Source organism: Pyrus communis, chromosome 17 (genome assembly GCF_041283825.1).
Source record: "Pyrus communis isolate YQ-2024b chromosome 17, ASM4128382v1, whole genome shotgun sequence".
NCBI lineage: Eukaryota > Viridiplantae > Streptophyta > Magnoliopsida > Rosales > Rosaceae > Pyrus > Pyrus communis.
Window position 1 is genome coordinate 24,388,562 of NC_142581.1, and position 142,734 is coordinate 24,531,295.

General features: G+C 36.7%; 11 protein-coding genes, 3 long non-coding RNA genes and 2 pseudogenes across 23 annotated transcripts; 13 read left to right on the forward strand and 3 right to left on the reverse strand.

The window, feature by feature from the left end:
* The first annotated feature begins 14,640 nt into the window (after positions 1-14,640).
* On the forward strand, positions 14,641-18,117 carry LOC137708258 (uncharacterized protein At1g03900). The gene is made up of 8 exons (XM_068447298.2): positions 14,641-14,986; positions 15,461-15,492; positions 15,924-16,024; positions 16,132-16,204; positions 16,395-16,426; positions 17,075-17,165; positions 17,310-17,421; positions 17,519-18,117. The coding sequence occupies exons 1-8, from the start codon at positions 14,888-14,890 to the stop codon at positions 17,822-17,824; spliced, it is 846 nt and encodes a 281-aa protein (XP_068303399.2). The 5' UTR covers positions 14,641-14,887; the 3' UTR covers positions 17,825-18,117.
* A 567-nt stretch (positions 18,118-18,684) lies between these two features.
* On the reverse strand, positions 18,685-33,885 carry LOC148689667 (uncharacterized). Its single transcript, XM_088688918.1, has 4 exons — positions 33,656-33,885; positions 33,352-33,510; positions 18,989-19,117; positions 18,685-18,858 (listed from the first exon to the last, which is right to left on the reverse strand). Exons 2-4 carry the CDS (start codon positions 33,505-33,507, stop codon positions 18,685-18,687), a joined length of 459 nt encoding a protein of 152 aa, XP_088545044.1. The 5' UTR covers positions 33,508-33,510; positions 33,656-33,885.
* LOC137708064 (uncharacterized) lies at positions 22,050-25,573 on the forward strand. 3 transcript variants are annotated; one of them, XM_068447047.2, is made up of 6 exons: positions 22,050-22,257; positions 23,051-23,229; positions 23,547-24,288; positions 24,413-24,481; positions 24,781-24,950; positions 25,080-25,573. In XM_068447047.2, exons 2-6 carry the CDS (start codon positions 23,134-23,136, stop codon positions 25,275-25,277), a joined length of 1,275 nt encoding a protein of 424 aa, XP_068303148.2. In that variant the 5' UTR covers positions 22,050-22,257; positions 23,051-23,133; the 3' UTR covers positions 25,278-25,573. The 3 variants fall into 3 exon arrangements, with proteins under 3 accessions (XP_068303148.2, XP_088545041.1, XP_088545042.1); XM_088688915.1 differs by having other exon boundaries at positions 22,057-22,257; positions 25,092-25,573; XM_088688916.1 differs by lacking the exon at positions 22,050-22,257 and having other exon boundaries at positions 23,155-23,278.
* On the forward strand, positions 25,835-27,128 carry LOC148689668 (uncharacterized). Of its 2 annotated transcripts, none has more exons than XR_015958390.1 (4): positions 25,835-25,969; positions 26,061-26,297; positions 26,377-26,503; positions 26,644-27,128. It is a non-coding gene; the product is annotated as an uncharacterized LOC148689668 (long non-coding RNA). The 2 variants fall into 2 exon arrangements; XR_015958391.1 differs by having other exon boundaries at positions 25,841-25,969; positions 26,099-26,297.
* LOC137708436 (uncharacterized protein At1g03900) lies at positions 28,663-32,173 on the forward strand. Its single transcript, XM_068447515.2, has 8 exons — positions 28,663-29,022; positions 29,526-29,557; positions 29,987-30,087; positions 30,195-30,267; positions 30,458-30,489; positions 31,141-31,231; positions 31,383-31,494; positions 31,592-32,173. The coding sequence occupies exons 1-8, from the start codon at positions 28,924-28,926 to the stop codon at positions 31,895-31,897; spliced, it is 846 nt and encodes a 281-aa protein (XP_068303616.2). The 5' UTR covers positions 28,663-28,923; the 3' UTR covers positions 31,898-32,173.
* Positions 33,886-38,618: 4,733 nt separating the features above from the next.
* LOC137709553 (uncharacterized) lies at positions 38,619-42,142 on the forward strand. Of its 3 annotated transcripts, none has more exons than XM_088688912.1 (6): positions 38,619-38,826; positions 39,620-39,798; positions 40,116-40,857; positions 40,982-41,050; positions 41,350-41,519; positions 41,664-42,142. In XM_088688912.1, the coding sequence occupies exons 2-6, from the start codon at positions 39,703-39,705 to the stop codon at positions 41,847-41,849; spliced, it is 1,263 nt and encodes a 420-aa protein (XP_088545038.1). In that variant the 5' UTR covers positions 38,619-38,826; positions 39,620-39,702; the 3' UTR covers positions 41,850-42,142. The 3 variants fall into 3 exon arrangements, with proteins under 3 accessions (XP_088545038.1, XP_088545037.1, XP_088545039.1); XM_088688911.1 differs by having other exon boundaries at positions 38,620-38,826; positions 41,652-42,142; XM_088688913.1 differs by lacking the exon at positions 38,619-38,826 and having other exon boundaries at positions 39,721-39,847; positions 41,652-42,142.
* Positions 42,143-42,591: 449 nt separating this feature from the next.
* LOC137708912 (protein trichome birefringence-like 42) lies at positions 42,592-44,169 on the reverse strand. Its single transcript, XM_088688917.1, has 4 exons — positions 43,766-44,169; positions 43,496-43,670; positions 43,169-43,353; positions 42,592-43,090 (listed from the first exon to the last, which is right to left on the reverse strand). The coding sequence occupies exons 1-4, from the start codon at positions 44,167-44,169 to the stop codon at positions 42,592-42,594; spliced, it is 1,263 nt and encodes a 420-aa protein (XP_088545043.1).
* LOC148689669 (uncharacterized) lies at positions 42,872-44,408 on the forward strand. Its single transcript, XR_015958392.1, has 2 exons — positions 42,872-43,012; positions 43,153-44,408. It is a non-coding gene; the product is annotated as an uncharacterized LOC148689669 (long non-coding RNA).
* Positions 44,409-48,367: 3,959 nt separating this feature from the next.
* On the forward strand, positions 48,368-50,202 carry LOC148689670 (uncharacterized; annotated as a pseudogene).
* An 8,537-nt stretch (positions 50,203-58,739) lies between these two features.
* LOC137708661 (protein trichome birefringence-like 39) lies at positions 58,740-62,014 on the forward strand. Its single transcript, XM_068447783.2, has 5 exons — positions 58,740-59,140; positions 59,325-59,496; positions 60,558-60,733; positions 60,823-60,981; positions 61,491-62,014. Exons 1-5 carry the CDS (start codon positions 58,809-58,811, stop codon positions 61,780-61,782), a joined length of 1,131 nt encoding a protein of 376 aa, XP_068303884.2. The 5' UTR covers positions 58,740-58,808; the 3' UTR covers positions 61,783-62,014.
* Positions 62,015-64,479: 2,465 nt separating this feature from the next.
* LOC137749188 (late embryogenesis abundant domain-containing protein / LEA domain-containing protein) lies at positions 64,480-67,608 on the forward strand. The gene is made up of 3 exons (XM_068489305.2): positions 64,480-66,563; positions 66,734-66,862; positions 67,029-67,608. Exons 1-3 carry the CDS (start codon positions 64,770-64,772, stop codon positions 67,386-67,388), a joined length of 2,283 nt encoding a protein of 760 aa, XP_068345406.2. The 5' UTR covers positions 64,480-64,769; the 3' UTR covers positions 67,389-67,608.
* A 2,734-nt stretch (positions 67,609-70,342) lies between these two features.
* On the reverse strand, positions 70,343-71,141 carry LOC137709548 (signaling peptide TAXIMIN 1-like). The gene is made up of 2 exons (XM_068448631.2): positions 70,905-71,141; positions 70,343-70,694 (listed from the first exon to the last, which is right to left on the reverse strand). Exons 1-2 carry the CDS (start codon positions 71,012-71,014, stop codon positions 70,571-70,573), a joined length of 234 nt encoding a protein of 77 aa, XP_068304732.2. The 5' UTR covers positions 71,015-71,141; the 3' UTR covers positions 70,343-70,570.
* Positions 71,142-73,731: 2,590 nt separating this feature from the next.
* Positions 73,732-80,097, forward strand: LOC137707711 (transcription factor GTE4). 3 transcript variants are annotated; one of them, XM_088688845.1, is made up of 5 exons: positions 73,732-76,593; positions 76,682-76,727; positions 76,822-76,935; positions 77,061-77,134; positions 79,418-80,097. In XM_088688845.1, exons 1-4 carry the CDS (start codon positions 74,641-74,643, stop codon positions 77,117-77,119), a joined length of 2,172 nt encoding a protein of 723 aa, XP_088544971.1. In that variant the 5' UTR covers positions 73,732-74,640; the 3' UTR covers positions 77,120-77,134; positions 79,418-80,097. The 3 variants fall into 3 exon arrangements, with proteins under 3 accessions (XP_088544971.1, XP_068302717.2, XP_088544972.1); XM_068446616.2 differs by having other exon boundaries at positions 79,634-80,097; XM_088688846.1 differs by lacking the exon at positions 79,418-80,097 and adding an exon at positions 77,976-78,457.
* A 3,535-nt stretch (positions 80,098-83,632) lies between these two features.
* LOC148689671 (uncharacterized) lies at positions 83,633-87,218 on the forward strand. 2 transcript variants are annotated; one of them, XR_015958738.1, is made up of 3 exons: positions 83,633-83,888; positions 84,122-84,551; positions 87,087-87,218. It is a non-coding gene; the product is annotated as an uncharacterized LOC148689671 (long non-coding RNA). The 2 variants fall into 2 exon arrangements; XR_015958737.1 differs by lacking the exon at positions 87,087-87,218 and having other exon boundaries at positions 84,122-86,148.
* A 28,061-nt stretch (positions 87,219-115,279) lies between these two features.
* LOC137708827 (transcription factor TCP4-like) lies at positions 115,280-117,528 on the forward strand. The gene is made up of 2 exons (XM_068447984.2): positions 115,280-117,031; positions 117,254-117,528. Exon 1 carries the CDS (start codon positions 115,950-115,952, stop codon positions 117,003-117,005), a length of 1,056 nt encoding a protein of 351 aa, XP_068304085.2. The 5' UTR covers positions 115,280-115,949; the 3' UTR covers positions 117,006-117,031; positions 117,254-117,528.
* Positions 117,529-129,013: 11,485 nt separating this feature from the next.
* On the forward strand, positions 129,014-130,181 carry LOC137749177 (E3 ubiquitin-protein ligase ATL41 pseudogene; annotated as a pseudogene). The gene has a single exon (XR_015958363.1). The product of XR_015958363.1 is annotated as an E3 ubiquitin-protein ligase ATL41 pseudogene (transcript).
* The last annotated feature ends 12,553 nt before the right edge of the window (positions 130,182-142,734 follow it).

Below are 142,734 nucleotides of genomic sequence, written 5' to 3' on the forward strand. Positions count from 1 at the left end.
CAATGACCAAAGTGAAGAGTTATGCTAATGTGAGGGATCATTTTGGTTAAAAAGCTAAAAGCTAAGTTTTAATATAGTGACGGCGTTAGTAGGTTCGATAATTAGTTTAAGTTTTACTTCTATATGAACATAAAAAATATTAGGAGGCGTTTGGTTGACAAGAAAATGAATTTGAGAATGATAAACATCATTTTTATGTTGTAAAAGTAGTATGAATGCCCTATGTAAAACTAGTGGGATGGCCTACATGAAAGCGTTGGAAGATGATGATTGGAATTCACATGATTCATGTGAAGGCTTTGTGAATAATGTTAGTTTGCTTTCGTTAAGTGGTGTGCTATAATTTATGTGTATTGCAGTGTTAGATGAAAACCCTATATGAAAAAGGTGAATTTGAGTCATTGTATACACCGAATACCAACTTCATTTTCCTTGTGAACGACAAGCACAAAACAGAAAGCATAAAGAAATTATACAAGTTTCTTTCACTTCTTTTCTTCTGTATTTATCTTCCTTATCCAACAAAAGTAAAGAAAACAAGATTGTTGCATGATATACTTCCAATCAGATTTCTAGATCTTGTTCTAAAGAATATGTGAGTGATTCATATACAGCATCTCTTTCTTTTATCAAGGGTTCTACCAATTGATATGTTTTCACAAATAATGAAACCCGTCCGTCCATCTTTGATTTCATTTTCCCTTATTGTGGACGAAGACAAGTTTGTTTTCTCTTCTTGTGTCAATTAAAAATGAAAAATAAAAGAAAACGATTTGTCATTTTCCCAACAATATCAAACTTAAGAAAGAAAAAAAATATATATTTAAAGATACGAATTTTTTATTCATCAATTCCTTTATGTGAACCAAATGGGCCTTAAGTTCAAAGTATGATTCTATCTCCTTCTAATTTTCTTTCCATTTTTTCCTTTCTTATTTGAACTGTTATGATTAAGTTAAGTCAACTTTTTATGTTAATTTCTTAATCGTTAGAAAAAGACAAAAAGTAATATGTGAGAAAAGGGGAGAAAATGAGGTGAGAATGGGAGAATCCTGCTCTCTTAAGGTCAGTCAACCACAACAATGGTCCATGTATTAGTTTCATGTTTCATTTTGACACTACTCTATACAAATTTTTTTACTCTAAGCAATTTTTTCTTTATGTTTTTGTAATTCTAAAGTGCAGTATGATTTTTTTTAGAATACCAATATCAACTCCCAAAAAAATTGTATTCTACTGTCCAATATGGTCCTTTGTTTAGCTCTCTATGCGTGTTTTTTGTTAAATTTAGAGGCAAATACCACATTTTGCATTTTGCATCCAACAAAATTAGTAAAACAAAAAAGAATAATGTGGGGTACAAATTTCACATGTGTAAAATTACTTTGATATTCTTACAGTCAAGAACCAGTGTGGTGTGAGCTAAAGGCCCTCCAAAGATGAATCGCAAGCTATAAGTTTCTTAGGTAAGGAACAATTGTCATTTTTCATTAGAATGGGCATGCCTTTACATAATAGCAGGGTTGGAATTCCACGTTATCATGTCTATTTTTGCCAATAACATTAACTTTAAGAGACGTGATGAGGAACATCAATTAAGAGTCTCATTTACGAAAGTTGGTAGTTAAAAATAAAAAGGTGTGTTTACTACAAGTTTAAAATGACGTGTGAAAATCTCTTCTTTTTTTTTACGAGAGATGTTGGTTGTGATATTCCGTCTCTAAAATTATTATTTTATTTTATTCTTGACGTAATTCGAAGATTTGATTGGAACTAGTTCTTTATTTCTCCAAATTTAAGAAAAACGAAGTGAGAGGTACTTTAGTCATTTCAAATTTTCTCGACCTTTTCGGTCAACTCTTGAATTGGTTAGGTAGAGTTCGATTCGATGAGCGTGTAGGTGTAAACAGATCTTATTTTCGAGTCCGAACGAAGAAGTTTGAGTCGTTTACAGTTGGTGGTATTTTGGTAATTTTACCAAAATGCTATAATTGGAGTGAAACCTCCAGAAAAGGGGGGGGGAGGTTTCAGAAAATGGGAGGGGGAGCTGCACTAACCGTTTTAGGGAGAATTTGACCCATAAACCCACCAAACTTGACCCGCTTGTATCTTCTTCATCCGAGCTCCGTATTGGGTGATCTTGGTGTCCATGGAAAGCTCTTGACAAGCCTTACATCTCTGTGATATTAGATTTCCCCATTTCTTTTCCATCTTTGCAGTACGAGGTCGCAAAGCCCACGACTTTTCCGGCGGTTTTATCATTTTTTCGACGATTCCGGCAACGATTTCCTTCGGGTGAGATATGAAACTTCATCTACTCTTCATAATCTTCAAGTGGGTGTGCTTAGTTTGTGCTTTCGTAGTCATTTTAGAGTTAGGTGTTTAGAACCCTAGAAATCCGGTTTTCTCCGGTGAAATTGGACGATTTCTGGTTATAATTTATCGTCGGCCTAGTTGTGAAAAGTGTTTCCCTTGTTGAGCTCTAGCTACCACGTAAATTTGAGCTCATCTAGTTAATGTTGAAAATTCGGGGTTTCTAAACCCTCAATCTTGACTTCCACCGCGTGTGGCTGTGCGTGGGATCGTTCACGAGTGTTGTCTAGGTTTCAAATACCTTCTAGTGACCATGTGAACCTATGTCTAGCTCGGTTTCCAAAGATTCAATTGTTTGGTGTGGTGATCAATTTGGACCGCCACTTGTTTGTGTGATTGACGACAATCCGACCATTGGATCATAATGAAACTTTAGTATGTTATTCTCGAAGCATAATGTGGACTTTGGGAAGTTATGGATCATAAATCTAATTTGCGGATCGTTGTGGACCCCATCGTTGAACAAGAGTTGAATTATGGTCAACATGTCTCGGAACGTTCTAAATAATAAAATTAGTACTATGAGAGACTTAAGTGAAGTCTAGTGGGCCTACATTGGTTAGTGAGTGACTTGAACACATGTGATATGTTTATTACCTTGATTTCTTATATTGGTATCATCTGTGAAATTGACTTGGTCTTATAATGTGATTCTATTGAAATGTGATTAAATATATATATATATATATATATATATATATAGCCATAGACCTATGTTTATTAAACATGATTTGGATTGTGTACTGAAGATGATCGTGATATGTGATTTGACGTGCATACTCGAAAGGTGGTTGATTTACATAGATGGTATGATATGACGAAATGTGAGTGACTTAATATATGTGAATATGAAATGGTTTTATAATCATTTTTCCTATAAATTGTTAATTTTCATATTTAGCCAATGATATAGTTATATGAAGTGGAATTTGACGTGCATATTGGAAATATGATTTGTTTTGTGTGATTGGCTTGATTTGATGAAGGTGAGGGCTAGTGGTGGACCATTAACCCATTGTCATGGGGTTTGTTGCTTTGAAACATGTGTCAATGCTCGTTTCATTATTTCATTTCTTGTTTCGTTGAGCCTTCATAACTTGAGTAACTTGATTCATGTGTTGTTTCATTGATTGGTGGTTATGCAATGTACTCCGCGATTCCGTTGAGTGATGGTCCGGAATCGTATCTTGGTTTGGATTCCGTTGAATGATGGTCCGGAATCCTTCCTACTCCACTCCGCGATTCCGTTGAGTAATGGTCCGGAATCCCCCTTAGTGCCTTGGTCCGTTGGGTGGTCCAAAATCCCTTTTTTCAAAGATGTAGTCTTCAACCGAATTGTGTTGCTCTAGCCTTGCGTTTCGACATGTTGTATGTGAAGGAAAATTTGTGAAAAACAAGTTCATTTGAGCAACATCAACAACATGCAATTAACAATTAAAAGGCGGAATCATGTTTATATGCACTCAAAAACAAAACTTAACCCATGAACTTCAAAGCCTAGTAGATAGGTGAACCAAGACTCAACTCAAAACAAAGTGAGTTGAGAAATCAATACCTTTGTAGATTCCTCTTTGCATAAGCAAAGGCTAATCACCCAAAGAGAGGGCCTTCATTCCTTGCATCTTAGATCCATGGATTTGGATGGATGAAAAGGTTTCTCCAAGTTCCCAAAATTGAGAACCTCTAAGTCTCCACACCAAGGCATATTGTAGAAGAAATGAGTGACCTTGGAGGAGTTTGATTGCTAGATGATCCCTCCAAGGTGGCTGAAATTTTAGAGAGAAAGGAGAGCTTGTGTTCTCATCCTTTCCCCAAAAATTACCCTTAATGAATTTTAGCTATAAAGTCATACTTATTCCTTAATTCATTTGAGTGGCAAACTTGTAAATAAGTCCAAAACCACTTCTTCTTTAACATGGGATTTATTGTGCTATTTGGGCCTTTGTGAATCATTATTCATTAAGTTGTCACCCAACTTAAGTCAATGGACTTGACGTTCGAAGCCCATTGGGCCTTAAGGTCCAAAACTATCCCGAGGTCTTTTAACGAACTTATTCGTTTGATTAATAATCATATAAATTAATCCTTGCCATAAATAATTAAACCATTTAATTATTCTTACTCATCTCCGTTGAATCTTCAATCTCTACCTTACACGGTGTACGATCCATTAGGTTCCTTTTAGCGAGGCAGTGGGCGATTCAAACTCTTTCAAATCGATTGTGAATTGGAACTTACTTTCAATTCTCCCGTTAGTGATAATACACTTTTAGGGCTTCCACAAACCATGGTTGACGCCTAGCAGCATGTCATGGTTACCCAAGCTAATCAGAAGAGGTGGAGAACCTATTCAGTTTTAGGATTACAAATGCAATACGGTCTTTCTCTAATACAATACTCTTGACCACATTGTTTGGTTTGATAGTTTATTCATGTCTACTATCCAATGTGAGTCTTGTGCTTATATGATTACCTTGAATGTGATTTGGAACACATTCCTAAATCTCATTCATACTTTGGCCAAAGATTCTTAATCATATCATAGAGTATTCTCCCTCAAACAGTTTGAAGGTTAGAGATCCCTTGTTGCGCATTCACTTGCCTCCATGGCTAAGTGGCTTAACCCCAACGATGCCGTGGACACCCTCCTGATGGAGTGACTTTGACATAATCAAAGATTAAGGACCTAACCACAAGACAACTGTGATGCCTCAGGTCAAAAGACTAATTTGCATTATCCTAACCATGAGTTCTCATGTGACATGAATATGAGAACTCTTCGTTGATCGTGTTCAGTGAACTCATTCTCTATTGAGCACCTACGTACTTGTCTTGATGTCACACACACCAATGACTCGAGACTAGTCACTCTCCCTGAGAGAAGACATAGCACGTACTGATCTTAACGGACTGTCAATGCCCAATTGACAATCCTATGATCAGGAACGTTTAGGATGTGTCAACGAAAGAATGGTCTCATGAATCTAACTTCTTTAGATCGCATTCTTCCAATCACATATTCCTTGGACTTATCGTTTAAGCATATAACATTTATATGAGACGGCTCAAACAATAATGTTTGCCCTTAATATTAAACTAGATTAGTTTAACATGTGAAATGTCCATAAAGTATCATCATATGATTGGTTTTAGGGCACATTTCCAACAATCTCCCACTTGCACTAGAGCCAATCAGCTTAGTCATCAGTGATGATACCTCTTCTGTAGTCATTTCATAAATGGCTGAGTAGTAGGCCTAGACAATGGATATCTATATGTTATCCATAGAAGCAACCTTGAGAATAACGACGTCACCATTATACATGATTCTCAATCATGTGGTTCAGTCTCTCATTTGAGTTCGGACCTTGATGAGACCTTGATTCCCTGGCTTGAGCTATCGCCCCATTAGTGTCATACACTTTCTGGTTGGAACCGAATGGAAAGTTCATAAATGAACTTTCCCATCCAAACAACAATGTTGTAAGCTTCTATATGGCAATATATTTTGCATACATGATGGAACACATTAAAGTCATTACTTTTAACGTTTCCACCCAAATATCTCTTTAGTCATAATAAAGAGATATCTCATTATCACTTCATTCATAATGAAGAGATATTCTATGATGGATTAGATTCATAATCTAATACATTTACGCTTCCATTACGTTACTCTAATTCTTCCTCATTCTTGAGGAATCCATCCTTAGTATTCCTTAAATACCTAAGGATTCACTTGACAGTTGTCATGGTTCTGATCCTGGGCTTGCACTGATATCATCTTGTACCGTTCTAGGTACAACTTATATCAATGTTTTCATACAATATGAAATACATAAATCATCTTTCTGCGTATGCATAAAGGATTCTATTTACGCATTATTTCTTTGGGAGTCAAAGGGTACATTCCCTTTGAGAAGAACAACTTCCTAGTCTCACTAGAATTGTCATTCTAATTGAAGTTTATCATCATATGAGAAACTTCCTAGCATCTCTTGTCTATTTTAGGGATTGATATAATCCAATTATATCTTGAAATTTATCATTATAGATTTCCATCCCATGTATATAGACTATGTCTTCCATATACATTCTATTATTATAGAATGTTTAAAGTCATAACTTTAACGATTAAGAATTCCTTTCATTTTCAAAATTAATATATATCATGTATATATATTCAAATTTAGGAATATGATTAACTCCCACTAATCTTTTGTAAAACCTAGTAAACAAAAGATTCATTTACATCTTTATGAGAAATCAAACGATTTGATCCTTTTTCTCATAAGATGCTTATAGCTCCCACTAACTTGCTAAGATCCATTTCCTTAAGTATATATCGTATATACACTCAATGTAGTCATAAGGATTTTCATTCTTATTTCTTTCGAATTAAGAGGTGCAACTCTATGACATAGTCATAAAGTTCAAACCATTCAACTGAGACGGTTTATAAATCCTTCTGGGCTACCTTGGAGCTTGTGGTATAGGAACTAGGTTGTCTTAGAAGTATATATCATATATATATGGGTAATTGATAATGTCCAACGAACTAAATCTTATTCATGTTCATTCTTCTCCTAATGGAGAAATTCATTATCTTACGATGCTACTTTCCTTGATATTTTTCAAGGAAATTAATCTAAAGTGTTACTTTTTCCTTGGATCAAATCTAAGGAGGTAAATACTTTAGACGTCTTACTCATCTACTTACATTTCTTGAATTCTTTGAAACCTTTTGCAAAGTATTCGGACTTGTGTTTATTCAAAATAAACTATAGTCCAACCGAGAGTGATCTTCGGTGAATGTCATACAACATGAGTAGTATTATGTTGTGGACAAGTGTCACTAACATCTAAGTGAATTAACCTCAACAACTTTGTGATTCTTTCTTCTTTCCAAAAGAATAAAGATTCGAACATTTCGTCTCTATACAATTTTAACAAGAAGGTATTGGATCCGGATCTAACGATCCAAAGCATCCATCTATGACCAACTCGTAACTTATGTTTTAGAGGTATCACAACTCAGTTGGGATTAGTCACTACCTTGCAACCTTTTGGGTTTTAAGCATCATCGTATTCTAAACAGTTAAACTACCACATCATCTCTACTATAGAGACAACCAATTAAATTACAATAATCTAATTATTGATTAATAAAGAACAATGTTTTGTCAAACAAAACATTCATCCATCTCTACTATAGTGACGGATTTAAGTTCCTTAAAATTGGAATGTAAAGACAATCTTTAGTATTTTCCAATTTCTTTGGTAGTTCATATGAGGAAGTAAGTACAATCCGCTTTCGCAGGGATCTATATTTTATTCACTTTCCAAATGTGAAGTACTTTCTCTTCTCTCATTAATCTTCTACTTTTTATTAGCACACTTCTACAACAATTGTAAAACATAGTTACTAATACAGAATCAAACATTCAAGTAGAAGAACCAACTGTTTTGAACTATTCAAGAACATTTTACAACACCTTCGAAAGGTGCGTTCTTGACACTTGCAAGACATTTCTTGCAAATACCCCTTCCAATGTCCATCCTTTCATAAAGAAAGTTTGTTCCCTTGGAGTTATTTTTGTTTTCTTCATTTGACTTCCCTTTTGACTACAATAGTCATGGTCCCTAAACTCCCACTATCTCTCTTGAAACTTATTTCAAATGTTTATACATATCAAACGATTTGGAGAGCGTGCGGTTATTGTTCACTATATAGTTTACAATAAACTTAGTGAACCATTAGGATAGGGACACAAAGGTGAAGTCCTTGCCTAGTTTCCGTCTCGTTAAGTGGTTTAACACTTCAACACTCAATGATTCAAATTCATCATAAATCCATATAAATGGACTATTTTTGTCAACCAACCATTATGTTCTAAACATAATAACAAACTTTCAAGAGTTGTTCAAGGCAACTCTCATTTCTTCATACAACAATTTGTAAGTGAAGAATCATGGCACATAAAGCGTCCATGCCCTTGTGCTTACTTCAAAAGTTCCTTGTTTATGTAACAAAGAAACAAGCACTAAAGTTTGTGTTGATTAAGGTTTGTTCAAAGCAACTCTTATTTCTTCATACAACAATTTGTATTTGAAGAATTATGACATTAAAAATGTTGTCCTTCTCATGTTAGACTTATCTAACATATTCTTCCAATGATACATTATCAATAGGAAGATTGTGAGGATGAGACTACTTAGTTACATCTACAAGCCATTAAAGACAATCTATGGGATTGTAGAACTAAGTCCGGAAATTAAAGCATTCGGCTTTTCTTTGTCAAGTTTTGGATAGCGTTTGCAAATATATTGGTAAACAAATACATAACGAATATAAATTGATTGATTTTAAGCCATTTGATTTGGGTCTTTAAATCAAATAGCACCACCCACTATTTTTGGCAAATTCCATATCCCTCATCGGAATTCGAGAGTTTTGGAGGAAACTCTTAGTAGGGTATGGGAGGCTCACTATTACCAAGCCCACCTCACGATGATACGATATCGGCTAGCATTAATAATAATGAGAGAGTACGCTTACTCATTTGCATCTCTTGCAAGTACCCATCTTATTTGGCCTCTAGAGAATGTTGCCTCACAATGATATGATATCGGCGTCATTGCACTTAGTTAAGTTATTCCCACCATGCTTAGTTCATGAAGGGGTTCAAGAATAGCCTCACAATGATATGATATTGGCCATCCTCGTTGCCTACACTCACCTCATCATATGCGTATAGACTCCTCCTGAGTGTAAGCATGCACTTTGTACTCCCCCATGATAGGGTGAAGCCGGTGTACAAGTCACAAACGATTGGAGCCCACCACGGTGGAAGGCCACGAAGAGATATTCAAAGCATCTCTCGCTTATCAACTTAATATTGATTTGGTTGAGGGTTTTTAGGTCTCATCACATATAAACATACATTTTAATCCAATTAAAACATTTTGGTCCTATTACAACTATTGGTCCATATGATTGATTTAGTAGTATATAATACTCCCACTATGCTTTTAAAACGGTTTTTAAAGCAAGACTATATGGTACTACTAACATAAGATTTGCATTAATTGATGGACTATATAGTTGCCTTAGGGCCTTAGGATGACTATGAACCTTTGATTCGATTCAACACGAGCCTAGTGTTGAATCTCGGTCTAGGGATGGTGATTGATTTTAGTTACGCGTTTAATCACATTAAGGCGTGTTGTCTTATTGGGCGTTGGATCCAACTACTCCAATTTCATGCATATCGAATAAAACAAGAAAGGAGTACTTCAAAGTAAATAAGAGCTTATGCTCTTTTACAACAATTGATCAAATCAAATTACTTTAAAGTAAAGAAGAGCTTATGCTCTTTTACAACAATTGATCATATCAAATTACAACCAAAATTTAATCTACACATTCCCATGGTTCAAACAAATTTGAAACGGCCATTCACATAGCTCAATTATCGTAGGCTAAGGTTCATAATCACCTTTTCTTTAATTAATTAACGCTTTAACTAATTAAACTTGAATGCAACATTTTCATTTGGTTTTTGTATCCATAGAATTGATTTAAATGGAGTTAAATGAAATGAAAATCCAATTCTCATTTAAAGAGACAAAACAATTTTGTTCTCTACCTAATTTGGGCCAAAATGCTATGACCTCAACTTTTGGGCCATTTTGCAAAACTTAAACTTTTGGGGTCACTTTGTAAAAACACAAAAGTCCACTACTTCATGTAATTACAACTAGAACCCAAAAATTTCCACAAAAGCTAAAACTTCATTAAAGGAGCAAAACAATTTGTCCTTTTAGTGATTTTGGACCTTTACGTAAAAACATAAACTTTTGGGTCAAAGTACAAATACACAAAAGTATCAAAACTTTATGTAATTGCATAAAAGCCCCACAAGGACCCTAATTGAGTAGGGTGGCCGGTTTTGAAGCAAAGTAATAAAAAAAAAATTTCAAAGTTTTTGTAAGTGGGGTGGGTGAAATGGAATAAATCATTACACACCTACCCACTAAAATTTCTTTAATTTTTCAAAATAAATATCTAATATATTTAAACATAAGAAATATTTCAAAACAAAAACTTTATGAAATAAATCAAAACTTTGAATCAAAACACCAAACCTTTTGTTCTTGGCAAGAACATATCAAGAACAATGAAGAACATTCATGAAAAACCCATAAGAGCTCCATGAACATTCTGCACCCAAAAACATCCCAAAACCACTCAAACTTAAGGGAAATAACATACAACCATACTAGGGTACATAGGGGTTCCAAAAGTCACTTTAAAACACTTTTAACAAGTCAAACAAGAACCCAAAAATCCACCCTTTGGATTTGGCCGAATTTCCCCAAAAACATGGCACCAAATTTTAGCTCCAAAATTCATGCTCATATGAACTACATCTACAACATTTGAGATGGCAAATTTTCTAACAAAATTTACATTCAAAAAAGCAAGAATAAAGCTTGTAACAATTACAACATTCAAATCACAAACTATGAACTACAAAACCCAAAAGGATTCACCAACTACTAGACTTAGGCTCTTGATACCACTTGAAGGAAAATTTGTGAAAAACAAGTTCATTTGAGCAACATCAACAACATGCAATTAACAATTAAAAGGCGGAATCATGTTTATATGCACTCAAAAACAAAACTTAACCCATGAACTTCAAAGCCTAGTAGATAGGTGAACCAAGACTCAACTCAAAACAAAGTGAGTTGAGAAATCAATACCTTTGTAGATTCTTCTTTGCATAAGCAAAGGCTAATCACCCAAAGAGAGGGCCTTCATTCCTTGCATCTTAGATCCATGGATTTGGATGGATGAAAAGGTTTCTCCAAGTTCCCAAAATTGAGAACCTCTAAGTCTCCACACCAAGGCATATTGTAGAAGAAATGAGTGACCTTGGAGGAGTTTGATTGCTAGATGATCCCTCCAAGGTGGCTGAAACTTTAGAGAGAAAGGAGAACTTGTGTTCTCATCCTTTCCCCAAAAATTACCCTTAATGAATTTTAGCTATAAAGTCATACTTATTCCTTAATTCATTTGAGTGGCAAACTTGTAAATAAGTCCAAAACCACTCCTTCTTTAACATGGGATTTATTGTGCTATTTAGGCCTTTGTGAATCATTATTCATTAAGTTGTCACCCAACTTAAGTCAATGGACTTGACGTTCGAAGCCCATTGGGCCTTAAGGTCCAAAACTATCCCAAGGTCTTTTAACGAACTTATTCGTTTGATTAATAATCATATAAATTAATCCTTGCCATAAATAATTAAACCATTTAATTATTCTTACTCATCTCCGTTGAATCTTCAATCTCTACCTTACACGGTGTACAATCCATTAGGTTCCTTTTAGCGAGGCAGTGGGCGATTCAAACTCTTTCAAATCGATTGTGAATTGGAACTTACTTTCAATTCTCCCGTTAGTGATAATACACTTTTAGGGCTTCCACAAACCATGGTTGACGCCTAGCAGCATGTCATGGTTACCCAAGCTAATCAGAAGAGGTGGAGAACCTATTCAGTTTTAGGATTACAAATGCAATACGGTCTTTCTCTAATACAATACTCTTGACCACATTGTTTGGTTTGATAGTTTATTCATGTCTACTATCCAATGTGAGTCTTGTGCTTATATGATTACCTTGAATGTGATTTGGAACACATTCCTAAATCTCATTCATACTTTGGCCAAAGATTCTTAATCATATCATAGAGTATTCTCCCTCAAACAGTTTAAAGGTTAGAGATCCCTTGTTGCGCATTCACTTGCCTCCATGGCTAAGTGGCTTAACCCCAACGATGACGTGGACACCCTCCTGATGGAGTGACTTTGACATAATCAAAGATTAAGGACCTAACCACAAGACAACTGTGATGCCTCAGGTCAAAAGACTAATTTGCATTATCCTAACCATGAGTTCTCATGTGACATGAATATGAGAACTCTTCGTTGATCGTGTTCAGTGAACTCATTCTCTATTGAGCACCTACGTACTTGTCTTGATGTCACACACACCAATGACTCGAGACTAGTCACTCTCCCTGAGAGAAGACATAACACGTACTGATCTTAACGGACTGTCAATGCCCAATTGACAATCCTATGATCAGGAACGTTTAGGATGTGTCAACGAAAGAATGGTCTCATGAATCTAACTTCTTTAGATCGCATTCTTCCAATCACATATTCCTTGGACTTATCGTTTAAGCATATAACATTTATATGAGACGGCTCAAACAATAATGTTTGCCCTTAATATTAAACTAGATTAGTTTAACATGTGAAATGTCCATAAAGTATCATCATATGATTGGTTTTAGGACACATTTCCAACAGTATGTGTTATTGATGATGTGATGGTTGACATTATTGATTGATGTGATTATGGAATGACGTTGTATATGAGTGTGGTTATCATGAGTATTTTAGTTGATTAATATTTCTAGATAATAATGTGTACTTTGTTAATTTTTAACTATGTTACACACTATGAAATGCGATTTTATGTGGGAAACGTGATGAATTATGTAATGGATGAAGTGGAATTGTTAATCGTCATGTGGGATTGTTATGTTGGATATCATGGTTATTGTTATGATTAGACTTGTTGATAAATGTGGCTAGAGAATGATATTGTGCTTCGTTGGTTCTTTGAAATGATATATGTTGTGAATTGCGGTATCATGTTGCGGCATAATGATTTATATATAGATGGAGGGGAAATCATGATTTTCAAGTGGGTTTGTTATGTAACCCTGGGTCGAGTAATTTCATGCTTGTCAAGTTCTATTGATTGATTGAGAAATGTTATGCCTTTCGACTTAATCGGACTGTGTTGTATGTCAATTATTGTGCATGACGAACTACGAATGACTTGATCCCTGTCTAGGGTACATAGACAGTCTAACAGGGAGGTTCGATGCAACCATAATGTGTACGAAAAATAACTATGCGATTCGATTATTGAGTTGTGCTTGCCCATATTCCGAAGGTGGGGTATGATAGATACGGATTTTTGGTGACGTCACGTGTCAATTATGAACGTATGTCGGGATTGGGGCGTGATATTGGTAAATGCAAATGAAGCTTGTGAAGGGGGCATTGCAATCCCATATACCGAGGAAACGAGGTGACCCTCCAACTTCAAGCAACCTCTCTCTACCAAATCATACTCTTAGTTAATTTTTATATTTCTATCATTTAGTAATACAGTCAAGTAATATTCTTTTTTACTTATAAGTGAGAGCTCTTAAAATTTTATTATTGTCAATGCGAATTTAAACCAAATTATTGCTAGCCCATTATGAGGCTAAGAGCATTTCCAGTGGAGATCCTAAATAAGGACAACCACCATATAAAATGGTATATATAACGACAAAATGAATCTCCAATGGATCGAAAGTGAGTCTCTGATGTATAGGAACTCATCAGATATATAGTATGTCCTCACATATAGGGACAACCTTTAGTGGAAAACGAAGTCCACAATTTTGATTGTAGCTTTTAATGTTTTTAATTAATTAAAAATAGGTAAAATAAACAAAAAAAATGTGCATTTTGAGTGGAAAATCATATCCACAATCTTGATTGAAGATTTTTCTTTTAATGCTTTTAATTTTAATGTTTTTAGTTAATTAAAAAATAGTTAACATTTAATCAAATTATCATGTAAAACTATAAAAACTTCAAATTTAGGGATAATAATATAAAGGGAGAAATATTCTCTCTCTTCTTTTTTTTCCTCCCTTTCCCTCCATTTTTATTTGAACGGTCACGGTTAAACCACGTCAACATCTTAAATAGAGATTGTAAGAGGAAAAAATGGAAAAATGAGGGGAGAGAATCATAGTCCAATATAAAGACTCTACCATTGGAGGTAATATTCTTTTAGGAACACAAAAATTCCCTTTAAACTCTTAAATGAGTACTCAAAAGTGATAGTTGGAATCTTTAAATAGAAACTTCCATTGAAGATGCTCTAAGTTCACCCCTGCCCTTTAGTCTAGAACTGAAGATAACACCGTTTGTAAAAAATAAAAAGTGAAAAACCAACTCTCATCTTCCCATTGGACCTTCCACTCTCATCACAACCGTCGAAAAATCCTCATTTTCGCTTAATCAGCAAGCAGCAAAGGCCTTCGACAAAAAGAAAGCCTTACATTGACAATCCTAACCGTACGCTTATAAAACGTAATCTCATCCAACGGCCCCTGCTGTATCTTAATATTACCGACGAGGAGACCCGTGAAAATGACTGAATGAGGAAGAAGAGCTCGCTCTGTGATCGTCTCTTTTACAGATAGAGAAAACCGATAGAGAGAGAGAGAGAGAGAGAGAGAGAGAGAGAGAGAGAGAGAGTACCAAATTAATTTACCAAGTTCCCATCAAGTTCCAACCCTCAGCAACCAGTAGCTTCAGATTCAAATTTCATTTCAGTGGTTCTGAATCCTGATCCCAAATCTGGAAGATGGAGAAGGAACCGGTGGTACCGAACGAGCAAGAAGAAACGGAAGCTGAAGCTTTGGAGCTTGTTCTTTTTCAAGTGCCTGAATGTTACGTATACTTGGTAATATACATCATGTGCCCGAATCCTTGTGCTTTCCTGAATATTTTTTGAGTAATTCTGTTAATGGGTATCTTGGGGATGCATAATTCAACTAGATTTCTTGATGAACATTGATGCATGTATTAGTTGAATGAATGAATATTGTAGGCGTGTAATTGCCAATGTTGGTTAAATCCGGAGTAAAATGTTTATTATAATTTGTTTAATTTATGTTAAATTGAGTGCAAAATTAGGGTAATGGAGGAATAGTTTAATTTTGTTTTGCTATTTCAAGTGTTGACAGTAAAACCCATTTCAGTTAGTACCACTTAGTGCTTGTTTTCGATCTGCCATCAAACACAATCATGGCTCTTGGTTTTCAGTTTACAAGTAATCTTAAGGATTCGATAATGCGAGAAATGTTTGGTTACTCTTGTATGGCGGTTCTTGAAGTTATTTGTGGTGTTAAGCTATTTTGTAATGTAACTTTTGCAGATACCGCCGAGGAAAAGTGCAGCTTCATACAGGTTTTGCTCAACTCATGGAATAGAAAATAGGATATTCATCTGACAGTTTGTTTATGATTAATCTGATACGATGCCATCTGTTATCATGATTGATACGAGTTATTTGTAATTTTAATTCGGTCCACACATCGATTAGTTACCTCGAAATGAAGCTTACAATTAGGATAGATTGTATGAGTTTTTCGTAATTTATTTTGGGGATAAGTTTTCTGAGATTGAGTTAGATTGACACAAAACCAAGGAATCAACAAATAAATAGATAAACAAATGGAGATGAGTTTTATTAGTCCGGATATTGGGTGCTTCTTAACCATAGAAGTTAGAACGAACAAACAAACAGAAGAGTAATCTATCTATTGGCGTTGATTACTTGCAGAACTCTTTATTGCATGTGTTGGAGATGAGTTTTACGTCTATGAAGTTTATTTCAGGGCTGATGAATGGGATGTAAACAAATGGGTATGGGAAGGGATATTGAAAGTAATCAGCAAAGGAGAAAAGTGCATTATCAGACTTGAAGATAAGAACACCAGTGAGGATATTTTAGTTGTTATATAAGATGTAAACTGTGTTTTATGCCTTCCTTTTGTAGCATGAGACATTTTGTTATTTAAAATGTAAGGTGATATATCATTGCAGGTGAACTATATGCTCGGGCGTTTTTGAGAAATGGAGAACCTCATCCAGTGGAACCTGTAATTGATAGCAGCAGGTTTATCCTAATTCTCACTAACTGGAGCGCATCTTTATTGGACTTCTCATGTTAAAACATCATGCGCCTACATTACTTACAAGAAGATTCCTTTGCATAAAGTTTATCGAGGAGCATAATCTTATGGAAGTTTTAATTTATGCATTTTGATTAGTATCTAGAGGGTGATTGAATGTTATTTGTTCTGCAGATATTTTGTTCTACGTGTAGAGGAGAACATTGGTGAGCTTATATACTTTCTCATTGTTGCAATCTCTAATGATTTAGTGAATCCTATTAGCCTATTGTTGGAACAATTCAAAGAGTGTTTTAGCTTGTATTTCCATCCGTTATTGGCTCCCAAGGTAGATGTCCCCCCTGCCCATTTTACTGTTGTGCATTTGACCTATAACTCGTACCTAGAACTAGAAGATATTGGGTGAAAAATTGCCTTAGATCAAGAGAAACCATTGAAATTCATCCTCTGATACATATCCATTCTAGGCATGGGAACTTTCCTTTACTGCGTGCATGACTTTTAAACTTCCAAATAGATGGCCTGCAGCGGGAGAGGGCTAGTAATTACGAGCCTTCCATTTGTCCGTAGTGGCTTGGACAGAGTAGACCAGAACGTTGAAGTTAATTAATGCTATCTTCATGTGGTGTTTTGCCTCAAAATCATAGACTAGGAATTTGACCAAGAATTGCAACTCGTATCTAAGTATTATGCCACTTCTTTTGTTTCATTTTATTTTTCTTACCTCTTGTATTCCTGTTTCCCCAAAGTTTTGTGCCAGACAGCAATGCAATTTCGAGCTTCTTAGACAAATTTGTATTTCCATTGATTTGTTCATGTCTTGTATGATCCTCATTACATGGAAATTGATGCAGATGGTCGACTTCGGCATGCATTCATTGGCCTTGGATTTCGAGAAAGAACAGAAGCTTATGATTTCCAAGCCGCCTTGCATGATCACATGAAGTATGTCCTATATGTACAGTGACAATTTTGCTTGTTCTTCATTTTCTACTATAACATTTTTAGAAGCTTTTGATTTGATTTTTAATGCATGTGTAATTTCCGTCTATCAAGCTCATGTACCTACCTTTCTAAATTGTTTTGAAGATATCTGGACAAAAAGAAAACTGCAGAAGAGATGGAACAAAAATTTCAGCAAACTTCCTCAGTTGATTACAGCTTAAAAGAGGGGGAGACTATTGTACTACAATTAAAGAATGTTAGTGATCTGCATTGCATTTTCTTTCAAGATGTGTGATTTTGACTTACGCTACTTACTGGAGCATGCTGATTGAATTTCTTTTCGGTGTCAACAGAAAACTGCCGAAATCGTGAAGTCCAAGGTTTCTGAGAACAACTCCTCACCAGAGAAAAAGGCTAGCAAAAAAGAACCCTTGATTTGTATCAAACCACCACCTCCTCCCCTGGCACCACTTTCGCCTTCTGCTACTGTTGACAAGTCTTCCTCAAACTTGCCTTCAAATCTCAACCTTGAGGGAACTTCTAAGCACGAGGCCTCAGAATCAACGGAACATGAGTCGAAAGAAACAAGCTCTTCCGGGAATCAAAGCACTCAAGATATACCAGATGACGACTTTGGGGATTTTCAGACGGCTGTTTAATACGAATCGATAAACTTTGATATGAGATATCAAGCGCCTGAAGATGTCGTTTGCTTTTTGATGCATTGCGCGTTTGTGACGGTTTAGATTTTGTTTGTACAAAAATTTGATTGATCTGGTGTATATCTAGTTACAAATTAACTAAAGTGAAGTTACTGAGAAAGCAAAATTTGCAAATTCTAAAAATTAGAGGGAGGAATAGAAACTTTTATGGAAAGATCCTTTAACATTGCACTACAGGTAATTTTGTGAAAACAACTTGAATTGTTTATGGTTTTTTATTTTTTGCATAATTTTGCGTACCATTTAAATTTCGCATGCTCCTTCCACACAGCTTTGTTGGGAGTTTTTTCGGTATGTTCAGAATACAATACAAATCCGAATACAAATTACTACATGATAATAATTTATCAATCTTTCTAAATACTTAATCGTTAGTTTGTGTGTGCTTAATTTGTTTTTAAAAAACATTAAAAAAAGGAACATCACTAGTCTTTTATGGATGAGGATCTCTCGGATCCTCTTTGTGAGGATCCATAGGATCAATTCATTTTGGCCGTTCATCGTACACCGTGTGATTAGCTTTCGTTAGTCATTGTTTGTGTTTTAGTTAAAAAAAATATTCAAAATGATTTCTAATTGCAGGATGACTGATAAACGAATATGATAAACTAATCTCTAGGATCCTCACCAAAAAGATCCGGATAAGATCCTACTCTGTCTTTTATTCCGAAGTACATGATGAGTAGAGCACATCGAGACTCGAATGTGCCATATCATCGAAATCAAAGATACCTCATAAACTACTCTACCACTCTTGCTGCATGCATGTTGCAGTGCATGCCAATTGCAAATTATAGCTATAGGCTGAAACCGATAAGTATAGACATCAAAAATACCAAAACGATAAGCAACGCGGAAATATTCGCCAACAAACTCGCCATCTGATCATCATCTTCATCTTCATCTTCTTCTGCATATATGCCGCTCACTCTCATACTACTCTTACTCGTGGTACTGGACGCTGCAGGCATCTGTTACATATACACAGACACACAAACACACATATAAATGTGATGATCGACGTGTTTAATTAGAAGATGATTGATTGATCACGAAAAGAAGAAACTATAACTAGTTTTAATTCATAAAAATATACATTACCTTCAGCATTAGACCAAATAAGGAACACTTGATATCAGCAATAGTACTTGCCATCTCCACGAACTTATCCTCCAAATCGGCATTTAATTTCTTTAATTCTTCATAATCTTCTCCTTGTTTTTTCATCATCTGTATATGATATAAATAAATAAGTAATACATCTTCAAAAAAAAAAAAAAAAAAAAAAAAAAAAAAAAAAAAAAAACACACTGAATGCAATCGACGTTGCTTTATTCCCTATCAAAAGGGCATGAAAAGTTAGTTGATTTGATTTTTGACCCAAATTAATTTATTGATGAAGGTTGATGATGATTCGATATAATACGGAAAGCTTGGCTTCTAGCCTTCAGGGGTTGCTCTTTATGTCACGAATTTCTTTCTCGAGACGTGCATTCTTTTCCCCATTGGCTTCCAGTGCAACTGCAACCTCTTCTTCCATAAACTACGCATGCACCGTACAGAAAATATATATGTTTACTTAATAAAATCATTTGATTAATGTACTTACTCGATCAAGTCTCTACAGTCTCGTAATATATATATATATATATATATATATATATATATATATATTCACATACATATACATATACATACGCACACATTAAATACGGTTTGATACAAACGGTTAAAGCATTTTTCATTCAAATATTGAATTAAATATTATAATATATAAATTCCAACAAATTTCCTCTCTAACTTTGCAATCTGCGCATTAGATAAAGGATCATTTTTGACACCAACCTCAAAAACTCCAACCTGTTTACCTTTTGTATCCGTGTGTTGAGTTTCATTCGCAATTTGCTCGAACCTATAGTAAGGGGTGTAGTCAAATTTAGATTTGAGAGGATTTGAAAAGTCTAGTGTAGTCAACTAAGGGATTTTAAAGGATTTTTGGAATCTATGCAAATCTAGGTGTAGTTAATTGAGATTTTAGCAGTCATTTTTAAAGTCCATTCAAATGTAGGTGTATTAAAAAATAAAAAAAAATTGTAGAATTTCATTAAGTTATGAATTTTATGGGATTTGAGAGTAAGAAATACATATAACCAATGCCAAATAAAATCTTAGTATATATAACCAAAACCAAACAGAATCTTATCTCACACGATAAGATTTCAAATCCATAGACCTCTTTGAATGTCCGACTCTTTCTTTCTCTCACTGCTTGCCAACCATTTTATTTGCTTTATCTCTACTATTTTTTCTTCAATTTTCGTTGTTGGATTGTATCGTTTATGGATAAATATGACACTAGGTTGCATCATTTCTCACATGGGTTGTTGGGTTCCTTCATCTCTATAAATTTTAGATATGGGTTGCTAGGTTCCGTCATTTGTGGATAAATATGATGTTGGATTGCATCATTTCATCTCTGCAATTTTCGTTGCTGGGTTGCATCATTTTTGAAGTTTTGTTTAATTTAACTCAAACCAGAAATATTTATCGCATGCCCAATTTTATTTAAATCTGTGCAAAAAGCACCAATCTTTCATAAACTTGTAATCATTTTATCTCATGCCCAATTTTGTATTTGTCAAAAATCAAATGAAATTGTTTTTGTTTTTGAAATTTGGTCAGTTTAAGGTACATTTATCACTATTTAATTATTTGACGGTCAAGGTTCTGTAAAATCTATCAAAAATTCATAAACATTTGTTATATGAATATTCTCAAATCTTTCAAAATCTATATGAATTTTGTAGAAGTCACTCTTGGGAGTTTTACTCTTCCTCAAATTCAGTGATGCCTCAAACAATTTCAATTCATTTTACAGCTCCCACCGATCTTGAACATCGATTGAAATATAACTTTAATTGATGAAACAACGGTTTATTGGTCATATACTATGTGCAAGATTAAAAAAACTAGGATTGAGAGAGAAAAATGGTGTTTTGTTATGGGTTTAAGGGTGGAGAGCATTTTTGCTCACTACCACAAACAATGGTGTATCTTTATCATACACCTAATTATTTGTTATGTGTCCTTTTATTTAACTTTGGTTAAATTTTTTTTTCAAAATTGAAATGGTAACATTTATTATGAAAGGTAACTAGAGTTAGAAAAAATACACGTGACAAATTATTAGGTGTATGGTAAACATACACCATAGTTATGGTGATGAGCAAAAGTCTCATTGGAGAGATTTTTCAATGTAATCGGTACACGGGGTGGTACGCCACATGTCACTATATAAATGGTGGGATATGTATGTTAAAAAGTTAATAACTTAAAAAATAAAATTTATCACCACTTCTATAAAAGCACGTGGTGTAGCACTTGTGTTCGGGTTACAATGAAAAATTTCTTCTTTCTAAGGGTGTTTGATTTCAAGAATAATGAGTATTTAAAATTACATGTGTCTTCATGTCATTGGGCCATGTCAGATGTCATTAAATTTGGATACTGACCCTCTCCAAGGAGAGAGGATTCTTATTGGATTCTCTTATGGGAATACTCCAATAATATCCGTTAATCATATATTGTACGATCAGTTTTTGTCAGGTACTGTTTATATTTAATTTTAAATAAAAAAATTTGCAATGATTTTTGATCGTATAATATACAATGACGGATGTGATTTAAGAATTTCTGGGATCCTCAGGATCTTCAGAGCATCTCCAAAGGAGATGTCAAAATTGCCACATAGGCATACAACAATAAAAAATGGTAGCAAACTATCTCCAAACGAGCCTTTAGTTTCTTAGGTGGTGTTGAGTCATATGAAGGCAAAGCCTTTTGCTGTCAAATTTGACAGAAGATGTCAAATTTATTAAATGATATTTTAATAAATTAATATAATATATAATAAATGTTGTTATATTTTTAAAATATTTGATTGGTTGCTTTAATCATTGAACTCTACAAAAAGATAAAAAAATTTATTAAATGACTTTATTATTTAACATATTGGATAAAGCAAAATATTGTACAAAATCTCAAATTATCACATAAGTTATCAACTATCATTTTAATGTTTAAACTTTAACGTCTTTTTTTAAAGATGCTCTCACTCGTATCCAAGTATTTTACATATTTAATTGAACACGTGGAGGCTAGAAGAAGCTCCAATGAAAGGAATTGTGTCTCTACGTTTCTTACTTTCTTGTACCTCTCTGCTTCCGTATTATATTGTTCCAAACACAAAATTGGGGGGTTTATGCATTAATCCAGGTCTCTTCTCTGAGATTTTGGGTTTCTGTTCTTCTGGGTATGTTTAATATTAGTTGGTCATCAGATTTTTAAGCACTCACAATTCACAGCAACAAGTAAGTTCTCAACCCTCATTTTTCATCACAATCATCAAACTTTGCTGCTTTTGATCATGGTTAAAAGCAAGCTCCTTTCTCGTTTACCTGTTTGGTTACCAGGAAAATTGCTGGAAATTCATATGAATTAGCTACTTTTTTGTATCAATTTTCGTGCTTTTTGCCTTATGAGAGAGAATTTGTAAATTAATTGGAGGGTTCTATTATTTACAGATGGGTTGTTTTTCTTTCAAGTTAGGGATCGTTTGTGTTGTTGCTTCCTGAAATAAATTGGTTTTGTTATATTTTTAAACTATATTTAATCATTTGTTTGGTGTTCTCTCAAACACTGTGGCATTTGGTTTGCTTTGGAAATTTGGAAGAAATTATAGGATGCTGAGACTTGCAATCATATTATGATAGGGTCTCAACTCATTAATTTTTGAACTTGTATTTCACTAAACTAAATTGTACGGAATACCCGTCAACCTTGTGCCGTGATGCTTGATGATAATCCTTTTTTGAGGTGATATACAGTATGTGTATACAGTTGGTCACTGGAAAAAGTTACTGTTGAATTTGATCTCTTTCAATCAGTTTCGTTGCTTGTCTGATTTATTTGGTTCACGGGGTGAAACTAATACGTGCTACTGATATCGAACACTTACAGTAATTCTTAAAGAAACATAGTGTAATTCTTAGTGTCATTTTGGGAGATGGAAGATTTCAACGTTCTATGGGGTTCTTCTTCCTAAGAGCCATTTTTATGCATTCTTATGAGCTAATAATACTAAATTCAAATGATTTCTTGCAGATAATTACCAATTTGATGTAGAAACTGAGTGGGGGAATTACAAAATACCAGGAGACATACAACGATTGTGTAAAGTTTAATTTATGATCAGTATGGATGTGAAAGGTGTAACCTGGGTTGGGGGTGTATACCAGAAATTCGAGACTATGTGCTTGGAGGTAGAAGAAGATATGTACCAGGTAAAGCCCTTTGGAAGTCCTTTTCTGGCTCCCGGATCCCTAAACTGAGGTCCTCATCTATATAAAAGGAATAATGACCACATACTGCTGGTCTGGAAGTGTTGATCATAAGTTCTCAATTATCCTTCCTCTAATCCTCTTCCTCATCATCCTCTCACTTTGAGTGCCTATGAACATATTTATCTTGTGTGCATTTTTCTTTGGAATAAAATATGGTGTTTATGTGGTTCAGTGATCATATGAGATAGTGGTCATGTTAATTTCATTCCGTAGTCCAGTTAACTTATTTTGTTGATCATTCTATTTATTTGGAACAGGACACAGTCAAATTTGTTGAGAATCAGGTACAGACTGTTGGTGCAAGTGTTAAAGAGTTCTACGCAGATGTAATGCAAGATTTGGTCTGTCACTCTTCAGTGAATTCAGAGATTATGCCAGCCTTTGGGGACCCTGTAGAAAATAATTTTCATGTTGATAATTCTAAAAAATCAAAGGTTAGTAAGAAAGGAGAGCCGGTAAAAGTTGATGTTGAAAAATTGAGTGGGGATTCAGAGGTGATTGCTGCAATGAATATGGATATGGACCATAAATCATTGTTCCGTGGACAGCACATGGATGAATATCGCATGCTATCCTCAGGGAAATGTGCTGGAGGAGCATGCTCTGATGTATACTTAAGACAAGACTATGATGGGAGTAATTTTAATAATTCAAACTCGGTTGTCAAAGAAAACCCAATCAAGGAGAACTTTCCCGGGGCAATCACTCCGGTTGAATCTGATTTGGGCAGGCCATCATCATCCTGCTGTGTAAATTTGAATGATACCCATGAAGTTTCGAGGAAATGTAGAGATGCAGCTATAACCCCATCTATAACCGAAGGTATGACATGTAAGTCCACAAGGGAAAGTTGTGTGATTGCAAATGCAAGCCAATGTACAGCTGATGCTTCAGTTAACAGCCGAACATCTAATATGATTGTTTTGGATAAATTGGAAGCAAAAGAATGGAACGAAATAACAGATTCATCCTTTGGTGGCGCATCAGTAGAATCAAATGGTGAATATTCTTTTTAACCCTCTAAAAGTGTTTTGTTTTCACCAACCTTCCTACTTGTTCTCTTTGATTTCCGGGTTGGCTGCTGCAGACAATTGTTTGAGCAATGGGTTTGTTTCTTTGTTAGGATCCTCTCCAAGTGGACAAGTACACTCTGAAAAATCTGCTGCCAAAGAAATCTCTGCGTCTCATCCTGGTAACACACAGTACATCTCATTCAGATGCACAATAATCTGATAATAGGTTTTATATTGACAAATATTGACTGAAAATGATTATGCAGATAATAACACTGAGAAAATAAAGGAGAGTGTTTTTTCAACTGTGGACCATAACTGATTTACATTCACGTGGGGTCTAGATTTTATACTAGTTCATGAAAAATTGCACGTTCTTTTTCACATGTAGAGTTGTGTACTTGATGGGGTTACTGGTGCATGATAAATTGAATGTTATTTTGTTCTCCTAGTAGTAACCAATGACTCAATTTCCCAGGGGGTTTGCATGACTCCAATTTTCATGCAACTGAGAGTAATACTGTTGTACATGGAACGGAAACCATTCAACAATCTGAAGGGGCAAAGCTTGAGGAGACTTGTGTAATGGTGACTGGTGAGGACGTTCATTTTGTTCCTCACGTGGACAGCAAACATAGGCCTTACAAGGTTATCTCTCTCTCCCTCCCTCCCACCCTCCCTCTCTTTCTCTCCTCATTCTCTCTCTCACACCACCCCCCCCCCCTCCCCCCTTCTTCTCCCTACTTTAATTGGCATTAATTGGGACTTCTTTTCTAGAAAAAAATTCAGAATGCCTTTGCTTTGAGGAAGAGGTCAGCAAGGAAGCAAGAATATGAGCAGATTGCTTTATGGTATGGGGATGATGAAAAATCAAATTTAGAAAGTGGAGAACGTCTCGGGCATTCTCCGACTGTGGAGGAGACACAGAAATCACCAGCTCATGAATTTTGTGAATCTGAATGGGAGATTCTCTAGGTACCCTAGTAAAAGCTTATGTAAATAAACCGCCTCACTGCAGCCTCTCCTTGGTGATCATGGTGCCATTCAAAATTCCTAGCTTAGGCTAAAATTTGTACCATAGTGGGAAATAAACAAGAATGTCTCCCGCTCTAGTCTCGAGTATGTTAACAATTTGTAATGTCCATAAGATTAAGTACTTGAAATTTAGATTACAAATGGGTCTGACCCAATAGAGTCCTACCTTTATGGTCACCATTGTTAAAAAGATGGTTACTACTATTGTTTATGGTTAGCTATTGTTTATGCTGCTATGCTGTATTTTTGTTCCTCGTTTTCTTCTCTTTTAAGTTTTTTGCTTTTATGTTGGAATTTGAAAAGGAATCTGTTGAACCTGTGTTACTGGTTCAAATAAGTGCCCAGAGGGGAATAATGGATCGTAGTTTCGTGCTTGTGCAACTGATTGGAACAACTGTGGATGCATACATTCTATCACATCTTTTTGTATGTTTGTTCGTCAATTTCTTCAATTTATACCTTTATTGTCTTTGCTAAAAAAGCTATATTAGATAAAGCACATGCTGGAACTTTACATCCACACAGAAGGTAAATTCTCATGATTTAGAATACTCGGTTCTGGTTTGTCTGCTTATTTGGACAGGCTACCCCGACGTGTCTTGGCAGCTGTTCAGGTTATTAATCAACGGCAGGTACGGTTTCTGTACATTTCATCTTCTCTTTGAAATTTCATTCAACCTTATGAAGAACGAAGTATGCTAAGTTTACTAACACTGATGGCAGATCAAAGAAGAGGTTAAGAACTAAGAATGACTTTGGAGGTGTCCAAGACCAAAGATACATACAAATATACAATAGCCTATTCCAGGTATCTGTCAGGCCAGGCAAACACCAGTGGCTGCAATCAGCATAAGTCTCCGGTTTTCTATTTTGCAAAGCTAACAACTGCTTCCACTTCTTTGTTGCATAAACTGCTGGATGTGCATCTTTTCGATGCTGAGACAGCTTTGTAATGTTCAGGTACGTCACCGGGGTCTTCATGCGCTGCATTGTTCTCTCAACAACTTTTATAATTTTCCCCGGAAATGCTGTTTCGTAGGAATCGTCTTCAATGGGGTTGGGTTTTGTTGTAACGCCAATGCTTTCCCTTGTGCTCTGGTGAAATGCTGCGGAAGAAGACTCTTGTTTTAGTCGCATCCACATTTTGATCAACCCAACGTGCCCAGGTATTCATTGCCATATCAAATGCTGATTCAATATGCATATTCTCCACTGTTTTGCGCTCGTATTGAAACAAGTCCCACCTGCAAATCTCAATTCCACTTGACAAATTCCTTGAAAAATATTCCTTCATTTTCTTTATTAGATCACAAGTGACATACGTCTTGCTCTTCCCATGGTGCACCCACCAGTGAGCGGTGTTGAATAGCATAATGTCTGCCCCTATCCACTTCATGGCCGAGGTTGCAACTCTGTCAAGCCTAATAATTCGAGCACCACTATCTTGATTCACATTTTGCTGCATTAAAAATGGGCTCCAGTAGAATTCAACACAAAAGTTGTGCGCCTGCAGTTAAAGAAACAAGCAACACCACCACAGTTAAGAAGTCAAGGTCCTATTTTTTATTTTCATCTCCTCAATATCACTTGTATGTGAAGAAAATAGTTCAGTGATGGAGGATCTTTTGTATAAATGAAAACTCAACCTACCTTAGCTGTGAAGACCTTGTAGATGCCGCTTTTCACGTCGACTAGGGTTTGAGAGGGAGGTATAGGAACTCATCAGATATATAGTGAATGTCCTCACATATAGGGACAACCTTTAATGGAAAACGAAGTCCACAATCTTAATGGTAGCTTTTAATGCTTTTAATTAATTAGAAAATAGTTAAAATAAACAAAAAATATGTGCATTTTGAGTGGAAAATCGTATCCACAATCTTGATTGAAGATTTTTCTTTTAATGCTTTTAATTGTAATGTTTTTAGTTAATTAAAAAATAGTTAACATTTAATCAAATTATCATGTAAAACCATAAAAACTTCAAATTTAGGGATACTAATATAAGGGGAGAAAGATTCTCTCTCTTCTTTTTTTTCCTCCCCTTCCCTCCATTTTTATTTGAATGGTTACGGTTAAGTCATGTCAATATCTTATATTAATTTTTTATAAAAAGAAAAAGACAAAATAGAGATGGTAAGAGGAAAGAATGGAAAGATGAGGAGAGAGAATTCTAGTCCAATGTAAAGACTCTATCATTGGAGGCAATATTCTTTTAGGGACACAAAAATTCCTTTTAAATCCTTAAATAAGTACTCAAAATTGAGAGTTGGAATCTTTAAATAGGACTTCCGTTGAAGATGCTCTAAGTTCACCTCCTCCCTTTAGTCTAGAACTGTAGATAACACCGTTTGTAAAAAGTAAAAAGTAAAAAACTAATAGCGTGTTTATTAATCTGTAATTGAATTGAGAGGAATTGGATTGAGGAAGAATTGAAATAAGGTGGAATCATAATCAAATTCCTGCTGAAGTTGTTTACTAAAACTGTCCGGAATTGGAATACAATTCTATAAAGTTGTTTACTAATTCAGCAGAATCAGAATATAAACCAGTATGATTACTAAAATGTCATTGTCTCAAATCAAATATTTCATATACTTTTTTTAATAAAATTTGATATAGTATATAATAGTAAGAAAAAATTAAATTGCCTTGTTTATTTCATAGACATACTAAAATGATTTTGTTTATTTTTTTATAAATTGAAGTATTGACTTTAATATCTAAATTTTGTTGCTCAAGTTGTAATTTTTTCTCTTCGGCATATGTATGGAGTTGTACATAATGTGAATGAGCATAGAATTATGCTTAATGAGCTAGAAGGACATGGAAAGAAATTGTTAGGAGCATTTTCAAAAAAATAAGTCTAGGGTTAAAAGGATAATTTTGGAAATAACAAAAGTAAGTGAGGGTATAAAGAGAAAAAAACTATCATTCCGATTGCTTGGGTAATCCGAAATTCAAATACTTTGTATATGTTGGGAATCCAAATCCTCTAATTCAAGAATTAGATTCTATTTTTTGTGTGGATCCCACGCACTTTTGATTCTTCTTAATTTTAGTAAACACAAGTATAATCCATAATTGGAATCGGATTTTTTATTCTCATTCCGATTACAGATTAGTAAACGCGCTGTAACTCTCATCTTCCCATTGGACCCTACACTCTCATCACAACAGTCAAAAAATCCCCATTTTTCGCTCAATCAGCAAGCAGTAAAAGCCTTCGACCAAAACAAAAAAGCCTTACATTGACGATCCTAACCGTACGCTTATAAAAAGTAATCTCATCCAACGGCTCCTGCTGTATCTTAATATTACTGACGAGGACACTCGTGAAAAAGACTGAACGAGGAAGAAGAGCTCGCTCTGTGATCGTCCCTTTTACACAGAGAGAGAAAACCGAGAGAGAGAGAGAGAGAGAGAGAGAGAGAGAGAGAGAGAGAGAGAGAGTACCAAATTATCAATCTTTAATCCTACCAAATTAATTTACCAAGTTACCATCAAGTTCCAACCCTCAGCAACCAGTAGCTTCAGATTCAAATTTCATCTCAGTGGTTCGGAATCCTGATCCCAAATCTGGAAGATGGAGAAGGAACCGGTGGTACCGAACGAGCAAGAAGAAACGGAAGCTGAAGCTTTGGAGCTTGTTCTTTTTCAAGTGCCTGAATGTTACGTATACTTGGTAATATACATACACACATACATCCATACATGCATACATCATGTGCCCGAATCCTTGTGCTTTTCTGAATTTTTTGAGTAATTCTGTTAATGGGTATCTTGGGGATGCATAATTCAACTAGATTTCTTGATGAACATTGATGCATGTATTAGTTGAACGAATGAATATTGCAGGCGTGCAATTGCCAATGTTGGTTAATTCCGGAGTAAAATGTTAATTATGATTTGTTTAATTTATGTTAAATTGAGTGCAAAATTAGGGTAATGGAGGCATAGTTTAATTTTGTTTTGCTAGTTCAAGTGTTGACAGTAAAACCCCTTTCAGTTAGTAACCACTTAGTGCTTGTTTTCGATCTGCCATCAAACACAAAATCATGGCTCTTGGTTTTCAGTTTACAAGTAATCTTAAGGATTCGATAATGCGAGAAATGTTTGGTTACTCTTGTATGGCGGTTCTTGAAGTTATTTGTGGTGTTAAGCTATTTTGTAATGTAACTTTTGCAGATACCGCCGAGGAAAAGTGCAGCTTCATACAGGTTTTGCTCAACTCATGGAATAGAAAATAGGATATTCATCTGACAATTTGTTTATGATTAATCTGATACGATGCCATCTGTTATCATGATTGATACGAGTTATTTGTAATTTTAATTCGGTCCACACATCGATTAGTTACCTCGAAATGAAGCTTACAATTAGGATAGATTGTATGAGTTTTTCGTAATCTATTTTGGGGATAAGTTTTCTGAGATTGAGTTAGATTGACACAAAACCAAGGAATCAACAAATAAATATATAAACAAATGGAGATGAGTTTTATTAGTCCGGATATTGGGTGCTTCTTAACCATAGAAGTTAGAACGAACAAACAAACAGGAGTAATCTATCTATTGGCGTTGATTACTTGCAGAACTCTTTATTGCATGTGTTGGAGATGAGTTTTACGTCTCTGAAGTTTATTTCAGGGCTGATGAATGGGATGTAAACAAATGGGTATGGGAAGGGATATTGAAAGTAATCAGCAAAGGAGAAGAGTGCATTATCAGACTTGAAGATAAGAACACCAGTGAGGATATTTTAGTTGTTATATAAGATGTAAACTGTGTTTTATGCCTTCCTTTTGTAGCATGAGACATTTTGTTATTTAAAATGTAAGGTGATATATTGTTGCAGGTGAACTATATGCTCGCGCGTTTTTGAGAAATGGAGAACATCATCCAGTGGAACCTGTAATTGATAGCAGCAGGTTTATCCTAATTCTCACTAACTCTAGCGCATCTTTATTGGACTTCTCATGTTAAAACATCATGCGCCTACATTACTTACAAGAAGATTCCTTTGCATTAAGTTTATCGAGGGTCATAATCTTATGTAAGTTTTAATTTATGCATTTTGATTAGTATCTAGAGGGTGACTGAATGTTATTTGTTCTGCAGATATTTTGTTCTACGTGTAGAGGAGAACATTGGTGAGCTTATATACTTTCTCATTGTTGCAATCTCTAATGATTTAGTGAATCCTATTAGCCTATTGTTGGAACAATTCAAAGAGTGTTTTAGCTTGTATTTCCATCCGTTATTGACTCCCAAGGTAGATGTCCCCCCTTGCCCATTTTACTGTTGTGCATTTGACCTATAACTCGTACCTAGAAACTAGAAGATGTTGGGTGAAATATTGCCTTAGATCAAGAGAAACCATGGAAATTCATCCTCTGATACATATCCATTCTAGGCATGGGAACTTTCCTTTACTGCGTGCATGCCTTTTAAACTTCCAAATAGATGGCCTGTAGTGGGAGAGGGCTAGTAATTACGAGCCTTCCATTTGTCCGTAGTGGCTTGGACAAGAGTAGACCAGAACGTTGAAGTTAATTAGTGCTATCATCATGTGGTGTTTTGCCACAAAATCATAGACCAGGAATTTGACCAAGAATTGCAACTCGTATCTAAGTATTGTGCCACTTCTTTTGTTTCATTTTATTTTTCTTACCTCTTGTATTCCTGTTTCCCCAAAGTTTTGTGCCAGACAGCAATGCAATTTCGGGCTTCTTAGACAAATTTGTATTTCCATTGATTTGTTCATGTCATGTATGATCCTCATTACATTGAAATTGATGCAGATGGTCGACTTCGGCATGCATTCATTGGCCTTGGATTTCGAGAAAGAACAGAAGCTTATGATTTCCAAGCCGCCTTGCATGATCACATGAAGTATGTCCTATACGTACAGTGACAATTTTGCTTGTTCTTCATTTTCTACCATAACATTTTTAGAAGCTTTTGATTTGATTTATAATGCATGTGTATCAGAGGATGAATTTCCGTCTATCAAGCTCATGTACCTTCCTAAATTGTTTTGAAGATATCTGGACAAAAAGAAAACTGCAGAAGAGATGGAACAAAAATTTCAGCAAACTTCCTCAGTTGATTACAGCTTAAAAGAGGGGGAGACTATTGTACTACAATTAAAGAATGTTAGTGATCTGCATTGCATTTTCTTTCAAGATGTGTGATTTTGACTTATGCTACTTACTGGAGCATGCTGATTGAATTTCTTTTCGGTGTCAACAGAAAAGTGCCGAAATCGTGAAGTCCAAGGTTTCTGAGAACAACTCCTCACCAGAGAAAAAGGCTAACAAAAAAGAACCCTTGATTTGTATCAAACCACCACCTCCTCCCCTGGCACCACTTTCGCCTTCTGCTACTGTTGACAAGTCTTCCTCAAACTTGCCTTCAAATCTCAACCTTGAGGGAACTTCTAAGCACGAGGCCTCAGAATCAACGGAACATGAGTCGAAAGAAACAAGCTCTTCCGGGAATCAAAGCACTCAAGATATACCAGATGACGACTTTGGGGATTTTCAGACGGCTGTTTAATACAAATCGATAAACTTTGATATGAGATATCAAACGCCTGAAGATGTCGTATGCCTTTTGATGCATTGCGCGTTTGTGACGGTTTAGATTTTGTTTGTACAAAAATTTGATTGATCTGGTGTATACCATAGTGAAGTTACTGAGAAAGCAAAACTTGCAAATTATAAAAATTAGAGGGAAGAAAATAAACTTTTATGGAAAGATCTTTAAAATTGCACTGCAGGTAATTTTGTGAAAACAACTTGAATTGTTTATGGTTTTTTATTTTTTGCATAATTTTGCGTACCATTTAATTTTCGCGATCATTCCTTCGACACCCCTCTCACCACCGATGTGGTACGGAGGTTCACTTTGTTGAGAGCTTTTTCAGTGTGTCCAAAATACAATACGAATTACTATATGACAATAATTTATCAATCTTTTTAAGTACTTAATCGTTAGTTCGTGCGTGCTTAATTTGTTTTTAAAAACATTAAAAAGAGGAACATCATTGGCCTTTTATGGATGAGAATCCTCTTGGATCCTCTTTGTGAGGATCCATGGGATCAATTCATCTTGACCGTTCATCGTACATCGTATGATTAGTTTCGTTAGTCACTGTTCGTGTTTCAATTTTAAAAAAATATTCAAAATGATTTCTAACTTCAAGATTGATGAACAAATATGATAAACTAATCTTTAGAATCTTCACAAAGAGGATCCGGATAGGATCTACTCTGTCTTTTATTCCGATGTACATGATGAGTAGAGCACATAGAGACTAGAATGTGCCATATCATCGAAATCGAAGATACTTCAAACTACTTTACTACTTTTGCTGCATGCATGTTGCAGTGCATGCCAATTGCAAATTCTACAAGTTGGTAGAGCTATCGGCTGAAACCGATAAGGATAGAGATCAAAAATACCAAAACGATAAGCAACGCGGAAATATTCGCCAACAAACTCGCTATCTGATCTTCATCTTCTTCTGCATATATGCCGCTCACACTCATACTACTCTTACTCGTGGCACTGGACGCTGCAGGCATCTGTTATATATACACACAGACACACGAACACACATATAAATGTGATGATCGACATGTTTAATTAGAAGCTGATTGATTGATCACGAAAAGAAGAAATTATAACTAGTTTTAATTCATAAAAATATACATTACCTGCAGCATTAGACCAGATAAGGAATAGTACTTGCCATCTCTATGAACTTATCCTCCAAATCGGCATTTAATTTCTTTAATTCTTCATAGTCTTCTCCTTGTTTCTTCATCATCTATATATGATATAAATAAATAAGTAATACATCTTAAAATTAAAAAAAAAAAAAACACACTGAATGCAATCGACGTTGCTTTATAATTCCCTATCAAAGGGGCATGAAAAGTTGGTTGATTTGATTTGTGACCCAAATTAATTTATTGATGAAGGTTGATGATGATTCGATATAACACCGAAAGCTGAGCTGTTTGAGGCTTTGGCTGTGGCCTGTGGGAGTGTAGCTTGGCTTCTAGCCTGCAGAGGTTGCTCTTTATGTCACGAATTTCTTTCTCGAGACGTGCATTCTTTTCCCCATTGGCTTCCAGTGCAACTGCAACCTCTTCTTCCATAAACTACGCATGCACGTAGAGAAAATATATATGCTTACTTAATAAAATCATTTGATTAATGTACTTACTCGATCAAGTCTCTACAGTCTCGTAATATATATATATTCACACACACACACACACACACACATATATATAGATTAGATACCTGGTTTGGTTGCCCAGCAGAGGTTGAACTGATGAGTCTGAAGGAGAATGCCGACAATAACGGAATTGAAAGGGTAACAAGGGTTGCACCCGTCTACTGCGGCTTGTTGATTTTGCAACTCCCATGCTTTCCTTTCTTGAACAATAATAGCACTTTGATTGGATTGGATTGGATTGGAATCAAGAAATTCCTTAACAACAAGATTCAAGTGGGATGAACATGTCTAAGATTTAATTAATACGCCAAACCAACTCCGCTTTTCTTTCCTTGTTTGGCTCAGCTGGGTAACTTGGCAAGTTGGCAACCAAATAACAGGCAAACCAAATAACAGGCAACTTTCTAGGAACTACTTATTCCTGATAATTAGTTTGTTTAGTTACGCTAGTGTCACGGCCGGGAGATAGACGCGACCGAGTATAACACCGAAATTGTCATTGTGTGACACTGAGATAACTCTAGAGCTATCTTTTAGTGACACTAAATAACTACAAGCCTATTCTCTAGCTAAAAGGAAATGTTCATTGACACGTGCCAATAGTACATAGATACGTGCAAGGGATACTATCAAAACATACAGTATTTGAAAACAAGAAGAAATACCATTCAGGCAAAGGAACAATCTCTTGTTCTACCTATTTCATTCACTAACAACCAAATATTTGAAAGGAATGAGGATGATTTTCGTTCGCGCATTTACTAACATCTAAAGAATGAAAAAGTGAGTGGATAATAAACTTTGGATATCTTATACGTACATTCTCATACCTGGAAAAAAAATCAAGATATGAAATTACCATGGGGTCTCTTGGGATTCACCATTATTTGACTTGGAAACTTTCCGGGCTCTCTCTGAGCAATTGGATCAACAAGCTGCCCAATTTGAACTCCAAATTTCCCAACGACAGCTTGTGCGTTTTGCTCTAATCTTGAAGTATGTTGTTCAAGTTTCGCTGTGCTAAGTGCCAGATTCTTGACAATGTCCTCCAATGATGATGATGATTCCTCAGGCTTTTGGAAAGGAGCCGGTTGAACTTGATTTTGATTATCCTTACGTGACAAGTTAGGATGATTCCTCCAACCCTGATGGTATGTATAGGAGTCATTCACTGGGGCCTCGGTTGTAGGCGATCACCATGTTGGCTGGATAAGCAGCTCCTAATGGGCATGCAATGGTAGGCCTCACGCATAGCACAAACTTCATTTGATTGTGTCATGGAGTTCATAGAAAGGATAGCATCGAATTGTTGGAGCAATATTAGAAAATTTGAAAATAACACAAGAACTTCAATGATAATAATTATAAAGAAAATCACAACATCAATAGTATGCAAGATTAATATAAACAACTAGAGAGAAAGTAAGAAAGACTGACAAACTTAGAGATTGAGGCATGCATAAATACAATGTCCTAAAGACAGAATTTCGCCCCTACTCTTGTGCTTGTAGTTCGGTAGGTGTCCGTTTCCCAGGATTCAATAATATATAATCCGAAGTTGAAGCATTTCAATCTTCGGACTCTAGCGAACTTTATATACTCCGTACTCTTAAGATACGACTCAAAATTTGACAAACAAAGAATAAAAGAAACAGAATGGTGAAACCCTATTTCTCAATAGTAAGAATTAACTCTAATTTTTTATGGCTTAATGTCATGGTTTCATGAGATTAAATAAAACCGAAGACATTGATTAATGAAGAGATGCATACATTCATATTTTAGATGGTACCATTTAAAAGGTCCATACTCAATGTGGCGCCACTTTGTATAAGATGACACCCACTTAATAACAAACTAACTTTCATGCACGCGCTCACGCGTATACAGAAGACATTTTTTGAATCACGACGTGTTACGCGCGACTTACATTTTTTAAATGTATTTAAATGCCTAAATTGACAAAAGAAAATTCAAATATTTGAAGTAAATGAATAATCTTAGATCATGTTAGAGTAAACTCCTCATAAACTAATTAAAGCAGCTGAATCTACATAATAAAATCGGTCTCTATTGAATTTGTATTAAGAATAGAGAAAATAATATTTAATAGACAACTGATTAAATCACATTATTGCTAATTCATTGTGAGGCTAAGCCAACTTCTTCCCCCTTAGTGTAGATAATATCATTTGCTAAAAAAAATCATTTGACAACTAATTTAATCATATTATTATCCGCGTGTGAAATACCTTTTTTATAACCGGCATACACGCCTTAAGATGTTTTGAACGTGTTTAAAAATAGAGAAAATAATATTTAATGAACAACTGATTGATTCACATTATTGCTAGCTATTGTGAGGTACTAATTATTATATAAAATAAATAAATAAAAACTGTACAAAACAAATTAATTATTAAAAAACACTGTTAAAATGAGAAAAATACCCCTGTCACATTTTATAGATTATTTTGGATTGTTTTTGAAGTTTTTTTGTTTAAAGGGCATTTTTGTCCAATTTTTTGATGAAGATTGTGACACGAAAAAACACTATTCATTAAGCCCTTAGCTTTATATATAAAGATACGGTTTGAAACAAATGGTAAAGCATTTTTCATTCAAATATTGAATTAAATATTATAGTTATTAATATTATAATATATAAATTCCAACAAATTTCCTCTCTAACTTTGCAATCCGCGCATTAAGGATCATTTTTGACACCAACCTCAAAAACTCCAACATGTTTACCTTTTGTATCCGTGTGTTGAGTTTCATTCGCAATTTGCTCGAACCTATACTAAAGGGATGTACACAAATTCAGATTTGAAAGGATTTTAAAAGTTTAGTGTAGTCAACTAAAGGATTTTAAAAGATTTTTAGAATCTATGCAAATCTAGGTATAGTTAATTGAGATTTTAGTAGTCATTTTTAAAGTCCATTCAAATGTACGTGTATTAAAAAATAAAAAAATTTGTAGAATTTCATTAAGTTATGGATTTTGTGGAATTTGAGAGCAAGAAGTCCATTCGAATATAACCAATACCAAATAAAATCTTAGTATACATAACCAAGATCAAATAGAATCTTACCTCACACCATAAGATTTCAAATCCATAGACCTCTTTGAATGTCTGACTCTCTCTTTCCCTCACTGCTTGCCAGCCATATTATTTGCTTTATCTCTACTATTTTTTCTTCAATTTTCGTTGTTGGATTGTATCATTTATGGATAAATATGACGCTAGGTTGCATCATTTCTCATATGGGTTGGATATGGATTGCTAGGTTCCGTCATTTGTGGATAAATATGATGTTGGATTGCATCATTTCGTTGCTGGGTTCCTTCATCTCTGCAATTTTCGTTGCTGGGTTGCATCATTTTTGAAATTTTGTTTAATTTAACTCAAACCAGAAATATTTATCGCATGCCCAATTTTGTTTAAATCTGTGCAAAAAGCACCAATCTTTCATAGACTTGTGATCATTTTATCTCATGCCCAATTTTGTATTTGTTAAAAATCAAATGAAATTGTTTTTGTTTTTGAAATTTGGCCAGTTTAAAGTACATTTATCACCACTTGATTTTTTGACGGTCAAGATTCAGCGCTGCAAAATCTATCAAAATTCATAAAAATTTGTTATATGAATATTTTCAAATCTTTCAAAATTTATACGGATTTTGTAGAAGTCACTCTTGGGAGTCTTGCTCTTCCTCAAATTCAGTGATGCCTCAAACAGTTTCAATTCATTTTACAGCTCCCACCGTTCTTGAACATCGATTGAAATATAACTTTAATTGATGAAACAACAGTTTATTGGCCATATACTACGTGCAAGATTAAAAAAACTACAATTGAGAGAGAAAAATGGTGTTTTGTTATGGGTTTAAGGGTGGAGAGCATTTTTGCATGCTACCACAAACAATGATGTATCTTTATCATACGCCTAATCATTTGCCATATATCATTTTATTCAACTTTGATTAAAAAAAAATTTCTTCAAAATTGAAAAGGTAACATTTATTGTGAAAGATAACTAGAGTTAGAAAAAATACATGTGACAAATGATTAGGTGTATGTTAAACATACACCATAGTTATGGTGATGAGCAAAAATCTCATTAGGTAGATTGTTCAGTATAATCGATACACGGGATGGTACGCCACATGTCACTATACAAATGGTGAGATATGTATGTTAAAAAGTTAATAACTTAAAAAAAAAATTTCTCACCACTTCTATAAAAACACTTAGTGTACCACTTATGTTCCGGTCACAATAAAAATTTCTTCTTTTTAAGGGTGTTTGGTTTCAAGAATAATAAGTCTTTAAAATTACATGTTTCTTTATGTCATTTGGCCATGTCAGATGTCATTAAATTTGGATACTGACCCTATCCAAGGAGATAGGATTTTCGCCGGATTCTCTTTGTGAGGATTATGGGGATCCTCCAATCATATCTGTTTATCGTACATCGTGCGACCAGTTTTCGTCAGGTATTGTTTATATTCAATTTTAAGTAAAAAAATTTGCAATGATTTTTTATCGTATAATATACAATGACGGATGTGATTTAAGAATTTCTGGGATTCTCAGAGCATCTCCAAAGGAAATGTCAAAATTGCCACATAAACATACAACAACAACAAAATGGTAGCAAACTCTCTCCAAACAAGCCTTCAGTTTCTTAGGTGGCACTGAGTCATTTGAAGGCAAAGTCTTTTGCTATCAAATTTATTAAATGATATTTTAATAATTTAATATAATATATAATAAATGTTGTTATATTTTTGAAATATTTGATTGGTTGCTTTAATCATTGGACTTCACAAAAAAATAAAAAATTTACTAAATAACATTATTATTTGACATATCGGGTGGAGCAAAATATTGTACAAAATGTCAAATTATCACATAAACTATCAACTATCATTTTGATGTTTAAAATTTGATATCTTTTTCTAAAAAACTCTCACTCGTATCCAAGTATTGTACATATTTAATTGAACACGTGGAGGCTAGAAGAAGCTCCAATGAAAGGAATTGTGTCTCTACGTTTCTTACTTTCTTGTACCTCTCTCCTTCCGTATTATATTGTTCCAAACACAAAATTGGGGGGTTTATGCATTAATCCCGGTCTCTTCTCTGAGATTTTGGGTTTCTGTTCTTCTGGGTATGTTTAATATTAGTTGATCATCAGATTTTTAAGCACTCACAATTCACAGCAACAAGTAAGTTCTCAACCCTCATTTTTCATCACAATCATCAAACTTTGCTGCTTTTGATCATGGTTAAAAGCAAGCTCCTTTCTCGTTTACCTGTTTGGTTACCAGGAAAATTGCTGGAAATCCATATGAATTAGCTACTTTTTTGTATCAATTTTCGTGCTTTTTGCCTTATGAGAGAGAATTTGTAAATTAATTGGAGGGTTCTATTATTTGCAGATGGGTTGTTTTTCTTTCAAGTTAGGGATCGTTTGTGTTGTTGCTTCCTGAAATAAATTGGTTTTGTTATATTTTTAAACTATATTTAATCATTTGTTTGGTGTTCTCTCAAACACTGTGGCATTTGGTTTGCTTTGGAAATTTGGAAGAAATTATAGGATGCTGAGACTTGCAATCATATTATGATAGGGTCTCAACTCATTAATTTTTGAACTTGTATTTCACTAAACTAAATTGTACGGAATACCCGTCAACCTTGTGCCGTGATGCTTGATGATAATCCTTTTTTGAGGTGATATACAGTATGTGTATACAGTTGGTCACTGGAAAAAGTTACTGTTGAATTTGATCTCTTTCAATCAGTTTCGTTGCTTGTCTGATTTATTTGGTTCACGGGGTGAAACTATTACGTGCTACTGATATCGAACACTTACAGTAATTCTTAAAGAAACATAGTGTAATTCTTAGTGTCATTTTGGGAGATGGAAGATTTCAACGTTCTATGGGGTTCTTCTTCCTAAGAGCCATTTTTATGCATTCTTATGAGCTAATAATACTAAATTCAAATGATTTCTTGCAGATAATCACCAATTTGATGTAGAAACTGAGTGGGGGAATTACAAAATACCAGGAGACATACAACGATTGTGTAAAGTTTAATTTATGATCAGTATGGATGTGAAAGGTGTAACCTGGGTTGGGGGTGTATACCAGAAATTCGAGACTATGTGCTTGGAGGTAGAAGAAGATATGTACCAGGTAAAGCCCTTTGGAAGTCCTTTTTTGGCTCCCGGATTCCTAAACTGAGGTCCTCATCTATATAAAAGGAATAATGACCACATACTGCTGGTCTGGAAGTGTTGATCATAAGTTTTCAATTATCCTTCCTCTAATCCTCTTCCTCATCATCCTCTCACTTTGAGTGCCTATGAACATATTTATCTTGTGTGCATTTTTCTTTGGAATAAAATATGGTGTTTATGTGGTTCAGTGATCATATGAGATAGTGGTCATGTTAATTTCATTCCGTAGTCCAGTTAACTTATTTTGTTGATCATTCTATTTATTTGGAACAGGACACAGTCAAATTTGTTGAGAATCAGGTACAGACTGTTGGTGCAAGTGTTAAAGAGTTCTACGCAGATGTAATGCAAGATTTGGTCTGTCACTCTTCAGTGAATTCGGAGATTATGCCTGCCTTTGGGGACCCTGTAGAAAATAATTTTCATGTTGATAATTCTAAAAAATCAAAGGTTAGTAAGAAAGGAGAGACGGTAAAAGTTGATGTTGAAAAATTGAGTGGGGATTCAGAGGTGATTGCTGCAATGAATATGGATATGGACCATAAATCATTGTTCCGTGGACAGCACATGGATGAATATCGCATGCTATCCTCAGGGAATTGTGCTGGAGGAGCATGCTCTGATGTATACTTAAGACAAGACTATGATGGGAGTACTTTTAATAATTCAAACTCGGTTGTCAAAGAAAACCCAATCAAGGAGAACTTTCCCGGGGCAATCACTCCGGTTGAATCTGATTTAGGCAGGCCATCATCATCCTGCCGTGTAAATTTGAATGATACCCATGAAGTTTCGAGGAAATGTAGAGATGCAGCTATAACCCCATCTATAACCGAAGGTATGACCTTTAAGTCCACAAGGGAAAGTTGTGTGATTGCAAATGCAAGCCAATGTACAGCTGATGCTTCAGTTGACAGCCGAACATCTAATATGATTGTTTTGGATAAATTGGAAGCAAAAGAATGGAACGAAATAACAGATTCATCCTTTGGTGGCGCATCAGTAGAATCAAATGGTGACTATTCTTTTTAACCCTCTAAAAGTGTTTTGTTTTCACCAACCTTCCTACTTGTTCTCTTTGATTTCCGGGTTGGCTGCTGCAGACAATTGTTTGAACAATGGTTTTGTTTCCTTGTTAGGATCCTCTCCAAGTGGACAAGTACACTCTGAAAAATCTGCTGCCAAGGAAATCTCTGCGTCTCATCCTGGTAACACAGAGTACATCTCATTCAGATGCACAATAATCTGATAACAGTTTTTATGTTGACAAGTATTGACTGAAAATGATTATGCAGATAATAACACTGAGAAAATAAAGGAGAGTGTTTTTTCAACTGTGGACCATAACTGATTTACATTCATGTGGGGTCTCGATTTTATACTAGTTCATGAAAAATTGCACGTTCTTTTTCACATGTAGAGTTGTATACTTGATGGGGCTACTGGTGCATGATAAATTGAATGTTATTTTGTTCTCCTAGTAGTAACCAATGACTCAATTTCCCAGGGGGTTTGCATGACTCCAATTTTCATGCAACTGAGAATAATATTGTTGTACATGGAACGGAAACCATTCAACAATCTGAAGGGGCAAAGCTTGAGGAGACTTGTGTAATGGTGACTGGTGAGGACGTTCATTTTGTTCCTTGCGTGGACAGCAAACATAGGCCTGACAAGGTTATCTCTCTCTCTCCCTCCCTCACTCTGTCTCTCTCCTCATTCTGTCTCAACCCCCCCCCCCCCCCCCCTTCTCTTTTTCTCTCTTCTTCTCCCTACTTTAATTGGCATTAATTGGGACTTGTTTTCTAGAAAAAAATTCAGAATGCCTTTGCTTTGAGGAAGAGGTCAGCAAGGAAGCAAGAATATGAGCAGCTTGCATTATGGTATGGGAATGATGAAAAATCAAATTTAGAAAGTGGAGAACGTCTTGGGCATTCTTTGACTGTGGAGGAGACACAGAAATCACCAGCTCATGAATTTTGTGAATCTGAATGGGAGATTCTCTAGGTACCCTAGTAAAAGCTTGTGTAAATAAACCGCCTCACTGCAGCCTCTCCTTGGTGATCATGGTGCCATTCAAAATTCCTAGTTTAGGCTAAAATTTGTACCATAGTGGGAAATAAACAAGAATGTCTCCCACTCTAGTCTTGAGTATGTTAACAATTTGTAATGTCCATAAGATTAAGTACTTGAAATTTACATTACAAATGGGTCTGATCCAATAGAGTCCTACCTTTATGGTCACCATTGTTTAAAAATGGTTACTATTATTGTCTATGGTTAGCTATTGTTTGTGCTGCTATGCTGTATTTTTTGTTCCTCGTTTTCTTTTCTTTTAAGTTTTTTGTTTTTATGTTGGAATTTGTGTTGGATCGTAGTTTCGTGCTTGTGCTACTGATTGGAACAACTGTGGATGCATACATTCTCGCACATTGTTTCATATGTGTGTTGGTCAATTTCTTCAATTTATTTCTTTATCGTCTTTGCTAAAAAAGCTATATTAGATAAAGCACATGCAGGAACTTTACATCCACACAGAAGGTAAATTCTCAAGATTTAGAATACTCGATTTTGGTTTGGCTGCTTATTTGGACAGGCTACCTCGACGTGTCTTGGCAGCTGTTCAGGTTATTAATCAACGGCAGGTACGGTTTCTGTACATTTCGTCTTCTCTTTGAAATTTTGTTCAACCTTATGAAGAACGAAGTATGCTAAGTTTACTAACACTGATGGCAGATCAAAGAAGAGGTTAAGAACTAAGAATGACTTTGGAGGTGTCCAAGACCAAAGATACATACAGTAGCCTATTCCAGGTATCTGGCAGGCCAGGCAAACACCAGTGGCTGCAATCAGCATAAGTCTCCGGTTTTCTATTTTGCAAAGCTAACAACTGCTTCCACTTCTTTGTTGCATAAACTGCTGGATGCGCATCTTTTCGATGCTGAGACAGCTTTGTAATGTTCAGGTACGTCACCAGGGTCTTCATGCGCTGCATTGTTCTCTCAACAACTTTTATAATTTTCCCCGGAAATGTTGTTTCGTAGGAATCGTCTTCAATGGGTTGGGTTTTGTTGTAACACCAATGCTTTCCCTTGTGCTCTGGTGAAATGCTGCGGAAGAAGACTCTTGTTTTAGTCGCATCCACATTTTGATGAACCCAACGTGCCCAGGTATTCATTGCCATATCAAATGCTGATTCAATATCCATATTCTCCACTGTTTTGCCCTCGTATTGAAACAAGTCCCACCTGCAAATCTCAATTCCATTAGACAAATATCTTGAAAAATATTCGTTCATTTTCTTTATTAGATCACAAGTGACATACGTCTTGCTCTTCCCATGGTGCACCCACCAGTGACCGGTGTTGAATACCATAATGTCTGCCCCTATCCACTTCATGGCCGAGTTTGCAACTCTGTCAAGCCTAAGAATTCTAGCACCACTATCTTGGTTCACATTTTGCTGCATTAAAAATGGGCTCCAGTAGAATTCAACAGAAAAGTTGTACGCCTGCAGTTAAAGAAACAAGCAACACCACCACAGTTAAGAAGTCAAGGTCCTATTTTTTATTTTCATCTCCTCAATATCACTATATATGAAGAAAGTAGTTCAGTGACGGAGGATCGTTTGTATAAATGAAAACTCAACCTACCTTAGCTGTGAAGACCTTGTAGATGCCGCTTTTCACATCGACTAGGGTTTGAGAGGGAGGTAGAGCTGAGTAAAGAAGACAAGCTAGGGATTCCCACTGGTTTCTGTTAAGTGAGTCTCCAACTATGATCACTCTCTTTCCTCTTAGTCTCTCCAACATGTCTGTTGCGTCAAACCTTCCAACCACAACGACCGTGTTTATGTTAGGTACAATTAAGGCAACATACAACATTTAATTCATATACTAGGATTAAGTAATCAGTTAACTTGCCTTGGAATCTTACACCCCTTGGCCTCCCAGCTCCATTTCTCATATATGAAATCCGACCTTCCATTCCTTTGGCAGCTGACCTGGTCACTAAGAAACGGACACTGTGCCCCTTTGTACATAGGACTTCCCTTCGGATCGTAAACCCATTTTCCATCAAATATGTTGCACTTGTCTTCTTCATTCAATTGCGTCACATGTTCCTCAAAGTATCCTTGTTGCAAGAACTGAATGTTTGCATCTGATTCATTGATCGATATTGTTGATGCTATGTCTGTGCTCCCAAGAATTGATAGGTTTACGCTGTCGTGGCTGTGTTTGAGAAAGAATATCGGAATGATGCAGCTTATACAGCTTGCAACCATGCAGAGCCTCCATCCTCGACTAACGGGGGATATGTTGTCCATGGCTGGAGGTGTTGAGCTCAATTGAGGTCTGGTTTATAAAGCATAAGCAATCTATCTTTTTCATATTTGAAAAACCGTAAGATACAAATTTACATGGAAAATTCCACTATTGTGGTACTGAACTCTTTTTTTTCTTTTTCTTTTTTTTTTTTTTTTTTTTAGAAAAACAGTACAGAACTCATTATAAATATGTATTATTCTCGTCGTAATCATGTAAATCGAACATGGGACTCCCGCGATATTGTTTTGTTGTGCGTTTCAAAAGCTTGTCAACTACTCCTCTTATCGGTGAGTGAACGCAACAATCATATATTGTCGAAAATGTCAACCACTTCATTATCCCTATTATGTTTTTACTAGGACAACTTGGAAGGGGGACAATAGTTAGTTAGAATGTTGCCAATTGCATCTGGGTTAGGTGGCTGGCTTAGGAGAAATAGGTTGAGTTGTCATTTAGGGGTGTATTCAATTGAAAATTTGAGAGATTTTAATAGATTCATAAATTCATGGAATTTAAGAAAGTTTAATTGATTTGTACAGATTCCATAAAAAAATTTTATTCAATTCCCTTGAAATCTCAGGAGGAGAGGAGAGGAGAGATTTGTGAATGTTTAAATTCTACTACGAAATTTCTTCAATACCCTCAAATTCCTTAACTTTTTTTAAAATTCTTTAAAATAAATTCATAATTGAATACATTGAAATTTTATAAACTTTTTTGAAATCTTAATTGAATACACTCGGATTTTTAAGGATTTTAATAAACTATCTTAAAATCCTGATTGAATACACGTTGAATTTCAGAGAATCACTTAAAATACTGATTGAATACTTCTAGATTTATTAAAAGAATTAAAATCTCTCAAATTATCTTAGGGTTGAATCTTAAAGACGGCGCGTTCAAAACTAATTTATTCCGGCACACACCCTCCCTTCCCCCCCCCCCCCAATGGTTAGGTGTCTAGCTCAGGAGATACAGGTCCAATTGTCATTTTGTGTTCCGATGTACTGGTATTATTTTTTTCGATAAGAACTAGTATTTCTTTTCACTTATAGATCTTAAGTTGAATCTCATCGATGACAAATTCAAAACCAATTTATTTTCCTCTAATATAATTATATTGTTGTATCATAAAAGAAAAATGCTTAATCTAGTCCCCAAATATGGACTGTTGTTATTTTTGCCAACGTGTAATCCAGTCCAATGTTTGTCTAACATTGGATTAGTGCAAATAGGTCCATCGGTTTCATTTTAAACGCAATCCTTAATTCCCGAATTCCACGTAAATATTATCAAATCCTTGATTCCAGATGGAAGAGGATCCTTTTCGGATTCACTTTGTGAGGATAGGGATTTCCACATTCTAGTCGTTCATTGTATATCATGCAATTAGCTTTCGTTAGGTACTATTTGTGTTTAATTTTAAATAAAAAAATTAAATGATTTCTGACCGTACGATACGCGATGAATAGCTAAGATGTGAGAATCCCTAAGATCCTCACAATTTAGATCCAGATGTTATCCAAATCCATTCCGGATTATTAGTTTGGCGATGTTTGATGCTTTCAAGTAGTCTTTTTTGTTAAAGCAAAATATTTTACTCAAGTCCACACTCAACCACACCAATTTCTATCTCGAAAAATACTAGGACGGATCAACTAGTACAACTCAATGGTTTGTAATTGAGCGGTCTCATTTTCAACACATGTGGATGGTGGGATTGTATTATATTTATGTTGAATTTGATACTTATTTATTTCTAACTCATTATGTGACTTAACTAATTTCATGTCCAGTTAGCGTAGAATATTTCTTTTCCTAGTTAGAGTTGAATAACATTGTATATAAAAACAATGCTAGGAGCCTAGGACCATGATGTTTTTTAATTATTTATACTTTTATTATTTTTATTAACTAATATTTATTTCATAAATATAATAGTTCAATTGTGACAGCCCGTCCCGAGAAATTTTAAAAACGTATGCGTGAAAAGATGATTTTGCCCCTAGCGTGATTTTTCATTGTGTAGTTGTTCTTTTTGGCTTGGTGTGGCTGGTTTTGCACCACACACTCACCCTCACTGTTTCCTCCTTTCCCTGCACCTGTCCTGAGTCCCCTTTCCCATCCCATTCTCCATACACGTACGGACACACACCCAAACCTATCAAACCTCCACAGATCGAGGAAACCAAGACCATATTCATGCTCGTGAAGCTTGTGGGAGTCTAACCATACCTTTTTCAGGTGAGAATACCCCCGTTTTCACGTTGAACTCACGATGCCCGATTTTGGTATTGTTCATGCTCACGTGATTTCTCACGTTTTAGGGAATTTCAAGCTTGTAGGAAGCTTGGTGAGGTCCCTAGGAGGCTCGGGGTGGTTCGTTTGAAGGTTTTGGACATCGGGATCACGAGTTTCGAGGTTGGCCGGAGTTGGGTTGATTTTCCAGGTGAGATTTTGTGGATTTTAGCACTTGAAAGTGGTATGATTGTGTTCCTCTCGTTGTAAGCTTCATTTTGGTACCAATTTTGTGAAATTTGGTTGAAAAACGAAGAAGATATCAAAGTTTGAATTTTTCCCGATTTTCCGGCGTCGGCGACGGCGCCGGAGGCTCGCTGGAGAAGACGACGGAATATTCCATCAAATCTAATAAAATATTCCTGACGCCGTTGACGGAAACCGTTATAGATAACGGAATATTCCTAACGCCGTCAGTTGATGCTGTCAGCGTGCCAGGCACGTGCCTGCGCGTGGCCGGCGCGTGTGGCCGTGCCTTGGCCGGCACGTGGGGGCGCGTGCGACGGTGAAAAATTATTTTAAAAATATGGGGATGTTCCTGAGATTGAGTAGATCACATTGGTGTATTCATACACCCCATTTGAGCATTTTATGAGAAGTTATTTCTAAAGGTTGGTTATGTGCTTTAAAATTAACGTTTTTGTAGTTGTTTCGCATATAGGTGATACATATCCCGAGGACGAGCGTGGTCACTCGAGGTAGGGGGGCTACGACCCTTCCACATACCAGTGAGTGGGCTTTTGATTTTCCGTATATACCTATATACTTATATTTTCCCAGAAATTAATTTGAATTGTTATTTGCCATATGCCATGCATTATATTACCGTTGTTTATGCATCGTTACTTGCATTATTAGTCGTTTATATGTATATGCATAATTGGTGCTGCGGACGCACAAGTAAGTGCCAAGTAAGTGTTATTCATGTTTACATTCAGTAATGATTTGAGATACTTAGAGAGCTCATAACCTGCACCCCCGGTGTTAGTGCTCTCGCCCAGAGTAGGGCACAGTCCTTCACGTGATGTTCACCTCCCGCACCACACGCTCAGCTTGGATCCAAGTTAGGTGCACAGTCCTGTCGTACAGACCACATTAGGTGGTTCAGACTCGTAGGTGACCCGCGATCATTCGCCCAGCCTTCACGTGATCGTAGCACTCGAGCGTATATACATGTTACACCCAGGCCTGTCGTACAGACCACTTTAGGTGGTTCCGACTCGTGTGCAGGTCCAGTTAGTGAGATTAAGATTTGAGCTCTAGATTCAGCCGTACAGGTCACGTTAGGTGACTCCGGCTGCCAGACTATATGATATTGACATGATTTCTACCTGAGCACTTACATTTCATTTTGAGATTTGGCATGGCATATCCTAGAGCATGATTGGTATATATATATATATATGTCTATTTTCTGGGAAGTATACAGGTTTTACGACGAGGGGTTAGAACTTATTTATTGAATGGTTTTCGAAAAGCTTTGTTTTTGCCCACTCACGCTTTTGTTTTGCGCCCCTCCAGGTTCTAGTTGATTAGCAGGTTTGGTGGTTACCCAGAGGGCTTTACCATCATTTCTGACAGACGATCACCAGCGTAGGGCCACCTTCGGGTGTACTGTTGTCGCATCATTTTCTTTTGGATTGCTTTAGGCATTATGCTCTGAACTTTGCGTCACACTTACGCTTGCACCTATTATTACTTTATGTAAACCAGTTTTTATTTATTCGTATGACTATTTCCATTATTATTTTATTAGCTTCCGCAATGTGCACATGGTTACGTCACTCTCACGTGACGGCCAGCATGCCATGATCCCGATCGGGGTGTGTCAGTTTTGGTATCAGAGCCTAGGTTTGGCAGTCCTGTGCTTTTGTGAGTATTCTAATGATTTTGGTGTCTTCTGTCAGAATTATGCCGTCTCGTCGGGAACCACGTCGCTCTGATGAGCCTAGTTTCCCCGATATTGCTCAGCTGGGGGAAGCTATTGCTACAGCTATTCAGTCGGCGATCCGCCCTCCCCAGAGGACTCCTCTGGAGACTATGTATAATTTGAAATTGGACAAGTTCGAAGGTAATGAGGGTCATGAGGGTGCAGAGCGATGGTTGGAGCATATTGAGAAGACTTTTCGTGTTTTGCACAGTCAGGGGAATCTCCCAGTAGAGAAGTGGGTTGAGACGACATCGTGGTTTCTGGGTAAGGAGTCTGCAGCCTGGTGGGAGCAGGAACTTCGTCGTTTGACTCCAGCTGAGAGGACTGATTGGGATGTTTTCCAAGAGTTGTTCAGGAGAAGGTTTGTGCCTCCCAAGTACATTGATCGTAAGAAGCAGGAGTTCACTGAGCTGAGACAGGGGAAGATGACGGCGAATAAGTACTATCGGAGGTTCACTGATCTGCCTCGCTACCATCCAGATGTTGCGGGTAATCCGGCGGAGATGCTTCGTCGTTTCCGCTTAGGTACTAAGAAGAAGTGGCGTTCGATGGCGACCACCACCCACTGTGATACCTACCAGGAGTTCTATGAGATTTTGTTGAGGATTGAGGATTCAGAGAACATGCCGAGCGAGAGTGAGGAAGAAGAAAAAGATGGTAATCAGAAGAAAGAGGACAAGGGTAAAGGTCAGGCGTCGCTCGGGCCTCGTAGGACACAGAACTTCTAGAGGGGTGACACTAATTCGAGTTCTTCTAGCGGTGGTTTCAGTGCCACTGGTCAGGGACGTGGAGGTAGGTTTGCTAGTGGTGCTAGAAGCCAGAGACAAGGTGATGGTGGTAGAGGCAGGGCCCCAGTTTGCCGTAGGTGTAATAATCGACATTTTGGTGAGTGTAGGCGTGGTTGCAGTGGTTGTTTTACTTGTGGGCAGATGGGACATCGAGCTGCAAATTGTCCCCAGAGTCAGCAGCAGAAGCCGCAGCAGACTTTCTTGCCGCCACCTGCACCGATTCAGCAGATTCAGGGTCCGGGTAGTTATGGACAGGCAGGTCGAAGTGGTGCCTACCACTATTAGGGTGATGCTGTTCCTTATGCCGCGGGACAATATCAGTATCCCCAGGACCCGTATTCCCAGGGTGGTTATCCTCCGTATTCTGGCGGCTATATGCTGTATCTTCCAGCTTCAGCAGGCGGTTCTCAGTGGTTTCAAGGAGGACAGTTCCAGCAAGGGGAGATTGCTACGAGTAGTGCGGGGTCTTCGAGGCAGTCTGGTCAGCCCAGTCAGGGGCGTGGCACTCAGAGTCGTGGTGGCCAGACGAGCAGAGGTCGAGGTGGACGACAACAGACCCAGGGGCGTATTCATAATATTTTTCTGCAGGATGCTCAGAACAATCCGGATTTGATCATGGGTATGTTAAATATCCTTGGTTATTTTGCTAGAGTATTAATTGATTGTGGTGCTACACATTCCGTGATTTCTCATACATTTGCTTAAGTGACGCAACCTCGCCCCACACCTCTAGGGTATGATTTAGATTCGCTATGCCTAGAGGGGAGAGATGTATAGTAGATCGCGTGTACCCAGGATGTCCAGTGATAGTAGAGGATGTGGTTATGCCAGCTGATCTTATCCCGTTAGACATTGTTGACTTTGATGTGATTCTGGGCACGGATTGGTTGCATTTCAATCGTGCCAATATTGATTGTTACGGGAAAATAGTTACGTTTCATCGTCCTGGACTACCTGTGGTTACTTTTGTGGGCGAGCAGAGTGGGGTGAAACATGGTGTTATTTCAGCTTTGTGAGCGAAAAGGTTATTATCTAAAGGTTGCCAGGGGTACTTAGCTCATGTGGTGTTGGATGAGGCTGCTCCTAGTAGAGTAGAGGATTTGAGGGTAGTCAAGCACTTTCCCGATGTTTTCCCCGAAGATTTACCTGGTTTACCACCGGACCGAGACATGGAGTTCACTATTGAGTTGCTTCCAGGTACTAATCCTATTTCCTTGACTCCTTATCGTATGGCTCCCGCTGAGTTAAGGGAATTGAAAGTTTAGTTGCAGGAATTAATGGATAAGGGATTTATTCAGCCTAGTACTTCACCGTGGGGAGTTCCAGTGTTGTTTGTGAGGAAGAAAGACGGAACTTTGAGGCTATGTATTGATTACAGGCAATTGAATCGGGTGACGATTAAAAACCGTTATCCGTTGCCAAGTATCGATGATTTGTTTGATCAGCTTCAAGGTGCGTGTGTATTCTCCAAGATTAACTTGAGGTCTGGGTATTATCAGTTGAAGATTAGTAGGGATGACGTTCCTAAGACAACATTCAGGACTCGTTATGGTCATTATGAGTTTCTGGTTATGCCATTTGGGTTGATGAATGCACCAGCTGCTTTTATGGATTTGATGAATCGGGTGTTCCAGCCATATTTGGATAGGTTTGTTATTGTTCATTGACGACATTTTAGTGTATTCGAAGTCCAAGGCGGAGCATGTTCGACATCTTACTTTGGTGTTGAAAAGGTTGAGGGAACACCAACTGTATGCTAAGTTTAGCAAGTGCCAGTTTTGGTTAGACCAAGTTGGATTTTTGGGGCACATCATTTCAACTCAGGGTATTTTGGTGGACCCTCAGAAGGTCGCAGCTGTGGAGAGTTGGGAGCAACCGCGAACCGTCACAGAGGTGAGGAGTTTCCTTGGTTTAGCAGGGTATTATCGATGGTTTGTTAAGGATTTTTCTGTGATTGCTTTACCACTGACGAGATTAACGAGGAAAGACGTTAAATTTGAGTGGGATGATAAATGTGAGCAGAGTTTCCAGCAGTTGAAGTATTGTCTCACTCATGCACCTGTTTTGGCACTCCCGGACGATAGTGGTGATTTCGAGGTTTACAGTGATGCTTCATTGAATGGTCTGGGATGTGTGTTGATGCAGCATGGTAGGGTGATTGCTTATGCTTCACGACAGTTGAAACCTTATGAGTTGAATTACCCTACACATGATTTGGAGTTAGCAGCTATCATTTTTGCGTTGAAGTTATGGAGACATTACCTTTATGGAGAGAAATGTAGGATCTTTACAGATCACAAGAGTCTTCAATATCTTTTTACGCAGAAAGATCTTAATATTCGTCAACGGAGGTGGTTGGAGTTGCTCAGTGATTATGAATGCACGATTGATTATCATCCTGGTCGTGCAAATGTAGTCGCTGATGCACTTAGCAGGAAGTCTCAAGGCCGCATTAATGCGTTGTATGCGAGTCATATTCCTCTTCTGGCGGACTTACGTTCTACGGGAGTGAGGTTGGAAGCAGAAGATCGAGATGTGGCTTTACTTGCTAATTTTCAAGTTAGGCCAATTTTAGTTAATCGTGTGCTTGAAGCTCAGGTAGCTGATCGAGAAACCCAGGAATTGATCCAAGCTCGAGATCGAGGAAGGAGAAGAGACCTCAGAGTTCGTGAATCGAACGGCATGTTAATGCAGGAGGGTAGAATGTTCGTACCTAATAATTTGGAATTAAAGAAAGCAATTCTCGATGAAGCACATATCTCGGCTTACGCTATGCATCCAGGAGCTACTAAAATGTATCATACCATTCGACCATTATTGGCCGGGTATGAAGAGGGAAATAGCTGAGTATGTGAGTAGGTGCGCTGTTTGTCAGCAAGTTAAGGCGGAAAGGAAGAAGTTGTTTGGGTTGTTGCAGCCGCTTCCCGTTCCAGAGTGGAAATGGGAAAATATTACTATGGATTTCGTGTACAAGCTTCCGCGTACACATAATGGTTTTGACGGCATTTGGGTGATCGTTGATCGGCTTACTAAGTTAGCGCATTTTATTCCAGTGAGGGAGAAGTATTCTTTGGGCCGATTAGCGGAGTTGTTTATCTCGAAGATTGTGAAGTACCATGGTGTCCCTGTGAGCATTGTCTCGGATCGTGATCCACGATTTATGTCTAAGTTTTGGGTGGCATTTCAGGAAGCTTTGGGTACGAGACTACTTTATAGTACGGCGTATCATCCTCAGACAGACGGACAGTCAGAGAGAACTATTCAGACTTTGGAGGATATGTTGCGAGCTTCGGTGCTACAGTTTAGTGATGCTTGGCACAAGCGGTTAGATTTAATGGAATTTGCCTACAACAACAGCTTTCATTCGAGTATCGGCATGGCACCATTTGAGGCATTATATGGTAGACCTTGTCGCACCCCGTTGTGTTGGTCAGAGGTTGGAGAAAGAGTTTTAGTGGGTCCGGAGATTGTTGAGGAGACTACTCAAAATGTTCAGGTAATTAAGTCTATCCTGAAGCAGCCCAAGACAGGCAGAAGAGTTTAGCAGATCGGTATACTACTGACAGAGTGTACGAGGTTGGCGATTGGGTATTTCTGAAGCTGTCACCATGGAGAGGTGTCGTGCGGTTTGGAAAGAAGGGTAAGTTGAGTCCCAGGTACATCGGACCCTACATGGTCACAGAGCGAGTTGGCGAGGTAGCTTACAGGTTGGAGTTGCCTCCGGAGTTGGCTAGAGTACAGAACGTTTTTCACGTGTCTATGCTTCGACATTATGTTGCTGATCCGTCTCATGTGATACCTCTTCAACCCTTGGAAATTAATCCAGATTTGACTTATGACGAGGAACCAGTGACGATACTAGATTGGAAGGAAAAGGTTCTGAAGAACAAGACGGTGAACTTAGTAAAAGTTTTGTGGAGGAATCATTCAGTCGAGGAAGCTACGTGGGAGACAAAAGATCGGATGAGGGATTTATATCCTCGGTTGTTCTTTGATCACTAGGGGTTTATTATTTGGTTGTTTGAATTTCGGGACGAAATTCTTGTAAGGTGGGTAGGTTGTGACAGCCCGTCCCGAGAAATTTTAAAAACGTACGCGTGAAAAGACGATTTTGCCCCTAGCGTGATTTTTCGTTGTGTAGTTGTTCTTTTTGGCTTGGTGTAGCTGGTTTTGCACCACACATTCCTCCCCACACTCACCCTCACTGTTTCCTCCTTTCCCTGCACCTGTCCCGAGTCCCCTTTCCCATCCCATTCTCCATACACGTACGGACACACACTCAAACCTATAAAACCTCCACAGATCGAGGAAACCAAGACCATATTCATGCTCGTGAAGCTTGTGGGAGTCCAACCATACCTTTTTCAGGTAAGAATACCCCCGTTTTCACGTTGAACTCACGATGCCCGATTTTGGTACTGTTCATGCTCACGTGATTTCTCACGTTTTAGGAAATTTCAAGCTTGTAGGAAGCTTGGTGAGGTCCCTAGGAGGCTCGGGGTGGTTCGTTTAAAGGTTTTGGACATCGGGATCACGAGTTTCGAGGTTGGCCGAAGTTGGGGTGATTTTCCAGGTGAGATTTTGTGGATTTTAGCACTTGAAAGTGGTATGATTGTGTTCCTCTCGTTGTAAGCTTCATTTTGGTACCAATTTTGTGAAATTTGGTTGAAAAACGAAGAAGATATCAAAGTTTGAATTTTTCCCGATTTTCCGGCGTCGGCGACGGCGTCGGAGGCTCGCCGGAGAAGACGACGGAATATTCTGTCAAATCTGACAGAATATTCCTGACGCCATTGACGGAAACCGTTATAAATAACGGAATATTCCTAACGCCGTCAGTTGATGCCGTCAGCGTGCCAGGCACGTGCCTGCGCGTGGCTAGCGCGTGTGGCCGTGCCTTGGCCGGTGCGTGGGGGCGCGTGCAACGGTGAAAAATTATTTTAAAAATATGGGGATGTTCCTGAGGTTGAGTAGATCACATTGGTGTATTCATACACCCCATTTGAGCATTTTATGAGAAGTTATTTCTAAAGGTTGGTTATGTGCTTTAAAATTAACGTTTTTGTAGTTGTTTCGCATATAGGTGATACATATCCCGAGGACGAGCGTGGTCACTCGAGGTAGGGGGCTACGACCCTTCCACATACCAGTGAGTGGGCTTTTGGTTTTCCGTATATACCTATATACTTATATTTTCCCAGAAATTAATTTGAATTGTTATTTGCCATATGCCATGCATTATATTACCGTTGTTTATGCATCGTTACTTGCATTATTAGTCGTTTATATGTATATGCATAATTGGTGCTGCGGACGCACAGGTAAGTGACAGGTAAGTGTTATTCATGTTTACATTCAGTAGTGATTTGAGATGCTTAGAGAGTTCATAACCTGCACCCCCGGTGTTAGTGCTCCCGCCCAGAGTAGGGCACAGTCCTTCACGTGATGTTCACCTCCCGCACCACACGCTCAACTTGGATCCAAGTTAAGTGCACAGTCCTGTCGTACAGACCACATTAGGTGGTTCCGACTCGTAGCTGACCCGCGATCATTCGCCCAGCCTTCACGTGATCGTAGCACTCGAGCGTATATACATGTTACACCCAGGCCTGTCGTACAGACCACTTTAGGTGGTTCCGACTCGTGTGCAGGTCCAGTTAGTGAGATTGAGATTTGAGCTCTAGATTCAGCCGTACAGGTCACGTTAGGTGACTCCGGTTGCCAGACTATATGATATTGACATGATTTCTACCTGAGCACTTACATTTCATTTTGAGATTTGGCATGGCATATCCTGGAGCATGATTGGTATTTTTCTATATATATATATATATATATATATATATATATGTCTATTTTCTGGGAAGTATACAGGTTGTACGGCGAGGGGTTAGAACTTATTTATTGAATGGTTTTCGAAAAGCTTTGGTTTTGCCCACTCACGCTTTTGTTTTGCGCCCCTCCAGGTTCTAGTTGATTAGCAGGTTTGGTGGTTACCCAGAGGGCTTTACCGGCATTTCTGACAGACGATCACCAGCGTAGGGCCACCTTCGGGTGTACTGTTGTCGCATCATTTTCTTTTGGACTGCTTTAGGCATTATGCTCTGAACTTTGCGTCACACTTACGCTTGCACCTATTATTACTTTATGTAAACCAGTTTTTATTTATTCGTATGACTATTTCCATTATTATTTTATTAGCTTCCGCAATGTGCACATGGTTACGTCACTCTCACTTGACGGCCAGCATGCCCTGATCCCGATCGGGGTGTGTCATCAATAGTATTCCTCTTGAATTATTTATACTTTAATTTTCAAGTAGGTATTTTGTTAGAGCAAAATATTTTACTCAAGTCCAAACGCTCAAACCACACCAATTTCTATCTAAATCGATAAATACTAGGACCTATTAATCAATACAGCTTGATGGCATTTTTTTTCTATTTGTAAGTGAGCGGTCTCATTTTTTACACAATGAATGGCATGACTGTAATTTAATTTTGGTGAGAGTGATATTTATTTATGTCTAACTCATTGTATGGCTTAGCTAATTTCTGTCCACTTAGCGCATAATATTTCTTTTCCTAATTAGAGTTGAATAACATTGTACATCAAAACAATGCTAGGACCATGATCTCTTTAAATTATTATACTTTTGTATTCATTATCAATTTATATTACTAGTATAATAGTCTAGTAATATTTCTCTTCAATTATAAGTGAATGTATAAATTCAACTATTGAAGATCGGAAGACAACAATAGCGTGCACATTGCGCGACTCAGCCCAACCTCCTTAATGTATAATGTCGTTGTATGAAAAATTTATTATAGATTTATAGAGTGAATATGAGATAAGTTTACGTTCATATATATTTTCAAAAGAAAGCCCTCAAATTGAAAGATCACTCACCAATTGCTCTTATTTTAAGGGGTGGTTTTTCCTCTGGCTTTAGGGTTTAGCAGTAGAGAGAGAGAGCTTGATTTTGGGTTCAGTAGTTTGGTGATAATATTGAAAGAATGTAGAGCTTGACAGGTTGAAGTTCAATGCGTAACCTATCCGCATTATTCTTCACAGTCAAGATTGTTATTCAGGTCAAAGAGTCAAAGAGCAATGGTTAGTGAAAAAATGAGTTAAAAGATTAAATTAAATGTAGGTTAAAAGTCCTTGACCTAGACATGACCGTCAGTCAAAACACATTATGTTGGGTGTTTGTCTGTCTTTGACTCTTTAGGGAGCGAAGTGTAAAAAAACTACTTTTAGTTAGTCTTTTTAACTTTGTATCTCTGAATTCCACATTCTATTTTAACAAATTTTAAATATTTTATTATCAATTATTTCAAAACTAGAAAACTCGGGTATGCCAAGAAGATTAAATTCGTAGATAAAATCTTGTAAATTAAATGACATGAAAGTGACTACTATCACTTATCACTACAAATCCTATACTCTTACACCACCATTGCCATCACCACCACCACTGTTACCACCACCCCACACCACAATCGCGCCACCACCACCACCACTACAATCACAACGACAACTGCTACCACCATCGTTTGTCCTCGCTCATACCACCATTGTTACCTATGCAGCCCAACCACAACACCCCTTTATTGGCACCTCTACCACCATCATCACAACCATTGCCCTTGCCACCGTTGTCGTTGTCATCACATATACTATCATATTTATTTTTGTCATTATATATGATTTATATCACTTTTACATAAATTTACTAAACGCTTAATTGCTTTGTTTTGTGACTAATTATTCTTAATGCTTAATAGAAGCAATTTAAAATATAAAAAAACATAGCAATCCCAAACTGACGCTTAACTCACTCATTTTCTAAAACAACAATTTCTTTCTTCCTTTTCTCCTTAAGTTTTATTAACTTTTTAACATTTAGCATAGGAAAAGTGACTATCAATTTAAAGAGCAATTGTTCGTTTTACTATTATATAATCCTTTATAGATTCACTTGGAGAAGAATATTTTTACACTTAAACTCTTTAATTCTTGCCATAAAAATCTGTCCTCCAAAAGACATGAGTACAACAATATTTGCTGTACAAACATGGACGGCAGATTTGGTAATATACCACACCATATGAAAAAAAGCTGTCGAATCAGCCACCCAAAAAATTAACCTTGAAAAAGTAATTCCCAGCCTTTCTTTGTTGGTAGGGAAACTGTTTCCCATTATTTAAGATTCGTAATCATCGTGATTCCAAAGTTTTCAAAACAAGAGGCTGCATCAACCCCACATCCCACTCTTCAAGGAGCTCATCCATACATTTCACCAATCACACTGACTGCCTGCCTGCCGCTCGCTGTGAAATAAATAAAGAGAACCGTTAAGAAGGCTATCTCGAAATGAGACTTTTCATAGATTGTTTGTCACCTCATATTTTTATTATAATATTTTATAGTATCAGCATAAAAATTATGTCAAAAACTTGAGGTTAAGACCTGGTTTGGTATTGAGGTGATTCTAAAAAAAGTTAGTATCAAAAAAAGCTGGGAGCTGTTTTTGTGTTTGGTAAACATTCAGCTTCAGTTTTTTTTCACAGTTTTGGGTGAAAAAAAGCCAAAAACAAGAAGCTGCAAAACCCAGCTTTGAAAAATCGGTTTTTTTTCACATCTGTTTTACATAAAAGTTTACCAAACACTATAATACTGTTTTTTTTTCTTTTTTCAAAAGCACTTTTACAAAAAAGTTTACCAAACACTCTGCAGCTTTATTTCACAGCCGCTTATTCTCACAGCACAGCAAAATCAGCTTTTTTTTCAAAGCACATCAATACCAAACCAGCCCTAAATGCAGTCTGTCAAAATGTTGAAAATGCAGTCTGTCTCTCATTCCATGTGAAGACCCCTATCTTTTTCTCGAACTTGGCTTCTTTGCCTTCCCAGTTTTCATACACTCTTATCCCTTTTTATTTGTGCGGTCACGGTGAAGTCATGTCAATAATTTATATCACTATTGTTTTTTGTCTTATTATTTCTATAAAAAAAAATTAATATAAAATGTTAACTTAACCCTAACCGTACAAAATAAGAAGAGATAAGAGTGTATGGGAACTGAGAGGGCAGAGAAGCCGGATCCCTTTCTCTCATCTTATCTCTCTCGATATATTTTTTTAGTGCTCCGAAGTACATTTCATTTCGGATATTTTAATAATTAGATCTATATATATAATACAAATTTCAAAATTTTAAAATATGTCAAAAGAAATGCTAAAGAGATTTTTTTCAAAATAAGGCTATTTGACAACTCATAATTTAACGTAAAGTCTTTTTGACATTTCCCAAGAAATTTCAGATCACCCAAATATATTTTTTAGGATGTGATATCCACACATTCTATTTTATTTCTCACACATTTTTTTAATTTTCAATCATCAGATTAAATGAATGGAAGAAGATCAACGGGTATAAATTATTAATGAATGTGTAAGAAGTAAAATAAGGTGTGTGGATAGCATATCCTATTTTTTTCCTTTTCTCTCTCATACATTATATATAGAGCCCCTTCAGAAACCTTTTTCCTCACTGTCCTCGTCCTTGGTTTTTTCTCCCTCTCGATTCCTTGTCCTGAAAATTGAAAATTTGAAAAATGGGTTTCCTATTCAGAGCTCTGCTCTTAACTCTGTTTTTAGTTTCCCACCAAACAAAAGCACAGGAATTCAATTCCTCTTTCTCCTCCAATAATGCTTTTTCTGCTTCTGCTACCAGCACTGCTAGTACTACCAGCTCTGTCGCCAGAAAGCTTGCAGGAAAATGCAACTGGTTCCGCGGCACATGGGTCTACGATGCTTCTGCTAAACCATCCTACTATTCCTCCACCTGTCCCTTCTTAGATCCACAGTTCGACTGCCTAAAGTACGGCCGCCGCGACACCGCTTTCCTCAAATACAGATGGCAACCCTTCTCCTGCGCCCTTCCCAGGTACCCCATTCGGTAATTCAGCGTTAGAGGTGTACAACGTGCCGAGCCGGCAGTAATTGAAATGGAAACTCGACTAAAGCCGAGCTCAGTTGTCTGTAATTTTTCTTTAATAATCCGGACTACTCAGTAGTACGATAAACGATGGGTCATGATTAATTTGAGGAAATACTATTTTTTTGTGCAGGTTCAATGGGTTGTATTTCTTGGAGAAGTGGAGGGGGAAGAAGATCATGTTTGTGGGTGACTCAATGAGTTTCAATCATTGGGTGTCTTTAACATGTATGCTTCATGCCTGGGTGCCAAATTCCAGGACTTCATATGTTAAGACAAATAGTTTATCTGCCGTCACATTCCAGGTAAATTCTAACTGCTTAATTTCTTGTTCAACTTTTTAATTTTTGATTGTGTTTAAAATGGCTCTAAATAAATAGAATAAAATCATTAGATGAAATAGTGCGCGCATGTTTTGTCCCTTTTCACCTTTAGCTTTTAAGAAAACGTAATTAAAGTATTTTTCCCTTTCAACCTCTTTTTTTTTTTTTTTTGGGAAGAAATTGAGCTTAGTAAGTTTTTAGCCAGTCACAATCTACGTTAGCTGGATTTGCATGATTGGATTTTGACGGTGGCAATCTAACTGTTTACATATCGATGCAGTATATACATTAGTGTACTGTAGAAAAAATCCGTCATTCGTGCTACTTCTAGTAAGTATTAGTATATGATTGACACGAGGTGGTGAGATTTATTGAGTTGATTATCTTAGCCAATGTGTTGTGCGTGTGTGGAGTGCAGTGTGTGAAAGCATTGAAAAGTGGAGCGTGATTGGTGCTTATCGCCTTTTCACTGTGCCGGGGGTTATGCCAGAGCTTGTATTCTTTCTTATGTGGGAAATATAAACAAAAAAGCATTTGCTTGCTATGTCTTTTTGTAGAAATTTCAAATGACAATGACATAAAAAATTGGTTAAGAACTGTTCCCTTAAAAAACATTTTTATTCGAAAGCATTTTACTTGAAGTGTATCGTGAAATAATAATTTGATCCAACTATTACAAATAAAAGATTTTTTTAAAAGTTATAATAATTGGATCTAAAAAATTTGAGCCTAAAGGTCAAATGATCTGAACCGTTAAAATTTGATCCAACTGCTACAAACAGGAGACCCCTCTAAAAGTTATAATAATTGTAGTCGTTAGATCAAATTTCAACGGTTCAAATCATTTGATCCTTAAGCTCTGTTTATTTAGATCCGGAGAGGATCTGGCTTCATTTTTTACTACCTTTTTATGCCAAACATAATTAAAATTGCTTTTGATGATTTAAAAACACTTGTTGTTATTTTAAAAGCATTTCTAAACAAGTACGAATGTTATATAATTGACTACATTGGATTACCTCTTAATTTATTTTGCGTTCCAGGACTATGGAGTACAAATACTGCTGTATCGCACGCCATACCTGGTAGATCTTGTCAACGAGAACGTGGGACGAGTGTTGAAGCTTGACTCAATTACGAATGGCAACGCGTGGAGAGGCATGGACATGCTGATCTTCGACACGTGGCACTGGTGGACGCACACCGGAAGAACACAGCCGTACGTTCCTAGCTAGCATCTAATCTCTCTCATGCCATCACATGCACTGTTTTGCTGTTTTTTTATATTAACGTACAAGAGTACTGCAGATGGGACTACCTGGAAGAAAGGGGTAAATTGTACAACGATATGAACCGTCTGGTCGCATTTTACAAAGGAATGACAACTTGGGGCAGATGGGTCGACCAAAATGTCGATCCTTCCAAAACCAAGGTCTTCTTCCAAGGCATTTCTCCTACCCATTACGAGTGAGCAACTCCATCTTCAAATCCGCTTTTGTTCTAATGCTTTTGAAGATCAGCTTTTCTTCCCTACGCATGTGGGTTGTGTGCATGCATGATCCGGATGAGCGTTTTGGACAACGTGGGCGATGATATTTAGTTGCAATATCATCATATGCGACGTCCAAGTCGTTCTCTGAGTCATGCACCTTCTATGCGCACGACCCATTTGTGCATAGGACAAAAACTATTTTGAAGATATTTGACAAGTTATATATTGTCCAACAGACTCTTAAAAGGGAATGAAAAATAATCAGGTCCTAATTACCTAAGACGAGCCATTCATCGATCATTACCTACAAATGGCAGTAGACAAGTGTGCAAAAAGACTTTTCTGTTTGTGTTTTTAATGAGTTATTTTGCGCATCTCAAATTGTAATTATTATGTTTTTTTAAAGCCAGTTTGTTTTGTGAAAGTAACTTATAAGTGATTAAGTGGCAATTACTAAATTTTATTTGTTTGTGAAATTAATTAGGGGCAAGGAGTGGAATCAGCCAACAAGATCATGCGCAAGTGAAACGCAACCATTCTTTGAGAAAAAGTATCCAGCAGGAGTACCTTTGTCTTGGGTTGTAGTCAACAAAGTGCTGGCTAGGATTAAGAAGCCAGTCTATCTTCTCGACATCACGCTTCTCTCACAAATCCGCAAAGATGCACACCCATCCAAGTACAGCGGCCACCACGGCGGCACGGACTGCAGCCACTGGTGCCTTCCCGGTCTGCCGGATACTTGGAATCAGCTCCTCTATGCTGCTCTATTTGCTTGAAAATATTAACCGCCATTAGCAATAATGTTGTATTTCATTAGTCATTCGTTCCTGAAAGAAACTCTCATTGTTTCAGGAAAAAGTAGGGTTTTTTTTTTTTTTTTTCTTTGTTTTCTTTCTGCATTTTACTTGTGCATGCATTTGAGCAATAAGAGGGTTCGGTCGTGATTCAACTGTATATTTACTTCGTTTGGAATACAGTTTAATTGATCCCTCAAATTAGAAAAACAAATTTGGTAGTTCAGCATTATGCATCATCTATTTGGTGATTCTTTTTGGGCCTCATGACATGTAACCGGTTCTTAGTTACTAATGTTTATTAACTAAAACCTTATTATTAGTTTTCAGATTTTGATCGAAATTCTTAGTATTAATGGAAGATTTTTTAGCTAAAATGGTCTCTGAGATTTGTATAACTCATCATTTTGGTTCTTGAGATTTGGAATCTATACAATTAGTCTCTGAGATTGTTCACCATCAATCATTTTGGTCATTCCGTGAAAAATCGCCATTAAAATAACAAAAATACCTTCAATTTTTGTCAAATCATTTTCACCTATCGTTTATTAAATTACGTGTATTTTTGACATTTGAATCCTTATTTAACATAACGTTTCACGAAATGACCAAAATGATTGATAATAGACAATCTCAAGGACCACTTCTAATTATTTTAAATCTCAAGGACCAAAGTGATGAGTTATGCAAATCTCAAGGACCATTTTAGCTAAAAAGCCTTAATGTAATAATGAATTTACATGTCAGTTACATAATTTTAAAAATAAAATTAGTAATTGATTTAGGCTTTTAATACTCACACCTTTATTAAAGTCCTAATTAATTTTCAATTCAAAACATTTCTAAAAGAAAAAATAAATAAAATTAGAATAAGTTGGTACCTATTAGTTTTTTATAAAAAGATTTCCAAGGTTTTAAAATATACCCTTTCAGATAAACTTTTCAATTTTTTAAATCTACCCATTCTTAAATATATTTGTTATCGTAAAATGTACTATTTTTTATATTTTTTATATTTAACCTAATATCTATTTTTTGTGGTTTTGAAGAATGTACCGTATTTTGGTACAATAATTTTTTTTGTTAATTTTGATAAATGGATCTATGTTTATGTGTATACAATAGATGGGAGAGTATAAATTATGTTTTCACATTTTTAATCCCACAAATTATGGAGTTTATTTAAAATCTCATTAAATAAACAATTAGAATTTTATTTTTAATTTAAAAAATACAGTAACCTACATAGAAAATTAGAAATACATTATTACATTAATGTTAGAGACTTTCATAAAAACTAAAAACCATTAAGGTTTCAGTAAAAAAAACATTTATAATTAGGAATGGCATCTAAAGTCTCCCTAGTAAAATTATCACTTGAATAGTCTCAAATGCCTTGAAAACATAAGTTTGATTACATTATATTGTGGTTAATGTTGGAACTTGGTGATCGGTAAACTATTGCTCTGATTGTTTGGAATACTAGGATCTATCATCCTAAAAAGTATGACGAAAACAAGGGAATAAAAAACCCAGATAAATGAAACCAGAACTTCATCAAATTTACCAATCAAAAGAAACTTAATCTCTTTCGATTGATTTACTCGGTCTTTGTTGGTCTGCAAGGTTATGCACTTAATTCAATTCCTCTAACAATATCATGGTAATGGTTGGAATCGTAAACAATTCCATACACTTCACTGAAAAACTAATCCAAGGTTAACGAAAATTAAGACAATAACTCATCTAAAAGAAGGAAACAAAATTTTCTTTTTGGAACAAATAGATTGTCATGATTGTATAGTTATGCTCTTCACCACAAAATGTCGCAAGTTCTCAACTGAAACAAATAGGTTTTCCTGTTTATTGGCTTCCGTTCTTGGTCTGAGGTAAATGAAAATTAAGAGAATATCACATCTAAAAGGTAAATTGACATTAGGGTTGGGGTTTTTAATTGCATGTCTTGTTTGTGCCTCTTTACTAGTTTCTTGACGCTTGTTTCTTCACTTATTCCAAGTTAATTATCGGTTTATTAAAACATCGGTTTATTTTAAGTTTTAATTTTTAATTAATTTTATGAACTTACTTTGGAATAAATGAAGGGATAAGTGTCAAGAAACCAGTAAAGAGACACAAATGAGACATGTAATTAGGAGAGAGTAAATCTTTAGCTGGTTAGAGGGACAAGTTTCAAGAAATAAATAAAGAGACACAAATGAGTCGTACAATCAAGAAACAATAAATAAAAAGACACAAATGAAACATGTAATTACGGAACAGCAGACCCTTAGCCGGTTTACTAACGATTATAAATTATAATATGTAGAGGAAACCTTAATTTCAATAGTCATATGTACTATATACATATATATATTTAAAATGTATTGGAAAAATGAAAGCAAGCATTCATTTGAAATATCATCTCTAAATGCATGCATTTGGTACATAGATAGCTAACTGAACTGATAAGGATGAAGGATGGATTGAAGTGCCCGATCCTTATTCAACACATACTGAAGAATTTGACATGCGTGGCAGCCCAAGGCTCTCCCTCGTGTCAGTAGACATAGAGACAATGTTGGGTTGGATAACGCAAACCTGAAACAGTTGGACGTGTGAGTTGCTGGGTAGCATGGTAATCTGACTCTCAAGAACAAACGTGTCAAGAAGCCACCACTTGGCACTTTCCCACCCAACAGATGTCGCCCTCCATGCATGGACGACGTCGTTACCCACCTCCTCAGCACCGCCATGGCTTCCTGTTTTTAACCCCAATCCAGCCCAACATCACTCTCCACTTCTGAAACGCCAATCAAATCTTTCTAGCGAAAAAAAAAAACCCGAAACCCAAAATCTTTGTATTGAATATAACCTGATCGATCGTGTTATTGCATTGAATACATATTGTGTGTATACAGATCAAACAGCTAGCGCTTTGGTTTGAATCAAGAAAGAAGGAAAGGAAGGAAATGGCTTCCGAGCAGCAGCAAAGAAGGGAAAACACAACGCCGGAGAGGGAGGTGCACTTAGGGAAAGACAAGGTGCCCAAAATGACTACTCACTTTGAGGCTATGACGGTACATGTTACTGATACGAGTGCTGGCAGAAAAGACACTCCTCTTGACAGCGGCAGCAAGCAGTCATCGAAGGACGAAGGCGATAAAGCAGCCTCGATGAGGAGTGGGAATACGGTGGGCGATGTGGGAATGGGGAAAGCAAGAGAGACTCATGAGATCGGGTCTCATAAGCTCGAGTCTCTTAAAGATACTCAGGCGTCGGCGAGGGAGGACAGACAGAGAGAATCCCAGGCAGACAAGGCGAGGACAGAAAACATGGTGGCAGACAAAGAAGCTGAGTCTAAGAAAGAGAGCCGCCAACAAGGTGGACCTGGAGTTCCTCAGTCTGAACAGAGCCATGAAGCTAAAAGTCAAGGCGGAGGTCAAGCTCATGGTCAACGTCAAGGTAGTGGCCCTCAGTTTGAACAGGGCCATGAAACTAAAAGCCATGGCGGAGTTCAAGGTGTAGCTCATTCATTTGAACAGCGCCATGAAGGTAAAGGTCAAGGTGGAGGTCAAGCCCAAGGTCAAGGTGGAACTAGTCAATCTGTTGGGAAGGTTGAAGAGCGCCATGAAGCTCAAGGTCGCCAAACTACTGGGAAGGTTGAAGGGCGTCAAGGAGGTCAAGGACAAGCCCATGGTGGACGGCAAGGCCAATCTTTTGGGAAGGTTCAAGAGGGTCAAGGAGCCCATGGTGGAGGTCAACAACAACGAGAAGGCAGTGGTGGTGATCGCGGTCATCAGACAGTTGGGAAGTTTGAAGTGGTGGGGGAAGAAGAGCAGGGTCGGACCGATAAAGGCCGAGAAACTAGTGAAGTTCAGAAAGAAAGTAGACGCACACAAATACACGAGGGTGTGGAGAAAATGACTCTTACCGGGGAAGACAAGAAGCTGCAGGGCCAAGAGGAGGAGCAGCAAGGTTATAAAGGAAGACGAGGCTCCGAGTCTGAGATGAAAAGAACACAAGAGAGAACCACTACTGAAGAGGAGACTAAGAGAATCAAAGAAGAAGAGGGTCGACGTCAAGGAACCAAACAACAACCACCATCTTTGGAAGAAATCTCACAGCTGAGAGGCACAGCTCAGCAGAATTCTATGGAGGCGATAAGGGCTGCAGAGGACCGTTACGCCAAGGCTAAAGAGTCGGCCAGGCAAGGGCTTGGTAGCGCAACCGAGTATGCCTCAGAGAAAGCTGGACAAGCTAAAGACACTCTCCTCCAAGGAGCACAAACTGCCAAAGAGACTCTCACTGGTGCAGGCAAGACCACCGTCGAAAAAACAGCTCCACTAGCCGAGAGAGCCAAAGATGTTGCTGTCTCCGCCGGTCAGACCACTCTGCATTACGTGGAAGAAGGGGCTGTGAAGGCCAAGGACAAAACTTTGGAGGGCGGGAAGACTACGGCCGCGTATGCAGGTGATGTGGCGGTGGACTTGAAGGACAAGGCGACTGTGGCCGGTTGGACGGCAGCGCATTATACCACAGAGGCTGCAGTGCAGGGGACTAAAAAGGCAGCGAAGGCTGTGATAGGGGCAGCTGAATATGCTGGGCATAAAACAGTGGATATTGTTTCGAAGCCTTTGAGTGCGGCTAAAGATGCCGCTGCGGTGGCTGGGGAGAAGGCTGAGGAATATACCGCGAGGAAGAAGGAGGAGGCGCAGAGAGAACTGGAGGCCAAGAGATCAGCTGAAGAGCCAAATAAGCAGCAGGTATATATTTGTCAAGAGTGCTATTTAATTAAATACCGCTCACCGAATAGCTAAATTGATTCAAGTGTTAAAAAAAAATTATTAATTAAATTACAAACAATTATTACTGGCCTTCATTACCGATCAAGCGAGAGATGAGTTGTTTGAATGTTTTATTTTACTTGAAACAGTCTCTCCAAGGAGGAGAAAGAGAAGGATCCGAATGGGAGCAAGGCACGACATGGAACAAGCAAGCTCATGAGAATGTTAGCGTTCAGGGGATTCGAGGAGAGTGTGACCGATCATCTGAAAAAACTCAGGTACGGTTCCTCTTTTGAATTACATGAACATGACTGTATATACATCTAATATATATTATCGATGCGAGGAATCAAATAATTAAAATTTGAGCTAGAAATATTAGTTTATTAAGCTGGTATTTGAGAGGAGAGTTTAATGGGTTGATTGTACTTGAATGATAATCAGGGTTATCAAGGTGGACAGGAATCCCAGAATCGATCTCAGGGCCTCATGCGAGGGGCAGACACGAGTCGGGATCAGGGCAGGGATGAGATTTGGATGAAATCGCGGAGCGGTGGCGCTGGGGTAGGAAGCAACGAGGAGTACATGATGAGCATGGACAGCTCTCAAGTGGGAGAGGGTGGTGAGGGGGTGCTGGGAGCAGTCACGGAGACTTTACTGGAGATTGGTCAGACAACAAAAGACATGCTGATCGGCGGGCAGTACGGAATGGAGGAGGAGGAGGAACTGAGTGGTGGCCAGGAACAGCAGTGGAAGACGTCGACGGATGAACGGAGCAAGCAAGGGATGACCAGGAGGAATTGAGGATAGCAAAGCAAGCAAGGGGTGACCGAGTATGAATGCACGACTACTTCTACTCTCAGTTTTGGGTTCCACTTTTCGGTGTAGATATTTTGCGAGTGCATAAAAGGCAGATACAATATATATAATGTGTGCGAGTTATATTTTGTGTTAATAATTTGGGTTTGGTTGATGTTTTTGATGATTAATTTTGAGTGTTTATGTATTAAAAACCACCTTCCTTCCCTTGGAATCGTGACGATTCGTTGTTGTTGTTATTTTTTTTATTTTTTATTTTTAATTTTATATATTTTTAATTTCTTTATTGAAATAGGGCAAAAGCCCACACAGAGAATACGCAAGAGGGTAGGGCCCAAATGAACTGGCAAAGTGTGTCGAACAAATGCAAGCGAAGGCTGTGAAACAATTGAAGTAATTATCCGTAGTCTCGCCCTTGCAGCCCCACACACCAAATGAGAAAGCATACAGGAAGCCACGTTTTAAGATGTGTTTTATAGACGAATATCGGAAGACATGAAAGTGAGTTGCATCGCGACTTTCTCGAGTGTTTCAAGAATATTTTAACCATTTTTCTATAAAAATACGAAAGAAGTATCGAATCTTATAAACCGTTATCCTTTATACAAAACATAGAAATAAAATACTCGGAGTACATGTACTCTAAGGAACGTGTTATGATATAGAGTGAGGAACGTGTTACGACACTGATATATCAACCTAACTTAATTTCAATACGTTCTAACATGAGGCGCTAGACCCCTCTGTGCCGTCCGACTACTTGCCTAATCATGCTTAAAACATTGGTCACAGAACAATGAGTGATTCGCTTCCACAATAATTCTCTAGTAAGCGTTAAAATTACGCCAAACTCGTTTAGTAAATTAGGCTGTTTCCTTTCGAATTCTCTGGTAACCTGTTTACCAACTTACAAGGATTGAGTAAACTATAGCAAAAGTCCCTCAATTTTAACCTAATTGGAGCATTGGTCCCTCAACTAAAAATTCATTACCATTGATCCCTCAACTCATCAAAACATGCAGATATGGTTCTTTTCGTTAACCCGTTAGAACTTCCGTCGAAATAAGTCGCGTGTCATACATGTGAGGTTGAATCAAGGGGCAAATATGAAAAATTAAATAAAAAAATTGTATTAATGGTCCCTCAACTTTAATCCAACTAAAGAAATAGTTCATTAACTTTAACCCAATTGGAGTAATGATCATTATAACATAACTCATTTTGATATAATTCTTACGGAATTGACGAAAATGACCATAGTTACACGTTTAATGAGTTGAGAGATCAATGATAATGAATTTTTAGTTGAGGGAAAATTGCTCTAATTTGGTTAAAATTGAGGGACCATTGCTATAATTTACTCTACAAGTATTTTGATTAGACCTGACATTCATGTCGTGTTTTCTATATTCGTGTCGTTTTCGTGACATACCTGATATCTTAATAGGTCATGTCGTGTGACATCCATTAAAGTAAAGGGGTAACATGACCCAACCTCAAATCGACCCGTTAATATTATTATGTAATTGACCCGACCCATTACCCATTAAGGAAAATAATATATTTTCATTAATAAATAATGAAAATGAAAACATAATTTGACCCCTAAAAATTTGAAAACATAATACTAAATTTTTGTATATATATATATATATATATATCACATTATCACATAAATATTATTTCAAAACATATAAACAACATTTGTCTTTTAAGTATTACATACCCAAAATAAGAGTTTAATGAAAAAACATTAGTACATTACTACAAGATACCAAATGGTTAAGGTTTATTTTAAACTCCCTTAAAAATATTATTCATGTGAGTTCGTATTGTATGGTTTTAAAAATTCAAACAATGATGTTCTCATTCTTAAAGCGTAGAGCATTTGTATATTATTATTTTTTCACATTTTTCGCATTTGTAAATTACTTATTATATTTTTTTAATGTGGTTAATATTTTTAAATTACTTGATGTTTTTATTTTTAATATGTTTTATATTTTTTAATCTCACTCTTTGCTTAGCTTATATTATAAAAATAAATAAAACTTAAAATTAATTTATATAAAACAATAATATAATAATAGATATTTTAATATACGATATATATACGTATACCCTATGACTATTATATTTTATAATAAGTTCTTTTTTAGTAATTAAAAAAAAATTAAATTCATCAAAATAATTTTTTTCTTAACAATCAAACATTCAAATTCTCTCTCTACACTCTCAAATTATCGATTTTGCGAATTCGGTTTTCAAGTTTTGGTTCATCTGATCAGAAATATACCTTCAAAGAAATCATGAATTCCATGTTCAGTTCGTTTGATGCTTTGTGTGCTGAGTTCTTGGGCCAGAGGGTGAAGTCCTCCTTCCCCACACAGCAGCTGAAGAGTACGTTCCATCAAATAACACGATTAGTACAGCAAACCAAGAGGGAAATATGGAGTCTTTGCCGGAGGCTAAGAAGCAGAGCCGGAGGTCGCCGCCAAGGTTCGCGGTGGAGCTGGATGGACTCAATTGCTTTGAGAACTATCTGCCGCTGGAAGTCTAATCCCAGATTATATTTAGATTGTTATACCAAGAAAAAGAAAAAAATAGTGTATCGAAGTAAATGTTAATATGATAAACTACAATTCTATCAAAAAAATGAAAAAAACAAAAGAGTATCGATGTAAATGTTAATATTATACTCACATGTCACTCTCTGCTCTCGTGTAAACTTGTTAAGAATCCGTTATTAACGAATTCTTATCGTGTGATCCGATAAAGATACGATTAATTATCGTATTGATTCGAAATTCATTACTTTCATATCGTTTAGTATCGTGTTAACAAAACGTGTAACACATTTCCTGGTCTAATTTTGATACCACCATCATTTGACGGTAATATATGCTGTAACGACATCTAATGAACATGCGACTACGGGATGATAGTAATGTGTACTTGTAAGTACTGTAGCTTGTGCCGCAATTTCGGTTAGAAACAAAAACACTATTACAAACATACATAAGCATTCATTCATTCATTCACAATGAAATATGTATCTAAGAAAGCGACATATAGTAAAAATAAAAATAATAAAATTAAAAGAAAAAAAAGTGAGTAATTGCAAGTATCAAGCAAGCAGAGGAGAAAGGGAGGAAAAGATGGAGAGATTAACAGGGGATTTGAGAAGTGAACCATTCCATCACATGAATTGGAGCTTTCACCAACTGCAGAGCCAGCTCCACCATCACCGTCACGCACAAGCAGCACGGGCATATGCACGTCAGCAACAACCTGCCACCCACCACCGCCACCACGACGGCACCGCCCACCACAAGCAATAAATCAGATCACAAATTCAAAATTCAAAGCACCAAACAATCAGTCAATCACAATTTGAGATACCAAGATGAGATGAGGTGATCGATCGAATTGCAAATTGAAAATTTCAGAGAGAAATCAATGAATTGGAGAGAGGAAGAATAGAAGGAATCATATTTATACCCGACGATCCAGATGACGATGCCGACGATGGAGATGAGGAGGGAGAGAAGGGCGAACGGAAGGCCGAGTAGAAAGCCCAAAGGCCTGCAATCACCCTCTGAAGAGCACATTTTCGAATTTCTCTGTCTCACTTCGTCCGATTGATTTCTCCGATTTTGCTGCTTCTGCTTCCTTCCACTACTGTTTCTGCTTCACCCTCACGCACTTCAATGTGGCAGACAGAGAGGATAATGGACAAAGACTGAAAGACTTCGATTCCGTAAGGATAATGGACAAAGACTTCGATTCCGTAGTTGGCGACTCACGGCACGTGGCGTTTTACTGGGAATCCGAATTTTCCATTGATTTTTTATCCATAATAACCAAAATTTAATACTAAATTTCATAAATGTTACTTTTTAGAAAATCTTTCAAAAAGAACAGAAAATCCATTTAAATAGACTTAAATACTCTTAAAATTAAAATCAAATAAACATAAACTAAAGAATTCTGGGTTAACCAAGAACCAAGGATCATAAGCAATACGATCTGCACAACCCTCATCCATATCATTGTTCCCAACCTCTTTGTCGTACCCACCACCAACAAAAGTTGTTGCCAACAATGAAGGTACCATTAAAAGCTCTTCTCATGGGTATAAGACCGTGGGAGCAATCACTCTTTTTCTCTCACTGTCTTCATCCTTGGCTCAACCATATGGAAGTACATGATCCATATTTGTTTAATGAATTGACCAGATAAAGGCCTAACGTTTTCGAAGCCCGAGCAACCGAGCTTCAACGCTACTAGTAATAATGGGGATCAATCTTGTGATAGGAGGTAAAAGTAAGAAGATGAAGCGCTGTCCGATGATATCTAACTCAAGCTTCTCGCCCATTTGTATCGTTTTCTTGTCCGAAGGACTAGAAGCAAGTTGAATGTTGTTGTTCTTAAATGTTTGTTCATGAGCAAAGTCAACAAGGCACCACTTTCTCTCTCGAGGTTGATTAAATACATGCAAGGAAAGGATAACAAGATTGCTGTGGTTGTGGGGACTGTCATCGACGACATTAGGGTTTATGAAGTTTCACAATTGAAGGTTACAACACTGATGTCCTAAGAATTCTCGAGAAGTAGTGAAGCACTTCTATGTAGGTGGTTTTGGGTTTTAAGGGTATTTAGGTCTATTCATGTGAGTTTTATTTTATATTTAAAAGTTTTTATAAAAAGTGATATTCATGAAATTGAGTGTTAAATTTTGACTATTAATGATAAATACTCCCCGCTTTCCTTTGACGTCTCTCTAATTATAATATTTACATTTTACAATTTTTCCTTATACCAAATTTTTGAACAAAATTTACAAATCAAATGATGTGTTACCAATAGAAAATAAGCACGTTAATCAACACTTGACTAATAATCTAATCATCAATAACTAAATCATTTGATTTATAAAATTTAATTTAGAAATTTGATTTCCTTAACATTACCTTTACAAATTAAGATTAACAAGAATTTTAAAATACTTTTGAAATAATGAATTTGATGACATTTGTAAAATCCAACAACTTTTATATGGAAAGAATTTAAATTTTGTTGGCTTAATAGGATTAATAGTCCTGTGATGATAAGGTAGTCAAAAAATTGAACCCATGGTCAAAAAATTAGGATGTAAGTCTTTCTGGTAAAGTTTATTGAAATTTAGGCCTAAAATTTGAAAGTTTTGCTAATTTTCTGTTAATTGTTAGCACATAAGGTTCACATGTGAGACTAAAAAGATAGTTAGTCTCACATGTAAACTTTACGTGCTAATAATTAACAGAAAGTTTGTTTTATCCTAATTTTTTCACTACATAGGCTATCTTTAACTATCCTATTACTAAGGAGACTAATGATCCAACGAGGCCAATTTTGTTTGTAGATTTTGAAGGATTTTCAAACACTTTTTATTCTTAACTCAAGAAATCTAAACAGTTAATACTGTGCCACATTTATAATGATTTTTCTTTTTCTCCAGCCCGTTCATCCCAACTATTCGCAACATTCTTCGTCGCTGCACACTTGGCACCCTTCGCTCGTCAATTTCATATTTTGTCCACCCTCTGCTCCTCAGCTCCTCTACTAAATCTCATAGTTTTACGGTATGAAATAAATAATAAACAATCAAATAACAAAATAAGAGAAGGAAAGCAAGAACAAAACTCATGATAGAAGGAAGAGAAATAATCAGTGGCGAAGTCCGAAATTCAAGTTAAAAGGGCCTTTAAGTCATATGAAAGAAATTAGACAAAATATTGCAATATGATTAACATGAGAAAAATTAAAAGTTCAAATTTTAATCAAACAAGAGTGGTAAAGCTTTAAATTTTGTATGAAAAATTCAATATTGAGCTGATTATATCATAAGAACAAAATTTGTTTACGAGTTTTGATACAAAATAAATAAATTAAAACATATAGAAACAGACAAAAATTTAATGTCATGACTTTAAACTATTACCATGAGATTTGCTGGTTGATTATGGCCCAGAGACCGAAAAGAACCCAATTAAACTGAGGTTCGATATTGATTTCAGAGGACCCGAAACCAGATAATACATAAAGGAATGCTTATTTATTTATTTTATTTTCAAAACTAATTTACAAATTTATTAAAAAATAAGAAAAAACGAATTGAACTAAACCAAACAAAAAAGCACCCGAAGAAAAGCGAAATCAAATAGTAATTTCAATTTGATTTTTAATTTTTTAAAAAACCGAACTGAATAAAATCGAAGCCATCCCCTAGTATAAACAAAATTTACCAAATAATAAAGCCTTTTAGAAGAGCATTGTATTTGGGCTCAAATCTGGCTTCAAACAAAGAACTTGGGAGTTGAAACTCTCCTCAACCACAACCACCACCAGGCAAACGGCAGCAATGAGCGCAACATCGGGGCATATAATAAACCCGGCCGGAGACTTTCATCATCACCAAATCACATTTTACAATTGCCGAAACTGAACTACACGCGCCTTCTTTTCGCGTGGAGAATCACTTCCAAATATTCCACAAAGCAAGTCCCCCGCCACATAATCCCCCAATAAACTCAAGCTCAACGTGATGCTCACGCCCTACTCTCCCGCTCTCCCATTGGTCCGTTGCATGTCACTCCCTCGTATGTCGCGTGAGTCAAACCCCCCACCCGTGCTATGATACTTCCCGGTCACTACTCTTTTGGTGCTCCCACACGTTTCGTCACTCCACCGCTCCCTCACGAACCCCTCCCTCGCCGTACACTTGTAAGATAAGGATACAGAGAGAGAGTGGGAGACGGAAGAGAGAGAGAGTGGGAGACGGAAGAGAGAGAAACTGTGAGACTGTGAAACGTTTTAGAGAGAGAAAGCGAAGGAACGAGATCTGATCGGAGAGAAAGGCTAACGAAGCTCGAAGCTCTACCCATATGGTTGTCGATGTTGTAACTTGTAAGCCCTAACTCTCTCTCACTGGTTTGTTGTAAGGAAGCCCTAATTTGATTTTCTTGATTTATGTGTGAGATTTGGGCGGAAAATTGGGTTTTGGTGGTCTCTGTTTTGTTTGGGCGATTAGGGGAAAGAAACCCTAGGATTTTGTGAATTGTTTGTGAGATTTGGGGGGAGAATTAGGGTTTTGTTAATATTTCTTTTGTTTGGGCGGATAGCGGTAAAAAACCCTAAGCATCTTGGATCTTTGTGAAAGGGAAAAACGGGAATTAGGGTTTTGGGAGGTACATGTATGGCTTCGGGGCCTACAGTAGGAGAAGGTGATGGAGCCAGAGAGAAACAGAGGTTCACGGAGAGCAAAGTCTATACTCGAAAAGCTTTCAAAGGCCTCAAGAAGAACAACATCGTCAACACCACCGCCAACACCGACGCAAACACAAATACCAACGCAACCGCCACAACCACCACCGCCTTAGCTGCCCCCTCCGCCCCCGCCCCCGCCCCTGCCTCTGCCGCTATCCCAACCACCACCAGCGGCAACATCAACGGGATCGACAACAGTATCAACGGGAAGGACAGCAGCATTAGTGAGAAGAACAACAGCATCAACGAGAACGAGAAGGACAACAACATCAAAGAGAACCAGAAGGACAGCAACCACAACCAGAAACAGAAGGACAACAGCAACAACGAAAACGAGAAGGACAGAAAGAGTCAGAACAAGGATAACGGGAATGATGAGAATTCCACTCGGCCTCCGGCTCAGACTATTCTGTCTGAGGATGGAAATTCCACTCAGCCGCTCATTTCACAGTCTGGTGCTGCTGCCTCTGATGACTCCTTGAGCCTGAACCGGCAAGAACCTGCGGCGACAGCAGCAGAGGCAGTGGTTGAGGCAACTATTGAGCGGGAAAGTCGGAATTCACCTGAAGAGAATGGGGTGGTCAAGCCGGCTTTGGATAGCCGAACTAAGATTAATTTGGCTTCAAGGTCGAAGCAGGAGAAGCGGGAGCTTCGAAGGAAGCTTGAGAGTGAGCTCGATTTGGTGCGGAGTTTGGTGAAGAGAATTGAGGCTAAACAGGGGCAGATTGGTGGGTTTAGTCACTCCCATGTTTCAGTGAATGATGGGGCGAATAGTGCAGGTGGAGGGCTGAGGCTGGTTCACTCTGAGGTTGCTTCTGTAGGTGTTCCTCGAGAGGCTACCAGGCCTTTGCATCAGCTGAGTATATCCGTGTTGGAGAATAGTCAGGGAATGAGTGATATTGTGGAGAAAGAGAAGAGAACCCCCAAGGCGAACCAGTTCTATCGTAATTCTGAGTTTTTGCTTGCCAAGGATAAGATTCCACCTGCTGAGAGTAACAAGAAGTCGAAATCGAATGGGAAGAGACATGGTGGAGGAGAATTGTGGCAAGGGTTCGGTGGGATGGGAAGCAAGTTTTTCAAGAGTTGCAGTTCTTTGCTTGAGAAATTGATGAAACACAAGCATGGTTGGGTGTTTAATGAACCTGTTGATGCTGCCAAGCTTGGTTTGCACGATTATCATATCATTATCAAGCATCCAATGGACCTGGGTACCATCAAGTCGAGGCTGAACAAGAATTGGTACAAGTCTCCGAAAGAATTTGCGGAGGATGTGAGACTTACATTTCACAATGCCATGACCTATAACCCCCCAGGGCAGGATGTTCATGTAATGGCAGAGCAGTTATCCAGAATATTTGAGGACAGGTGGGCCATCATAGAGTCAGATTACAATCGTGAGCTGAGGTTTGGATATGATTATGGGGTTAATCTTCCAACACCTACACCAAGAAAGGCACCTCCACTGCTACCACCTCATCTTGATATGCGAAGGATTTTGGACAGGTCTGAGTCCATTTCTCATCACGCTGATCCGAAGCCTAAATCCATGACTATTACTCCTAGGACCCCCGCTCCTAAGAAGCCTAAAGCTAAAGATCCTCATAAAAGGGACATGACTTATGAAGAAAAGCAAAAGCTCAGCACACAACTCCAGAGTTTACCTTCAGAGAAGCTGGATGCCATTATACAGATTATAAAGAGGAGGAATTCGGCACTATTCCATCATGATGATGAAATTGAAGTGGACATAGATAGCGTTGATACCGAGACCCTGTGGGAGCTGGACAGGTTTGTAACCAATTACAAGAAGAGTTTGAGCAAACACAAGCGAAAAGCTGAAATGCAAGCCAGAGCAGAAGCTGAGCAGAATGTCCAGCAGCGGGTATGTCTTGACTCATGCTGCATTCTAACCTCTGATTCTTGTGGTAACGGCCGTTGGTAAATGATTAATTTTTCTTTGTATTTTACAGACCCAGGCCCCAGTTGCAGCAGAGGTTTTGAAACAACCCAAGACAGGTAAAATATTTCAGAATGCGATGTTTCATGGCATTGGAATCGGTGATTTCCTTGGAGAAACTGATAAATTGAAACTCGTTCCTTTTTTGAGCAGATGGAAGGATTATTTCCTCTTCAACCCCCATTCAAGGGGATAACCAGGGTGATACTAGGAGTAGGTCGAGTAGTTCAAGCAGCTCTAGCAGTGATTCTGGATCTTCCTCTAGTGGTACTGTAATACATTTTTGTGCTCATAGATGTAAAGTTATTTCACAGATTGCTGATCATACGGTGTGCAATTATGCAAGTTCTTGTTTGGTAAAGTAGTTTCTTTTTCTTGCCGTGTTGCTGCAGACTCAGATAGTGATAGTTCGTCAGCATCTGGATCAGATGCAGGTTCGCCTAGGACTTAACTATTTTCTTTTGAGGTAAGATTCTGTCAACTTGATTCTTGTTCCAAGCATTTTTGCAGTTTTTGTTCTTCCTTGTTATGTAATCAAGTGCGTTTATAGTGTTTAGTTGGGGTTGTAAACTACATCATTTGACTGAAGTGATATTATCAATGACATTAAACTTGACCAACATTTTGCAGTAGCTGCCCCATTATTTTAATTTTTATTGGTTTGGAAGCAGATGTGTAGGTTTTTATGTTATGTATGGACCAGACTATTTATTAGTATTGATGCATGATTCACCTTGGAGCTGTGAATGGTGGAATATGTTGTAAAAGAACTCTAGATGATAGCACAAAATGTGTCATTCATGAGGGGTTGCTTACTTTTTCTTGCTACAGGGTGAAGCTGTTATATATATATGTGTGTGTGTGTAATTGCAATAAGTATTATATACATTGGAAGTATTAGTACTTAAAACGGTCAGTGTGCTTTAAATTTCTCTCCAAAACATTTCTCAAAATTCAAATTTTTTTCCTTCTGAAGATAACGTTTCTTCTTCAATCACTTGTCATTGAAGAAGATGAGGAGCAAGTATATTCCTACGTGTTTTACCCCCTTGCCTGCTTACTTGTTCACCCCCACCTTTAGTCGTTGACGTTTAAGATTTTTGAATGACATCTATATAAATAAAACTCAAACTCTTTGTTTTCAATTGCTATATAGATGTGTAGCAATTTAAATTACTGCCAGGGTCAACATTTTCGGAATTTTCTTTCACTTTCCAGCTTGTTTCAAATATGAAGAGAGTTTTATAACAAAAATAGGGAAATGGTTGCACACACCTGTTTATCTATGTTCATTGATTCTTCCTTAGGTTCTTCAATGGAAGGCCATAAATAAACAGGGGTCTGTAGGAGAAGAAAAATGGTGCGTGGAAATTGCTCATAGAACAGAATTTGGAGAGAGTAAGGGGGTGAGAAGAGAGAAGGAGATGGAGTTGGCGTGTGGGAGCAGGAAATCACAGAGTTTTTACTGAGAGTGAAATTAAAAATTCTCTTTTTAATTTTCGACTGAGGTTTTACTGAGTGGAAACCAAAACTTTAATGACAGATTTAATTGTTGATTCCAATTTAGATTAATCCTTTTAATAGTCTGTGCATTACCATATGCATTCTTGTTAAACATGAAGTTGAGGGTTGCGTATATACCAGCTGTATACATGTGTTGCTTGTAAAGCCTGCCGTGTCAAAGTAGTTCTATCTTCTTGAGTTAGAAAGTGCTGTTCAAGTTTACCACTTACTATTACTTTTTGTTGTAACAATCAAATCTGGTATCAAATATCATCTCATATTTTCACCCAGTGACTCTCCCTCTCTAGAAATTTTAAGGAATGTATCACCACTCCAACTGTCCTTGTCCCCAGAATAAAAATCTTGATGTTGCTCAATGGGAGGTTGTGTTTCTGCTCTTTGGTCCTTTTTCCCGCCAAATTTTCTAGTACATTCTAAGGCTGTTTTATTTAAAAAGAAAGGTTCAGCGTACAGAGTCCCTTCAGTGTACATCAGCCCACTACCTGTATACAGCGTTCATTTCTGTTTAGGGAGTAAGGTCAAAGATTTTTGTAAGAAATAAAAAGCTGGAATCCTAGAAGACATGACTCCCTAAGAGTGTCCTGTAAACCAGTTATTTGATCTGGGGATCCCAGCAAGACTGCCAAACAAGTTTCTACTGAGCTCAACTAGCCCTTTAACTAATAGATGCTGTGTATCTCACCAGTGAGAATGTGTCCACTGAAAATGGGTCTGAAATGTCTTGGTTGTTTTTGTCGTTTCTATTCCAGTCACCATAGTATGGTGGTTATCTACTGTTTTCCTGGTAGGGAAGGATTATTTCAAAGAAGTTAGTAAGATGGATCATTTTTGTTTGTGTATTGGGTCATGAGCTTGCAGTACAGAGCAAGTCATGCTTGACTTTTGTTTGTTGCATATTTCTGCTTTCCCTGTTTTCATATAGCGCAAGTCTATGCAACAATTAGAAGGCAAGCTATAAGGGAATACCCTGCCTTTCTCCTGGGAGACGGTGTCAGCACTAGATCAGTTAAGTGAGCAAGTCAGGGTTCGAGTAATTTGATCACATTTAAGCTTTGCATAAGTGCATGTTTCATAGATTTTTTTGCTTTACAGGCCATGTGTGACCTTACTCAGCCCTTTTTTACATCAGTTTTGTTTGTTCTTATTTGTGCCCTACTTTCATATGCTCTATAGTTTTATAGCACATACATACTTAAAAAGTAAATCTTTTCATGTCGTATATTAGGTGAAACTTGAAATGGGTTCTCTCCTGCTTTTTGTTTGGACTTTGATGGATGGTTGGGCATGCAGTGTAATTTTTGCGGTGAAGAGAATAGATGCAACCTTGTTAATATATGATCTGGCATCTTATTAATTTGGATTACAAATGATTGCTATTTGTAATGGTTGATGGAAGCAACTATGTAACTGAATTACTAATGACGATTATCTCAAATGGCAGATCTCTGAAAATTAGGGTAGATGGTGATTGGAAGCTTTTCAGACAAATTTTCGAATTGAATCTGCGATTGGTGTATAGTGGAAATTTTCTCCGAGGCCTCCAACCATCGTGCAAGTATAGAATGGGGTTCTCTTCTCTCTCATCCGTTGGTGTTGTTAGAATTTGTATAATATTGGTAGAATGTGGTGATAAATAGATACGGTTGGGTCTGTTTTGCATAGCACATGTACATTGCTAAGTACTGCGAGTCTGCGACCCGTCTAAATTTGGATGACTTGTTTTTTGGTTTGGTGCTGACAGATTGAGGATGCTTTGGTGGATACAAAATTAGATAGCCTGTAAACCAACTTCATTCATATGAATTCTCTTGTATTCCCATGAGATTGCTATGTTTGGTAGATTTGTATGCACTTTGCAGTTGTAGAATCTCACCAATATCAGGAGTAGACTCCGAATAACTGCTACACTCTTTCTTTCTCTCTTCTTTAATGCTTTGTTAGTGTTGGAAAGAACCGGAAGTCGTTTTTAATTTTTCTTTTGGTTCGTCCGCGGATGAATTGTTCATGGTTGTGTAGCAATATTACAGGGCTTAAACAAGCTTCATACTTGTGTGTGTGATTTTCTGGTTGATTTGGTTGTCATTTGGAAATTGGTAGTTCTCTTGTGAGGCTGGCTAGCTCAGTAGTCGACCAAATTTTGCCCCTTGGATTATTCAGGGAGGCTACGGTGAGAGGGAGGGGTAGGGGTGGGGTTTACGGACCAGTTTCGATGTTGGTGATTGCACAATCGGGTTGAAGAAACCGTCCCAAGTATTTGGATTTGAGAATGAGGGTGATATTCACACACCTTTCATATTTTTTCACATAACTCTCTTTAGCCATCGGATTAAATAAATCAACTAAGTTGTATTTGTCGTGCTTGTGTCAAATCTGTTATTTTAACATGTCATGTCTTGATCCAAAATCTATTATTTTTGTGTCATGTTAGTGAGTTGTACATGAAATTGTGAGATCTATCATTATCATGTGAATGGGAAATTGATTTCCAAGTTCGGCTATTGCGCTCATGAGAGAGAGCGACAAAATTAGGAGCTTCGGGATAGACGGGGGTTGGCGATGGCCAGGTTTGGCTACATGGGTGTGATTACATAGAGTTCAAATGAACCACTTTGGGAGCTCAACGTGTACAGTAATGAATTATCTCCAAGATCATGCCTAACCAAGAAACTCATAGCTTGAGATTCATTGTTCCTACGATTAATCTAATTTAAGCATCGGAGAACATTTGGCTCACACTACATCGGTGTGACGTCTCACTTGTCTTTTCTTTCTTGGTTGTAGAGAAGCCATGATAGATGAGGCTATTCAAGTGAGATTCAATGTAGTTCTAACTTTTTATTCATTTGTAGGATTTAGGCGATCCACGAGGGGCTACTCTTGTGTGGAATTCAAGGCTCACACTTTCAAGATATTGAATCATATAATTTTTTTAGCAAGTAATAAAAGAATATATATATCATAACTTCATGTTAAAGGTGCATTTGTTTATTTGTAAGTGAGAGGCATTAGGTTCGATTCTTACTATAGGCGAATTGAATCACTTGGATCATCCTAGATTGAAATAGCATAAACTTGAATATACTATAGATGGTGAAGGAAAACTTATGTGAAATTAGAGAATCATTTGAATATCTCATGCATTAAAATTATATTAAAGGCGGAAGCTAAGATTATATGAATTCAAATCAAATCTATCAAAATCTTAAATGCCTAAGGGAGGATGAAACACATTTATTACAAACAAAGTTAGAGAGATGAGAGGATTATCCTTGAAGATACTATTTGGTTCCTAAAACCAAAGTTAACACCTTTGAGGAAGGGCCTTCAAAGCTCCATGAATTTAATCTTCCTTTGCTTGAAGAGGACTCTCCAAAAGCTTCCAAGGAAGGAGGCCACTAGGTATCCACATCAAAAAGATGAGCAAGAAAGAAGATGAGGTGACCATGGGGAGGTGAGATGCTAGCAACTCCTACCTATGGTGGCCGACAATTGTGGACGAAAAACGAGGAGAATTTTCACTCTCCATCCTTCTCATTTTTACACTCAAAACCCTAAGGAGGATGAAACTATAACTTAACTCAGCTTATATAGTGGACTCACGTGTGTGGTCCACATGCTCCATCCTTAAGTTAGGCTGCATAACTTGAGTTATAAGCCTAATAGGCTTAGACCCGATAAGCCTAGAAACCCAAAACTTACTTTAAGGCCTAATATGACGTCTTATATTTATATATTAATTCATTAAGTAATTTAATTAATTTCAACCTATTCATTAACTAATTTAAACTATGTCATCATCTTCATTAGTTTCCTTGAACTCAATTTTCTCGATGTGCAATCATTGTGTTTTCTTTAGCAAAGCCGTGAGCGATTAGAACTTTTACTAGCATTATAAATTAAAACATCTTTTAATGCAAGTTTTGATGAAGATTAGAATGAGAAATTTCATGCCTTAATTTCAAAAAATAAATGACAATTTTTCTATACTTTAATGCGAGCTTTGCTTCAATGAGAAATTATTTTTTCAACTTAACTGCGAAAATTTTGTCTACGATTTGATGATTAATTATGAAATCTTTGCAGTAACACTTTAACAAAGAATTGAATAGTTGTAGAAACACTTTCATATTAAAGTTGCATGAACACTTAAAACCATGCACATATTAAAACACATATCTTTGAAGTTTTTTTAGGTAACAAAAGGGGGTGGGTCACCCCATAAACTTACTCAAAGAGTTATTACATACAGTTTGAGTCCTAAGGACTTCCATCATATCATCAAATGACTGAGTTCCAATTCAATTAAGAGGATTCTCAAAATAATGGCACTTAAGATCAATTGTATAGTTCCAATTGGCAATGTCATCTGTCACCATATTCTTCTTCTGGTAGACATGCCACCATATTCTTCTTCCAATTGTATAATTCCAATTGGCAATGCCATGACACTGAATGATGTTTGCAAGAGGATGAAAACTGGTATTAGTCATAATCTACATATATAAAGTGAGTAGTCCAAATAGGTGAAACATTCAAAATGCCAAAAATATCCTCAGTCTATACTCAAGAATAACAGATAACTGTCCAATGAATATAGGGTCAAAATTGTAAAACAATACAACGAAATTGTATTATACGAATAATATATGTACTCATCTGAACAATGACAATTCAACCACCAGATAAAAATACACATATTTAAAATTTCATTGTGACCCTTAGATCAATCCTCCCACAAATACTGCATCACATTCTATCTTTCCACCAAAACCAAAATAACACGTAAATTGATAAAAACTGACAAACATTCCCTCCAAATTAGAGTAGAACTGTCAAACACGTTGTCGCACAAAACAGAACACCTGTTGCAGCAGTTGCAAAGATCGGAGATAGAACTGCCAATCTACCACATGCTCTAGAGGGAACAACGATCATTCCAACCCCAAATGCACATAAAAGAGGAAGAACTCACTTTTGTCTTACGAACTCTCTTTCGTCTTCTGCACAAACCTCTCATCCGTATGTTTTTCCAGAGTTTCTTTTGCATCCACACTCAATTTACACAAATTCAGGTGATTTTTTTTTTCATAATTTCTACCCTCCGATTAAGTAATATTACCCACATGAATCTGCTTTTTCTTGATTACTTCATTAATTTCTACGATTTGCAATTTTCCATATGGGTTTTTCTGGATTCCATTTATTTTATTTATGTGATTTTAGTCAGTGGTAATCAATTGCATGCAATGAGAGACATTTGAGGCTATAGCTGGGAATTTGTTTTTTCTAAAATTACTTCTGCAATTGGTCAGAATTTATTAGAGTTACTAAAATTACCCAATTACCAGTTTCTGTTTTACCTTAAAGTTTTGCCGAATGAATAATTAGAACCGCGACGTGGGATTCAACCACCCTCCACGTTCTGCAAACTACGTACCAACCAGATTGACAAAGACTCTTCCTCTACAGAGAACGAGGGGAGGGAGAAATAGAGATACAGATTGACAAAGACTCTTCCTCTACATCGACTGATTCTTATCGCAGGTAACTTTCAAACTTGATTCTCAATTTTCTATGTATTCCTTCCAGCGTTTGTTCAAACTTTCAAACTTGACTCTACTTGCCGTGATCAACAACTGCAGCTTCTTGAAACAGCCTTTCACTCGCCATAAACGACAAGTGTGGCTTCTTTAGCAGTAAGTTTATTAGTCTCTTTTCAAATCAAATTCATTGCCATTAATTAACTGTTTCTCATCGATCATTCATTTCTGATCATATTTTCAATTTCAGTTCTCTTCCCATTTATACATCTTTTTCAATTGTGTATGAATTATTTGCAATTTTAATTTATTTGTGAATTTTTTCAGTCCCCTAGATTCTTCTATTGCTACTCAATTCCGAGATCTGATCGTGCTTTTTTGAATTGCAGCATAAAGAGGTGATGAGGCTTTTCAACCCATTTACAAAGGATCCCAATGCCATTGGGTGTTTGAGTGGTATTTTCGTTTCTATTGTCTCTGTCTTTTTTATCATATCAATTCACAGGCAACAACCGAGTCCTCTCTCCCAAATCGTCCTAATTGGTCCCTTCATAAACTCCTTATATTTGGGTTTTACAACAATGTCATTATTCATTTAGCCTATATAAGAGGAGTATTTACACCGGATCATTGTTCACAGCCGTTTGATAATTGTTCCATTGGTAATTCTGATGTGAAGCTCTCATATGCATAACATGTTAATAGCACATGGCATGGCCGTTGACATCTATTGTAGTTTTTTTTATTTCAGTTTTACAGAGGTGCAGCCGCTGAGTCCCGACCACGACGCGGACGAAGTTGTAACGACAGTCTAAAAAGGTACTTCTAAAAAATTTCAGAGGATTCTTAACCTCACACCTCTCTTCCGTCCTATTCATGTATGAGATATTTTTCAATTTGTTTCTTTCATTGTTTGGGTGGTTTAGTTTAGTTCTTGATTGATTGGGAATGGCTGGATATTAGTTACTTCCATTGTTGCGTTACAACTCTTTTGTTATTTTCTTATATTATTGGATATTTCAGTTTCTGATTGCACGAATCTTGCAATCGACTTTAATTTGTAGAAATGTGCCGATTCGAAGGATTTGACTTTGAAAAATCACTTCAAGCTCTGGAAAATTTATCTTCCATTGAGAGGTTTTCAGAATGTTGGATGACAACAGTTGAATCATTTATTCTCCAATGGTAGTTTATTGACTTACTAATTAGTATGGTACATTGACAACATTAGTTAGATTCAGCGAATTTTATATCAACTTGGAGTGCGCATGATTCCTTTGTTCACATCACCCATGCTAAAAGCTCTACCTCACAGCAGGCTACGTGCAATGTGAAGAAGAGTTTGCAATATCTTTTTAGTTCTCAATTAGGTCATCGAGTAAAGCCTCCAAATCCATTTCTTAATTCATATCTATTTTCTTATGGGTTGTGCCGTACAAAGTTATCTATTTTTCAAATCAATTTTTATTTTGAATTTTTGTGTTTGTGCTTAACCGAGTCTGCAGTAGAAATGAAGTCAGATGACGTTGTAAACTTCCACCTCCGTTCGTCAAAAGGTGTGTGAATTCTTCATTACACCAATTGCAGGTTCTCATACTATTTCCAATTTTCGGTATCTCACATAAGAAATGATGGAGTTCTTGATTTTTCATATGCCTTCATATGTCGAATGTCATCTGAATTTAGTTGTAGTTCATTTGTCAAAGTTATTTGTCCTGACTTTTTGAAATGGCAGTCTTAGTATTCGCCCAGCAATTTTTGTGAATTGCAAACTTTGCTTATAATTATAGTCACGTATAAACTTCCAATTGGATTTGTTCCCCGGCCATACTAATATAATAGCTGTTCTTTTGTTTTCATGTAGAAGTAAGAAGATTGTAATATGTTTGAACTGAATGATTACCTGTTTTCATCTGCATCTCCAGGTTCATATCTTTCATTTTTAGAATCCTCAACTCCATGATTACCTGTTTTCTTGCATATATGTTTTTCTTTTACTAATTCATGTTTTAACTTTTCGTTCTCTTTCAATTTTCGTAAATCCGAGTTTTTGAAAACACATACAATTCATGTTACCAACAAAACTTTTGATGCTTTTACACACTCATTTGTTGCATACCCATTTGTCGAGGCACAAAGAAAAAGGATGGGGGAAACTGTATTCTTGCCATAGCTTTTATGTTGGCACTGGACTTTGAAGAAAAGGGAGGGTGATAACAGTGGAAGATGTGGCTTTTTGCTTTTGGCCTTTTGTTCTCTTTATTTTGCTGAATGTTAAGACTTGAGAAAAGAACTTCTAATGTTGAGCCTCAATTCGATGTCAAAACGTACCTAATCATGTTAGCATATAAACTTGATTGTTATTTTGTTCAATTTACACCTTTACGTTTCTAAATGAATATAAATTTCCATTTTGTATTCGCATCTAAAATCGATGGTCAACAAGCTACCCAATATTGAACTCTATCCCATATTTCATCTATTCCCACTCCCTTATAATCCTAAAAAAATTTAAACTAAATATGTTCCAACCAAATGCTTGACTTTTAAATATTTGACAATTATATTATGTCCATATATAAATTAGAGGCATTCACATTAAGCTAACTCGACAGGAAACATATCTCATTGGTGCAATAGGAAATGTTGACATTAAACAATGAGGATTTTTTCCCCATCTGTTGCTTTACACATCTCATAGAAAAATATTTCACCCTGAACAATGGAGAGCAAACTAATCAACACGTAGCCATAATCACTCCAAATTGACGCATATTACTGTGTAGAAAAAGAGAACAAAAATTAGTTGAAGGATTCATATATTTCTATCTATTTGCATGCGTCTAAAATGTTGATCACATTAAGCTTCATTTATTTTCATACATTTCTATTTATTTGCATATATGTCATGTGGTAGCCTCTTATTACGGGTATTCATTTATGATAGGCTTTAGGGATATTACAAAAAGTTTAAAATTCTACTCATCCAGTTGACAAAAAATTAAAACTCTATAAACTATGCTAATTTATATATATATATATATATATATATATATATATATATTTAGAAAAAAAAACCTTAAAGCTAAATTATATCCAAGGCCTAACACCAACCAGCAAATGTATAAAGGCCCGTCAAGGTGTATTTATATGAAATGTAGTATACAAAGAAGTCTTGCTTCAAGGTGTATTTACACGGAATGTAGTATACAAAAAAGTTTTGCTTCATTCCAGCTAATTATGGTGATTCCTAATAGGTAACTACTTTATTAATGATGACCTTTCAGTATGCATTTCTCACTTATCAATTAACTCTTTTTATTTGATTTTTAATTTTCTCACTATTGTTTGTAGATTGGCAATGAAAATTTGAAGCATCAATCATGAACAAATGGGTGGAAATTGCAGCATTAATGTCAATATGTAAACTTTCTTTTCAAAAGAAACGGTGACATATAGACTCTATGAGTATTGTGAATAATGTACATATGGTTATGTATGATTTATATTTTGACATTTAAAGTGTTTTGTATTTTGCTACGAGTACTTAATGTTGTCATCTACTATTTTTTTTATTTACATATACTTACTATTGTTCATGAGCTTTAGGTAGGAACTTGCATCTAAAATCGCATGTTGTTTGATAAGTGCATGAATAACATTTAAATCATTACTTTACACAAAGTAAATACAAAAAACATGATAACTTTTTAGGACGTGCATGATAAAAAAAAAAAATTCCTCTTTGCACAATACATTTAAATTATATCTTGACAATTACAATGGAAAAAAGTAACACAATACACCTTTAGGGGTGTGTAGCGCCCGTGATGCAAAAATATCTCTCGTGCGTGCGGAGAGGCTAGTATTAATTAAATTAACCACTAGAACCGAGTCCATCTTCACATATAATATTGAAATACTCTTGTCAACGTCCAAAATATAGTTCTCATATTTCAGCATGAACCACCTGCCCTTTGCCTAAGTTGACAGAGAACCTGCCAAGCCAGTCACCAATGTAGCATTGACCTGAGAATCGTCCACATTAAGCTTCACCTTCCTTACAGTAGGTGGATCTCAAGCCAGAGACACTTGCATATTAGGAACATCAGAGCATACACAATGAGAGACATCATACCATTCATTTGCAGCCATAAAAATAATAGTTTTGGGAGATTGCAGCATCGCGAAGTTGTCTTCAAAGAGTTATTCCTCTATTTTCATATATACCAACAAGTAAAATAAAAGCACTACTCCACCCATTTGCTCATACCTTACTGACTTGAATTTCAAATTAGCCATCAACCAAGTTGTAACATCAAGATTAAAGGAGATATGTTGACACGCTCAGACCCTGATATTCCCTAAACACCAGGGTGGGCACGTGATGACCGACATCGAAGGTGACGAAGCCATTTTAACATGCATGCAAGTTATATAAAAAAAAAAGAAAAAAAGAAAAAAGAACAAATGTAACCAAAATAAGTAAATTTAAATATAATGGAATATGCAAATGCAGGAACGTGTTCAGAGCATACACTTAATTGAGATGCGGAAGGAAAATGATGAAATAAATGAGATTACAAGGAAAGTGGGTCCTGCACCGAGAGAACTCGAAGATACCGTTACGAGAGTGTCTCGACACTGGGATCATACGCCTCGATTCTAAATCCTAAAGGGGGCGCAAAACAAAGTGTGAGTGGACCAAAGTTTATAATAATAATAATACTAATAATAAGAAAACCTTTTAACTTATGAATATATTAACCCCCTGTTTTAAAAACTCATATAGTACTACATAATAGATTTTCTGAAAAATCTAGCATGCCATGAAAACGTTAATAAAACATGTACGTAAAAATCAGTGCTCAGTAATGGTAATATAGTCACCTGAAGCAAATCCGGAGAACATCTATAAGTCACATCAATGATGTACTCAACTAGGGGTATCATAATCATCTGAAAGCATAATCATCACCCGAGGGTGAAGCTAGACGACACTAGGTTACTTAGTGAAGAAACATGGTAGGTCCCATCACCCAAAGGTGAAGCTGTACGACCCTTAGTTATGCCAAAGAAGAAACATATACATAACACACCGACACTAGCTGTGGCTAGTGAAGCTGAGAGTATGTCATAAATATTCTCAACTGTGTCCTATGGCCATAGACATATACATACTCAGGTTGTGTGTATGTGTTGTATGATTACCCACTAGATAAGCACCGGAAAACGTAATCAAAATCTCATACCAATTGTAGAATACCAAAACCGAGATCATAAGAAATACCATAAACGTGATTTCTATAAACATGCCATTTTAATAACCGTAAGTAGATAAATCATAAATATTTCGTAAAAGCAATTTAAATAAATCATAAATTCTCCATAGACCATAAAATATAGAAATTCGTAAAACATAATATAAAACATACTCAATTCATGAAATATGAAATGCATGCAAGCCTAAAATTTTATAAAAACATGCAAATTGAGAATGGGCCCACTCACAAGTACTCCGTTGCCAAGGAGCCGTTCGAACTAGATAGAACGAGATCGCCACTAACGAATGCACAAAAGCGCATAAAGGGATCAATTAGTAAAACCCTAATAAAATGATTGAATTTGGGAAAACAAACGTCCAATTCGGATTCGAGATGTCGAAAAACCTAAAGAGGGACCTTAGGTTTCCCTCACACGCTGCCATGGGGCAAAAACTCGGGAGGCCACACGCCATCGCATGCACCGAGTTGAGTCGCCGGAAAGTTGACCAGAAAAGTAGCTGGCCCCGCCATCCACAATACCTTCGGTGGAGGCACTTGTGCTCTATGCGCCAGGCACTGCAGCACCATGCGTTCGCTAGTACGCCGTACTCGCCTTCTCCACGAAACTTGCAGATTTTACAGGTGGAAGAGCCAACTTCCAGAGCTCATTCCGAGCTCGATTTTCAACCAATTTTAGTGATTTAAGAACCTAAATGAAGTTGGGAATGTAGGGAATCGATAGATACTCATTGAAGGCCGTGACATGGCTGGAGTTGGCTGGAAAAAGTGTCTGAAAGTGACCCTATGGCCATGGTTTCAAATTCCAGAAATTTGGGAAATTCTTCCCGAGGTGTTTCCTGCATCCAACACTCGATTAACACTTACCAACTACTCTAATCTAACCCTAAAACACGATCTAGAAGATTTTAGGAGCTTACCTGTGTCAGGGATGGCGAGGACTCGCTGTGGTTCGTCAGGGAAGATGATGAACAGTGATCTCTGCCACTGCCAGAGTTCCGGGACCTTGGCCAGGGGTTAAGATGGTGAGATTCAGATGATGGTGATGGTGGTTCGCCGACGTGAGCCGTGGTGGAGGTTTTATTGTCGTTGTTTTTTTGTGTGTGTACGTCCGTGCCTCAGAGAGGAAAGAAGAGTGCAGAGATGCAAAGGAGAGAGCGAGAGTTCTTGAGTGGAGAGAAGAGTGCAGAGATGCGAAGGAGAGAGACAAGGAGAGATAGAGAGTTCACTGGGAAGAGAAATGAGAGAAAAGAGAGGGAAAAAGAGAGAAGGAGAGAGGAAAAGAACCGGGGGGACCAAAAAGCAGGGGTGGGCCCCACAAGCTCACCAAACAAGGGAAGAAAAGACAAAATGCAAAAATATCATGCGAACGCAAAATTACCAAAATACCCTTAACACATCGGATTTCGTAAAATTCACGTTCTAGCTCCAAATTCAATTCCGCTTGTGCCTACGCGTTCATAGTGACGAGTACCACAGGGATACGCCTAGGAAAAGAGCCTTACGCGACACGACAAGACGGTTAACAAAAGTCAACGCTTTTCTCCTTGAAGGACATTTTCGTAAATTCACACTTTCAAAATTATAAAAACTATGAAATTTTGGGACGGGTCGTTACATTTGTACCTGTCTAGGCATTCCCATCAATTCCCAAATACTCCTTGCTCTTGGGTAGTCTCTAAGAATATATGGTCTCAGAAATCCAAGAGCATAAAGAGCAAGAGGAATCCACAATCAGATTTCTCTCGCTCTTTGTTCATTTGTTAAAAACTTATCTTTGAAAATTAAGCGCATAAATATTTTAATTTTTGGAGGACAGTACTTCTATATAAAAGACCACGGAGAATCAGGCCATTCATTGCCTTAAAAAAGGAGCTCATATAATGTATTGACGCTAAAACCTAAACCCAATATCTTTTAAGTTTTCACTCAGTATATCATCAGCCTCATTCCTCGTATATACTGACATAGGCGTCAACCTTTACCGACAACTCTCTTTAGACATTACAAGTCGCCGATCTGGTACAATTTCATGTTATTTTCTAATGGTACCTTAGTATTCAAATTGCAAACCCGAGAGTATCAAATGAGAGAGAATAGCAAATGAAAGTGAAGAACAACAAAAAGATAAGAGGAAAATACGGGGAAGAAGGTGGTCGCCTATGACGTTGTCGATGGTGAGGATGAGAGTGGGTGGCTGACGGCTGGGTTGGGATGAGAAGTAGAAGAAGGGCTCTTCAAATTATTTACTTTTAGAATAGATTATCTTAAAAAAATAGAAATATAAATTAAAGTGTTGTCTCATTAAATTTAACAATGTAGCATGTACATGTTATTTGCTGTGACATCCCACATCGTCCAGGGGAGTGATCCTTAAATGTATATTCCCATCCCTACCTAGCACGAGGCATTTTGGGAGCTCACTGGCTTCGGGTTCCGTAGGAACTCCGAAGTTAAGCGAGAAGGGGGCTGGAGCAATCCCATGATGGGTGACCCACTGGGAAGTTGCTCGTGAGTTCCCAAAAACAAAACAGTGAGGGCGTGGTCGGGGCCCAAAGCGGACAATATTGTGCTATGGTGGTGGAGCGGGCCCGGGAAGTGATCCGCCCTGGGCCGGGATGTGACAAATTGGTATCAGAGCCTAACCCTGGTCGCGTGTGTGCCGACGAGGACGTCGGGCCCCTAAGGGGGGTGGATTGTGACATCCCACATCGCCCAGGGGAGTGATCCTTAAATGTATATTCTCATCCCTACCTAGCATGAGGCCTTTTGGGAGCTCACTGGCTTCCGGTTCCATAGGAACTCCGAAGTTAAGCGAGAAGGGGGCTGGAGCAATCCCATGATGGGTGACCCACTGGGAAGTTGCTCGTGAGTTCCCAAAAACAAAACCGTGAGGGCGTGGTCGGGGCCCAAAGCGGACAATATCGTGCTATGATGGTGGAGCGGGCCCGGGAAGTGATCCGCCCCGGGCAGGGATGTGACAATTTATTGTGACATCCCACATCGCCCAGGGGAGTGATCCTTAAATGTATATTCCCATCTCTACCTAGCACGAGGCCTTTTGGGAGCTCACTGGCTTCGGGTTCCATGGGAACTCCGAAGTTAAGCGAGTAGTGCGCGAGAGCATTCCCAATATGGGTGACCCATCGGGAAGTTCTCGTGTGAGTTCCCAAAAACAAAACCGTGAGGGCGTGGTTGGGGCCCAAAGCGGACAATATCGTGCTACGGTGGGGGAGCGGGTCTGGGAAGTGATCCGCCCCAGGCCGGGATGTGACAAATTGGTATCAGAGCCAATCCCTGGCCGTGGTGTGCCGACGAGGACGTCGGGCCCCTAAGGGGGGTGGATTGTGACATCCCACATCGCCCAGGGGAGTGATCCTTAAATGTATATTCCCATCTCTACCTAGCACGAGGCCTTTTGGGAGCTCACTGGCTTCGGGTTCCATGGGAACTCCGAAGTTAAGCGAGTAGTGCGCGAGAGCATTCCCAGGATGGGTGACCCATCGGGAAGTTCTCGTGTGAGTTCCCAAAAACAAAACCGTGAGGGCATGGTTGGGGCCCAAAGCGGACAATATCGTGCTACGGTGGGGGAGCGGGCCCGGGAAGTGATCCGCCCCGGGCCGGGATGTGACAAATTGGTATCAGAGCCAATCCCTGGCCGTGGTGTGCCGACGAGGACGTCGGGCCCCTAAGGGGGGTGGATTGTGACATCTCTCATCGCCCAGGGGAGTGATCCTTAAATGTATATTCCCATCTCTACCTAGCACGAGGCCTTTTGGGAGCTCACTGGCTTCGGGTTCCATGGGAATTCCGAAGTTAAGCGAGTAGTGCGCGAGAGCATTCCCAGGATGGGTGACCCATCGGGAAGTTCTCGTGTGAGTTCCCAAAAACAAAACCGTGAGGGCGTGGTCGGGGCCCAAAGCGGACAATATCGTGCTATGGTGGTGGAGCGGGCCCGGGAAGTGATCCGCCCCGGGCCGGGATGTGACATTTGCCACATCAAGTGGTACCAGAAGATGGTTCATATAAAATGGTCTTCTTAGCATTACTCAATATTTAATAATTTAAAAAAAAAAGAAAAAAGAAAGGTATGATTATATGGCTATTAAACTAGATCTTGGGAAGGCGTATGATCTTATTGATTTGATATTTGGTTATGAAAGCAACTGAATTAACTTATTGATGAAATGTATTACTTCTAGTTCCTTTTCTATTCTCATCTCTACTAATAGAACACCAGAAGCCAACTTTGGTATCTAATGCTACACCAAAAAACGAGTGGACTAAAAAGTTCCTGAAGCAAAATTTAAAACTAACCGAAAATAATACATAACATATTGCAGGGGCAATTTTGTAAAACAAATATGAAACTTTTACATTTTTTGACACTAAAAATTAAACAAAAAAAAGTAAAAACTAAATAGAAAAAACCAAGGGCCGCTTCTCCCAGGACGGCACACTCTTCGTTCCTCCTACAAAACTTCAACCACGTTCTTCGTTCCTCCCACAAAACTTCACCACGTTCTCCGTGGAAAATAAAATAGGGTTCTTCGATAATCTTAAGTATTTAACTTCCTCAACCCTAATTTATTTGTGGTATATCTGAGAAAAACCTATTGAGACTTGAGAAGGACCGAAACAACCCAACGTACTCCACTCACTGCTCATCTCTCCATCTCGCATGGCAATTGCAGCTGCTGCTTCTCATCAACCACGATCATCTCAGGTATTCAACTTATTTTTCCGTGTTTTTATTTTATTTTATTTTATTTTTGCAGTTTTAGTTCCTTTCGTTACGTCTCCTCCTCAAAGAACTAAAATAGTTTCTTTCTGTATTGCACTTCTTTTCATTATGTTTTTATTCTTAGTTGCTTAAATAGATCTTCTCATGGTAGGATAACGAATTTGCAAACTTTGATTTTATATTAGGGTTTTCTCCATATATCGTCAATTTTAATTTGAACTTTTTTCTATACATGTTATATTAGCCTCTCTTTCCCAAACTTTTCAGTTATCAACTTGGATTTCCTTCGAAGTTTTTGTTTTTTTGTTTGTTTGTTTGTTTGTTTTGGTGTGTGTGTGTGTGTGTAATCTGTAACATTTTGTAATTACAGTTCATATATGTATGCCTTCATTCATTTGATTTGATTTCACTTTTTTTGTTGAATTTATATGCTTTTTATAACTAAATTTATTCTGTCCTAAATATTTGTAGCTTTGAGTTTCAAATAATTCGGATGGAATGGCTTTTGGAGAGAGTTGATATGAGGCACTGCTGCTGCTGCGTCGTCAAAAACAGAAAAGGCACTTTCCCTGCCAGAGATGAAATAGAAAGGAATGACAAGGATGGTGGTCATCCATTAGGCCCTCTGGAAGGCAATGCAGCCGATGGCCTTTTAAAAATGAAGAGAGCCAAAGAAAAAAAGGTATTTTCCTTTTGCCTTATGATTTATGGTTCAACTATATATAATGGATGTAAGCTAAATTTTTTTTATTTTTGTTCTTTTGTCTTATGTCGCCTTTTGGTTGTCCTGATCAATTAGTTGATGTACTGATGTTTTAAGTTCATACAGTGTACTATATATTAACAAAGTTTATGTACAGTTTGCATCTTTGTTGCAGTCTAAGTAATCATATAGGTCGGCATGACGAAGTCCGATTGAGACGTACAAATGTTTTGCATTTTCAAAAGTCAAACCAAAGGCATTGTAGGAGAAATATGTTTACCTATTTACAATATATGCTTCATTATATAAGGATCGCAAACACAACATGGGATTGCAAGAAATGTTGGTACATACAAATATTTTGTTTCCATCTAAGTTATGATGTAATTTAAAAAAAAAAAATTGTACTTAATGTCACATAAAGATCTTCTCCCTTCTAAATTTGTGATTTGTCTTATGAATGTCAATTTTTTTTCCCCATTTTTGGGTCAATGCGTCAAAACTTAACATTATTTAGTGTTGGCACCTTCAAAAACTTTATCCCATGTTCTTCAATGTAACATTAAGAGCACTTCCAACGTCTCTTTTGCCCTATGGACCGGCTCCATTCGCAATCCAATTCCCTGCCAAAGTGGCGCCAGTCCATTCAGGCAATTGGGCTCAGGGGGAGCCCTTGGGTGAATTCAGCCACGTTATAATTTTTTTTGCGTTAGGCGCGTGCATAATACGCTCGCGTGGGGGGTTCATTACTAACAAGATTTTAGGCGGTGGGACCCACGTGGTAGCCCACTCAGTAGTCGTTGAATCTGAATCGTTTAATTTCTAGATCAACGGTCCAGGTTTTTCCGCTTTAAAAATAAAAAAAATAATAAGAAAACTAAGAAAACAAACAGAAATGTTATGGTGGGCCACGTATCACAATCTGGACTATTGGATTTCAATTTTTTTTTGTAATCCAATAGTTCAGATTAATTAAGTTAATAAAAAATTTTCAAAATTTTAATTTTTTTTCTTCTGTAAATACCTTACCATTTTCTCCCACCATATACCACATTTCAATATTTTCAACGATTCTAAACATGGAAGGACATGACACCTGACAAAATTGGTTAAAAATCTTATTGAAATCTATCCACAAAAATTGTACTTTTGGATCATGACACGTGACGTGACGAGATCGTTTAAAACTCCTATCCAAAATTAAAAATAAAATTATTTTTTATTATTTTAGAAAAAAAAAATACTAATATTTTATTGCCTATTGCTATGACTATTCAGTTTAGGGGTGAAGATGTAAAAGACAATTACTGTTCATTAAAGGTAGTTACTATTGATTTGAGGGGACTGAATTGCCTATTGCCAAGGGGAGCCTTTACACACTGAAAGTGCTCTAACGTCATTTCCGTTTACTCATTAATCAAACATATCTAAAAAATTAAATCTTTAGATGACACACCCCAACTTGGATCGATGCGTGACGGCCAGCCCGCCTTGATCTAGGTTGGACCCATCATGGGATGTTCTCATGTGAGCTCCCAGAAACAAAACCGTGAGGGCATGGTGGGGGCCCAAAGCAGACAATATCGTGCTACAACGGAGTCGAGCCGGGGATGTGGTGGGGACTCGGGCCGGGATGTGATATTAGAGACGTGTTGTGCCCATTAAGTAAAAAAGACCTTTGGCACGCACATGCAGAAAGGCTAGTTACAAAAGATGCAACTAAAGTTGCTAGCTAGGAATGTTCTTGGTGTTTTGGATTGCGTTGCTAAAGCTTCTGGAAAAAAAAAAAAAAATCATGTCTTTAATTGATTTCTTTAACAATGCAAATAATGCTTACAGAAATTATATTAGAAATGCAACAGTAAAGAACAATTGAAAAGTATAGGGGGATAATTTTTGGGAAAATGTTCAAGTTGTGCCCAAAAAGTCAATTATGTAAAGTGCATATTATAACAACTCCACTTTTTAATTAATTAATTTTGTTGCCGGCTTTAGTTAGAACCTAAGAGGTCTCACACCTATGATAGCAATGTTAACTAGGATGGTGATTAGGTTAATTAGTTGTTAATAATATTAGATTATTTGGTCTTATTGAACATGATTTTATTTAAATAGGTTTTGGGCTTTATTTAATTAAAAAATATGTTCGGGTCACAAACTCAAGTGGGCAAGTGATTGGGCTTGACACATGAGACAAAACCCATGACATCGAGGCCTTAAGGAGGTGCGGCTAAGGTGTGCGGCAAGAGGTCTATATATACCCCTTGTGTTTTCTCTCACATGCTAGGTTCAATCAATATTGTTCCTCAGAAAAAGAGAAAATTTCTAGGCAAAAAAACACCTTGTGTGCCTCCCATCTCTGTTGATCCAAGTGAGAGATATTGCTAGCACATTTAAACTAATCACTCCATCATCTTTTGTTAGTTTATCAGTGTGGATGTTTTTAGAAACTCAAAACTTGGGAAACTTCACGTGATCAATCATGAAGAGGAAGAACGCAAGCACAAGGATGATCCCATACAGTGATGTAGACATGGCCAAGGATTCATGCAAGTTAAATCTCCTTCCATCTTCTTTGTTGCTTTGACGATTACAACCGATCAGATATATAATTTGGATCACATATTGTATGTTGTTTATAGTCTTTTTCGCTGCTTTTGTGAATTAATAAATCCTAACAATATCCCCAGAAACCCAACACGAAGATCCTGATAATTTGAAGGAGTTAATACATGGAATTCGAAAAAGCTTGCAGGCAGCTGGCTGATTACAAACTCAAGATAATCAAGCTCATCCAAAAGATAAAGTGATAATAAAGCGTGGAAACTTAAATTCCACACAAAGTTGAGATATTTAGTTAGTTGTTTTTAACATGCAGACTCAAAAATAAAAGCTAGAATAGCTCAATTGTTCATCATGCAGATCCTCTATGTACCTTCAAATTTTCTTGATTGGATTACTGGGTTATCAAATCCTAATGATGATCAGGATGTGTCTTCTCTTGGCAAGGCTTTACTTCGTGTGAGATCGAAGACGGGATGCTTACCACTACAAAATTGCTGTCCACAATAGTTTAGACAAATTGGATTGAAATTACGAGGTGCTAATTAACACTAGTAATCTTGTCGGCTATTTTCCTGTAGTTCGGTATTTTTCTTATCTTGGGTTTTCTGTTAACTTTCGTTCCCAGTATGTTTAACTTGGATGAACACTTTATCCTTCAATTTCAACTAGTTTTTTTTATTTTATTTTAAAATTCTAATATTTTAGTATCGCAGGTGTATTATCTAACGGTTGTATTCTTGCTTACAAGCGAAGTAATAAATTTGCTTAACTTCAAAATGATCTGCTGTTATATTATTTTCAAACTAAATTATATTTTATTTTATGAGCATTGTTATTCCCACCTCAATGTCTTATATTACAACCTACCTTTTCATAATTTTTTTAAAGGAAAACTAACGAAAAGTTCAAAAAAACTTCCCTTTTAATGAAAAGCCCTTTATAAAGGTATAGTGAAGAGTACCAGTGCAAGGTATAAATGTGGTTTTCATTAAAAGTGAACAGCATCGGGAGTATTTTGTTAAAACTCTCATTTTTTAATCACAAATTTGTCCATTTGTAAAATGACTAACAAGGACCTTAGTTACCTTCTTTTGCTTTTTTTTTTTTTTTTTTTTTTTTTTTTTTCTAAAAACAAAAGTTTGGGCGTGATAACTCTCTTGTTTAAACGATTTGTCTCCCTCAAACCCTAACTCATCATCTCATCTCCTTTCATTCAGAGAAAGCAAAAAGAATAAACTTAGTTTAGTTTTGGTGTGATAACTCTCACACTCTGTTTAGACAATTTGTCTTAATATAAAACAATAATGTATTTTTCTTATGTTAGATGAAGCAGATGAAATTCTATCATGACCATATCCTTAGTTTTATATATTATTTGTTTATGTTCTTTTTTTTTAAAGAGACAAGTTTATAATTATATATATCTATTAAGAGATATTTTAGGAATAATAGTGCGTGAGAAAATAACATTTTAATTTTTTTTAACTTTTTAAAGTGGATGTAAATATAATGTAAGTAAGAAAATAAGACAATGAGGTGAGTTTAGCAGCGTTTAATGGAGCCTGTCGTTGTTGCATTAGCTAGTTTGGAGTTCAATTTTGTATGTGCCGTTTGCGGTCAAAACTTCATATGGTTGATTGAACAATACTTGGAAATTTCTCACTGTTCAATATTAAAAAAAGAAAAAAAGAAAAAAAAAGAAAAAGAAATATGCCATCAAGTTCGAAAGGCCTAGACTTTTAGATTTTGGTTTCAAATGGTGGATGTCAATGTGCGTGATGGTGCTAGATTATAATCGTACAATGTGGATATCAATGTGCTAAGATTGGTACACTTTAAACGATTTGACTGCGGGCCCTATTTGAAATTTCCTCTAAGAGCTCAACTGTGTGCTGCTCCACCGTGAAAGTGGCTCCTCCAATGGAGATCGACGTTCGACTTAGTGCTATCAGGTGGTCGGTTAAAAGGGTTTTTGTTGATTCCATTAAAATTTAGTCGGGTTTGAAACACTTTTATTGAGTATCAATAAATGACATTTGAGTATTGGTTAATTAGTGAGGCTGTCATGTCATTAAAGTTGTTGGGTTGTTAAAAAGATTAGTTAGTTTGTTGAAAGTTTTAAGCTAGATATACGTGTGGATAAAAGTTCTGTAATTGTGAGAATCCAATTCATTAAGTTTGAACTACAATTCATACAGTTTACTTATTTTCTCTCTCTCAATTGTTTCTCCCTCAAATTCTTCATTTTCCTACAATCCTTATTGCTCTTTGATTCTTTCTCAATGTAATTAATAACTTTGACCGACGAAGATAATTTTATGAGACAATCGGTGATAAGACCAAAATAATCAAACTAGTTTATAAAGGAATTGTTATCTAATCAAATACTCATATGAAGACAAGCAAAGTGGTCATCTTTTTCTTTGAAATGATTATCTCTGATGATTGTTATCATGTTAGGATTTGGTTCCTCTTCGGATCCCCTCCCTGGGGATCCTAGGGATCAAGGTACAAGGGCCGTTCATCAAATATCGTGTGGCCACAATTAAATACTTTTTATATTTTTAAAAGTAAAGCAATCTCGTTTTTTGTAAAGAGCATTTAATTATGGCCTCACGATATTTGATAAACGACCTTTGTGCCTTGATCCCCGAGATCCCCAGGGAGGGGATCCGGAGAGCCAAATCCATCATGTTATATTTTGTGCGCAGAGAGAGATATAAATCAACAAATCAAGAAGGGTCTAATACATTAACTAGAATATACACCTCGATAAAAAAATAGCCGACAAAATTAAACTAATGAATATAAACGACAAAAAAAGAAGTTTTATGAATCACTGAGTAAGAATCCATACAACAAACTGAAACCGTTGGAATTATTTTTCATAACCCATGAGATTTGAGATTTATTCCAAATCAGTAATCGGACCCATGTGGCAATGAGCATATTAAGATATAAAAATGATATCCTGCAAGTAAAAAAAAAAAACTAGGTAGCAATCTTTTGCAGTTTTGGATTATGGGGAATCGTATTTATACAGTAATCTTGTTGGATTTATTGCTTATTTTTTTCTGTCTCAATTTTAAATCAGTAATGTACAAGCGTGGAAATAAATAATAGCAGATGATGACTAAGCTGCACCTTGTCCTGTCGATCGTTTTGGGGAGGGGAGGCCGAGAACGAGAAGGGGCATTGTAAAATTAGGATACAGAGAGGACAAAACAAAAGCTAAAGGGAGAGTCAAAAGAAGAAAAACACCGATAATCCACAGCTAAAAGCTACACCATGTATGACTAGATGACCATGTGGTGATACCAATTTGTCGTTCAATTAATACAACCATAATATGTTTTATCCTCGACCCACTATACTTAATCTCCCTATAAATTAGGGCTACTCAATACCATTTGAGCTACTCTCGATCATTCAGTCCCTCCCTTAATTTCCTCTACTAATATTCATTTGCTAATTATCCCCATTATAACAGCAGCTCTATACCTAGCAGAGCAAATGGCACGTCTCACATTACTGATACTCGTCTTGGTGATCTTCTTAGGTTTACTGATCGCTGCCGACGGCCGGCAAATTGTTGAAGGGCAGCAGCAAGCCTTGCATGCACGACCACAAGGCCTGCTAGACAGCCGACGTCTTTTGCAGCAGTTGGTTGCGCATTATCATGGAAGAGTGCAATTGGATTCTAGTACTGATAGACGCGTACCAGGAGGACCAGATTCTCAGCATCACTAATATATTGATCCATCCAATATATGGTGGTGTTTTATGATAACAAAAAAAATGGGAGTGTTTGTTTTTAATTTTTTAATTTTTATTTGAGAGCAGAAATTGGCTATTATAAGTTTTTAGAAAGTCTCAACTAGCTTATAATCTAGAAATACTTCTTGTGTCAATGTTCGAAGAACTCGAATCTAAATTATCATCATGAAATAAAAACAAAGCTCCTACAAGGAATACCTAATGCTTTGAGTACTTTTTATACTCGTTTAAAATAAATTTAAAATGCCGATTGGCAGGGTGAGGCAACATAAGTTTTACTTTAATTTCCACCTTCTATATCCAATTCCAAACCAACCCAAGTGGTCAGGGAAGATTCAAGTGTCAAATCTGAAAAAAAAGCTGCGTACTTTGTCTACTTTTTAATCTCAAAAGTCAAATCCTATAAAGGAAAGAAATCAAATCTTCATTTGTCGCTTTAGATACAGATTATATATATCTAACATTTGCTTCTTCTTTTATCATTTTAATTTGAAACAAAGGTATGCTCTTCACGACGATTCTCATGTATTAGGGCTGATCCTTATACCTTTAAAATTAAAAGATTGATATAATTTTAGACAAATTAATGATTTGTTGAATGTGTGTGTATACTTGCAGCCAATGCTGCTCGATCGATCTCCAAATGAATTATACTTTGCTTGCAGTAGTTTTTTCATTCAATCGTTGAAATGCATTTGTTTGGTTCTTATTTATGATATCACTCTATTGTTGCTTGTCAAAAAATAGAAAAACTAAATCTAATAAACAACTTAATTAAGCATTTGGAGCTGGATCTCTGCATTTTTTTCCTTAAAAGGGTATAGAGTTTTATCAAAAATAATAAAGGAAAAAAGAAGTTTAAAATTTGCTAGGGCCGTAAAAATAAGAAGTAGAAAATCTGCTAGGGGTTTTTAGTCAATAATCTGGTAGATAAGAAAGCAGAATTTGTTGCGTTCAATTGCGGATGGGAGGTAGGGTATTGAGCCGCGGCGCCGAGGCCACTTAAGACTCCTCATGCATGGATCGATGATTTGCTAGGTCTAAGAAATAGTTGAACAGCAACAACCACTACTACAAAAGGGGGCTATAGTGTCGGAGGGTGGTGTCGCTTTAATCTAATCTAGTAGCGGATTAGGCAGTTGCGACACTAACTGAACATGACGTCGGATTTACTGTCGCTTATAAGCGTTATTAAATGTTTATGTCGCTTTTAAACCGACGTAAACATATATTTTAATAATTTTTAAATACTAGTGTCGCTTTTAAACCGACGTAAACATTATTTTAATAATTTTTAAATACTAGTGCCGCTTTTAAGCGACATAAAGTGTGTATATATATATATATTAAATTATATATATATATTAAATTAAATTTTATATCCCTAAAAACTATAATAATTATATATATATATATATATATTAAATTAAATTTTAAAAAATTGGTGATCATTGGATTGGCTTAAATATACATACGATTCAATTTCTTAAGTGTTATACATACAAAATAAATAAATTTAAATCTACTTAATATATATATATATACACACACACCATTGAACTTGATTGGATACGAATTCTATGAAACTAATTTCGACAGTTATAAACGAAAAATCACGATTTAACGGTTATTTTAACTCCGATTTTGATGATTTTTTACAGCTACACTCCTGACCCTATATGAATACAATGAATGGATTCGATCTTCAAATTAAAATATTTACACAAGTGGATACCACAAAATCTTATGTTATACTTAATTAAAGTATAAATAAACTTTAAGTGTTAGTCAATCTATTGTTTTGATGGGATACAAATTCTCCGAAACTAATTTCAACGATCCCAACCGTCAAACTTGTTTGCATATGCTTCGAGATCACATCAGCAAAAAATCACAAAAAACAAACATTCAGAGATCAAGTAACGGGACAAAGCTTTTCGACGGTTATAAACGAAAAATCACGATTTAACGGTTATTTTAACTCCGATTTTGATGATTTTTTACAGCTACATTCCTTGACCCTATATGAATAGAATGAATGAATTCGATCTTCAATTTAAAATATTTACACAAGTGGATACCACAAAATCTTATGTTATACTTAATGAAAGTATAAATAAACTCTAAGTGTTAGTCAATCTATTGTTTTGATGGGATACGAATTCTCCGAAACTAATTTCAACGATCCCAACCGTCAAACTTGTTTCATTAAAGCGACGCTAGTTTCATTAAAGCGATGCAAGTTTCATTAAAGCGACGCTATGTGAATTTCAAAAAGTGTCAGAAGTTTGTGTCGGTTTAAAGCGACGCTAGATTCATTAAAGCGACGCGAGTTTCATTAAAGCGACGCTATGTGAATTTTAAAAAAAGTGTCAGACGTTTGCGTCGGTTTTAACGGACGCAAACTAAGTACCCATATTTAAACCCCTCTCTTTCCCATTTCAACCGTGCTTTCATTTCTCCCCCAATTTCAGACTTTCTTCTTCTCCTTCCCCATTTCATCTGTGCGTCCCCTTCTTCCTCCTTTTCATTTTTTCCTCAACTCCTTCCCCGTTTGCTTTGGATCACCAGTTTGAAGATCAACATTCTGAAGAACTCCAATTCGAGGAGGAAGAGCTTGAAGGTGGTTCATTTTTAAATTATTATGATTATTAATTTTAGTTTCTATTTTGTATTCTAAATAGTTTTATGCTTAAATTGAAAATTTATTTTTGTTTCTTGGTTTTTAATTGTTTTTTTTGTATTTATGCATGTTGGATCTGAAGAGCAAGGACACTGGAAATCGCAGATCCATAATTTTTTAAAGGTATAAAACCTGAGTTTAATCTATAGAGATTAGAGCCTTAATGTTGAAGTAGTAAAGTATTGGAGCACTGATCTGATGGCAAGCATGGCAGCATGGAGTTGCTAGTATTATATATGGCACTATGGAGCTACAAAATATGTGGTCTTCGACAAAGGCAAGCACAGGAAAGCATGGAGGATGAATTTTTGTAAAGTATATGGAATGTTAGATGTAAAACATTTGTATATTATGGCACTATTTTTCTTTTGAATTATTTTTATTATTGTTTGTTTTGGCCTAAAATTGAAATTTATTATTTCGATTATATAATTTTTTTGAGTTATAATTATTTGAGAACGAATACAGAAACAGATTTCGACTTTTTTTTAAATTATTATTATCAAAGGTGGTGTCGCTTTAAATCGTCACTAGTTTGCATATTTTATTTATTTAATTGTTCTCTAACGTCGCTTTAAACCGTCACTAGTTTGCATATTTTATTTAGTTAATTGTTGACTAGCGTCGCTTTAAACCGACGTTAACATCAGCGTCGCTTTAAACCGACGCTGGGTAGTGGCGGATTAAGCGAACAAAGCGACGCTGAAGCCCTTTAGTGACGGTAGCAATGGCGTCGCTATTCCAATCCGACATTGCAGTGTTTTATGTCGGATTTTTGCCAAATTTCCGACAGAAATCGGGGTTTCTTGTCGGTTTTTGGTCCGCCGGTGATAGCCTATATTGTAGTAGTGAACCAATGATCGACATGGAAGACCTATTGTTCTTGATATTAATTTGGTGATCCTTATTTTTTATTCTAATTCTTTATATAACAATGTGATCTTAACTCTACAAAATTTAGTTATCAGCTGCATCATTGTTAATAGATATGTATATGTTTTGTGTGGAGCCAAAAATAATCAAGAGACGACACGTGGATTTTTGGGCAGAAAAGACAAAATTACCCTTGAGGAGCAACGGAATTCCCACACGCGAGCAGTAGACAATCATCCCACAATCAAGTTAAAAGTGCCCAAAATAAGTATTTATTCAAAACCTATTTTATCCATCTTCTCCCGTAGGTAACTCCCAAAACATTCATTTTAAATTATGTTAATTAGCTAATTAATAGATTTATTACCTAATTAATCTATTAATGGCTAATTAAACTACCAATTAACTACAAAATACACTCAAAAACACCACAAAGGGCCGGCCACCTTCTCCCCGCATGCCCTATATATACCACCCCATTTTCTCTAAAAACCTAGGTCTACACTCTTGCTAAATACTCAAAATTCTTCAAACATTTTTTCTCTCTAAATTCTAATTTTGGCATCGAAGGTTCTTCGGCCAAAGCACCCCCCCATTCATCGTGGGCGCGTGAGGCTCTTGGCCTTAACTTAAGATGCTACTTGTTTTGTAAGTGCAATTTTGCCCAAGAGCAATGAGGAAAAAATTTACATCCACATTTTGTTTGATCTTTGTACTCCATGTGCATATGTTTTGTCTAAATCATGATATGGAAGGTCAAATTTGGTACGAGGCGACGCGTAACAAACAAATATTCTTCAACATGGGATTGTGAGTGCGAGAGACAATTAGACAAATCTGTATGGAAGATGTCCCTTTAATTTATTTGTCTCTGACCACCGTCCCAATTTACGCATTAAGACAAACGATATGACTAGACTGTTCAAACACAGAAGGCCTCGTCATTGTTTGGATCTCCCATTGTGACGGAATTGGAAACCATTCATATATAATATTACTGTAAACCTAAAATACAATCCCAACAATATATATAATGTATATGAAGATATTATTGAAGGTCCATAACTTTTCCACCCCTTTCTGTGTCGACTTTCTACTTGATGTCTGCTGTTTTACATTTTGTTTTACAAGTGAGTTCCCCTGCCTATCTTATATGCTGTATTTAAGTATTAATTACTTCGGGTATTTATCATTAATAATCAAAATTTAACATCCAATTTCATAAATGTCACATTTTATAAAAACTTTCAAATATAGCAGAAAACTCACGTGAATAGACATAAATACCCTTAAAATCCAAAACCCAACACTTGAATAGTTCTCTTTGGCATTGTTGTTCAAAGTGCGAGGCCGCTAGCGAAATTGGTAATATCAAACTTGTGCAGGTTGTTTGGAGTGGAAATTCATGGAGACCTTATTGATCAATTTATGAAGGATCAAGTGAATAATCGAACATACCAATATGGTGGATAGATGCAGTTTCATTGTCGATTTCCTTCTAGACTATTCTCTAACCTTGTAGCTCCATCCACGTTAACAGCCCTCTCTACGAGTCTTCTACCAATGCCGCGACAGGTGCCGTGATGACATCGAGCAAGAGACAGCTGCCATAAATTCCTGTAATCATGCAATAGCCCGCTGAACAACATCAAGTGGGTGACTGATCCTGCCTTTCCACATACTAGAATTTTTTCCGACCAAACAACCCAAAGAATCATGCAAACTGAATTAAAATTCTTAGGTTTATGTTTATTTGGTTTTAATTTTGAGGGTTTAATTCATTGAATTTAGTTTATGTTTATTTGGTTTTAATTTTGAGGTATTTAAGTCTATTTAAATGAATTTTCTAATATTTTTGTAAGATTTTATAAAATGTGACATATATGAAATTTAGTGTTAAATTTTGGCTATTATTGATAAAAACTCAATTACTTCGACACTTTAGTAGTACGGTCTAATATTCGTCTTAAATTAAGGATAATAATCAGGTATTCACTAGTGAGTATTCTATATACTCGCCTTTTTTCTTGAGTTTAAAAAAACAAGGAACATGTAACATCTTTTAATTGAGCCAAATCAAAAAGTTAGTATAAGTACGTACATATGTATTATTTCTAAATTGATATTTTAGACCCACTGCTCTAATTCTTTTTGTTAGTGGTTGCTCATAAATCCTACTTCTCATAGGGTTTCTCGTCTCTAAATTCCACTATGTTTTTAGGTGTTCATTATGTGACTATCCACTTGGATCGTTATCTAACATATTAATAGTTTAATTTCTTACAATGTAAATAAGGAAAGTTGAGCTTTGGCCCCATATAAACCCTAAGCCTATGAACGGTTAGATTTTCTCCCAATTTTTCTGTTGTTCTTACTAATATATTTTCAACACATTATTAGCACACTTCATGTAAATTAATTTATTTTTCTGAATTTTTATTTCGTTTGAGCTAAATTCATCCTGCGGCTTTTCTTTTTTGCTCAACCAATAGATGCTCCCAGTCTTTTTATCTTCTTTTGGTCATATAAAAAGAACTTGATGATCGCAAGAGGTTTTGTGCCATTTGCGTTTGTTTCTTTTTCTTTACTTTCTTTCTGATTAATCTTTTAATTTTATTTTAAAGAAAAGCAAATCATGAACCATAAATCCACTTGAACGTCTAACTTTTTTTTCCCAAACAACTAACGAATAGGGACTCCTATTTTTCATATTCAAATCACAAAATTTTGTACTTATGATCAGAATTGTTTATATTATAAATAACTTTGTAAAGATCATTTTTGTAAAAAAATGAATAAACTAAGGTCGTTTAATCACTCTACTATAACAAATACCCAGATAGAAATGCTTTTACCAATTCTAACTATTTATTCATATACAGTTCGACGAGTAAAATACCTTAGCTTTAATTCATTTTTTGCAAAGACAATCGATATAAAATCATCTATAATATGGATAGCTTTGAACATAAATATAAAATTTCAAACTGGCTACAAAAAATTTTGAGTAAAAACTCCTACTAATAATTTGAGTGGTCAATTTTGTTTTCTTTCCTTTTTGGGATGACACGTGAACTTTCCTTTTTGTTCTTTTGCTGTTGCACGTGAACCGCACTAGACTGAATAAATCTGGAGAGAAGGCCTAATTACGTGGAGCCACGCCCTTGCTATAAATCTTTATGGTTAAGATAAACAACAAATCAAGTACTGTATTATCCATGACTTATTTAAAATTTGCGGCCGCCCCGGCATGATAAAATTATTTGTTTATATGTATGATGTATTCTTTGTATATTTTGGATTTTAGAGGCAAGTTGTTGCCCCCATTAATAAGCTTTCCTAGGGATAACTTCAAGCTTTTCAAAAGAGGTCTAAGGGTTTGTTAATCTACGTATTCCCATGTTACGTACTTTATACATGTCGGCTGTCATAAAATGTGAGGGTTTGTAAGAGATAAACCCTTATAGTTTAAACAAAAATCCACTTATATATATTTAGGGTGGTACTATCTACACTCTTTTTTACCTTTTAAACACATCTCTCAATTTCTGACCGTCGAATCAAATGAATTGGACAAGATCAATTGACATAAATTAACAAGGAGTGTGGGAGATGAAAATAGGCATGTGGATATCACCACACTGTATTTAAACATTCTATATAAATCTAAGGAGCTGTTTGATAACTATTTCATTTTCAATTTTTTTATTTTTGGTTTTTACATTTTGGGTTTTAGTTTAAAAAAAATTAAAAACTGAAAACGAAATGATTATCAAACAGCTCTAAAGTTCAAATAAACTATTACAAGTTTATTACCAAACATGCCCACAATTGTTGGCCTTGCTGTTAGGGCTGATTTGGTACTACTGTGCTTTGAAAAAAAACTGCTTCTGCTGTGCTGTGAGAATAAGCATATGTGAAATAAAGCAACAGAGTGTTTGGTAAACGTTTTTGTAAAAGTGCTTTTGGAAAAGAAAAAAAGCAGTATGATAGTATTTGGTAAACTTTTATGTAAAACAGCTATGATTGTGTGAAATGACCAAAAAGGTATAATACTAGATGTGCTATGACAAGCCACGACGTCGTTCGCTGTCAACCTCTTCACCTTCGTCCTTCTATCCCTCCTCATCTTCTCCTTCCGCACGGTCGTCAAAAAAGGGACCCACCTCCTCACTTCCTTCGTCAACCATGACCCTTATCTCAAATCCCTCCTTTCCTGCCTCGACCTCGTTGGCGCCGGCAATACCAACCACCGTTTTCCCAGATCTCCAGCCAAGTCCCCTTCTTCGATCTCTCTCCGTCGCCGACACCGCGCATTTCTTCACCTCACCCATGTCGGAACCTTAGACGATGATTTCTTCTTCGGCAATGACGACGACGCTCGCTCCCTCTTTGTCCCCAATTGGATCGCCCCAATCCTCATTTTCTCCTCCTCATCTCCCTCCACCTCCAAATTAGGGTTTAATGGAACTTACGGGACTAGGGTTTCTGAAATTGTGCACTCCAGCCTCACGTTCAAGGCTGAGAAATTCACCATTTCTGATGACAGAGCTAGAGGCAGAGATGGTGACGGAGAAAGCAATGAAAGGGAGGAGAAAGGTGGCGATGAAGAAATGGACAATCGGGTTGTCGATTTGCAATTCTTGATCAACGGATTAGAGTTGGGTCGCCGGGACGTGGCGACGTTGTTCTTCCTCCTGAAAGTGTGAGGAATTAGGAGAAACTTTGAAAATAAGCCACTTTTTGAAGCTGCTTTTTGCATCTTCCACTTTTTAGCTTTTTTTTTCATCTGAAACTTTGAAAAAAAGCTGGTTTGTGGTGTTTACCAAACACCAAAAACTCTCTCAGTTTTTTTCATACCAACTTTTTTTAAAATCACCTAAATCCCAAACCATACCTTAACAAGGCAACCACTACTTCTACTACTGATGTAGTGGTCAGCATAAAAAAGATGACCGTCTCAAACATTAAGATGTCAATGAAGGGAAACAAACCTTACGTATATACTTTATCATCGACTTCGTGTCACTCAAATTGGAAGTTCCCAACCAGTTTTGTTTGTGCGTCCTCGATAAGAGGTCTACAACGCCATCTAATTGGGGCTGGCACTGATGGTGACAAGAAGTAGGAAGAAGCGGTTCCACACAGAGAAAACAAAAGACAAGTAGTGTAACCATTTGATTTCAACAACTACATCATCCAAGCCGTCCTAGAGCTGCTTAATGGTGCCTCAATGTGCCAGTGCTACTGTTTCACTACAGTAGCCCTTCCATTTGGGCTGCTGGGCTGCTGGGCTGCATATTGTAGGGGTCACGAGAAATTTTAGCCAGAAGTTGGCGGGCTGGCTATTTGTGGCCTGTCCTTGTGCAAGGTTTAGCTTGATTCATTTCGGCTACTGTTTTTGTCAATTTTAAAGTTAAAAGGGACATATAGAGCGGCGGAGCGAGTATGAAGTCATTAGTTGTCTATGATCTCAATAACTTCAAAAATCTATGTATATTTGTATGTGTATTGTATTTAACCCTATAAACAGTAAGACAAACTAAGTTACAACATCCTTTTCCTACTATTTCATCTATTTTTCTTTTTTTATAATCCATGTCTTCTTTTTATCTATTCTTGTGTAGGACTCTATTGTGCGCACAAAATACTCAATGAAATGCCCAACAAGTCTTGACAGTTTTCAACATTATTTTACTGTTTCATGTAGTCATCCTTAACAAGCCTTTACATATCAGGTTGTGGATATGTACATATGTTTGTATAAACCTTCATTAGATGTTGACGGTAAGTATTTTTGGTAGACATCATGATTCCATTATTTAAAAATTCTGATTCTGCCACTTAATATAGACTCCTTAGCTGGAGGTGACCTGGGTCAATTGCCCAAATATATATATTTCATTTATTTTTTGTAAAGTAAAAAAAAAAGTTTAAATGGTCTACATGACGATTGTTAAATGGATTGATCTTAACCTTGGGCCAGCGTCAACGTAAGCCGAACCCAACAGCAATTGTCCTGCAGTCTGTGCTCATTTCAATTGACTCTTAGTTCAACTCAGAAGCACATAGAGTGGTCAAATATGAATTATTTCAAGCTCTATGATTTCATGCTATGGCAAATTTGGGGACACTGTGGATCGGTCCATTCATATTATGAATTGATGATTATGATGGGTCCATTTCAAATAGGACTAACAATCTATTAACCCGATGTGCCCACTTCACATTATTTTTCAAATATCCAACCGTCTATCGATCTTTTATAAAGCAAGAATGGTGGAGGGGGAATCAAAGTTAGAAGCTTTGGGAACTTGGGTGCAAGAGTGAATCCTCTTGCAAAAAAATTTGGAGTCTCATTTATATTCAGGTCTCATTTTATGTCATTATAAAAATTGTTAGTCCAATGAGAAATCATTTACCAATTTAGAAATACGATATTCTTCAAATTCTTTGGCCAAATAGGCGTCTCAATGATTTTTTATCTGCCTAATTTAAACAAAAATAAAAAAGAGTAATGTTAAGGAAGTTAAACTTTTGCATTATTAGTTTACCACATGATGCATTAAATGATGCATATAACTAACATTCAATGAGATAGACTCGTTAATTAACACAATGTTTACACATCACTTGCAATCAAGTTGTACAACAATGTGCAAAATATGATTTTCTCTAACATTTTAAAAAGAAAATTTACAATGGTGTGTGCAATTCACTCACCTCTTTTTACTTCATACACATCCACGTAATTTGTAGTCATCGGATCGACTGAATTTAGAAGATCAAATGATATAAATTAACAAGAAATGTATTAGAAGTAAAAATAGATGTATAAATAGCTATATCATTTCCAATTTCTGATTTTTATTCCTCTTTTTGCATTTTTTTTTTCCCCATTTGTTTTTGGTCAGACTGTTCTTTAGAATTCATGATGGTAGTGGTTTTGAGGTCATGATTTCTAAGGTCTTATCCAAGCTTTTGTGTCAGTTGCATCACGCTTGCACTTTATGCATTGTAGGTTTATATTTTCTTAAAAAGACTTCTAGCTTTGCACACAGTCAGCACTTTTCCAACTCGTACGACAAGAAAAGAAAAAAAGAACGATACATTTTTCCGATCTTTGATTTGAATATTTTATTTTAGTGATGAGATTCAAGTATTTTAAGGTCTCGTTTGATAGTTCGGATTGTATTAAATATTTCAGTTTGATAAAATAAATAATCATCGGATAGTACTGATTAAATTAGTTCGACGTTTGGTGCTGTGTCGAATTAATCTGTGCATCGGATAATATGTCGGACCATAGTCGACCCCGGCCATCTGTTGATTGTCGTCCATCCCTTTTCTATCCAATGCTTTATACCGCGTGCCAAACGAGACCTAAGAATGTTGATTTGCTCATCCTTTGTGGTTTCATATATACTGCCTCTGCAAATGCATGATACACAAGCATTCTGAAGGTGGTTGTAAGTTTTTGCTCTGGAAGAAGCCTCAACTTATTACAACCATGGGGTTATGCACGAAATATGAGTCGTAATTGCAAACATCATGCATGATTTTTTTTAACAGATGAGATTGCATTATATATCAAGCTCGAAATTTGTTAGCGGGGTTCACACAATTAGGGGTAAAGTAATCCAAAAGATTTCCCCCCGGTGTGTTTAAGCCTGTCGAAGTTCGGTGTACGACTGATACACGAATCATCACTTTGTTGTTGGCTTTTTTCATCAAGCATACCCACATCTAAACCAACTTGGGTGTTGTGTGCCTCTCTTTCTCCATTCTTTTTCACAACGCATGCGCCTTTGTTCTTCATTTTCTTGCCTAGCTCTCTCCAACAACTTGTTAAAGTAAGACATTGAAGATAACATTAATTTTATGAAAATTGAGGCTCTCTCTATTAAGAGTATCAATCCCACATCGAGAAAAGATGAGACCTTACATGTGCTTATAAGGACTATTCTTTATACTGTCAATTGGTTTTATGGTGGAACATTAACTTCTTCATGGTATTAGAGCAGGTTGTTCCATGTGTGACGCCCAATGGCCACACGCGCTCCACATGCTAGGCTTGAAAATTTGTCGCACTTAAGGTAGGGTGTTGAGAGTATCATGCGTCAGGAAAAGATGGGATATTACACGTGCTTATAAGTAATTGAGTTATTCCTCATATTGTCAGTTGATCTTATGGTGAAATCTTAACTTCTTCACTTTCTAACAACCTGCTAAAGTAAGACATTGAAGATAACACTAATTTTATGAAAACTAAGAGTTTAGGGGCATGGAGAGGACAAAGATGATTAGTGTGAGTTGGTGAAATTGGTATCCTGACATTTATGGGCAATTCAGAGATGAGGCTGAAGATAACATAAAGAGATGTTGCACGACGAGAGCAACCAAAATCCATGGACACGTTACGGGATGGGAGCAACTGAACTTTACTCGAAAACCTTAACAAAATTTATGATAGATATGGACAAGTGACATAAACATGGCTTTTGTGTCATGTTTCTTATGTTCATTTCGTGACATACTCAATATCTCAATGGGTTGTCTTATGTAACACTCGTTAAAATGAATGATAATATAACCCGACTCGAACTCGACCCGCTAACATTAACGAGTATTATGACAAGATCCGTTAAAGAAAATATATTTTACTTTCATACATAAACAAACAAAAAAAATTACTACTAGATTAGTATCCATATAACACATTATCGCATAAATATTACTTCAAAACATAAAAACACATTTGTCTTTCATGTATTACATAACCCAAAATAGGAGCCTAATGAAAAAAACTTTAGTACATTACTACAAAAATATCTTTTAAATGCAAAATGATGGGAATTTTTTTTCAAGGTTATGGAGCTTTTCTCAAAAGTCAGAACCTTGCCAATGAGACTCAAAACTTGCACTTTGTTTTTTTACCACAAAGCCCTTCAATTTTCATCAATTGCCGAGCGAAATGATATTGGAACTTTAGCTTAATATATTATCTTCAAGGGTTATATAGATGGTGTTTTTAGTAATGTATTCCACATTAGCACTATCCTTCACATAAACTAAGCATAGAAAAATCAAACGTTTATAAACTATTCAAATTATGAATAGTTTACCAAAAATAATTATGAAAATAAATAAAACAATAGCACTATATTATATGAAAGATATATATTATAGTGTACCATGGATGGTGTCAAATTTCAGAGTTGATCCTTTCACGAAAGTTGTAAAACTTGCATTACGAGCGATTGCATAATTTTTTTTTATTTTTTACATTTTTCACACTTCTACATAAATTATTATGAATTTTTGTTACTAGTGCACTCAAACAAAAAACACTATTCATGAGGATTTTGAAAATCTAAATGACGATGTAACCATCTTAAGCGTAGGTGATGCAATCATGAGCATTTATATATTTTTTTTCCTTCACCTTTTTCACACTTGTACATTAATTATTATGAATTTTTATTTATTTTGAACTCCCTCTAAGAACAATGTTCATGAGGGTTTGTAGGGTTTTAAAAATTCAAACGACGACGTACCACTCAAAGCGTAAAAAATGCGATCGCGAGTATTTGCATATTTTTTTTATATTTTTTATACTTGTAAATTAATTATTATGAATTTTTAATGTGCTTTTGTATTTTTAAATTGCTTTGTTACATTTAAAGTGCTGGAATTTTCAATCTCACTTATGTGAGATTAAATACTATGGGTATTATATTAACTAGTAAGTTTTTTTAGTAATATAAATTATCAAACTAATTTTCTTAACCGTTTCAACGGGTTACCTGCAGGTAAATCTGTTAAGAACAAATTCTTAACAGATGACTCAATAACGATCTCAATTAATTAACGTGTTAACCCAAAAACTGTTATGTCGTGTGTTTTCGTGTCGAATTATCAAATCATAAAAGAAATTGTGAAGTCTAAAATGACATAATCTTACAACCTATTCTAAATTAATTTCAATAATTGTTAAACAATTGAATCATCCACCAAAAATGGTGAAATGTTACGACAGCCATGTGACAAATCTGGGGAGTGCAAAATGCATATAACGTACTGAGGAAGTGGAAGCCGAAGGACGCACGTCTGTCGTTTATTTTAGTTGTGAGAATACATATTTGTGTGGTTGAACTCTTGCAAAATAAAGATGGTAAAGGAACTAGAAAAGTTGTTAGATATCATTGTCAAAACCTTGAAAAGGTGTGCGCGAAAGAGGTAGCCTCGACAGTCACCTCTCTATCAAACCATGACTCTAATCATATAGATTCATAGCTAATTTACCTAAAACTCTTATAATAGCATGTGCTTGACAAGTTACTCCTAAATAGTAAGAAGGATAGAGAGTTAGGACTACTCCAAGCATGAACTAGAATTTCTCTTAAAACATTTTGTGGTCGGTTCAAGTTGTATAAACAAATATTACTAACCGTCTATCTATTTTTTTACAATTTATTGACTAAACAACACTTGTTTTGATTGATATTTTTGCATAAATAACTTTTACACAAGGATTTACAATATTAATAGTTTCGGTTATAAGCACGAAGTTTTGTTAATCAATCACATAGCGTTTTGAGGAGAAATTTAAGTAACCAAACATTGTTATAAAGGAGTTGAGTTTGGTTGGGACCTGCTATTGTTATACGGGAAGAGATCCCATCCAGATATATCCCACCAAATTCTAAGGATCTGGAGATCCAAACCCTTAAAATTTAATCCAACGGTTACAATTATTATAACTTTTAGAGGTCTCCTGTTTGTAGCCGTTGGATTAAATTTTAAAAATTCCGATCTCTTAATCCTTAGAATTTGGTGGGAGAGATCTGGATAGGATCTCTTCCCTTGTTATACTGGTTAGTGGGGGTGAGATTTCTAATCTCCTCCTTTACACATTCATCAACACCCGTCTCTCTCTCTCTCTCTCTCTCTCTCCTCTCTCTCTCTCTCCTCTCTCTCTGGACCAAGCTAGGAACTAATCTCCTCATATTCCAGTTTCAATTTGCAGAATTTTGTTTTTCTACTTTGGACCCCTAAGTTCTCATGTGATTCTCTTTATTATTTCCCTTTTTCTTGATGGATATATTATATAATTCATACCCAATAAATACTAGCTACAACTCGGGTTGTTGCTTAAATTTTCCATTTTAATTCATTTTCTGTTTTCTTTCTCTTTAAATTCCGTAGTTCTGTGCCCACAGAAAAACTCACCCACCAATAGTCTCTCTGCACACCCGTCATCAGTGTATCATTAATCGGATACACCACTTCAGCAGTGTGTGTATCGGACGCACACAAGAATCTCTCATTTTATGGACCAACGAAAAAGTTAGGTTCCTTATCTATCAACCCGGAGGATCAAAAGTGGTGTAAAATTTCGGTGCCTGCAGCCTGTGAAGTGTGTATTTTTGTAGCGTCTATTGGGGTTTGGAATCTGGTCTGGTGAGTTTTCGGGATTAGCAGCAGCAGCAGCAGAAAGTATCAGAATTGTGACAGCAACGGCCACAGACGCAACCAAAACAATTAGCAGAAAATAATACCGAAAAAAAAATAAAAAGGAGAGAATAATATGGGAATGGAGGGTTGTGGGGGAGAGATTGTGGAAGTCCAAGGCGGCCACATTGTTCGATCCACCGGACGCAAAGACCGTCACAGCAAGATTTACACCGCCAAAGGCCCCAGAGACCGCCGTGTCCGGTTGTCCGCCCACACTGCCATCCAATTCTATGATGTTCAAGACCGCCTCGGATATGATAGACCCAGTAAAGCCGTGGACTGGCTCATCAAGAAGGCCAAATCTTCCATTGACAAGCTCGTTGAGCTTCCACCTTGGCATCCTATCACTACTAGTAACCATGCTGCCGAAGCTGATGATCCGTTTCGGTCATCAAATCCAAATCCAAATGATATGGCAATTGCCGCAGCTGAGCAGCAATCAGAGTCCTCCTCCAGCTACAACTTTAACTTTGAGCTCCCAAGGCAAAGGCAATCAGACAACGATTCGAACTTCAACATTCCGCCATCTCTAGACTCAGACAACATAGCTGACACCATGAAGTCCTTCTTACCCACAAACACTAGTAGCAACGCCGCTGCTGCTTCCTCCGTTGACGATTTCCGTAGTTACCCAACCGATCCCCATCTAATTTCAGCAACTACCCAAGACCTTGGCCTCTCTCTCCACTCTTTCCAAGACCAAGGCCTAAACATTCATCACAATCACACTCACTCTCACACTCAGCAGCCCTCTCAAGCCCTTTTCGCCGCCGCAGCGGTAACTGGATTTGACTCCTCCAGTTATCAGAGAATGGTGGCATGGAGCAATGAAAACAGAGGACTCGATGGGGGCTTTGTATTCAACTCACACTCTCACTCGTATGCTCAGCCCCAGCCTCACAATCATGGGGGTGATGGGAATCATGGGAGTACCCTTCAGTCCAGTTTTACGCCATCAGTTTCCACTCGCGCTTGGCAGCAGCAGCACTCTTCAATCTTTGGCACCTGCTTCGGCACCTCTGATGGCACCTCGCCTGCCTTCTGCATTCAAGGCGAGGAGGCTGAGAATGGTGTTATTTCAGATCGACCGTCTTCCACTTCCTCTCTGAATTCAACCCGCCAGCTTTGACATGATCCATCTTCATTTTCTACTAGGTAAGCCATTCCTTTGAGTTTCCAAATTTTGACATTCAGTTTAGTTTTTTGTTTCAGTTACCAAACGAGTTTTCAGTTTTCAGTTTTATCAAACGGCCCCATATCAAATTCAAACTGTTGGCTGAATTATTCATACAGTTTCTTCTGTTTGCTACTTTAATTAGTTACTAAGCTTGTTGGCAGAAAAGTAATAACATCACATTGTTTTTCATTTTTGTGTAGATTTTGCAGATTCTACGTAGTTAAGAAAGATTAAGTCCAACTGAATGGTCGGCCGAGGAAAAGAAATGGAAAGAAAAGAAACTGGTTTGAGTTTCAAACATTCTTTTCTTCTTTGTTTATTTAAGGTGGGCAGATTCGTTTGGCTCAATTTTTTTTTCTTTATATTATGTTTTCGATTGCTTGTAGTAAATGTGACGCATGGTTAACGAGGATGTTTCCGTACGTCATGGTTATGTTACTGCTTATGATTCAGTAGAAATGCCCCTTTACTTTAATTTGGTTCAACTGTTCTATAACAGCAAAGTTGTTTCGTTCTTTTCTCGGTATTTTTCCATATCAAGGGAAGCACTAGTTAGTCAATGGCTTGCTTCATCCTCATCTGTTGTGGAAACTGGAAACGAGCTTCCTTCCATAACCAAGCTAAGTACAATTTATGTACGTAATACGTACACATCTACGTACATACATGGAGTATTTGATTTTTTGTAATCTTTCAATGAATTATTAGCACTTGAACCTTCACGTACGAGTCCCTCGAGCAATACTTGAACCTCCTCGAGTTTGCTCGATCCCCATCAAACTGTTGAAATTCCAACACTAACAAACAGGGACTGCAGTTCTTAACACTAAATTTGTAGTTAGATATGCATGCTCAAATTTCCCTTGAATGATCGATCTGTAACACATTGCTTTGCTATTCTCAGCCTATTAATTTAATACTTTTCAAATACCACCGGGGTTTGTTAGATCCAGTTCAATTTACCTTTTACATGACGAATGGCTGAAGTACTCAGCGCAAAAGAACGAAGAACAAAGTGTACGATGACACCGATGACAATTTATCTCGCCTGTTTTTTTTTTTTTTTTTTTTTTTTTTACATGGGTGGATCCTATGCCAATAAGTATATGCTTGTAAATGTTTTCATCTTTTGTTTTCAGCAAGAAAATGCTTGTCATATGTTACTGTCCAAAGCGAATTAAATGACAAAAAAGGTAATAGCATTTTCTAAAGAGAACATAATAGATTCGAAACTTTATTTGTTGGAGAATCAACTCAGTTCAGCACTCAACTAAAAGAATCCAATTTTGCTAAACACATTTTATGGTCAGAATTTTAGTCCAACCTTGAATTTCAATCCCATTTTGTTAGAGCAACCTGCAAGTGGTGGATTGTCTTCGTGGATACAGACTTTGTCCATAAGCACTGCATCTTGGGTTGGAATACTTCCTCCTTAAGAAAATTAAGATAAATTTAGTATAAGTTATTTTGTAGTTTGTCAAAAATTAGAGCAACCCAATTTTTTTCTGTGGAAAAAGGAAAGAATAATCAAAGAACACAATGTTTTATACACGGTTCGGTAAAGAGGCCTACGTATTTCTTATTCATAAGAACAACTTGAGAGCTCCCACAAATTTATATTAGGTACAACAGCTAGCTAACTAGCTAGCTACCTAATTTAATGTAAACAACTTCAAACAGACGTCGCGCCAGCTTCCAAAGAGACTCCATACCTCTCATCTTTCCAGTAATATCCAACCGAGAAATAAACACTAGAGTAATTTCAACACTCCCTATAAAACTGAAGCGAAGATGTCATTCGAGCCAAGCTTGGATAATATTTCTTGAAGTCTATTTGACAGCAAACCTTTGGTGAAAACATCAGCAGGGTTTTCATTGTTGAAAATTTTGAGTAAAAATTTTATCGTCCCACATTTGTCATTTTCAAAAGGGTTCCTCACTTTATAAGGCATTGTTCTTTATAAAAAGTGATTGAAGTGATAGGCCTTAGAGACTAAAATTGGGCTCACTCTTGAGGTTGAGCTTTGGAATGTACTAATTAATATATAATTAATTATCAAAAGATGAGTCTTATGCCTTGGGGTTCTAATAATTAAATTAATTAATTATTTTCGGATTTAAATAATTATTTTTAATTAATTTCGAATTTAATTAATTAATTATTTTTTTACCAACAGACTTATCTTTTCATATGAAGTCTGAATTGTGAAAAAACGCAGAAAGAAAACACCCCTCTCAGAAGATGTCTCCCAACAAATGCATCCCTTCCTCATACCTGTTGCGAACAGGCATAATCATATTATATATACATCTATCTGCATGTCATTTAGAATACAGAAAAAAACAATTTTTCTTCTATAATTCAAAACATCCTTACTGAGAGAACCACATGGAAATTCGCCATAAGTCAATTTTTCCAGTGCTAGAATTTTGACTTGATCGTTGAATTCTGGTGAAGCAGACGTCCGTAGAACTACAAGCACTAAGTAGGGACGAAATTTCTGTTTTAAGGACATTACGGTATGCAAGTCTCGATCTTCCATATTTCTGTTCAATATTATTTTGTTATTCATACTTTTTTAATTTCCTATTCGCATTTATTATTTATTAGCATATATAATTTTATCATAGATTGTTGACTTATATCTAACATTTCATTTCATTGGTAGCAAACCGAGTAGTAACATTCCGTTTTTTGCTCTTCCAAGTTACTAAATTTCCTCCAACGAAAGTCCAATATCCGGTTGTTGATTTTCTATCAACTTTACATCCAGCCCAACTTGCATTAGTATATCCAACAATTTGTGTGTGATTATTCTTCTTCATTAAAAACCCCTCTTCCTGGAGATCCCTTTAAATATTGAAAGGTTTTGATACGCTGCTTGCATATGGCTTGTTCTTGATTGACCATGCTTACTGCATAACTGCTATTAGGTCGTGTTAGTGAGACAAATCAACCAACCGACCAGTCTTTGGTACTGCCCAAGCCAATATCAGATAATAAGTCTCCATCCAACCCAAGCTTCTTACTGCCATCAATTAGAACTGGTCCTGAGCCAAGCTTCCCAGTTTCTTATGGTAGGTCTAGCACTTATTTTCTTTGATTCAGAAATAAATCCTTGTTTAAGCAATCTCAATTCCAGGAAAGTATTTCAGAAACTCCGAATCTTTAATACAAAACTTCTTGTGTTGAAAGTACTTGAGATGTTCTATCAACATTTATCCCACTATTGTACATGAAACTTTTCTCTTAACAAAGAATGAAGAATCAACATTACTCCTTTTGAACCCTATATTTATGAGTGTTTAATTAAGTTGTATGAGTGTTTAATTAAGTTGCGCATACCAAGCTCATGGTTACTGCTTGATTTCCTAAAGAACTTTGTTTAACTTGCAAATCACACCTTGAAATTCTTGTGGATGTTCAGGCGGGAGATTCTTGTAAACCTCCACAAAAATTCACTTTTAACATCCATTTAAAATAGTGGCCAATCATGATTGACACCAATAGACAACGTGAACATGATCCCACTACATTTAACATCGGTGCATTTCAAGAATTTAACAAAATGTTAACTATTGGATTAATCTAATGACTTGTATCAATCCATGTAAGCAAAATTATGTTGCACCATTTGCAAAATATCCTATTAACCAACAAAATAGTCCGTCGGGCATCATTATGCTAAAAATAATTAAGGGTGATTTTGTGAAAAATCATAAAAAGTTACAATATTAACAATAAATCAACAATATTTATGTTAATTATAAATAGGTCAATCATGTATTGTGATATTTAAATGCATTTAAAATAAACAAAAATTATAAAAAATACCACTGCAACTGACACCCACTTCAACTAACACTCCATTTCTCATAGTTTTATATTTGGAACAAGTCAATATGGATCAGACATTGCAATGCAGTGTCTGTTTCCTAATTCTATTTTTTACATTTGGATTTAGACACTGCATTGCAGCGTCCATGTACTGGTTTTGTTATTCCATCACTCACACGCCTCCTACATGTTCCTTTGTACATTTGGATTCAGGCACTGCAATGCAGTGTCCTGGTTCTGTTTTTCACTTTTGGATTCAGACGCTGTGTTGCAGTGTCCATTTTTTGGTTTTATTTTTTCCATCACTCACACGTCTCCTACACTTCACACCTCACGTGACTCCTGATTTTTACATTTAGATTCAAACATTGTAATGCAGTGTCTGTTTTCTAACTCTGTTTTTTAAATTTAGATTCAGACACTGTAATCTGCGTTTCCTAATTCTGTTTTTTTTTTTTTCATTTGCATTAGGACACTGTAATATAGTGTTCGTTTCCTGGTTCTGTTTTTTACATTTTGATTCAAACACTACAATGCAGTGTCTGTTTCCTGGTTCCTTTTTTTTTTTAGTTAAGTAGACTCCTCCATGTAAACGAGGGGCGAGAGAGTGATAAAATATACATGTTCTAACTATTTATATCATCTCAAGATCAATTCTATATGAATAGAAACCCAACGGCTGAAGTCTCTTCCCCCCTCAACTCCTATTTATCCTTTGCACCCCCACACCCCTCCATTGTTAACAAAACCCAAATTCAATTGCAAGTCATCTGTTCTTTAAGTCTAATTTCTTTGTTCACTATCCCTTATTATTTTAGCTTTTTATTTGTCATCTCTTTCTTAGTCTTCATCTTTGAGATTTCTCTCTCCATAATTCTTCCATAATTATGAAGAAAAAAAAGATCTCTGCAAAAAAGACATTGGTTTGCATGACCCCTCTCTTTGTTGTTTCATTAACATCAACTGAGATTTTAAAGTCAAGGGACTTGCAATTGAGGGATGTGGCGGTGGTGGGGCTGATTTTGGAGAGGGTAAGGTAAGGGACCTGCAATCGGTGGTTATGGGTTGGGTGGGTTGTGGCGGTGTTGGGGCTGATTTTGAGGTGGGGTTGAATTTAATTTGAAGTTTAGGGAGTTGGTGGTTTGAGGTTGAGAGCTTCAAAATGAGAAAGAAAAAGAAGAGTTTAGGGGAAAAAATGAAGGATAAGAGATTTTGACCGTTTTATTTGTATCAATGGATGAGATCCATCGATCTTGAGGATCTCCACAAAATTGATCTAAAGAAGATCTAAATTCATATTTATAATAGCTTAAGCATACATATATATGACATTTATAGAGAGAGATAAGGATAAAATAGTCAAATTCTAACTATTTATAGTGACGTAAAGCCTATGTGGCATTCATCATTGACCTATGCCTAATTAATAAAAATATATCATTGATTAAGTCCAAAACAAAAATGTGTCATTGATATATGGCTTAATAGTAAAGTTTTTATTGACTTTTAGCTAAATTACCTAATAATTAAACAATATGGTGAACTTATACCGATGGAAATTTCGTCAGGTAAAATTATTGTGCATGGCTAATCAGGTATAAAATTAAAAAATAGTTAAAATAATAAGGCTTTTTAAATTACCATTCAAGAAGCCTTCTATTATCCTCGATTTGGAAGAACATTATTGAGCTTTAAGGATATTTGAGATAACAGTTATCATGTCTAAACCACATAAGAGAAAGGAGGGGATTATCTTTGCATAACTTCCTATAAACATAGACAGAAGCGTATTCTAGAAAAGATGAAGTTTTTGCTAAATGGGTTGTACTCGATGACCATTCTAGTCGTTGAAGTATATAGCGTGGCTGGCCGTACCTTTATGGGCTCACCATCCTCATTATCTAAGGATGTCAATAGTTTAGTTTAGGGACGAAAATGCTATATCCATTCCCATAACCAACAAACATTTATAATTACAAATTAACCATCGGGGATTATCCATAACCATACCCATCAGGTAACGGATTCCTCATCGGTTAATAGTTACATCCATCTTAGTCAATACCAAAAATATATATTCGTTTAATTGACGCATTATAAGATGATAGAACTAATTTCGTCATTCTAATATAATAAATACATTGATGATGCTGGCTAATTTTTGATCTCTCCATAAGCACCATTGTATTCTTATTGGTTTTGATTCAAAATTTTTGAACTTTCCTGCAAAATGCAACTTTTGCAATTCTCATATAAATATATATAAATATATATATATATATTTATTTATTTATTATATAAAAATTATACTATATATATATATATATATATAAAATATGTATTATTCAGGCCGGATTCGGGGACGAATATGGATTGGTGACCTCTATAACCATATCTGAAAACATAATCGAATAATATTTTCAGTTTTTCCCCATATCCGAAATATAACCGAATTTTCATCCCTAAATCCGTTCCACTTGGACGGTTATTGTGTTTAACGATTTGAATGGCCATCTCTATGATTATTCTATAAAGTCGATTCGACTGGATAATGTTGAAAAGTTAACGTCGAAAACCTTCGACGAGTTTTGCATGTCTCAGGATATTGAAGTTGAACATGGGGAAGCATATGCTCACACCCAGAATGTCACGCAAAAGCATTCATTAAGCGTCTTCGAATGATTGCAATGTCTTTGGTCATATGCACCAAGCTACATATTTTTTCATTACAGTTGATTACTAGGTACGACTTGATGTCTTGCACTTAGAAAAAAGTGTACGTACCAAAAGGGCTCACAAAGAAGGATAAGAATTTATGTCGATTATGATTCTCCTTCAATTAGTCGTTACTTAAAAACATTGATAGGCAATCTCTTTGCCGCTCGATTTACGGATTATCACTTTGATGAGACAGTCTTTTCACCTTTAAGTGGATATAAGAACTTCAAATATGTAGAACAGCCAAATTAGTGTGGATGGCACCCACTTTGTTTCATCTTGATCCCTGAACTGCCCAGTCTGTGGCTGAAGTGCGAAAAATTCTAGATTTAAAGAGAGTAGTACAAAGCATGCTAGACATTTTTCCTGATCTAGCAAAATGACGAGATCATATATACTCATTGAAAACATGCATGCAAGGATAGACATGCCTAATGGATGTCAAGTTAACACCCCAGACGAAGGTGTCATCCATATAGGACGATTGGTGATGCATTTGCAATTGCTGAAGCTATTGAGATTCTGAGTAACGATGGCATCGAACCTCGTTCGATTAATGAATGCCAAAACCAATTGGCCAAAATAAAAGGAAGCAATCCAAATTGAACTTGATTCCTTAGCGAAGTGTAAAGTGTTTGGACTTATAGCTCAAGCATTACACGGTGTGAAGCCAGTTGGCTACATTGGGTGCTCGTAAGGAAACGTAATGAGATTAATGAAATAGTGCATTACAAAGCACGCGTCGTGGCACAGGGCTCCACTAGACGTTTTAGAATTTATACGAGGAGTCTTATTCCCCCGAATGGGCGTCATAACGTTTTGCTACCTTATCAGTCTGGTAGCTTCCGAAATACTGAATATACAACTCATAGATGTGGTCACAATGTATCTATATGGGAACCAAGATACAAATATTTATATGAAAGTTCCTAAAGAACTTCTATTGACTAGTTCAAATAGTTCTCGACCATGAAACTCTCTCTATCTCTATAAGATTGAGACATTTTCTTTACGAGTTAAAGCAATCTTGATGGATGTGGATAATTGTCTTATTGATTATTTGATTAGTTAAGAATTTGAGAATAACAAGTTATCCTTTTACGTGTGGTTATTTACCTAACAGCACCATTGCGTGTTCTCAAACTGGTGTCTTTTATCGTTAGAGACACAGCAATATCATGGAGATTAACAAAAAAGAATTTAGTTGTGATGCCTTTAAATCACGCTGAGATTGTAGCCCTACACGAAGCAACGTGTGAATGCTTTTGGTGGAGATGCGTGACAGACTTCATAAGAAGTTCCTGTGGTTTTTCTTTCATCGTTGATGTCGCTACAACGATCCATGAAGACAATATCGCATGTATCGATCAAATTAAGAAATGATACATCAAACGTGACAATACCAAGCATATTGCACTGAAGTTTGTCATTCTTCTATCATCAGCTACAAGAGCATCAGAAAATCGAAGTCAAGCAAATCTGATCCTAAGACAATCTTGCCGACCTTTTCATGAAGTCATTATCGAAGTCCACTTTCCAGAACCTTGTCAAAGGAATTGGAATGCGTAAAATTTCTGATTTGCATCGCTGATAGTTCTTAGGGAAGTATTATCGATCTCAGTTGAGTTTCCTAAAGTATACTTATGTAACCTTAATGTACCATTTTTCTCTACGATCAAAAGCATTTTTTCTACTGGGTTTTTTTCTAACCTAACGAGTTTTTTATGAGGCACCTACCCTTGGAAGATTACACCCGTGTATATTTTTTCATAGCTTAATGTACTTCTACCCCTCCCAATTGCCCAAGCAATTGGGTGATTGAATCCCCCAAACCCATAAAATCATCTCCACCCAACCCAACAAGTCAGGTTATAGGTGGGCCCAACACTACCAGATTAGGCAAACGTTGGGATTAGCCAAAGTAGGGACTTGATTTGGTGTGACGTGAGCCACGCTTAATTTTTTTTTGCGTCAGGCATGTGCATTACGCGCTCGCATGGTGGCATGTCAGGGAAAAAAAATTGTAGCGGCGCTTACGTTGCAGATCTTTTAAAACATGGGAAAATATGAATCGCTGGATTTCCAACTGTCCTATTAATTCAATTTTTTAGGAAAATTTAAAATAAGGAAAATGAATGTTGACCATGTGGCATAATTTGGTACGTTGAATTGAAATAATTTAATAGCCCATCTAAATTTGGCTAGCACAAAAATTTAAGGCAAAAAAAAAATCTGAAAAAATATTTAAATTTAATTTTAGATAATGACACATAACGTGACAGAATTGATTGCATATCTTATCTGAATTAAACCTAATATTATCTTTTTTATTAATTTAAAAAAAAAAAGTTCATTAAAGTCAATTGCTGGAGGCAATTCATTTACGGGGTGGAGATGTATTCATGAAAATATTATGCACTAAGGCAATAAATGCACATAGCCCAATAGCCTGGGCAATTATCGCTTGTAAGTGGTGGAATTGCTCTTCTGTACATTCTAAAGATGTCTAGCATTGACATACTGCATTAACTCACCTTTTTCTTCTTATACTATAGGTTTGTCCCACTCGGTGTAGCTAGTTTTTAGTGAGACTATCTTTCTTATATGCACCCCTATTGGCAGACTTGTAAATACAACCACTGTGTCTATCAAGATCTGATGACAACAACCATCATCTCCTAATCATGAAGACTTGATGCAACTACTTCTTAGGTTATGAATGTGATTGTGTAAAAGTAGGTATCTTAATAGGATTTGGAGATCAAATCTGTATGGCTTTGTATTACTTGTAAGGCGTCAATAAAGTTTATCATGGTTAGTATAAATAAAGGCTTAAGGCTAGAGAGCGAAACACAATTTTCACAAACTCCTGAGCCATTCTCTCTCTCTTTGTGCATCCCTCTCTCTCTCTCCGTTTTATAATTAGTTTAACAACAATAGAAAATAGTTATCAAACGATAACAATATATTATTTTGATTTGAATATTAATTATCCAACTAGTCCAATGGCGAACGTCGCATGCAAACATGCACAAAGTCAAATATGAACGAAGAATTACATATTAAAGTCTTATTAATTGAGGAATTAGATGAATGAGCACCATTTAACACAATAACTCTCATTTGTTGACTTAGAAAACTTCATCAAGTTGATGTCGACACTATCGTGTAAATATTCAACTTAATTTATGGGCAACATTTCTTCATACGAAAACACGGTGTTGGTCCACGATTTACGTTGCAGGCCACCCAATCCAACTATAATAGGGTTTGAAAATAAAAGGGAAGCCAATATTCTAGATTTCCAAGTTCCCAACACTGTCTGCCGATTATGAGTCTAACAAAATATAAGAAATACATTAATTTCAAAACTATATTATGATAAAGATAATGAATATGGTGGACCTTATAAATTTGAATATATGGTACGATACATTATAAGAAATGCTAATGAGAGAAATATAGGAAATACATGAATTTCAAAGCTAAAATATTATAAAGATAAGAAATATGGTGGACCTTATAAATTTGAATATATGGTACAATACATTTTCTTAAATGCTAATGAGACTCTCACAAGTTGAACTTTTTATAGGCTCTTTGTCATTACATGTTTTTGGCATAAGCTTTATGATGTTGACACGGAATTTCACATTCAACTATGAGGTGATAGAAAATTTGTAACATCTCACATCGCCCAGGGAAGTGATACTTATATGTATATTCTCATCCCTACCTAGCACGAGGCCTTTTGGGAGCTTACTGGCTTTGGGTTCCGTAGGAACTCCGAAGTTAAGCGAGAAGGGGGCTAGAGCAATCCCATGATGGGTGACCCACGGGAAAGTTGCTCGTGAGTTCTCAAAAACAAAACCGTGAGGGAATGGTAAGCCCAAAGCGGACAATATCATGTTACAATGGTGGAGCGGGCCCGGGAAGTGATCCGCCCCGGGTCGGGATGTGACAATTTGGTATCAGAGCCTAACCCTGACTGTGGTGTGCAGACGAGGACGTCGGGCCCCTAAGGGGGGTGGATTGTGACATCCCACATCGCCCAGCGGAATGATCCTTATATGTATATTCACATCCCTACCTAGCACGAGACCTTTTGGGAGCTCACTGGCTTCGGGTTCCGTAGGAACTTCGAAGTTAAGCGAGAAAGGGGCTAGAGCAATCCCATGATGGGTGACTCACTGGGAAGTTGCTCATGAGTTCTCAAAAACAAAACCGTGAGGGAATGGTAAGCCCAAAGCGGACAATATCATGCTACGGTGGTGGAGCGGGCCCGGGAAGTGATCCGCCCTGGACCGGGATGTGACAAAATTCATAAAGAGTTTCACTTTAAAAATCCTCTTAGCATTTCGCATACATTGTTTCAACTGTGTTTATATATATATATTTTTTTCTCAAGGGGCAAATAACAAAGGTCAAATTGAAATAAAATGGATTTAAAAATGATTTAGCATTACAAAATAGGTTAGTGCGTTTCACCCACCCATTTTTACTTCTCACACATTATCTTAGTTTTAGACCGTCGGATCAAATGAATTGAAGAAGATGAACGATAAAAAATTAACAAGGGTATATGACAGATTTAAATAAATGTGTGAATAACACTAGTGTACAAAATATCCTGAATAAATTGAATGAAGCGCTCGCTCCGTATGTACTTGAGCTCGAACTCATCGCCATGCTGTTCAAATTACTGTAAGTTAGAATAAAGCTTCTAATAAGTGAATGTATATTGAAATTCAAGTGTTATAGAATATTCATACGTGCATCACGTATTAGGATCATCTCAATCTCCACAACAAATGGATAGTAATCTTGGATTAAAATAATAATAATGCTAAAGAGATTAAATTTACAAATTAAATGATGTGTTCCCAATAGGAATGGACTATCAACGCTTAAATACTAAACCAATCACAAACTTCCATATTCTTTAGTTTTCAAAAGTTAGTCTTTAAATTTAGTCTTTTTTGCATTACCCTTACAAAAATGGATGATAATTAGAGAATTAACCAATCTTCTAAACTCATTTTGCGTGTGGATTATATGTAATTTCTTTTATTGATTGACATGTGTTAATAAACTTAACACTCATTAACTTTGATATCATATATTGAACATTTGTCAATCAATCATAGCGCCAATACAAAATGGAGGAGAAGATTTGATCCCATAGTCCCAAGGTAATTAATTTCTAAACAAAATGATGTTCTCTCCCACACATAAAACAAACAGATTTTCCTACCTTTTTTGTACGAAGGTGACAAACGAATATAAGAAAAATCATAAAAGTTGAATTTCCGAAGAGAAATTAATATAGAAAGAAAGAAATAAGTCAATAGTCAACGGTCGACGTTTTGAAAGATTAGGAGCAGTTACATTTGGTTTGTTTTGTTCCTCTTGTTCCTCTTGTTCTACCCATTTCTCAAATCACAAGTTCATACCGAAACCAAAACCAAGCAGAAGTTCTCCGACTCTGACTCTGTGCTTCAAACACATAAAATAAACTTTTGCGATCGGCTTCTCTTCTCGCTCACAAATCCATCCGGACTCTGGAGGAGGAGAAGCAGGGATTATGTCTTTCTTGTCTCCTACAATTCCGATGCGCCTCCTCCAAGATGACGAGACCGGTCAGTCACTCGTCCCTCGCAAAAACTCAAACGACTTGAACAGCAAGATCATGGTCATATCCATCATTTCATTATCCGTCGTTGTTTTGCTAGTAATCTTGCTTCATACCTACGCAAGGTGTGTCCTCCAACGCCAGGCGCTTCGCCGAGCTTCCATACGTCATCATTTGGGGTCAACCATGGCTCATGTCCACTCCATTATCGAGCTGCCCAAAATCGGACTCGAGCCCTCCGTCATTGCCGCCTTGCCCATGTTCGTGTTCAGACGTGCGGAGGGCCAAGATGGCGGGGATGACAACGCAATAGAGTGCGCTGTGTGTTTGAGCATGTTAGAGGATGAAGAAATGGCACGGTTGCTTCCAAATTGCAAGCACAGTTTCCATGCAGAGTGCATCGACAAGTGGCTAAATTCCCATACTACCTGCCCCATTTGCCGGACAGAGGCGAAGCCGGGTCTGCATCTCGAGCCACGAGAGGGTCCCGCGGCCGGGATGCCTACGGCTCCGCCGTTAGAGCATGTGAACTCTGTGTTGTCATCATCATGTATGGAAGGGACATCAGATGGTGCTCAATCCAGCTCAGCTGGTGCTAAAGTGAATGCTTCATCGGTTTCCAGGTTGAGTTCTTTCAGAAGAATGATTAGCAGGGACAGATCTTCAAGACGTATTCAATCTTTCGGACAAGAGGATGGTATAGAAGATTTAGAGAGGCAGTGAAGATTGAATCAGTTATGGATAATATATTACATAATTTTGCAATAAATACTTTGGTTTATTGTTAATTTTTTTTTATATTGATTATTAATATCATGATAGTGTTCTTATTGCTCTAGACGATTATAAACATACTTCGGTTTTTTTTTTTTTTTTTTTTGGGTTAAATAAACTTACTTTGGTTGAACTCAATAATTTGGTTCTGGTCGTTATGTGTTCCGAAGTTTTTGTGCAAGTTTAACATGGTCTGATGAAGACTTAATCGTGGTTAGTGGCCTAAACATTAGTTAGATATGACAATTGCAACCATTAAAGCACTCTCGAGCTCCAAAATAAAATTTGGGCAAGATTTTTAAAAGAGAAATACTAAGGAAATTTTCTAAAAGTATGACTTTTTATTGATTCTTTATCACTCATTTTTGCATAATGTTTTATAATATTAGCACGTGAATTGTGCCAAAAACATGAGGTGGCAAATAATTCATGGAGAGTTCTACTTTTGAAAGAATCCTCTTAGCATTTCTCTTTTAAAAAATTCAACACCAATCATACTCTCTATGCACCTAGCCGACAGTTTGCTGTCTCGACTCACATATCTCTTTTGTGTCTCTTTTCTAATTTTTTAACATGTATCCTTCAACTTAACTTTAATTTTAACATCTTAGTTTTTCATAAATTAAATAAAAAATATGAAAAATAAAATTTACAAAAAGTAGCAGTGAAAATAAACTCCGGACAACCACACTACCCATCACCGCCGTCGATCCTCTCACCATTCGCGAAACTTCATTTCCATTCTATCTCTCTGAGCCCTTTCTCTCTCCTCAAATTATGTAGAACAATTACTGTTAAGTAATTGAAATTTGGGATGCAGAAAAAGGTATCTGATATGTATCGATATGTGAAATCTGAAACGGCCGATATCTAAAACGATGCAAATGCCAAGATCTGAAATGACGGAAAGAGAGGAAAATGCAATACAGCTTCGCTATGCTTCGCTGACGAGAAGGGAAGAGAGACATAGAAAGAAAGAAAAGCTTCGCCGGTGGAAAGGAATCGCAACCGTCATGCTTGGTGGGGGAGGCTGGGTTCCGTGGCTGCAGGGCTAAGTTGAGGTTGAGGTTTTTGTATTTTCTTAATTTTCAATTTTAGTTTTTTAATTAACTTTATAAAAGAGAACTATTAATAGCTCTCCTAAAATTTTATTTTATATTCTTCACAATTTATATTCTTTACAAGTGTACTTTTATTTCTAAAAGTTAATATTTATTTATTATCTTAAAATTTCTTGATTTTTAACATTTGGTACATAAATTTTTTTTCATCTCAAAATGATATCTGAAATCATAATTTTAAACACTTTCATACATTTATTAAAATTGCTGTTAATTGGTAACGTGGCAACATGAAGAATGATTGAGCACCACATGAATATTAAAAAAAAATTAAAAAATATTTGGGCCTCTCCTACCTTAACCCCCGCTCCCACACAACCCTCCATCCCTTCTCTCCTCCGTGCCACCCCACCCAACCCTCCCTCCCTTCTCTCTTCACGGCCGCCGCCGGCGTCACCTCCTTTCGGCCCCGGCAACCCAATTACCTCCAAAGCTTCCCATCAAGCTTGTTGCTGCTTTGGCACCCAGAACACCCGATTACCTCAAAAAAAAAAAAAACCATATGAAATTGGAAATAAAAACGGGGTCGGTTGTTGGCTAGTATGTCTCATATCATAGTGGGCAATTAATAACAATACCCAAGACGGATAATTCATGGTAATTATGAAAAACCCATATAAATATACAATCTTGAACAACAATTCACAGAAATTCAAACCCAATTTCAAAGAAAATGATAACCCATTTCTTAAATTTCGAATCTGAGCACCAAAACCTCATCGGAAGTAGATTGAAGAAGAACCCACATGGGGAAGCCGTTCAATTGCTCGAAACGAGTGAATTTGACATTGGTTTACCTAAAGTGTTCGACCGGGACAAGACCAGGGTGCATTTCTTGGAGTTCGTTTTGTTGATGGGCAGTCTTCTGATTGTTCCGCTGCTCCATGGCTTTGCTGATTATAGTTCTAACTAAAGATGAAGATGCTATATCATAACTAAAGTTGATTAGTTATTAGTTTGGTATAAGGTGTCATTCATGTAATTAGTTTATCTTATGTGGTAGCTTAGAATAGCTAAATGTAAATAGTCTAAAGACTATATATATGTAATTGTATTATTCTTTTGTGATCAATGAGAATACATAGATATCTTAATACTTAAGAAACCTCTCTTTCTCTCTCTTCTCTCTTCTTTCTTCTCTCTCTCGTTTGCAAGAACACAGAACTTCTACATGGTATCCTTCGCCGCTTGCCTCACGGCCATTTCGATCCATTCTTCCGCTTTGTTTCTCTGATCTTTGCTGTTCATTTCTTGCAATTTGTGTTTCTGATTACCATGGCGTCTCCGTCAGATTCTGCATCTCCTGGATCTCTTCAGAATTCTGCCCCAAATCCTTCGACAAACCCTAATTTGTCAAATTCGTATGCTTCTCTCACAATTTAGAATATTGGCAGCATGGTGCCGATCAAGCTCAAGAGATCTAACTATCTTCCATGGCGTGCTTTGTTTGCACCGATTCTCCGACGCTACAAACTTCTAGGTCTTGTTGAAGGTACTGAGCCATGTCCACCGCCATTTCTTCAAGATCAAACAATTAATCCAGCATTTGAGATCTGGTATGAAAAGGATCAGAACCTGTTGATTTGGTTGAATTCTACACTATCGGAAGATGTCATTCCGTTTACTGTTGGTGTCTCTTCTGCTCGTGATCTTTGGATCAAGCTGGAACAACGTTTTGGCGGTGTCTCTAATGCTCACGTCCATCAACTCCGATCTCATCTTCAAGCAATTCAAAAAGGTGCTCAATCCATGACGGATTATCTTCAACAACTCAAAGAAATCTCTGATTCTCTTTCTGCTGCTGGTGCACCTATTTCTGATCGAGATCTCATTGCGGCCACTCTTGCTGGATTACCTGATGAATTCGAATCATTTATTGATTCCGTAATGTTACGCCTCTCTTCCACGTCTTTGGATGAGTTCCACGGCCTTCTTCTTACCAAGGAGCTTTCCATGTCTCGTCGCAAGAAGTTCTCTTCTTCCTCTACTGAGTCCTTTCAAGCGTTCTCTGCTCAGTCTCAACCGCCTCTTCTTCCCACTCCACCGCCTCAAGCATATGCTGCTCAATCTCAACAATCTCTTCGATTCAACTCGAATCGTGGTCGAAATAACTATCGCGGTAATCACTATCCCAATTCTGGTCGGTACAACAACAATCGTGGATATAGAGGCAATTATCGAGGTCCATCTTCCAATCGTGGTCATCCACAAGGTGTTCGTAATTCTTCTTTCAGCAGCTCTCATGCTTCTTGCCAAATCTGTGGCTCTAATAGCCATGAAGCTATCGATTGCTTCGATCGCATGAATCCTGACATTTCTGGGAAGATTCCTCCTGCAAAACTTGCAGCCATGTGTGCCCACTACAACTCCAAATCTTCTCCATCTTGGCTATTGGACTCTGGCGCCACATCTCATATCACTAATGACATTGCCAACATATCTTCACCAACACCGTACACTGGCGAGGACAAAGTTTATGTCGGTGATGGTAACGGTCTCTCTATCCATCATATTGGCTTTTCTTCTTTGCATTTTCCTAATGCTAAATTTCATTTGAGTAATGTACTTCATGTCCCTCAAATGAAACACAATCTGTTATCTGCATACTAATTTCTCAAAGATAACTATTGTGCCTTAACACTTGATTCTGATGGATCTGTTCTAAAGGATTGTACTACGGGGAGGACGCTTTTGCAGGGCCCCGTTAAAGATGGCTTTTATCCTCTGCGAAACTGTCCTTCCATTCCTCCTTCTTCTGGATGCACTTATGCTTTTGTCAGTGCTCAAGGTTCAGTCAAACTGTGGCACAGTCGACTGGGACATCCTTCCTCCTCTATCTTTCGAAAAGTAATCTCCAGTAATAAGCTTGCTATTAAAGGTACATCCTCTGTTGACTTCTTTTGCTCCAAGTGTGCTATTGCGAAAAATCATAAACTACCATTTAGCTCATCAACTACATCCACTTCTCAGTCTCTTGAGCTATTACATTGTGATCTGTGGGGACCTGCTTATGTAACTTCAGTGAGTGGTTTTCGGTATTACTTTCTTATTGTTGATGACTTTAGCAAGTACAGTTGGTGTTTTCCTTTAAAGAATAAATCAGAGGTGTACTCTACTTTTATAATCTTCAAAGCTTATGTTGAGAATATTGTTGGTAATAAAATAAAGATACTTCGTTCAGATTCTGGGGGTGAATTTACTAGTTTCCAATTTAAAGCTTTTCTTCATACTCACGGTATTGTTCAACAACTTAGTTGTCCACACACACCAGGACAAAATGGTTGTGTGGAGAGGAAACATAGACATCTTGTGGAGACTGCTCGGACCTTATTAGTTGAATCTAGTGTTCCTCATCTCTATTGGGTTGAAGCCTTTACCACTGCTGTTTATCTTATCAATAGACTGCCTATATCAGGAAATACTAAATCATCGTGGGAATTGTTGTTTAACAAATATCCAGATTACTCCAAACTTAAGGTCTTTGGGTGTAGTTGTTATCCATGGTTAAAGCCCTACATTTCTTCTAAACTTGATGGGAAAAGTAAGAGATGTATCTTCTTGGGTTACAGTTTGCAACATAAAGGTTATCGGTGTTTGGATTTGGAACATAATCGGATTTATGTCTCTAGGCATGTTACATTTGATGAGGCCACCTTTCCATTTAAAGATGTCATTTCTGTCCAATCTTCTGTTGATCAGTCTCCTTCTGTACCTTCATCAACTGATCTTCATTTTTCCATGCCCACATCTATACCCCCTGCACCTGTCTCTTTATCACCCTCACTACCATCTTCTTCCCCACCTAATATTCCTTCTCAACCTGTCTCTCCCTCTCCATCTGTGCCTACAAATCACCATGTACATCAACCTGTACATCAACCTGTACATCAACCTGTCCATCAACCTGTCCACCAACCTATCCCTCAACCTTCATTTGTTTCTAATCTGCATCCCATGGTTACTAGATCCAAAAATGGTATTCATACACCTAGAGTATTCACAGCTACCAAACATCCTCTTCCTTCATCCACATATTACATTCCTCATACCTACCTTCAAGCCTCTAAGTTTGAAAATTGGAGAATGGGCATGCAACATGAATTCAATGCTCTTTTATCCACTGGCACTTGGACACTTGTTCCTTCTTCACCCTCTCAAAATGTAGTTGGATGCAAGTGGGTCTTTCGCATCAAAAAGAATCCTGATGGATCCATTGAGCGATACAAAGCACGACTTGTGAAGGAAGATTTTTGAAAAACAAGTTCATTTGAGCAACATCAACAACATGCAATTAACAATTAAAAGGCGGAATCATGTTTATATGCACTCAAAAACAAAACTTAACCCATGAACTTCAAAGCCTAGTAGATAGGTGAACCAAGACTCAACTCAAAATAAAGTGAGTTGAGAAATCAATACCTTTGTAGATTCCTCTTTGCATAAGCAAAGGCTAATCACTCAAAGAGAGGACTTTCATTCCTTGCATCTTAGATCCATGGATTTGGATGGATGAAAAGGTTTCTCCAAGTTCCCAAAATTGAGAACCTCTAAGTCTCCACACCAAGGTAAGATTGGAGAAGAAATGAGTGACCTTGAGGAAGTAAGATTGCTAGATATTTTCCTCAAGGGTGGCCGGCCATTTCTAGAGAGAAAGGAGAGTTTGTGTTTCTCCAATTTCCCCAAAAACAACCCTCAATGAATTTTGGCTATAAAGTCACACTTATACCTTAATTCATTTGAGTGGCAAACTTGTAAATAAGTCCAAAACCCACTCTTTCTCTAAATGGCCGACCTTAGGGTATTCATTGGGCTATTTGGGCCTTTGTGAATCATTATTCATTAAGTTGTCACACAACTTAAGTCAATGGACTTGACGTTCGAAGCCCATTGGGCCTTAAGGTCCAAAACTATCCCGAGGTCTTTTAACGAACTTATTCGTTTGATTAATAATCATATTAATTAATCATTGCCATAAATAATTAAACCATTTAATTATTCTTACTCATCTCCGTTGAATCTTCAATCTCTACCTTACACGGTGTACGATCCATTAGGTTCCTTTTAGCGAGGCAGTGAGCGATTCAAACTCTTTCAAATCGATTGTGAATTGAAACTTACTTTCAATTCTCCCGTTAGTGATAATACACTTTTAGGGCTTCCACAAACCATGGTTGACGCCTAGCAGCATGTCATGGTTACCCAAGCTAATCAGAAGAGGTGGAGAACCTATTCAGTTTTAGGATTACAAATGCAATACGGTCTTTCTCTAATACAATACTCTTGACCACATTGTTTGGTTTGATAGTTTATTCATGTCTACTATCCAATGTGAGTCTTGTGCTTATATGATTACCTTGAATGTGATTTGGAACACATTCCTAAATCTCATTCATACTTTGGCCAAAGATTCTTAATCATATCATAGAGTATTCTCCCTCAAACAGTTTGAAGGTTAGAGATCCCTTGTTGCGCATTCACTTGCCTCCATGGCTAAGTGGCTTAACCCCAACGATGCCGTGGACACCCTCCTGATGGAGTGACTTTGACATAATCAAAGATTAAGGACCTAACCACAAGACAACTGTGATGCCTCAGGTCAAAAGACTAATTTGCATTATCCCAACCATGAGTTCTCATGTGACATGAATATGAGAACTCTTCGTTGATCGTGTTCAGTGAACTCATTCTCTATTGAGCACCTACATGCTTGTCTTGGTGTCACTCACACCAATGACTCGAGACTAGTCACTCTCCCTGAGAGAAGACATAGCACGTACTGATCTTAACGGACTGTCAATGCCCAATTGACAATCCTATGATCAGGAACGTTTAGGATGTGTCAACGAAAGAATGGTCTCATGAATCTAACTTCTTTAGATCGCATTCTTCCAATCACATATTCCTTGGACTTATCGTTTAAGCATATAACATATATATGAGACGGCTCAAACAATAATGTTTGCCCTTAATATTAAACTAGATTAGTTTAACATGTGAAATGTCCATAAAGTATCATCATATGATTGGTTTTAGGGCACATTTCCAACAATCTCCCACTTGCACTAGAGCCAATCAGCTTAGTCATCAGTGATGATACCTCTTCTGTAGTCATTTCATAAATGGCTGAGTAGTAGGCCTAGACAATGGATATCTATATGTTATCCATAGAAGCAACCTTGAGAATAACGACGTCACCATTATACATGATTCTCAATCATGTGGTTCAGTCTCTCATTTGAGTTCGGACCTTGATGAGACCTTGATTCCCTGGCTTGAGCTATCGCCCCATTAGTGTCATACACTTTCTGGTTGGAACCGAATGGAGAGTTCATAAATGAACTTTCCCATCCAAACAACAATGTTGTAAGCTTCTATATGGCAATATATTTTGCATACATGATGGAACACATTAAAGTCATTACTTTTAACGTTTCCACCCAAATATCTCTTTAGTCATAATAAAGAGATATCTCATTATCACTTCATTCATAATGAAGAGATATTCTATGATGGATTAGATTCATAATCTAATACATTTACGCTTCCATTACGTTACTCTAATTCTTTCTCATTCTTGAGGAATCCATCCTTAGTATTTCTTAAATACCTAAGGATTCACTTGACAGTTGCCATGGTTCTGATCCTGGGCTTGCACTGATATCATCTTGTAGCGTTCTAGGTACAACTTATATCAATGTTTTCATACAATATGAAATACATAAATCATCTTTCTGCGTATGCATAAAGGATTCTATTTACGCATTATTTCTTTGGGAGTCAAAGGGTACATTCCCTTTGAGAAGAACAACTTCCTAGTCTTACTAGAATTGTCATTCTAATTTAAGTTTATCATCATATGAGAAACTTCCTAGCATCTCTTGTCTATTTTAGGGATTGATATAATCCAATTATATCTTGAAATCTATCATTATAGATTTCCATCCCATGTATATAGACTATGTCTCCCATATACATTCTATCATTATAGAATGTTTAAAGTCATAACTTTAACGATGAAGAATTCCTTTCATTTTCAAAATTAATATATATCATGTATATATATATATATATATATATTCAATTTTAGGAATATGATTAACTCCCACTAATCTTTTGTAAACCTAGTAAACAAAAGATTCATTTACATCTTTATGAGAAATCAAACGATTTGATCCTTTTTCTCATAAGATGCTTATAGCTCCCACTAACTTGCTGAGATTCATGATGGATGGATCTCTACAACTTATATGTCTTGTGATTCTTAGTTTTAGACATATATTATCAAGACTATCTTGATAATGGTTTCGGAAACCCATATTATGTCCAAACATTGAATCACCATTTAGTTGTTTCTAGCAATCTTCGAATTAATTGAAACTAAGACTATGTCAAAGACGTTTTCTTCAAAGTCAACCATTTTCTTTGAGTGTAGTCACCTTAAGCTACCAATTAGCTGTGAAGGTTTCATTATTTCGGGTCAAATGGTACTTTACCATTTCCTTGAGTATATATTGTATATACACTCAATGTAGTCATATGGATTTACATTCTTATTTCTTTCGAATTAAGAGGTGCAACTCTATGACATAGTCATAAAGTTCAAACCATTCAACTGAGACAGTTTATAAATCCTTCTGGACTACCTTGGAGCTTGTGGTATAGGAACTAGGTTGTCTTAGAAGTATATATCATATATATATGGGTAATTGATAATGTCCAACGAACTAAATCTTATTCATGTTCGTTCTTCTCCTAATGGAGAAATTCATTATCTTACGATGCTACCTTCCTTGATATCTTTCAAGGAAATTAATCTAATGTGTTACTTTTTCCTTGGATCAAATCTAAGGAGGTAAATACTTTAGACGTCTTACTCATCTACTTACATTTCTTGAATTCTTTGAAACCTTTTGCAAAGTATTCGGACTTGTGTTTATTCAAAATAAACTATAGTCCAACCGAGAGTGATCTTCGGTGAATGTCATACAACATGAGTAGTATTATGTTGTGGACAAGTGCCACTAACATCTAAGTGAATTAACCTCAACAACTTTGTGATTCTTTCTTCTTTCCAAAAGAATAAAGATTCGAACATTTCGCCTCTATACAATTTTAACAAGAAGGTATTGGATCCGGATCTAACGATCCAAAGCATCCATCTATGACCAACTCGTAACTTATGTTTTAGAGGTATCACAACTCAGTTGGGATTAGTCACTACCTTGCAACCTTTTGGGTTTTAAGCATCATCGTATTCTAAACAGTTAAACTATCACATCATCTCTACTATAGAGACAACCAATTAAATTACAATAATCTAATTATTGATTAATAAAGAACAATGTTTTGTCAAACAAAACATTCATCCATCTCTACTATAGTGACGGATTTAAGTTCCTTAAAATTGGAATGTAAAGACAATCTTTAGTATTTTCCAATTTCTTTGGTAGTTCATATGAGGAAGTAAGTACAATCCGCTTTCGCAGAGATCTATATTTTATTCACTTTCCGAATGTGAAGTACTTTCTCTTCTCTCATTAATCTTCTACTTTTTATTAGCACACTTTTACAACAATTGTAAAACATAGTTACTAATACGGAATCAAGCATTCTAGTAGAAGAACCAACTGTTTTGAACTATTTCAAGAACATATTACAACACCTTCGAAAGGTGTGTTCTTGACACTTGCAAGACATTTCTTGCAAATACCCCTTCCAATGTCCATCCTTTCATAAAGAAAGTTTGTTCCCTTGGAGTTATTTTGCCTTCTTCATTTGACTTCTCCTTTGACTACAATAGTCATGGTCCCTAAACTCCCACTATCTCTCTTGAAACTTATTTCAATTGTGTTATACACATCAAACAAATTTGGAGAGTGTGTGGTTTTTGTTCACTATATAGTTTACAATAAACTTAGTGAACCATTAGGATAGGGACACAAAAGTGAAGTCCTTGCCTAATTTCCGTCTCGTTAAGTGGTTTAACACTTCAACACTCAATGATTCAAAATCATCATAAGTCCATGTTGATGGACTATTTTTGTCAACCAACCATTATGTTCTAAACATAATTACAAACTTTCAAGAGTTGTTCAAGGCAACTCTCATTTCTTCATACAACAATTTGTATTTGAAGAATTATGACATTAAAAGTGTTGTCCTTCTCATGTTAGACTTATCTAACATATTCTTCCAATGATACATTATCAATAGGAAGATTGTGAGGATGAGACTACTTAGTTACATCTACAAGCCATTAAAGACAATCTATAGGATTGTAGAACTAAGTCCGGAAATTAAAGCATTCGGCTTTTCTTTGTCAAGTTTTGGATAGCGTTTGCAAATATATTGGTAAACAAATACATAACGAATATAAATTGATTGATTTTAAGCCATTTGATTCGGGTCTTTAAATCAAATAGCACCACCCACTATTTTTGGCAAATTCCATATCCCTCATCGGAATTCGAGAGTTTTGGAGGAAACTCTTAGTAGGGTATGGGAGGCTCACTATTACCAAGCCCACCTCACGATGATACGATATTGGCTAGCATTAATAATAATGAGAGAGTACGCTTACTCATTTGCATCTCTTGCAAGTACCCATCTTATTTGGCCTCTAGAGAATGTTGCCTCACAATGATATGATATCGGCGCCATTGCACTTAGTTAAGTTATTCCCACCATGCTTAGTTCATGAAGGGGTTCAAGAATAGCCTCACAATGATATGATATTGGCCATCCTCGTTGCCTACACTCACCTCATCATATGCGTATAGACTCCTCCTGAGTGTAAGCATGCACTTTGTACTCCCCCATGATAGGGTGAAGCCGGTGTACAAGTCACAAACGATTGGAGCCTACCACGGTGGAAGGCCACGAAGAGATATTCAAAGCATCTCTCGCTTATCAACTTAATAATGGTTTGGTTGAGGGTTTTAGGTCTCATCACATAAATATTCATTTTAATCTAATTAAAACAATTTTGATCCTATTACAACTTTTGGTCCATTTGATTGATTTAGTTGTATATAATACTCCCACTAAGCTTTTAAAACGGTTTTTAAAGCAAGAGTATATGATACTACTAACATAAGGTTTGCATTCATTGATGGACTATATAGTTGCCTTAGGGCCTTAGGATGACTATGAACCTTTGATTCGATTCAACACGAGCCTAGTGTTGAATCTCGGTCTAAGGATGGTGATTGATTTTAGTTACGCGTTTAATCACATTAAGGCGTGTTGTCTTATTGGGCGTTGGACCCAACTACTCCAATTTCATGCATATCGAATAAAACAAGAAAGGAGTACTTCAAAGTAAATAAGAGCTTATGCTCTTTTACAACAATTGATCAAATCAAATTACTTTAAAGTAAAGAAGAGCTTATGCTCTTTTACAACAATTGATCATATCAAATTACAACCAAAATTTAATCTACACATTCCCATGGTTCAAACAAATTTGAAACGGCCTTTCACATAGCTCAATTATAGTAGGTTTAGGTTCATAATCACCCTTTCTTTAATTAATTAACGCTTTAACTAATGAAACTTGAATGCAACATTTTCATTTGGTTTTTGTATCCATAGAATTGATTTAAATGGAGCTAAATGAAATGAAAATCCAATTCTCATTTAAAGAGACAAAACAATTTTGTTCTCTACCTAATTTGGGCCAAAATGCTATGACCTCAACTTTTGGGCCATTTTGCAAAACTTAAACTTTTGGGGTCACTTTGTAAAAACATAAAAGTCCACTACTTCATGTAATTACAATTAGAACCCAAAAATTTCCACAAAAGCTAAAACTTCATTAAAGGAGCAAAACAATTTGTCATTTTAGTGATTTTGGACCTTTACGTAAAAACGTAAACTTTTGGGTCAAACTACAAATACACAAAAGTATCAAAACTTTATGTAATTGCATAAAAGCCCCACAAGGATCCTAATTGAGTAGGGTGGCCGGCCATTGAAGCAAAGTATATAAAAAATTTCAAAGTTTTGTAAGTGGGGTGTGTGAAATGGAATAAATCATTACACACCTACCCACTAAAATTTCTTTAATTTTTCAAAACAAATATCTAAGATATTTAAACATAAGAAATATTTCAAAACAAAAACTTTATGAAATAAATCAAAACTTTGAATCAAAACACCAAACCTTTTGTTCTTGGCAAGAACATATCAAGAACAATGAAGAACATCCATGAAAACCCATAAGAGCTCCATGAATATTCTTCACCCAAAAACATACCAAAACCACTCAAACTTAAGGGAAATAACATACAACCATACTAGGGTACATAGGGGTTCCAAAAGTCACTTTAAAACACTTTTAACAAGTCAAACAAGAACCCAAAAATCCACCCTTTGGATTTGGCCGAATTTCCCCAAAAACATGGCACCAAATTTTAGCTCCAAAATTCATGCTCATATGAACTACATCTACAACATTTGAGATGGCAAATTTTCTAACAAAATTTACATTCAAAGAAGCAAGAATAAAGCTTGTAACAATTACAACATTCAAATCACAAACTATGAACTACAAAACCTAAAAGGATTCACCAACTACTAGACTTAGGCTCTTGATAC

Bases quoted from the DNA above. Each gene is read 5' to 3' on its own strand.
- LOC137708661 (XM_068447783.2), top strand. From the start codon at position 58,809: ATGGGTTTCCTATTCAGAGCTCTGCTCTTAACTCTGTTTTTAGTTTCC. The intron at 59,141-59,324 runs GTACCCCATTCG...TTTTTTGTGCAG, and splicing joins TTCTCCTGCGCCCTTCCCAG to GTTCAATGGGTTGTATTTCT. The intron at 60,734-60,822 runs GTACGTTCCTAG...AGAGTACTGCAG, and splicing joins CACACCGGAAGAACACAGCC to ATGGGACTACCTGGAAGAAA.
- LOC137709548 (XM_068448631.2), bottom strand. From the start codon at position 71,014: ATGTGCTCTTCAGAGGGTGATTGCAGGCCTTTGGGCTTTCTACTCGGC. The intron at 70,695-70,904 runs GTATAAATATGA...GGTGGGTGGCAG, and splicing joins ATCGTCATCTGGATCGTCGG to GTTGTTGCTGACGTGCATAT.
- LOC137749188 (XM_068489305.2), top strand. From the start codon at position 64,770: ATGGCTTCCGAGCAGCAGCAAAGAAGGGAAAACACAACGCCGGAGAGG. The intron at 66,564-66,733 runs GTATATATTTGT...TACTTGAAACAG, and splicing joins AAGAGCCAAATAAGCAGCAG to TCTCTCCAAGGAGGAGAAAG. The intron at 66,863-67,028 runs GTACGGTTCCTC...AATGATAATCAG, and splicing joins GATCATCTGAAAAAACTCAG to GGTTATCAAGGTGGACAGGA.
- LOC137708064 (XM_068447047.2), top strand. From the start codon at position 23,134: ATGATCAGTATGGATGTGAAAGGTGTAACCTGGGTTGGGGGTGTATAC. The intron at 24,289-24,412 runs GTGAATATTCTT...TTTCTTTGTTAG, and splicing joins CGCATCAGTAGAATCAAATG to GATCCTCTCCAAGTGGACAA. The intron at 24,482-24,780 runs GTAACACACAGT...TCAATTTCCCAG, and splicing joins AATCTCTGCGTCTCATCCTG to GGGGTTTGCATGACTCCAAT.
- LOC137709553 (XM_088688911.1), top strand. From the start codon at position 39,703: ATGATCAGTATGGATGTGAAAGGTGTAACCTGGGTTGGGGGTGTATAC. The intron at 41,051-41,349 runs GTAACACAGAGT...TCAATTTCCCAG, and splicing joins AATCTCTGCGTCTCATCCTG to GGGGTTTGCATGACTCCAAT. The intron at 41,520-41,651 runs GTTATCTCTCTC...CTTGTTTTCTAG, and splicing joins GCAAACATAGGCCTGACAAG to AAAAAAATTCAGAATGCCTT.
- LOC137708912 (XM_088688917.1), bottom strand. From the start codon at position 44,169: ATGGACAACATATCCCCCGTTAGTCGAGGATGGAGGCTCTGCATGGTT. The intron at 43,671-43,765 runs GCAAGTTAACTG...TGTGGTTGGAAG, and splicing joins AAGGGGTGTAAGATTCCAAG to GTTTGACGCAACAGACATGT. The intron at 43,091-43,168 runs GTATGTCACTTG...TGAGATTTGCAG, and splicing joins CACCATGGGAAGAGCAAGAC to GTGGGACTTGTTTCAATACG.
- LOC137708436 (XM_068447515.2), top strand. From the start codon at position 28,924: ATGGAGAAGGAACCGGTGGTACCGAACGAGCAAGAAGAAACGGAAGCT. The intron at 30,268-30,457 runs GTTTATCCTAAT...TTTGTTCTGCAG, and splicing joins CCTGTAATTGATAGCAGCAG to ATATTTTGTTCTACGTGTAG. The intron at 30,490-31,140 runs GTGAGCTTATAT...AAATTGATGCAG, and splicing joins ACGTGTAGAGGAGAACATTG to ATGGTCGACTTCGGCATGCA.
- LOC148689667 (XM_088688918.1), bottom strand. From the start codon at position 33,507: ATGGAAGAAGAGGTTGCAGTTGCACTGGAAGCCAATGGGGAAAAGAAT. The intron at 19,118-33,351 runs GTGTTATATCGA...TATCATATACAG, and splicing joins CTCAAACAGCTCAGCTTTCG to ATGATGAAAAAACAAGGAGA. The intron at 18,859-18,988 runs GTAATGTATATT...TATATGTAACAG, and splicing joins TATTTGGTCTAATGCTGAAG to ATGCCTGCAGCGTCCAGTAC.
- LOC137707711 (XM_088688845.1), top strand. From the start codon at position 74,641: ATGGCTTCGGGGCCTACAGTAGGAGAAGGTGATGGAGCCAGAGAGAAA. The intron at 76,728-76,821 runs GTAAAATATTTC...TTTTTTGAGCAG, and splicing joins TTTGAAACAACCCAAGACAG to ATGGAAGGATTATTTCCTCT. The intron at 76,936-77,060 runs GTACTGTAATAC...GTGTTGCTGCAG, and splicing joins TTCTGGATCTTCCTCTAGTG to ACTCAGATAGTGATAGTTCG.
- LOC137708827 (XM_068447984.2), top strand. From the start codon at position 115,950: ATGGGAATGGAGGGTTGTGGGGGAGAGATTGTGGAAGTCCAAGGCGGC.
- LOC137708258 (XM_068447298.2), top strand. From the start codon at position 14,888: ATGGAGAAGGAACCGGTGGTACCGAACGAGCAAGAAGAAACGGAAGCT. The intron at 16,025-16,131 runs GTGAGGATATTT...ATATCATTGCAG, and splicing joins ACTTGAAGATAAGAACACCA to GTGAACTATATGCTCGGGCG. The intron at 16,427-17,074 runs GTGAGCTTATAT...AAATTGATGCAG, and splicing joins ACGTGTAGAGGAGAACATTG to ATGGTCGACTTCGGCATGCA.